Raw genomic sequence first — 126439 nt, 5'->3', positions numbered from 1 at the left:
GGGCTCGGACCCACACTTTCGAACCCCACGAATGACCACGGCACGGCACAGCACAGGGCGTCCCGGTGTGGTTCCACCTTCTCATGTAGATAGCGGTGACAGGTGTGGGGCGCGCTGGGGAAACCAGAGGGCACCCTGTGCGGTCCAGGTCACCTTCACTCGCTGAAAATATTGGCTTTTTAACTTTATCAAGATTAAGGCATTGATCCTTTATCAAATATTAATCTCTTATGTGATTATAAGAAACACTGAAACATGTATTAGAGGACAGAGGAAACTTGTGTAAACTTCCACATGAAACAGTTCACATTCTGGAATGCAAACTTGTAACTGCTCCGATGAGAATCCAGGTTGTGTGTATGAAACCGCCACACACAGCCCAGGACGCAGCTGGGACGTCACCATGGAGACACCTTCTCCATGCAAGGAGAGAGCTTGAAACCCTTCTTCACAATCACACACATTCCATGACAGTTGAAGTATTTAAAGAATCTAACAACTCTTCCTTTTCTTTCATTGACACGTAACACTAAAATTTCTAGTGAGCACCGAATGAATTTCTGATTCGGTTGGACTCCTCCTCTCCAGTATTTCAGAAGCATGACAGAGCATGCCAGGCTGGCGGCGGCGTGCCCTCGGGCGGCTGCTGACACCGCCGGGGCCCGGGCTGCAGAGACGCGAGCCCAGGTGCCCAGACTCCGGGCTGCCTGGAGCGCACTGCCAGGGGTGGGACCCTGCTCCCGCCCGGAACGTCCACGGGGGCTTTGAGCCTGTTCTGACGTCATTTCAGTGAGAGGAGCAGATGGACTGAGAGGCAAGTCCCCTCCAACAGGTGTTCATGGGGTGCCCGCAGGGGCGGCCCTGCGCCAGCACCCAGGCCTCAGAGTCAACCGGGGGCCTTTGTCTTTGCCTCTGGAGAGTTCACAGAGCAAAGGGCAGGTGTCCCCTCAGAGGGAAGTTGATGCGACAGGGAGGGAGGGGCTTGTATTCACTCCCCAGGGCCACCAGACAACAGCCCGGGCCTGGGTGGTTCAAGGCGGCGGAAAGGCGCGGTCTCCGAGGTCTGGAGGCCAGAAGTCCGAGATCGGGGTTGGCAGGGCCTCGCGCTCCCTCCGCAGGCTCCAGGCTCCGTGTCTTCCGGGCCTTCCCCTTAGCTTCGGTGTTGCCGGCCACCCTTGGTGTGTCTCAGCTTGTAGCTGCACCGCTCTGGTCCACTTCTGTCAGCCAGTGGTGTCTTCCTGTGTGTCTGCGCTCACACTGTCTTCCTTCCGTGTGTCTGTGTGTCTGTCTCTCCTCTCCCAGGGACACCAGTCACGTCGGACTGACGGTGCCCCCTTCTCCAGTAGGACTTCCACCTTACCAATTACATCTGCAACCCCTCTGTTTCCAAATAAGGTCCCGTTCTGAGGCCCCGGAAGGAAATGAATTTCGTTGGGGCACTATTTAACCCAGTGCTGAGCTGTTACGTAAGGTTCAGCAGGGTGTGGGGACATTAGTGGAAGAAATGCGCCCCAGGCTAGCAATGTCAGGAAGCCGGTAGCTCCCCAAAGCCTGAAGGACCGGAGAGCTGAGAACTGCGGGAGGTTGGGGCGGGGGTGTCTTTGGTAGGGAAGGCAGCTGGCTGTCCAATTACAGCCCCGCAGGGAAGGGAAGGTGAGAAGGAACGGAAGGGTGGGGGAGGGAGGGCAGTAAACAGCCCAGCTTTCCTTTCCTCCTGCCCTCCCACCAACCAACCCCAGAGGGAGGGGGAGACCTATGGCCCCACTCGTGCCCCTCCCCTCAAGTGGAGGTGGCAGACGGGTGAGAGCCATCCCAACACTGCGTTACATATTGTAACAGAGGGCACTCCACTGGGTGCAGAGAGGGTCCCCTCACCCGGGCTGGAAGTCCCAGGTGGAGCCGTGGGAAAAGCCAGGGGCGTGTGACATCCAAGAAGCCCAGGTAAGGCGGCATTTCCAGAAGGGGCGAGAGTGGGCCGTAGACTTGGGCACTGCGAAGAAGTCAGGGTCTGCGGGTGGGCTTCCCCCGGAAGATGAGGGCTGATGCGTCTGTGGGGTGGGCTGGGGCGAGGTGGGCGGCAGATTGCTGTGGGGATTGAGGGGGGGGGGAGAAAGAGGAGGCAGCGTGGAGCAGACAACGGCGTCCAGAAGGGCGGAGAGACGGGCCCGAGCTGCAGAGGGCCAGGGGAGGTGCAAGGGTACTTTGAAACGTATGGGTATCTGCGAGCACAGGCGGAAGTCAAGAGAACTGTGCCGTGCAGCCCCGGGCACCCGTCCCCCAGCCGCGCTGGTTATCACCCCGTGGCCAGTTTTGTTTCCTTTCTGTTTTGACCCACTCTCTTCCCCCACCCCCAGGATTATCTTGCAGGAAATTCCAGACATGATAATATTTCTCTTGTAAAGTTTCAGTATGTTATCTCCAACTGTACGGTTTTAAATGTAACCACAAGACCATCATCCTGGTTCCCCAGCAACAAGAACAGCTGCGTAACAGCATCCAACGTCCAGCCCGTGTTCTCACGTCCCTGTCCCATCAACGTCCTGGCTCTCAGTCTGGCCGTTCAGTGGGACTCCCAACAGGCCACGCGTGTGCTGTGTGCTGTGTCTCCTCGGTCTCTCGCGCCGCCCCAGCCACGGGCTGCCATGGCTGTCACGGAGGCCAGGCCGTGTACCGTGCAGCCTCCCACACTCCACATTGTGCCGACTCCGACTTTAGGACACGGTCCAACATGTTCTTTCTCCCCGTTTTTCCTGAACTTGGCAATGACGTCGAGAGACTTGACCAGATCTGGCAAGCACAAGGCATCCGGTGAGCTGTGTCTGAAGCCTTAGATGCTCCTTGTCTGAGCTGATTAGTTCACTAGAAGTCAGCATCCACAGAAGCGGTGGACCTACGCTGAGCTACTTTCACTCCTTCTTTGTCAGTGTACTTCCATAACGAGGATCTCCTCCTCCTCCTCCATTGTTCAACATCAGTTAGTTAACTTCGAGGTCCAGTTTGCATGTGAAAAGCAAGATAAATGCAAACTCCCTCTTTGTCACTTTTCAAAAATAATGAGTTGGTTTCTAGCATTCCTCAAAAGTTAGGCATTTTCTTTTGTGTTTTATTATATGCACTGGGGGACTGAGTCACCACTGACGTGTCGTGACCCACCGCAGTGATGCCCCTTCCTGAATGTCACTTGCCCGTCTTCAGTCAGTGGGGGGCTCTCATAATCATCTGGGTGCTTCTGACGTGTCCCTGGTATCTCCGGGAGCGTCCTTGCTTTCTGCTGTGACACGATGTTCTCACCCAGCTTCGGCTCCAGACCTGGAACCCTCCATTTCTCCCCGGGGTCCCAGTCGGAAGGGGTCCCAGTCTGTCAAGAAGCCAGAAGAGAGGACGGGAGTGCAGATGTCCAGGAAAGGAGTGCATGTGTCCCTTCGAGGCAGAAAAGGGATCCGAAACCCGCGGGGAGGAACACGCCCTAGGGAGGAGCAGACTCCATCTGGAGACGGGTCGGTGTGCAGGTGTGAAGGCCTGAGCTGAGAGCCCTCACCCAGGCCCCCGGTGCGGCAGCCGGCGAGGTCAGCGGCTGACAGTGACGAGAGAGGAGGTGGCCTCTGGTGTCGGAGGGAAATCGGGAGGACTCCGGGTAACAAGTGAGAACACTGACCAGAGGACAGCCGGGAGGACATGAGGTCACTTCTCCCAGTGCCCGTCTGTGTGAGGGCGTGTGCATGCGTGCGTATCAGGGAGCCCAAATGCTCAGAGGGGACAGACGGGTGGGCAGACCCAGTGTTAAGGGAGAGCTTCTGCCATCCCCCTGGCCGGCAGTGGGGAGTCACGCCTTTTCCCTGCTCTTGAGAAAGAGGCAACTCTGACACCTACTAGAAGGCTCGGTCAGCCAAATGAAAACCTGTGCAAAGCAAGCCCTGGGCTCGGAGCTGAGACTTTTCCAGAAGGACCGTCTGTGCAGGAGCTCGGTCTCTCCAGGGACACCACGCAGTGCGGCGGGAGGGCCGTGCAGGTGAGGGGCAGACGCTCCCCGGGAAGGCCTGGGTGGGCCCACGGGCACACCCTGCCCAGCTGGGTGCTGTCTCCCTGAAGGGTGCTTCAAGGACACTGGAATTCATTCGGAGCTTGAGAAAACGCCTCAAGCTTGGAAAACATCAACGAATTAACCATTACTTGAGAGATAAGGAAAGGTAAATCAGAACCTGTTTACCTCGTATGCAGAAGAGAAGCTAATTTTATCTCCAGTGATCAAGGATCCTAGCGGCGCTGACAGGTGAGCACGGAGATCTCTGTTTAATGACTCCTGTCGATGATGCATGGAAGGAAGAGCCCCCACCAGGAAGCACCACCCGTGTTCCAGGCAGATGAGAGTCCAGATGCCAAGGAGCGGCAGCCTGGTCTGGCGTCAAGGAGCTGCCCCACCAGTTCTGCAGGGGCCCGGAGAGGAGCTGTCCCCTTCTGGCCCCAGCCCCTCTGGCTGCAGACCTCTTGACTCACTCTCTATAAATCTGTGAGAGCTCATCTCCCCCAGAGGTTCTCTTCCTGGGCGGGGAGGGGCCAGGCAGCAGCCTTGAATGACATCTCGAGTCATCCTCAGGGGCTGTTTCTGTTGGTCCCACCAGGGCAGGGGGAGCGGGAGGGGACGTCAGAGAGCCGGTCTAATCCCCAAAACAAGAGGTCTCCCATCCCTAGTGCCCAGCTCCCCACAGGGCTCACATGTTGCCCGTGCCTGTCGCCTGCGAACTCCCCCTCCCTTTCAGCTCTCAGGGGGCACCAGGTCAGGATGTGGAAGCAGGAAGCTGACTTGCTCACCTGGCCTAGTGCAGGTAAAGGTGGTGAGTGAGTTGGGACATTTTTGTGAGGTGTTCAGTCCAGGTGTGGTTTGGTAAAACATGTGGCTTAAATCGAGGGGCTGTACTTCAAAGCTCCCCGCAAGCCTATATCTGACGATTTCTGGAGAGAAGTAACTTTTATTTTAAACCCTGTGCTGACAGCCTGGCGGGCTGTGACAGTGGCTGCTCCTGCTCTCCGCACCTGACCTTGGTGGTCCGGCTCTCCGGGGTGCCCACGTCTTCCCGGCCAACGCGGGGTTCGTGGAAGTCTGGCCTTGGGGGACGTGTCCCTGCCCTGTTAGCTGCATTTACCCCGATCAGGGGGGTGGAGAGACGGTGCTCTGAGCCAGCTCCCCCTCCCAACCCACCCCAGTGACCTCCGCACTCGCTGTGGTCACAGGGAGGCTGGGCTCTGGGCTCTTCTGAGTAGCTGTGTTTTCTAATCACTTCTTGTTGAACTCCTGCGGTTGAAACCACGTGTTTTTAGTTCTTATAATTGAAATCCTTTCTAAAAGTAGACTGGTATAACTTGATATTTAGTTTCTCATAGGCTATGACATCTTCCCTTCATTGTCACTCCAGAACATCTTTTCGAACATGGGTCGTGATCCCACAGTGCGCGGTGGCCAGGGAAGACGGGCTGGGGACGTGGAGTCTGAAGATGCCGGTTCAGACCTTCACTTCCCCCCACGCCCCCCTGCCCCCGTGCCTCTCCGGAGCAGCAGTGCGCCCGCCAGGGCTTCCTGAGGCCGAAGTGAGGGCGGAAGAAGTCACATGTTAGGGCGTGGGCTCCACGAGGGCAGGGATTTTTCACCTGTCTTGTGCATCAGGAATCCGTATCACCTGGAATCCAGTCAGGCACTCTGGACACACTCACTACACCTCTGCCGTTGAACGCCCAGTCACAGAGCGCTTGCGTCCCGACAGAGCCATAAATAGCACCCAGCCGACGTGTCCCAGCCCTGCCTGGAGGTGGCAGCCAGGGGCTTGGCATGGCCCAAAGTGGGTCCCAGCCCGGGCCCGAGCCTTCTCAGTGCCAGATCTCAGTGCTCGGAGGACGCGGATGCCAGTCCCGGGAGGCCTCACTCTGCTGGCCGGTGTAAAGTCTCCCTGGCTCTCGTCTCTGTGCAGGGGGAGGGAAACGATTCGTTCAGCTTTCCGGAGGGCTGTGCTTGGTCTGCAACCGCTCCGAGGCTTGTCCTAGGAGCCAGACCCGCCTGGGGAGGAGGGAGACACACAAACAAGCGAGCAGGTTTGTCGGAGCCGGAAGAGGAGAGGCCGGCACCCGGACCTGGGGAAGGGCCTTTGGTGGTCATCCCAGAGCAGGGGTAACGAGGTACCCAGAAAAAACGCCTGAAATGGTACTTTCTTAAACACACAATGGAGCACAATGTCCTTAAGTAGTGCCCGTATCTCCTTCAATACTGTACTGAATGTTCCCCTTCATTCTTTATTGAACTTTGACTGAGTCAAGGTAATTATGGTGAAATATTATTTAGTCTTTTAAAACACTTGTGAAGAAGTTTGGACATCTTTACTGCATAATGGTCGGTGATTGTGGGTGGTGGTAAATGAATTGCCAATATACACGGGATCTGTCCAGAAAAGCTTTCAGCCATGTACTATGAGAAAAAGGGGCATTTACTCAAGAAGATACAAGAAACATTATACACAGGACAATGACGCCTCTGTCCCCATCAAAGTAAACACCTTGGGACCTCACACAGTTATCTTAGTTGCCATCAGCTGCCTCGTCGTATTTTCCTGAATCTCACTGACAGTCTGAAATCCCTGCTCTTTCAAAGGTGATTTTAGGTTTGGGAAAAGCCAGAAGTCAAATCTGGACTGTTGAGGGGCTGAGTCACCTGGGGGATTTAATGTTTTGCCAGAAACTCTGCACGAGACGAGATGCGTGAGTGCACACATTGTCGTGATGAAGCTGCCACTCACCACTTGTCCACAGCTGTGGGCTTCTGAATCCTAATAGTTTCCGCGGAGGAATGTTCAAGCTTAACACAAAATCTGATGCAGATTCACTGCTGTACTCGCTCATTTTGAATGCGATGGCCACACGGTACGCATGCTCACTCAATGGCGTCTACTGTCCCCACTGACTAGTACAGTGAAGGCATCATTGTTCACGCATGTGCATTCCAGCCCACTCTCCTTGGCTGCCAGGTTACATCGATGTTGCGTAAACCATGCTCGTTATATTAACAATGGCAGGACTTTTCCCAGACAGACCTTGTATGCACTTGAAAAGCTTAGATGCCAAAGGACTCACACCAGAAGGCCACAGTGGCTGTCTCTGGGAGGTGAGGTTATTGGTCATCTTCATGTTCTTCTTTATACTTTGCTGTATTTGCCCAACTTACCAATGCCATTTAGTAATTCTAATACCTTGAGCCTAGACTATGGGTCAGGCTCTGCGCTAGACTGTGGGGGTCCAGGCCCTGAGGACACTTAGGGAAGCCGACCTGTAACACCTGTGCGGGGAGTCTGACAGAAGCACCACTGGATGGATGGTCACAAGAGGCTTGAAGCCATTAGGAAAGGTGTCCCCAGGGAGGCTACATCCGGGTAAGATAGTAAAGGTGAAGAATTGTTCACCAGGCAGAGAAACACGGGGATCACACTTCAGGAAAAAGGGACACCATACTCAGATAGATGAGGGTGTCCCAAAGAAAAACTATCTAAATAACTAACAATAGTTAATTTAGATGGAGAATAAGCCTTCGGGGGAAAAGGGCTTATCCTGACAGATAACCAAGGACGTACAAAGCAAAGGCACCACGAGACGCTGTTTTGCCCATCAAATTAGCAAAGGAGGAAACCTACTTACAGCAGGCGAGGGGGCAGCAGGGCCAGTCACTGTGCCGGAGACAGCAGGGCCGGGCCGGCCATCCTAGGAGGCAAGGCAGTGAGTAGTGTGTGTTGAGTCTTAATGCTCCTCCCCGCCCCCCACCCCGCCCAGTGACTCTTCGGTCGATCTGACTGAATTCTAGAGCTGGGTTTGAGCTGTGGACAGAGATCTATGCACTCAGACGTTCACGGTGATTCCTTTATTCTGGGGAGTGATTTCACAGGTGTTCCACTGCCTTACTTTGCTGTATTACGGACATAGAAGAGCATGTATTCTTCTGTGTACATCAAATCTTATATAAGCAGTGACTTAAAAACCCAAGTTAAATGTACACATTATGTTTATGCAGCATCGGGCATTTCCAGAACATTTCAACCCTCATTACCTTCTTTGAGCCTTAGGACCTCCCTGCAAGCGGGGCAGGGCGAGCCTTACCCTGGGAGAAGAGTGCACACGCCACTCAGCTTGCAGCCTCCTCCCCCGTCCCTTCCTCAGAGGACCCGACCCATGCCTAGGCCCTGGAAGGTGCAGCCCCTGGTGCCACGGGGTCTCCCACCACCACACCGCATGGGCCAGAGCAAGGCCATCTGTGATATCAAGAGTAGAACTGACCTTACGTATCCACCAGTAGGGAAGAGGGACATCCATTTTAGAACAAGGGACTGACAGGTAGCTGTAGGTATCGCAGTTTGGCTAATTTTTTTAACACCATGGATTAATGCTGGATTTGACCAGATGGGTCTGTAATTTGATCCCATTTCCTCATAGTCCCCCCATTCCCCTAGAACTTGATTTAGGGACACGGCACACCCGACTGTAGACATTTAACTGACATATTGGGGGAGCCCCTGGAAAATGGAATCTGACTTAAGAATTTAAAAAGATCATAAAAGAATTAAAAATCGATTTACTTCACTTTTCTTTTTCCCCCAAGTGTCGCACGAAGTACAGCTCTGTGGTAACACGGTATCTAACATTCAATTTGGTAAGCTTATGTTGATCGAGCACCTACTATGTGCTGCCCACTGTGCTATGCGGCGGGGGAGGGGGGCTGAGCCTCGGCCCCTCCCCTGGAGTTACTGCCCAACTTGAAATGCGTGTCTGCTGGATTTCCCATCACTCCACCCTGGCTGACTCCACTAACCCGTCTGCCCGTAGGTGTGGGGCATTCCTGAATAATCCTACTTTCTGGGCCGAAAAGACTCTGTTTCCTCTCTTGATGACAGCATTCTCAGTACCCTCCCATAAACCGTGGGACTCTGGTGAGGTGTGTCCACGTGCCTCTGGCTAGTTCCTCTTTGTCGGCTGCCATTTTTACAGGGGACAGAGCCTCGAACGGCTAAACTACTTACACTGAAGAACCTGCATGTGGGTATGTTTCCGGAAACAATCTGTTCATCACAGGCCAACTTCTGATTGTCATAATTACCTGGCTGAACCAGCTTCAGCAGTTCGATCCTCTTTGGGGAGAAACGACGATTGAAAATGAGTCAAAACTTGTCCAAAGTTTCCCAAAGACCTGTTGTTAGACGAAAGGCGCTCAGCTCACTCAGTGAGTGACCACAGCACAGTAAATAACAGTAATAACAGCTAACGTTTACTAAGTGTTTGACCGTGTGCTGGGCGCTGCGCTCATTACAAGCATCTTATTTAGACCCCACAGCAGCATGAAGAGGGTGCGTTCATGGCCACCTCCATTTTCCAGATGGGCACATTGGTTTCTAAGAGAAGCAAACGGAGATAGGATTCCAACCCTGGGTCTGACTCCTATCCACTCAATGCCATAAAAACAACTGTTTTTAAAAACAAAGTTGCAGCCCTGGCTGGTGTAGCTCAGTGGATTGAGCACGGGCTGTGAACCAAAGAGTCGCAGGTTCAATTCCCAGTCAGGGCACATGCCTGGGTTGCAGGACATGACCCCCAGCAACCACACATTGATGTTTCTCTCTCTCTCTTTCTCCCTCCCTTTCCTCTCTAAAAATAAATAAATAAAATCTTTAAAAAAAAGAAGTTGCAATTCCTGTCTTTTTATGTCTACCTACATATACACCTCTATCTATAGCTGTATGCTTATATAAGTGCATCTATAATACTTAAATTTGCAGGAATACAAATATTTTGATAACCTCACATTCCCATCGTGAAGACGGGCCCGCGTTCGTTTTGCTGGAAGCCCCCGCTTTTTATCTGCGCAGTTGCTAGACCCTTAAACAAAAAACGGACACACCCTGTTGGCAGTTTTCTGGCTCCTCCAGTTCTTAACAGCCTTTTCTCCGCATTGTTTTGGGTTGCCCAGAAGAAAAGCTCAGGGACTTGGCCAGTTGCCATGGCAACTGCCAGGCTGCCTGGCCCCCAGCTCCAAGGTGGGCCATAAAGGTGTGGGAGAGAGGAAGGGGACCCCAGGAGGGTTTCCAAGGCACTTTCTCTCTCCCGCAGGGCAGCCCCACGTGGGAGCAAAAGGCGCCCTGGCCCCGGCCTCTGCGGAGACGGACCTTGACCAGGAGGCCCGACGCTTTTACTCATTCCTTCTGTACTTGGCGGGGGAGTCAGGTAGCGAGGGGTGGGGATCTCTCCCTTACACGTAACAAAGGCAAGGAGAGAATTTCTTACTGGGGAAACGGAATTCGGCGGAAGCGTGGGTGTTCCTCCTCTGCACTCACCCGAGGCCCTGCAGCCTCGATCCCCCCTTCTCCACCGAGGGCGGCCTCGGCCCAGAGCCCTGCGGGGGGTGATGGGAAATTCCCTCCCGAGGCATGATGGGAAATCCTTCCCCGGGGGATGATGGGAAGGATCGGCTGGGTGGGGATGGTGGGAGACCCCTGCCAGTGGATTATGGGAAGCCCCTGCTGGTGGGTTATGGGAAGTGCCTTCCCAAACGAGGTCTTGACGAGGTAGAAAGGCATGTCCTTCCCATGCTGCCCCTCATTTCAGACTAGAAAGGAGGAAAATGAGTTAAGCAAGTGTTTTGAGGGCCTTCTGCACTGGAAAGTGCTGCTTCTGTGATCACCAAGCACGTCCAAGTCACCCAGGGGTGAGAGGGTCAGGGAGTACGGGGTACCAGGAATCGACTTGGCCTGACCTTCCTAGGAGCCCCCAGGTCTCCAGAGGAAGAGAGCAGGGGGGGCTCTGTGCCTGACCTGAGCTGGGGCTCAGCCTCCTACCGGAAGGAAGAGGTTGAATGTCGTCCCCCGGCTGCTGCTGGGAGCTGGGAGGCGGCCGTGTGGTTCACTCCGCCTTTGCCTTGCTTGGACAACTGGGAAATCCGGAGTGTAGTGAAATTACTATATTGAAAGATTTTCTGGAAGGAACTCGGACCAGTTTGCATGAGCCAATTTATTTACAATAAATTGTAAATTTTAGGATTCTCTAGCGTTATGGCTGGGCACCCAGCTGCTAGTGATGGGATTTAGGACAGGGTTTGCTTAAGCCACTTTCTGTTGTTTCAATGTAAGGCTTATTGAGCCAGGGCTTCTCTGCTTGGTAGGTGGTTTGAGGTCACTTCCAGAAAACCAGAGTCATTCCTTTACATCAGAGGTCTGGGAGGCAGCAGAGGGTAGTGATTAATAGTAATGGCTCTTGAGTCAGAAGATGGTCTGAATCGCACTGGCTGTGTGATTTTGAGCGATGACTTTATTTCTTCGAGGTTCCCTTTCCTTAGCTGTTCAATGGGGACACGATCGTGAGGATTTAATGAGATAATTCGAGTAAAACTCTTAAAACATACCAGCACGGTCAGAACCTAGCGAACATTATTAGATAATAACATTAGTTATTATCTTTGTTAAAGCAAATTTGAAAGCTAAAGTTTTCACATTTATTTGTATAGGCAAAAAGCCAACATTTGTTTGCACATCCTTGATTACCATTCCAGAGTCCTAACATTTAAAACCCTTTTGATGTTTCATTGTAGACATGCTCGATCGTAGTAAATGCAGCAACTGCCAAGTTTAAAGAAGAAAATAATGATCTAGTATTCCAAACTCCTCGCTTTTCCCCAAAGAAAAACTGTTAAATCATGATGTTTACAGTTGGCCTCAAGTGGCCGGGACTCGATTAATAACCGAGAGTTTTTCTAGGACCAATGAGAGAAAGTTGACTTTGCCCACTAGCCCGTCACCTAGGCTGCCCTACTTCTAGTTAGCTTTCCCACGGCTTCCCCGGGCGGGCTGGCCAGCCACCTCCAATCGGAGCACACCTGGAGCGCTGCCTTTGTTCCCCTAGAAAGTTTTCCCACTTCTCTGCCAAATGCAAATGATAATGGCTGACTCCCTTGCGATAACAAGCTCTGAATACATAGTCATTGCTTGTTCTCTTTCAGATGGTCTTTGTTTATTTCCACACATGCAAAGATTCTTTGAAGTAAAACAGATTATATAAAAAAACCCTCAACCATATTTTCATCGCACTAGGGTTCTAAAGGCCCATAGGGACTGGGTTTCACTGGCTTGGTTGAGCATCTGTTGTGTGAAAGCACTTTTCCAGGCGCTGTGGGGAGAGGAAGGTAAGGGTGGCGGGGCTTCTGAGTGTCCAGGAATTGGATCACCACCCAGATAGACGGCGGCTACGCGGGACAGAACGTGCATGCGATAAAGATGATTGGGGTATGGTGAGAATTAAGAAAGAGACAGTAGTAGTAGCGCATCTAACTCGAAGGATCAAGAGAAGTTGAAGGAAGGAGGTTTCACATATGTAATGTACAAAAATTAAAAATATAGGAAAATATGCTTAATATATACTAATAAAACCAACTCATCACATACAATTCAAATTTGCCTTTTGACACACTCAGACCTTTAAAGTGGAGGGATGGATGATAGGCGGATGGCACACAGAGCTGAAGTCCTTCCTCCTTCTCCACTCCCCATTCCCCTCTCTCTCCCTGAGGGCACCCTTATGGATTTGGTGCTCTTTTGGGGGGAACTGGCCCTTTAGCTAGTCTTTGGAAAACAGCTGCGTTTCTAGATAGAGCTGAGGGAAGGGAGCGTTGCAGGGAGAGGGGATGGCACAGGCAAAGGCATAGAAGTGGGGAAGTGAAGGATGCATCTGGGAGAAGTGCCTGTGGTTTGGTTTTGTGTGAAGCTCATAACGAGTATAGGAAGGGGATGGTGGGTCACGAGACTAAGAAGATGGTTTGGGCCTTGACCGTGGAGAAACTGAATTCCAGCGAGAGAGACAGTCCTGCATTTGGGTTTCTGAGTTGCGGAGGAGTGTGATGTGGCTTAAGAGGGCCAGAGGCTGGAGGCAGAGAGACTCAATTAGAGGCCGTTGCAGAGTTTACAGAGCGAGTGAGAAAGCCCGGATCCGGCCGTGAAAGAGGAATTGGGGTAGAGATCACGAGGGGCCCTGGGCAGGCGTGTCAGATATCTGGAGGAGACTGTCAGATGGCAGGAAGAGGCTCCTTAGCGACTGAGTGGGAGTGTGAATGAGTATGCGTATGTGCAAGCAAGCGCGCGTGCGTATAGAGTGTGTTTGCGTGTGGACGCGCCTCTGCTAAGAGGTCAGAGCTGCCTCCTAGAGTCAGGAGATGTTTACAAACTCGAGGGAAGATCTGGGAGGACGCATCTCTGTGCACCACCAACACCGCAGCGGCGGAAGAGCCTAGAAAGGTGAGGAGGAGCTGCCAAAACAGCAGGGGCTGGAGAAGCCGAGGGGCGGGGTCGGAAGGGGCAGTGCCCAGAACCAAGCCCTCTCTGGAGGTGACCCGCCCCGCCTCCAGCGCCCCTATCCTTTTCAGGGGCCTGATTCAAAGGTGGCTCCTCGTCGCTGCATCACCCAGTAGCCGACCAAACATTCCCGGGGCCAGCTCAGTGGCACCGGATTAGAGAGCCGGAGGGTACCAATTTCGCCCCAGGCCACACCCCTCCCGTCCGGAGCCCCGATTGGTCAGTGAGTCCCGTTGCTATGGCAGCGCACAGAGGCTGCCGGTGGCTCCTCCTCGCGCCTTCCAGTTCTACCTCCCTCTGCGGGGAGATAGGAGGGGCTGGCTGCGTCTCCATGGTGACTGCAGACGCCGCGGTGCAAGTTGCTGGTGCTTACTACAAAACGCCACCGCAGCGGCTGGGATCAAGTCTGAGCAGAGGCCATGTCGGACCTGGGCTCGGAGGAGTTGGAGGAGGAGGGAGAAAATGATCTTGGGGTGAGAGCTCCGGGTAAGGGGAGCGCGCTTCCTGGGGTATGCGGTGGTGGGCGGACCCCCGGAGGCCCGGGTCACACATAGTAGGGAGGAAGACCACCCCGGCCACAGCCGGCGCTGCGTTCTGGAAGTTGGTGGTGAAAGGTAAAACGTTATGACGTCTGCTCGCCACATGCTTTCTCTCTCTGGCCCCCTCCCTATGGCCCCCCTCCCAGAGAAGGCAAAGATTTCCACGTCAAAGTCCAAGCCCTTCTCCCTGCTGTTACCCTCCATCCAGGCGGTTTCCTTGGAAGCCTGGGTCCTCCCAAGGTGCCATTATGTTCTTGAACAAACATTTCTGCAGTGGAGCTCGGATCCTGGCTCCTCAGAATCCGAGTGAATGACTCAGAAAGCTGCGTCCAGGCAGCCTTCAGGCCACGGTGAGGCGGTCTCAGCCTCTCGAAGGCTTCCTGGAGATATACCATATAGGTCTATGATTGCGTGTTATTTCTTCACTCTTGTGGGAACTGTCCCAGCTCGTTGGAATTGTTGTTCCTCGGTTTAGGCAGCAGAGAGGAGGTAAGGGATGCACAACCAGCAAGCTAGGCTCTGTGTGAGCGTGTATGTCCTGTCCAGCGATGAACCCCACTCAGCCAGAGGGTGGCCATGTCCTAGAAGGTGACAGGCTGGAGCCTCAGCCTCTGTGTGTGTGTGTGTGTGTGTGTGCAGGGTACAGGACCGAGATAGTTTCCAATGAATGGAAAAACCTAGCCCTGGCTGGTGTGGCTCAGTGGATCGGGTGCCAACCTGTGAACTAAGAGGTTGCTGGTTCAGTTCCCAGTCAGGACACATGCCTGGGTTGTGGGCCAGGTCCCCAGCAGGGGGCAAGCAAGAGACAGCTGATCTGTGTATCTCTTGCACATTGATGTTTCTCTCCCTCCCTTTCTCTCTCTCTCTGAGTAAATAAATAAATCTTAAAAATAAATAAATAAGTAAGTCTTCCAAAAGAAAAAGAAAAATCTAGCACCTCTGCTGGGATAGATGCCGCCTGTGGCTGCCCGGACCCTTCAGCTAGCTGTGTACATCTATCTCCCACCTTCTACCTGCTTTGCTGCAGGGTGGGTACCTCCCCCCAGCACTGGAGCCACCAGCGCCGCCTGGCCCGTCGGGAGAGCCAGAAGTGCCTGGAAGTCACCCCCCACCCCCACAGTAGCCAGCAGCTAGTGCTAAAACCCAGCACAAGCTGCCGTGATCTGCACTCCGGATTCCCCTGCGCAATGAGGGCTGAGACTGGGACATCGCTGGGTGTCACCCGTGCCTGGTGACCTCCTCTTTCCTACCTGTTTCCCTACCCCCTGACTGGTTTCTCTGGGGAGCACTTCAAGAAAAAGTCGCTTGCTCAGTGTCTGCCACAACGCCTGCCCAGTCAGCTTCCTAATTTCTCTCCCCAGATGGCCCCACTGGATTTGTAACTTTTCCGTGGCCGGGCGTGGTTACCTGCCTCAGCTGTAAGACTGGGCCGAGGATTGGGAGGACTCCATGGAGTATTATTTATAAAACGCCTAGCACGTGGTTGGCACTCCCAGCGTAGCCGAGGTCACTGTGCTAATTTTATTGGTTGTTGTCGTTGTTGTTGCCAGGAGTACGAAGGGGAACGGAATGAGGCCGGCGAGCGGCACGGCCACGGGAGAGCCCGGCTGCCCAACGGGGACGTGTACGAGGGTGGCTACGAACACGGGAAGAGACACGGCCAGGTCGGACTCGGTGGCGGGAGTGGGTGGTTTTCTGTATCTGACACTCTATCAGTGGGTATTTGATGCAGGAAAGATATGAACCCTATCATCAATGTGTTTCAGGGGACCTACAAATTTAAAAATGGCGCTCGATACGTTGGAGAATATTTTAAGAACAAAAAGCATGGTCAAGGCACTTTTATATACCCAGACGGATCAAAATACGAAGGTAAAATGTTCTCACAAAGCAGGTTTTTGTGTTGCAAAGGTCTTCTTGGGGAATTGTCTGTGAATGTGGAGATAAATGAGAAAGCTTCAAGGTCTCCAGATTAGTCAGTCATTCAACAAACGCAAACTGTGTTCCTGGGTTCACAGGGTTGATGCAGGAACCAGAACGCCTTGTAACTGTGGGAAATGTGAGTGTCCCTGTGACCGGCACATTCTCTCCTGTGAGCCTGTGTGCTGGGGGGCAAAGGCAGGGGAGGCCGCTGGGCGAGCACAAACCTTGGGGGAGGGGGTTGCACCCATGATGTCAGATGCCCTGTGGCATTTGTCTCTGGGACGTTGTTTTTACCGTTTCCATTTCTGGTCGACCCCTCTTCCACCCCTCTTCGGAGGAGCACACTCTTCATTTAGACCTGGTGGTACCTTCCTTCCCTGAGGGCGTCTCATCAGAGAGACGTTCTGCCTCATTAAACCAGTGTTCTGATCTCTGCCACCCTTCTTTACATGCCAGTGTTGTGTCTCAGGAAGATTCTCGTTCCCCTGTCTCCAAGAGCCTCACTGCTTGCCGCAGGCCCCGCCTGCTGTGCCTACAGCTGCAGTCTAATTCCAACAAGGGACGGAGGAAGCTCCGAACCTGGGAAGAGAGACAAGTGGGGAGTGGGTGTGAGCCATCAGAAACCGTGTGCAAAATTCTATGTTCTGGGCTGCTTTTCCGGGAAGAAGTTCTCTAGTTTCATCAGATTTCCCAAAAGACCTGTGACCTAAGCCCTAAACTGTGGTGGCAATAGGCATGACCTTGCACAGGGGACGTCATCCCTCCCGGCCTTAGCTGGCCCATCTGCAGTGAATTAATTCATGTGGAATACTCAGAATCATCCCCGATGGAGGGGAGGCAGTCAGCACATGCCCGCTGGGTGCCCACGTGCCTGTGGGATCTCTGAGCACCACTTCTGAATGAAGGTGAAATATCCTTGGGGCGCAAGCTCAAGCTCACTGTCTCCCTGCCAGGTGAAACCGGAACCCAGGAATTCTGCGACAGGGTTCCTGCCAGAACCTGAGGCCAAGCTGCACAGTGTCAATCTCTCCCTGCCGGAGACGGAGCTTCCGTTCTGTTCTGTAGGTCTTAGCGGGCTTGCCCCAGAGGACACACCCGCTGCTCTTTAAGTCAACCTTGAACATTTTAACTCAGGGTTTAATTTATTTCTTCCCAAATCCTTATGAACCTGATCTCCCTGTCGTCATTTTTTATTTCAGTGTAGATGTTCATACACTTTGAGCACCATATAAGTATATGTAACAAAGATACTCAGAAAAAGGGGTTGAAGAACATCTTAACTTGGAGGTTAGCTAACATGTAAAACTTCTTTGGAAACGGTTGTACATTTTTGTTTATTTTGTACAATTTTGCAGTGTGCAGGGTGCAGCGACCCCTCAGTCCCTTCCCTGAGGTCAGAAGCTGCAATGCTACCTCGGTCAGTGAACTGCTCTCCAGTCACAAAGTCTAAGTGAGCACATAGCTGACTTCTTCACTGTCTTTCGGCTGACCGCCGCTGTCAGGGACAGAGGATGGGCTTCTGCAGGTTGGCGAGCATGTTCAAACTGCACCCGAGGCGCAGGGTACGGTGCAGTCTCTCCCAGGTGCCAAGGCACAGCTGGTTAGGGAGCCCAGGAACGGGCAAAGGCTGCGGTGCTGTGACAGGAGGGATCTGGGGGGCATTCTTAGGTAGACGGTCAACTGGACCAGAGGCAGGGAAGTAGGGAGGCTTAGAGGGTGGGGGATGAGGTTGGAGGGGTGAGTGGGTGTCAGAGACCGAGGGCCAGTGAGGGCTGGGAGGTTGGGAGAGGAGAGGAAGGGAGCCTTACTCTCCATGCTGGTCCTGTGGCCTGCCAAATGCAGCCGATACATGGAACCATGTTTAATAATGAAATTGTGCAGAAATAAGATGGTAGGACTCGAAGTTGTCTTTTCTGGAAGCTCTCAGATGGCAGGAGCTGGAGGAAGAAGTGGGTGCCTGGCTCCTGGGGTGCTTGTGGAGAGGAGAGCATGACACGTTGAAACCAAACACACCCTGATCTGGTTTTTAGCTCTGCTCTGTGACCTTGGGCCGTGTGCATGATCTCTCTGGTTTTTGGGCGCTGCCTCTGCAAAACCGTGTTTTGGTTTATTTTACATCTGCAATGAGGTGGCGAGTGCAAGACCCCAGCTGGCGGGTCTCCAGAAACGCCAGCTTCCTTCTCTTTCGTGTTTCCCTGACCCAGCAGCTGGGGTGGGTGGGGAGGTTCCAGCAGGGCAAACCAACGACCAACTGTGCTTCAAATGGGGGAAGAGCATCTTGTTCTCCTTTATCTTGCGAGGGCCTTCACTTTTCAAAGGTCTTTAATCTCCAGAGCACCACATCTGGAGGGAGCCACGGGGGAAAAGGTGGATGGAGAGATTTGTAACTGACAGGTGCTCCGGCAGAGAAAAATGCAGCCCAGGCCACCACCCACTCACCACCAACCACAGGGGTTTCTCCTGGAAAGAAACCTCGTTGAAAGACACTTTATTCTTGATATGACCAAGAATGATGAAAGAGTACGGGATTAGGGGTAGAAAGACTACAAACAAAAAGTTCAATTTAAATATAAAGCAACAGCAATAAACGTGTTACAGGGCATTCACTGCAGAGGGAGGAGCCTGGCTCGGAGCTGCTGTGAGCAGCCCCAGCCGATGGGTGACCTTCCTGTCGGCTGCCCTCCTCGGTCTGCAGTTCACGCCTGTCGTCAGTGAGAGTCCAGGTGATAAGTGGCATCAGGGGGCCGTGATCCGCTGGGCAGAGTCTCTGACAAGTTGTCAGGGAAACTGGGACTTTTACAGAAGTTTGCTTACCCATCCTCTCTGGCTTGAAGTTTAGTGCCTCTTGCAATTTATTTTTTTTCTTTCCTTTTTGAAATTTTTCTGCAACACACATATTTTTCTTGCCGAACGACCCTGGAGGTCAGCTTCCGTGTTGGTTTTTAGGGCAGTTGTGGACTTTGGAGACACCTCTATGAAGGTTCTTTCAAATGTGAGCTGTAAGGTTTGAAGACACTGAGTTTTCGGCGAAGAAATACCTTCAGTGCCTCCTGACTGATGACATTCATGAGCTAGATTGCTGTTGTCCTAATGGCAGAGGTGTGGTGGGAATTTTAGGATCGCTTTACTGATTACAATATGTCCCATCATGTCAGCAAGAAATGAGCAGGACTGTGCACGTGGGTGGGCAGGAAAGGACACCCGGGGGAGGGAGGAGTCCGCCCAGAGGCCCGGTTGGCAGAGGCACAGTGTCCGCTCGCACAAAGCTGCATGCCGTTGGGGCTGCCCGGGGCGGCTGGGCTGGAAAGGTGCATCGCAGCCAGGTGGCGAGGTGGAGGATGGGGTGAAATGCTGGCATGTGGCTGAGGGTCAAGCCTCAAGGGACTGCTTGGTCACTGAACACACACAAGGCAGAGGAGCGTGGGGTTGGGCCCGCTGGCAACAGGGCAGACAAACGCTGGTTCGAATCCTCGCTGTGCTGCTGGCCGGCTGTGAGACCGGCTGTCGGCACACGCAAGTCTCTGTGGCCCCATACACACACCTGCCCGGCGGGCTCAGCGAGCCCCTGACTCAGCCTCCCTCAGCCAGCTGCCCGCTGCATGGCTTCCGGCTGGCGGGCAGGGCAGAGGATGGAGGGGAGTCAGAGTGCAAGGAGACGGTGGCGGAGGGCGGGCTCCCTGCTTCTCACCAGGACTTGCTTTTGTGTCCTCTCTTCCAGGGGAGTGGGTGGACGACCTCAGGCACGGCCACGGCATCTACTACTACGTCAACAACGACACCTACACCGGAGACTGGTTTGCTCACCAAAGGTGCGGGTCTCTCGAGTGCTGCGGGTTGGTTCACGCAATGCGACTGTCACGATGTCCCACTAAGAAACGGAATCATGACAAAAGCCCACGAACCAGCTCTGCCAGGCCGTTCAAACCCTTCATGGCTTTAAGGCAAGGCTGCTGGACGATGCACTGCGGGGCAGGTGCACACTCGTGGGGGAGAGCACATGGGTCCTTCACCTTAGGACCCCGGGGGCATGAGAGACAAAGAGGCTTCTGGGGGCTGAGCCTCAGCTCCCAGGGGTGCTGCCCCTTCCGAACGAGACCCAGCTGACCGGAAGGAAGGTGCCTGCTGTGCAGTAGGCGATGCCCGCCCCGTGCGTGGGCGCGGCGAGCAGGAGGCATGCTTCGGTGGGGCAGCTATAGAAGACAGATGGTCGTGCGCCTGCGTCCACCCAGGCCGCCCTAAGCGCCTGTCTGATGCCCTGGAAAGCGTGTCACTGCTGCAGGACAGAAGGCTCTGTGTGTGCTCCCTGTCTCAACCAGGCACGGGCAGGGCACCTACATTTACGCGGAGACTGGCAGCAAGTATGTGGGAACCTGGGTGAACGGACAGCAGGAGGGCGCGGCCGAGCTCATTCACCTGAACCACAGGTACCAGGGCAAGTTCTTGAACAAAAACGTAAGTCGGCGGGAAGCGATGTTTGCCAGTGAAACACGCGGCACCCTCCTCCCCAGCCTGTGTGACCGTGTGAACGGAGGATACTAATAACTCAGGGAAACCCTCCCATCCCTCCGAGTGTGGGAAATGGGGCAGCTGTGCCTCCCTCCAAGCTTCCCGATACCCACAGCGGGCAGAGTGGGGTGCGGGAGGCTTGGCCAGTGAGTCAGATGTGAGATCCTTGTTTGTCAGGGACAGCTAAAGGTTTTCTGCCATTGAGCATTTGGGGGTTTTGACTTTGTGTCCCTTGGGGTACATGAGGCTGGAGCTGGGGAGGAAGACCTTGAGCCCTTCCTTGCCTGGTGGCTGTGGGACCGGAGAACAGCCCGGAGCGCCAGACCTTGGGTCTGAGGCCTCCAGGTCGGGGTCCCCATGCCGGTCATCTGGGGGGAGGGCTCTGTGGCTGCTCTTGGTCTTCTGTCTGAGCCCTGGTGGGGTGCAGGGAGAGCCGCGGTGGGGTGCAGGGAGAACCCCACATACCAGAAGCCACCACCATCCTGGCATTCGTGGCAGCTCCAATCTGGGGCCAGGCAGGCACTGTCCCCGAGGAGAGAGTTTGTGGAACGCATTGGAGGGGTCAGAGACTGACACCGGGAACACTTGAGTGAGGGAAGTAGCCTCAGGCTCTCTGAAAACTCGGTTTGCATTTACGTATTGTTCATGCCCTATCACAGACGCTCCCCTTGGTCTGTGTACCACAGTGCCTTCCCCTCAAACCTGCACGGTGCACGTGGGATTCCCAGCAGGCCTCTCGCGGGGTGTTCGCCAGGACAGAGACGTACAGATCATGAAGCAGCCAGTCTAGAGACAGACCCGAGTGTGCATAATAATTTAGCGCTCGGTAATGATGCCACTTCCAATTAATAAAGAAATGATGGGAGAGTCAAGAAATGGTGCCAGGAAACTTGGTAACCGTTTGGGAGAAAATTAAAATCAGAGTTTGTCCTTCAGCTTATAGATAAAGGTACTTTCTAGGCCAAATAAAGATGTAAATGTAAATGAGAAGATCACAGCAAAAAAAAAAAAAAAAGACAAAAAGAGGTGAATATTTATTAACTTTAAAATGAGGACAGAAATGTCCTAAACAAAAATATAAAGGAAAAACTAGGAGATTTTGCCCAATAAAAACAATCTAGATTAGAAAACACCATAAAAAAAAAAAAACTTAAGAGTTACATGATGAATAGCGTTAGGATATTTGCAACATTTAATATATGAAGGACATTAATCAATGTGATTTAAATGGTCAAAATGTTGGGGGAAAAATGCAACCTGACAAATACCTTAGAAGAGATGAGTTAAAATGATTTTTTTTTTTACATATTACAAAGATGTAAAGATAGAACGAGGTGTTCTAGTTCAGGAGGAAACACGGCTTTGAAGACACGGCGGCTCTGAGCGCTGTCGTGGGACTGGAAACTAGTGAGGCCTCGTTCTCGCGTGTGTGCGCTGGGCACACGGTTGCCCAGAGACAGCACTGCGGAAGGTTCACCCCGGGCAACTGCCAACGGTGCAGTTTTACCCAGAGCCTCCACTCAGAATGTGTCTCCAGCAGCGGTCCTTGCCCAAGGGGCATGTGGGCACAGCCATCTGCCCCAGTAAACGAGTAAAGCTGACGATAATTCCCCGGCGGAATAAGAGACCGGGCAGACAGCCGGTGCTGGGGAGGAACACTTGTAAATACAGGAAGGCATTCACGCGGAGTTTCAAGTAAAAATAGAGTAGGGGTCAGTGTGCACGTACATGAATGTGATCGGGTTTTTAATAAAAAAAACTTTCCATTCCAGAAGCAAGGTTACAGAAACTACATGAAAATATTATCAATAGTTCCTTTCTATCTGGTTTGCCCATGGCTGTTCCCCTAGTGAAGTTCTGTAATAAATACATTATGTTTGTAAATGAGATAAAATTAAGTTTTTTTCTTAAAAATTTATTTGTTTATTTTTAGAGGGGAAGGGAGAGAAAGAGAGGAAGAGAAACATCAATGTGTGGTTGTCTTTCATGCACCCCCCACTGGGGACCTAGCCCCCAACCCGAGCATGTGCCCTGACTGGGAATTGAACCAGCAACCCTTTGGTTCACAGGCCAGCACTCAATCCACTGAGCCACACCAGCCAGGGCTGGAGTTAAGCTTTAAAAGACAAACAAAGCAGGCCCCATACTTTGCAATTCCATTAGCCATCCGTTCACAAAAGCCCTCGCTGGTCCGCAGTGGAGGTCCCCAGAACCCTCTCGTGATGGGGGCAGGTTGTATGGTGGGCGTTTCTAAAGTTCTCGGACTTCCTGTTGGGCGCGGGCTCTCAAGAGTGACAAGTGCCCCTGGTTTCTCTCTGCCCGCAGCCCGTCGGCCCTGGGAAGTACGTGTTTGACATCGGATGCGAGCAGCACGGGGAGTATCAGCTCACAGACGTGGTGAGTGGCAGAGGGGCATCTCGTTTCCGCACCGGTGGGCAGGCGAGCCGCTCAGAGATGCTGAGCCCATTCACGGCCAAGGACAGGGGCCACGCCGGCTCCAGGGGACGTCCGCGTCTCCTCGCTCCTCCTTCGCTTGCATGTGTTAGGCCGGAACTAAACGGTGTCACTCCGCAGTTACTACTGAGGCCTCGGTCCGGGCTTCCTGTGCGGGAACCAGCCGCTTCCAGGCCCGCCAGAGGGTTCTGGACAGTTAGGTCCCCGAGGCGGCGGCTGAAGTCTGTCACCACGATATCACCAAATTCATTCAATAACTCAGTGTTTGGGGGGTGTCCAGATGACTCGCGCTGAGTCAAATTTTTCTTTCTTTCCGGTTCTTAACATTGATATTAATGCCGAACTGATATTCTGTGTTCGCATTAGCACTAGCCCGCTGATTTGCTATTGTTAGGGTGGGGGTGATGCGGGGGCGTGTTGGGGGGTGTCTGTGTCTGTGCTCCCGCTGCTGTTGACTGGCCAAGGCCTGTAGGTAATAGGCCTTTTAGTAAAACACCACGCACATCCCCCAGCACCCCTGACCCAGGCACAGCTAGGGCACCCCGCCGCCCTAACAGGCCCTCGGCCCCCTCATCTCCCGGTTCCTTCTCCTGTCGTGTTCCACGTCCTTTGTGCCCCTCCACCACAGCCACTTTGTTCCCCACCACTGCCTGTGGTTCCTGCAGGTCTGCGAGTAGGTGTCCACCTCCTTTGCCGTGACCAGCACCCCAACAACCTGTCCCCTTGGCCTTTTCCCCTGGCTTTGCTTCATCGCCCTTTTGCTCCGACGGACATGAGTCCTGGCCAGGGTCGCTTTTTCAGTTAACTATAAAATACAAACTAGCCACAATGCTTGGTTTTGTTGCTAAAAATGAGGCCCCCCCCCCCCCCCCAGCATGGTGTCTTCTTGGTTCCCAGGCGCCTAGTCTGAGGGTGAGGAGGGTTCCCGGGAGTCATCAGGGACATGTCCCCCGCCCGTGCGGTTCCACCGCTCAGCGCACTTGTCTGTGTGTGGGTGACCTGTACGCTAGTCAGGAACTCAGCGCGCTCGGGCTTCGTGGCTGGACTGTGTGGGGTGGGAGGCCTCGCATCGGGCCCCTGCCGGGACCTGCCTGCTGAATGTAGTGACATCTAAGGAGGGGAACGCTGATGGGACCGCCCCCCTCGTGCATGCCCCCTCTGCAGGAATCACCCATGAGCCAATGCAGGCGACCTGGGGGCCTTTGTCCACAGCCACCCTGCTTTCTGGGGGAGGACCCGATTGTGGTGAAACAGAAAAGCCTGAATTTTCACTTCTGGCCCCGAAAGGGGAATGCATTCCCTTAGAGACGGGACGGTGAACTGTAGCCCACGGACCAGACCTGGTGGCCGCGCGTTTTGATTTTTTTCCCAAATGTGGTAAACTGCACACAACATGGTATTTGTCATTCTAACCACTTTGAGTGTACACCCCGGTGGCAGTAAGTCCACTCACACTGTTGCTCGACCTCCATTCTGTCATCTCTAAAACGCTCCTCGTCGCCCCGTTGACGCTCTGTCGCCCTGACCAGCACCTCCCTGTCCCCTCCCCCGCCCCTGCTGACTTCTGATTCACTTTCCGCCTGTGGGTTGCCTGTTCTAGACATCTCACATGAGTGGAACCACACTGCTCACATTCGTTTGTGTGTGTCTACATGACTTCGCTCAGTACAGCGTTTTCAAGGTCTGTTCCTGTTGCAGCAGGGGTCAGAATTTCCTTCTTTTCTCGGCTGGATCATGTTCCATGGACAGACGCTCGGGTTGGTTCTGCCTCTCGGCCGGTGTGGATAGCGCTGCGACAGCCATTGGTGTACAAATACCCGTCTGAGCCTCTCTGTCCCGCCCTTTCGGGTTCATGCCTGCGAGTGGCATTGCTGGGTCATAGGATAGCTCCATAGATCATTTTTGAGGAAATTCCCAGAGTTCCCCACGGCAGCGGCACCATGGCACTCGCTCACCAGCAGTGCCCGAGGTTCCGCTGCCTGTTGCCGTAAGTAAGGTTTCATCGGAGCCCGGCCTCGCCGGTTCACTTACGTACCATCTGTGGCCCTTCCAAACTGCCGCGGCAGGGTGAGTGGTGGCCGCAGGCACCGGGCGGCTGGCAAGGCCCCAGAGAGTGGACGGACAAGCTCACCGATGCTCGTCCGAGAACAGTGTTTTTCAAAGCGCACGTTGTACCCCGTTCACGTGTCGTGGTGTCAATGTGGTGGATTGTGGGCGACGTTTAAGGAACTGAAATGGTATTTAAAGCAGAAAATCTCAAGCGGATGTTGGTAATAAGCCCTCGGGTTTTGCTCCAGGTCTATACTTCGTGGCATGGGGTTGTGACCTGCCGTGGACTTCCTCCCGTGGGCCGAGCGATGGAAAGTGGCTGCCCTGGAATTTTACTTTCTTCCTGTAACCCTTGAGACTAGAGCTTTAGTGTTTCCTCATCGACGTTATTACGAGGCCGTCTTAGCGTGCCATTAGTTCTTCGCTTACTGTGAGGTTAGCTTTATCCTGCAGACAGAGCCCCAGAGCGGGCAAACGTGGCCGAGCCACGGAAAAGCGCATGTCGTCTGGGTTGCCTGAACAGTTCCGGAGCGGGGGCGTGCAAGCCCGCAGGCGTCCTGGGCGTCGCAGGGAGAGTGCCGGCCCGCTGCGCCGCCCTTTTTCATCCCGGCTCCGTCCAGAGCTGCGCTCCGCCCTCCGTGGTACCAGGCAGCTGGCAGCTGACCCAGCCACCGAACCGTGCTGCACACAAATACTCCAGTGCAAGGACAAACCCGTCCTGTCGCCCGTCCCTTTAAGGATGCCACACCGGGTTTGCACAGTCAGCAAACTCACATTTTCAAACTTAACCTAGGAAAGAGGGGAAGAGGAAGAGGAGGAGGAAGCAGTAGTAACTGTCATTCCGAAATGGAAAGCTACCAAAATCACCGAGCTGGCCTTGTGGACACCGACCCTCGCCGAGGAGCAGCCGTCGGTGGACGTCCCTGGCCAGGAGGAGGTCCCAGGAATGGAGGGTAGGGGCCTACAGCAGTGGGGGGTGGGGGTGGATGCTGAGAACAGCTTCTGTGCAGACCCGCTGAAGGCCAGTCTCCAGGGAAGAAGACACGTGGGCGGGCATCAGGGGCAGCCTTTGGGGCCCGAGGCTCCTGGGGCCGGAAGGGCGGCGATCAGCGGGGGTGACTGGACAGGGTCAAGCCGTGGCTCAGGCCCTCAACAACCTTGGTTGATTCCGTGGGAACCCCTGGGCTGAAATGTCCCTTGGACCATTTATCCCCTCACCTCGGTCAGGGGTTGGCTGTGAGTGTGACCTCAGGAAAGCCAGCTGACTGCAGCTGGGTGACGGGCCCTTTCCTGGAGAAGGGTCTGGGCCATACTGTCCCATGTCCCTCAAAATGGTTTTCCTGAGAAGTGGTGAGACCGCCTGGGAGCCAAGTGGGCCTGAGTGAACTAGTACTAACGCACTGGCTCACACAGGTGGAGAGGTCAGGTGGTCCAGCTTCAGGCATGGCTGGATCAGGCCTCCGTTCTCTGCTCTCACAGGCTTTGGCTCTGCTCTCTTCCCATGGAGACTGATCCTCATTGACTTTATCAAATTGTCACCCAGTCAGCTCAAGAAACCTGGGGAACAGAGAGATTCTCTTTTTCAAGATGGTCATCAAAACCCTTGGGATTAGGGTCATCATCCCTGAATCTGTCACTGTGGTTGGGGACGGGATGCTCTGTTGGCCAGGCCTGGGCTGGAGCTGGGTGACTCACCCTGGGGAGGGGTGGTCCCCTGAGGGAGGAGCGGGGTGCTGCTCTCAGCAGGAGGGAGGGTGGGTACCACACAGGCCAGGAAGTAGCCACCCCCACCCAGGCTGGTGCTCCCCCGGACACGATCTTCCTTCGTTTCGTCGCAGGTGGGGAGGAGCCTGTGGAGGAGGCCCAGCCTCTGACGGATGGTTCCGATGGGGAGAATGAATTCCTGAGGGCCGGCGAGGAAGAGCCCGACACCTTCCGGGAGGAGGGCAGCGACTACGGCCGGGAGGACTTCCGCTATGACAACGTGGAGCAGGGTGAGCCCGGGCTCCGGGGGAGCAGGGGGCCCGGGGGGAAGGGAGGTGGCATGCACGCCGGGACAGGCTGCGAGGCTGGGAGCAGGTCTCTGGGGCTCCCCTAGGAACTCCCATCAGACCCGTGGGAAGGCTGCTGCCTCTTCGGTTCCCCCGAGAACCTCCCACGGCGGCAGGGGCAGTGGGGGCCAGCCTGCTCTCTCTCTGCTCTTCGCTGACCTCCATTTCTACCAGGAGAGCAGGCCCCAGCCCGCGGCGTCCCCTGAGAAATGCACGGCACGGCTGTGTGTTACTGCACGTTTTCCAGGGCTGAGTGGCAGGAGCATGCGCAGGGGCTGGCAGTGCTGGGAACCAGCCCTTTTTAAGTGGGTTTGAATGAACTACTAATCTAGAAGCTTCTGCCACGTTAGGTCCTGGGAGAAGGGTGTGACCTCGAGTTTCCTTGGGGCTCCTGGTTCTTAGCATCTTTACAAATCTCTCCCCGAGAGCTGAGGGCACGGCCGGCCGGCTCAGAGAGGGTTCTCTGCTTTCAGAACAACTCCCTGCATCTCATGTAAAGGGGCTATAAACTTGGTGGACAGGCCCCTGGTGGCCCGGGAGCAGCCCAGCCTCGGCGGTCCCTGGGCCCGGGGCCCCAGGCAGCCGAGTTGGTTTCTGCTGTAAATGCAGAACAAATACATTCCCTTTCCTTTGAAAATAGCATGTGAAATCATTAAGTCACACAAAGCTGTTTTCTATCTAAAGGCGTTAGACACGCATAGCTTTGGACTTGGGTCAGCCATGCGCCACCTAGTACGGTGGCGAGGCACCGGCACCGAAGAGCCGTGTGGTGCCGCCGCCGCGCGGCCTCGTGGCTGAGAGCCGGGCCTGGAAACCTGGCTCTGCCGGCCGGCGGCCCGTGACCGCGTGTCTCTCACGTGCGTGGTGCAGAGGGGGCCACCCCTCGGAGGCACAGTGCCCGGTGGCTCGTGTCCGTATGGAGTCTCGCCAGCACGGAGAGGCTCGCAGGGGGCGGCTCTGGGCAGGGGGCAGACACGGTGCTCGCTCAGCCCCCGAGGCACGGGCAGACAACCGGCAGGACGTCAGCAACGGGGCTGCCTCGTGACGTCAGTGTGCCTGCTGTGCGGCCTCTGTGTGACCGCTGGGGACAGGACAAGTGCACGACTCACCTGGAGCAGCGTTAGGGAGTATTTCTGAGACAGGGGCGCCTGCAGCCGAGTTGAGGCTGCGGGAGGTGGCAGGAGCGTGGCGACCAAGAAGGAAGTGCTGCCCAGACAGGCCGCAGAGTCGGGGTGGGGAGCAGGGCCGGGTCCCTTTCCGATGGCCTGTCCTCGGGAGCTGGAGGCGGCATTTGGACTTGGTCCTGAGCACCGTGGGGAGGGGGCCTCTAGTCCGGGAGCCCCTCTGGGGCTGGTGGGGGCGGGTGCCCTGGGGCCAGGCAGGAGGCAGGGGCAGGGGCTCCACCTGGAAGCCATGGTGGGGGAGCAAAGGGAGGGGACGGGATGAGCAATACTCAGGATGAGGAATCTGAGAACTGGGGGCGGGGTGGGGGGGATCAGGTCGAGGCCTTGCCATGGGGACTAGCCAGCATGTGAGGCTTCAGCTGCCTGACACAGCCTGGACAGAGGGAGCGGCACCTGCAGAAGGAGCACGGCCTCTGGGGGTGTTGGGCCACATCTGGAGACTCGGAGGGTCGGGCAGGGCGGCGGGCAGGGCTGCCGGCCTCCCCCTCCCGGTGGAGCTGGGGGGGCTGCTGCTATGTGTCCTGAGGTCACAGGACAGCCCCCACACAGAGAATTATCCAGCCCAGCAAGTAGAGAGTTTTAAAACAAAAAAGTTGGCATCGAATATACTCACGCTTCCCTTTCTCCCCCAGGAAACGCGAGTTTCGAAGAGGATGACTCCAGACAGTCCGACCCCCCCGACTAAGACTGGGCGCCAAGGGCCAGGGCTGCGCCCTGCGAATGCCCGTCCCTCCGGAGTTAACGCCAACTGGTCACTACTCTTTCTTACGTAGTTTGTGAAGATGGTTTACGATGGCAAATAAACGTTCTCGTCCTTTGTAGACGACACCACCTGTGCTTCCAGTCCTTCGCACGGAAGTGGCCGGGTCATCTTGCCCTGGGTTTCAGGGGTGTCTGTCTTCTAGGACAGCGAGCGGGGTGCCGCTGTGCATCACAGAAGACGCGGCGGGGGCTTCTGGCCGAGCTGGTGCAGTCCCCGTGCACTGCGTTTCCTCTCTCGGGCTGCCCTCAAGGGAGCTGGGGAGACACCCGGGCAGTCGGAATTCCTGTGTGATTCTCGTAAACCACAACACTGTAAATATGCTTCGGCCCCGTGCAAGGCCCAGAAGCTGCCACTGGAGCGTGCGCTCCCACCCTTCCCCTGGCTTCAGCATTTCCGTGTGATTTCGGGGCTCCCTGATGGGGGTCCCCGCCGATGGCTGGGGGGCAAGGCTGCCCACAGGGGTGGCCCTGGCCTGTGTGTACATCCTTTAGGTCTCCTGGTGGGCTAGAGGCTAACACCCAGGCCCCTTCACAGTTCTGGAGTATCGGCCCCTCCTGGCCCCCCCTTTCTCTCCCCAGCACCTGTTCAGGCCCCTACCACCCATCTCCCAGCTCTGCGTCCCCCTTTCTCCTCTGTCCCCAGGGTCACTCAGGGGGCCAGTGTCTTCAGTTCCCCCTAAGTGTCCTTCCTAGTTGGTCTGCCCAACCCCAGACCATGCCCTACACTTGGTTTTCATGTCCCTAAACGCGGGGCCTTTTTAAGAACAACGCACTGTGAACACAGCATCCCGCCTCTTGAAGAAAAAGCACATGGCATTATGAATATAAAGTTACATGGAAAGAAACACTTATTTAGACCAGAGACAGAAATTTCTAAAACGTTACAAACTAAAAACTTGACAAATTCACAAGCGGCACAGCATCTAGAGAACTGTCAGATTGTTACTGTTAGCTCACTCCCTAACACGACTCTGTCTCTGTTCCTTCTTTTTCCGTTTTTCTGCCCGAGTACGTTCTGGTCGCCTGCCCTTCTGACGACAATTTTGTAGCTTTTCTACGGGGAGGTTAGCACGACAGGGACAGCGGCTCCTTCCCTGTGGTTTGTGCCCTACTGAGGGGCCAGGGCAGGAAACAGCCTCACACCCCGACCTGTCGACCTGTCGCTGTCACAGGGCTGTGCAGGGCCGGCCCCTCCCCCCAGGCATGCAGTTAACCCCCACTGCTCAGGGCTGCGGTTGCAGCCTCCCGTTCCCACCTCGGCTGTACTGTTTGCACGGGGAGGGGCACGGGAGGGGTCAGTGAGAAACCGCCCCACCCCGGGGTACGACTGAGGACCCTGTGGGTTCTCGCAGACCGACGCCCCGGCCTGTGCACTTCCACCCTTGCGTCATCTCCGCCTGCACAGGCTCGGGTTGCTGGGTCTGTGGGACGGTTTGGACTGCGATTTGACCTTTGACCCCACACCTCTACAGCACAACCCTACCTTAACAACACGGGTGTCAGGAGCATTTCTGGAAGCTGTTCCAGAGCAGCCAGCAGTTAGGGACGTGGCCACGGAAGTCACTGGGGAACAGCTAGCCATGAGCGTATATCCCCCCACCCAGACACGCAGTCTGTCTCTAATCAGCCCACTCAGTGTTCTCTCAGAGGCACTCTAAGTGTGCTCGCTCTCCTGCCACCCGCCACAGGGGGACGTGGGGCTGCCTGGGAGATTACGGGGATCACCTCTGCAAAATACACAGACCCCATAACCGTGCCACCTCACCGTCAGGGTCTGGGGGGGGGCCTCCGGCTGGGGAGCACTGGCGAACCCGGTCAGTACACTTCACACCCCGTGCCTCGTGCTGTCCCCAGCACCACTGGTTCGGAAGAGCCCGAGTCGTTACCTGGCAGGACATCTCTCCTCCTGGGAGCGTCTAGGTTCCCTTCGCTCGCTCTTCTCTCCCGCATGTCCCTATATTCTGGAAGCTACAGCCAAAGGCTTGATGGAGTCACTGTGGACAGCTAAGCTCACCGCTCCTATGGGTTCCAGTCAGAAGAAAGAGCGCACGTGGGTGACTCACCTGGAGGTGCTATTTATCGTCCCCAACTGTCAACAGTGCCGAGGCTGAGAACCCTCGGGGATACACGAACGAGCAGTTTTCCGGGTGAATCACTATCTGTTACCGTGTACCCTTCCCTGCCCGGGTCCTGAGCTCGCATTGAACTTGGCATATTCCCCATTGCAGCCCTCTGAAAGAAGCCACGCCCACACACACACCAGTGACAGACAACAGCAGGCAACAGCAGGCAAGGCAGAATGTGGCGGAGGACCAGCAGACAAGCCCGCCCTGGGGTCCAGGGGGGACTGGTTCCGCAGGCTGGATGGGGGGGGTAGGGGGTGGTGGTGGGGCTCCGTGGAAGAGGCGGGCTGGACGGAGTCTCCGAGGAGCACAGAGCTTTGCCAGCTTGCCTTTTACTTTTTAAACTCTGTTTACGGTGCTTTTTACAAAGCAGACTTGCAAGTGGCTTAGCTGACTTTATTTCTCCTTTGGCATTCTGCACGTCTGTGGCATGCTGACGCAGAGCTTCCCCCATTCTGAGGATTTTCTTGAAATTCTTACATGATGGCTACTCACGGTTTCACAGTTTCATTTTTTTCACATTTAAATCTTCAATTTTGTGTGTGTGTGTGTGTGTGTAATGAATGAGGAACGAATGATTCCAACTTTCTTTTCCCCAGATAGCAGCCCCGTTTCCCCCACACTGTTGACTTACTCAGCTACCTCCCCCAGCCCGCCCATCACCCCATTGTGACCCCCCCACAGTCAGGGGGCCAGTTGCTGGTGTTTCTACTCATGCCCTTGAACTTTCTGTCTAAAATCCACGGCTGCTGCCACACTTGTAATCATTGTAGCTGCAAAACACGTTCTCATTCTGTTGCTGGTTTGGGATTCCTGTAGTTCTTCCTGGATGTCTGCTTTCCCGTATGAACTTCAGTACCCTCTTTGTGGGTTCACTTGGGGACATGTCATCTTTCTGACACTGCATCTTTCCACGCGATGACACAGCACATGTTTCTGCCCCCTCAGGCCCTGTGCCCCTCAACGGGCTGTGAACGTTCTCATGAGTCCCCATGACTGCATTCCTAGGTGTGCTTTGTTTTGTTGTCACAGCCAGGCAAACGGGACACTTTCTGTCATCACGTCTCCTGAAGGAGTTGGCATAAACAAAAGCGGTCGATGTCCGAACTTGACCTTGGAGCGGAGCCACTGGCTGCATTCTCTTCTCATGGCGCTAGGACTTCGGGTGACTTTCTTGGCTTCCAGGTCTGTGGGGCTGGCACCTGCAGACCCTGACGACAGGCCTCCGGGGTGTGGGCTAGAGGGAGGGGGGCTCTGCCTGTGGGTGGGGAGGGGCGCCTCTGCTCTCTCCCTTTGCCTCCCACGGCTCCTCGGGCTGAGCTGGGGGCCTGGAGGAGGGCGAGGGAGCAGTGCGGGCTGTCTGTAGGACTCGGTGAGGCCTGAGGCCAGGTGACAAAGGGGCTCAGAGTGGAGGAGACCCCGCAGCCCCACTGTGCACTGGGTGCACTGGCAGTGACCCCAGCTGGGGCCTGCCTTCCTGCCGACAGCCGGCCAGCTGGCAAAGCCACCCGAGGTCTCCCGAGGAAGGGGCTGAGGACGTGTGTGCTGGGGAAGCTCTGAGGCCGTGTGTCCCGTGGACTCCTTCCCAAGCCCCCTGAGCCCCAGGGGGCTCCTGGAGGTACATGGAAGTGGGAGGGAGGAGCTCGAGGGGTCCCTCCGCCAATGCCAGCAGACCGTGTTGCCCCAGGGCTGGGAGCGGGAGGACGGTTGGGCCCCGTGTTCTTGCTTTCACTCCTCTCAGAAACCGCTCCCGAAGAATCGGAGTTTTATGTTTAATGTGCGAAAGTAGCACAAAAAAGCTCAGGGGAGGCACCATACAGACCTGGATGTTTTCACAGGCTCACAGGGGCCCGCTCCCAGGTGCCTGTGTTGAGCGGCACCACGTAACCCGTGCTCAGCCCTCCGCGGGGACACGTTTCTGGTGTTCGGATCAACGGTTTGCACCTGCGAGTGTCCTGGGGCTGCCGTGACCACGTGCCACAGACCGGGAAGCCGAAAGAACAGGCGCTTAGCTCTCACCGTTCCGGAGGCCGAAGGCAAAAGGTCAAGGTGTCGGCCAGGTGCTCTCTCCCAAGGCCTCCCTCCCTCCTTGGCGTGGAGAGGCCGCAGGAGAAACCCTGTGTCCTCGCATGGGCGTCCCTCTCTGCGTGTCCGTGTCCTAACCTCTCCTCGTGAGGACAGCAGCCACACGGGATCAGGGCCCGCCCCAGTGACCTCATTTTACGTTAATAAAGGCCAATTCTGAGATTCTGGAGGTCAGGACCTCAACGCATGAATCTGGGTGAGGGACACACCCATACGACTCTCAGCCCATAAAATTCACCAACGTGAATTGTATCTAAAACATGTCCAATTTGGTTCCACAGTAAGACTGCCTGCAGGAGAAAATCATGATGACTCTTCTCAGATAAACACAGGAGGGCGCTGGCCAGGGAGCAGCGGCCCCAGGCCCGTCCCTGAGCCCTTCTCCTTCCCCGGGGGAGGCACCGAGTTAGCTCCTCTGTCCCTGGCGGCCCAGCCTGAGCCCAGCTCCCCCTCCCGTCTTTCTCACCTCCCATCGCGGGACAGAGCCCAGTGCTGGGGCGTGAAGACCAGCTCGGACCGACATGAACGTCCCCCGTGTGGCGGGGGGGCGGGGACGCAAGCAAAGCCTGAGGGGTTTCTTTCCAGGTCTGCGTTTCCCAGGCCCCAGGTGGGGGCATCCAGGGGACGAGGCTGGAGGGGGGTCCCTGGTAACTGGATGCCCATTTCCAGGTGACGTCAGCAGGGGTCAGACTAGGCTGGTAAACACGAAGGACCAGCGGGCACAGGCAAGAAGAAAGAGGAGAGTGGTCAGAAGTCTTCCTTCCTTCCTTTAATTTTTGGTTTTCCGTTAGCTCATAGAGCTGAAATCTTAGTCAACCAGTGGTCAGCGTGCACTGACACTTCCGGCTCTGCCTTCCCCGGGGCCGTTCCCAGGACGGTCCTCACACCGGGGTTCACTCTGGCAGCTGAGAATGGTCAAACAAGGCGTTTCTGTCACTACAGCAGAATGGGGGGGGGTGTCTGGTCAGACCAGGATTACAGAATATAAACAAAATGGTGTTTCCTGTACACTTGACCTTGAGATCGAGATGCGAGTGCACCTTGGTGTCCCTCACAAGGGTCACTATCTGCCCCTCCGGTTACCCAAGGGCATGAGACTCAGGAGCCTCACCCCTGGAGGGTGAATCCAGACATCTGTGGACCCCCCCCCCCCATAGTCCATGAACTTGACTGGCAACGTTTTTATTCATCATCAAGGTTAGTGAGGTCGGCGTGGCACCGGGCCATCCCGGAGAGCAAGCAGAGGGACAGGGGCTGGGCAGCACAACCTGTGATGACAGTGTCCTGCCTCTGAGCCCTGGGGTGGACTTGTCTTTCCCTTCAGCAGGGACAGGGTGAGAGGTCACCACTGGGAGACCCCCCGCAAACCGCCTGGACCACCTTCTCCAAGTCAGATGCACCGTCTCACTCCCGCCACCTGGGTGGGCAGGTCTCACTGAGCTGGCGGGTCCCTCTCTGGCTAGTCTTCCCTGTTGGTCAGGGAAGCACTCGCTCCACCCATTTTCAAAGCCCCCCTCCCCTCTGCACTTGATCAGAATGGAGAGGAGAGGCTAAAAAAGACCTCTGCTGGGGGTGTCTCCGATCCTCCCACCTGGGACGGCAGCCCCGATGTGTTGGGGGGTGTGTGTGTGCTCAAGGGCGGCCCCAGAGACATCTGCATCTGAACCCCATGCCTGTGCACGTGCTCCCCTCCAAGGCCAAGGGCCTTTGCACATGGGACTCAGTGAAGGACCTTGAGATGGGGAGATTCTCCTGGATTGTCCGGTGAGAGAATCAAGGAGATGAGGTCAAGGGCGGGTTAGAGGGGGTCCAGGGTAACAGCATGTCCACTTCCAGATGCCGCCAGACCTCACCAAAGGGAGACAGGAGGTCAGAAGTGGGAAGCAATGTGACGGTGGAGCAGAGGGACGAGACGGAGGTTTGAAGGGGGGCACCGCTGTCTTGGGAGCTGGAGGGGGGTGCTGGGGGCGAGGACGGGGCACCTCTAAAAGCTGGAGAAAGCAATGAAATGACTTGCCCCTGGGCCTCTGGGAGGCGTGGAGCCTGCTGACCCGGCTTAGAACTTGGGACCTCCAGAAGCGCAGTAGGTGAAGTGTTCATGTGTGTGTGTGTGTGTGTGTGTGTGTTAAAGTGTGTGCTGCCTTTACCGCTCTGTCGTGGTGTTTGTCACAGTGGCAGCCGGACACTAATTCGAGGCGGCGGGGCAGGGGGTGGACACCAAGCAGCAGGTTCCAGGTTTTGATCTCATAAATAGCTTCTCATTTCGTTTTAGTGGATATTCTACCTCTTTCTGTTCATGTGGCTATAGCCAAAGAGTGATTACAATAGAAAAGGGAAAAATGGCCAGGAACTTGATGAGTAAGAACATGTGAAATAAAGTGGATATATCCTTTTTGGCGTGCGGGTGGTGGGTCTTGAACTCCTGGAAACGAGAGTCACAGTCCTCGTGTCCCTCCGAGCCACGTGGCGGACATGGCACCAGGTGGCGCCTGCAGCTGAGCCCTCAGGGTTGCAGCTCTGCAGGTGAGAGTGACACAGCAGGCTCCCTGGGCCCGAAAGTGCTTTTTGTGCTTCTATAAGTCATGTCAGATGAGGCTGAGAGAGCTCCGAGTGGCAGCACCTCGCGGCCTCTGCGTGAGTTCCGGCTCCTCGTGTGAATCCTCGTGTGAAGCCGCCCGACCTGCCGGCACTCTCAGTTGCCCAGGATCCAGTTCCTCCAGTTAAACGCCGAGTTGGAGCCGTGGGTCAGCGTCTTCACGGGAGGGGCCGCCAGCTCCCACTTGCCTTCCTCTCTGACCTCTTCGCAGAAGCACATCCCCAGGGAAGGAATCTGGAACAGAGTGAGACCACTCCCTGACTAACGTCTCACACCGGGTCAATCGATCGTCCCGAAGCCCACCCGACAGGCGCGCCTTGGAGGCTGGCACGGGGCAAAGGGGGTGGGGTGGCTGGACTGGCCTTGCGCCCCCAACACTGCGGTCCCCGTGGGGAACGGCCCTGGGACGTGGGAAACACCTGCACACAGTTTCGCTGGTCACGACAGGGGTGCTGCTAACACCCCACAGGCTCGGGGCGCCCCCACGTGCAGAGTTACCCCGCCCCCAGTCTGCACTGCCGAGGCTGGGGACCCCGTGCCTTCTTCGCAGAGCGGCTTACGTTTTCAAATGCAGCCTCGCACACAGATACAGGTGCTGAGTGTTCCGACCTTTGTTTTTTAGGCCTTTTTGTGCATGTTTTTTGCTTTCCTTTCCTTCCTCTCTCTTTTTAATGTCTGGTAATTCTTTGGCCAGACAAAATCTGCAAAAACCCCACCACTGACTGGTGCAGGCACAGAGCTGAAAGTCCACTGGCTGGACTTTTTCTGCGGCCCCCACAGCCCTCAGGGGCTGGGTGACACCTTGCTGCCCATACCGACGGCAAATGGGCCGTGGCCGCCGGAGCTCCCTGGCGACCTCCTGTGATGGAGCCATGTCGAGGACCTACCCCCTGTGCCGGGTGTTGTCTCTGCCTCTGTGCTCCTGGCCTCAAGGCCGTTGGTCAATTAACTGGTCAGTTTGATAGAAGGACAAGGGCAGAGGGCACATCAGCACCGAGCAGGTTTTCTGGGCAGGGGTGGGTGGTGGCTCTCAGTTTCTGAGTCTGTCTGCCTCAACTTATCTCACTAAATGGATAAAAGCAACTTCCGCTTTGCCGGTGACATTCCACCAGCTGGCCCACACACCCATTGTCCTTCTCTACGCGTCTGTCCCCTGTCTGTTTCTCCCGGAAGTGTTTGCACAGCCGGGCCCAGCACTCAGCACGGTGGCAGCTACGTCAGCTCTCGTGTGCTGCATGGCTGGGTGGCTCCCCAGGCCCGGGGGTGGGGGCTCCTTTCTGTCCACTGCCCCCACCCCCAGAGCGAGTCAGCCCAGCTTAGCCACTGTCCTTTCTCTTTTTATCCAAATTGTCTACTCCTTACAGGGCCATCTGCTCCACTGCTGGCGTGGCAAGGAATTATCGTGTGAACTGACCTTTAAAAAGTCCTGTGTCTCGTTTCTTGTATTATCCCAGCAGCAGATGGCCAACGTTGCCGTACTGACAGTCTCAACGACAAACCCGTCCCACCAGCCCCCTGCCCAAGGCCGCCCTTTGCACAAGAGCAGGCGGGCACATCCTCAGGGCACGGGTGGGACCCTGCCGCCCTGGGCCGTGAGGACGCCGTGGGTGCTCATTCTGAGCAGGGCGCGTGAGGATGGCCTGAGGCCCAGGGCTGCCCGGCTCGCTCGGCGGCCCCCAGAGGGGGGGAAAGGGCGGGCCGTACCTTTCTCACCAGGTGGGCGAAGTCCGCGCAGTCCCGGGGCGGCAGCCCGAGCAGCGGGCGCGTGCAGGAGTCCAGCGCCGAGCCGTGGCCCACGATGAGGACGATGCCTGCTGCGGGGTAGAGAACGCGTTGCTCAAGGTCCGAGAAGGCGTGGAGGGCGTCTTTTACTAGACTAGGGGTCCCCACAATTCTCGGGGTGAAACTACCTCCTGGTGCCCCACCGCCGCCGTGGGAGGCCCCGGGGTGGAGCAGGTGTGCGGGGTAATTCACTGCTCAGTAAGGCAGCCCGGCCTCTCACTGCATTTGGGTTGGCTCTTTAGAGCACATCGCGTCCTCAGGCAAGGTCTGGGGGGGCTGCTCCAGCCGCCCCCCGCCCCCCCATGCCTGATCTGATCAGCGAGAGAGTTATCAGCCGGGTGATCGCAATGAGCTAGCTTGCTGATGCCTCACTTCAAAAGAGGACATCCAGAGTCCACTGGCTGAGGGAGTCTCCCTCAGGTGACAGGACAAGGGAGCCAAAGCCAGGGCAAAGCTGAGCTGCCAGGTGCAAGGGCGGAGTCAGGGAGGGGGTCCTGGCCAGACTCACTGGCTCCACCTAGAGGAGGAAATCAGACCGAGCGCTTCCTTTCGAAGGCCAGGCTGACACTGAGCAGACTGTTCCCGTCACCTGTTAATGTGACTGTAACTTCTCCAGTGTGACTCCTAGACTGAAGCTCCTGCGATAGTTCCTATTAATTTCACACTCGTGTCTTTGGCCTCCAGACTCATGGCTAGTTGTCAGGATGCTGTTTCGGGAGGTGGAGACCCAGGTTTGACCCCTGGCCTGTGCTCCCCAGCCGGGTGACGTGGGCACCCGAGCCTCTCAGCCCCTCTGAGCTTCAAAGTCGTGCGGCATAAGTAGAAGTAGTATTTCAGACCCCACAGGAAGGCGAGGAGTTAACAGGTAGTGTCTGTGGAGGGCCCGCCTGTGCCAGGGGACTGGTAGGTATTAGCTTGTACCCTCTGGCTTGGCTGGACTTCCTGTGGCTCTGCCCGCTGCCGGCCAACCCTCCCGCCCTCCCACCTTGCTCATGCCTCCTCCTCCTCCTCCCAGGCACGTTGGCCTCCACCCCTAATCATGCTGCTACTCGGGGCTGCATCCTGGGTGCCTGGGCGCTGGCCACCAGCTCGGACGGATGGGCTGTGCTCCCTGCAGCAGACGGCCCACACACAGTGTTCAGGAGACCCCCGGGCAGACAGAGCGACGGTTCTGCATCTGCACTTGCAAAGGGCTGCGGGGCCCTGGGAGAAAGGGTCATCCCCAGACACGGACGTGCAGCTGGTGGTGGAGGCTTGAAATGGGACAGCCAGAAAGGGGTGGGCCGGGGTGCGGCCTCGAAAAACCTCAGTGGAAGTGTCACTTTCCTCTGAGGTCCCGTGGCAATGACTGTGAATGACAGCAGGTGTTTGATAGTGAATCCAACGTCACAAAGGCACGGTTTCCAAGAGGATGTTCCCCAGGTTCGGATCGGTCAGGACCAGCAACGGAAGCATCCTCAGGGCCAGGCGAGTTTGGGGAGCTGGATTCGGCAAGGTCTGGGGTCTCTTCCCGTACGGTGTTTCCGTGCACGTACCCCAGGTGTGCTAGGGGCTCTCCGGGAGGGGCCAGGTGCTCAGCCCCTCCTTGTGCTCCTTGTCAGCCGAGTTCTGCACCCCTGGAGCATCTTCGGATGAGGGACGGGGTGGGAAAGAACACAGGGGGCGAAGGGGTCACAGGTGCGCTGGGTGGTCTCTTCCTGACTCTGTCTGACACCCTCCCTCTTTGTGTTACTCGTGTTCCTAATGTCCCAATGCTCATGCCCTTTCCCCAGCAACACTGAAGTTCCTCAAGGGCAGAGCGCGTCATCTTCACGTACACGGCCCGCGATGTTTTGTGTGACGCCGACACACCGTTGGTGTTCAACACGCACTTGCTGCCTCACATGTCTGTAAAGCTGACTTCTGCCTTCTCACCGAGGACACTTCCTGCACACGGCACGGAAGGTCCGACGCACCCCGCACACCTGTCACGGAGCGCCGGCCGCTGTCCACTCCCAGCCCATCCTGGGACCTCCGCTCTCTGCCCGCGATGCTATTTTAGAGCGCAGCGTGGACACCCGGCCACCCCACAGGGGACACCTCAGTCTGCACCCCCAAAGGACAAGGACTTTGTGTTTGTATGTGAGCCGCCGGCTACGGCCACTCCTGACGGAACGGACGAAGTTCCTGTGGCTTTTCCACACTCCAACCCACATTCCGGTTTCTCCGAGGGCCTTGCCAGTCCATGGTGCCGGCACGGGTGTTTCTTCCATCGTCACGCAAACATGTCCCGACCTTTGGTGGTTTGGTTCCTGCTCTCTTTGCTTCCTAAGAACCTGGCTCAGGTGGTTCGTGCTGCCCCTGCTGTCCCGGGTCCCACGGGCCCTCCGTCCCAGGGCTGGGGTCCCCGGGCCTGAGGGACGGGGACTGTGTGTCCATGCTGGGGTGCCACAGAGGCAGCGGGACAACACTCTGTGGCTGGGGAGTGGGGAGGATGAGGTTGGGGGATTACTAAGTTCAAAAGAGGGTCCGGTTTCCATCCTGGGGGAAGACTCCAGCCCCGGGGCGGCGCGTGCCGAGCCCGGCGGGCACTCACCGTCCTGCGGGCAGCCGCTGAGCATGTGCTCCACGCTCACCGCGCACCTGCGCACGAACTCGTCATAGCTCTCCGCAGGCAGGAGGGCGGCGAAGGGGAAGGCGGACCTGGGGGGAGAGAGGGCACGGCTGCCGCGCTGGCCTGCTGGGGGGGCGGGGCGGGGGGCGGTCAGCCCTGCGGGGGCTCAGGATGGATGCCCTCCAGGGCCGCTCTGCTCAAGGCAGGGCTCACTGTCAGCAACGAGGCCCCAGTTTGGGGTCCCAGACTGGCCTAGGACCACTGTCCCGCCCCGGCCGGCATGCTGACTGAGGGCCGCATGGGGTCTGTGCTGGCCAAGAGTCAGCCACTGGCCAAGAATGACAAAGACGCTCGCTTTGGCCAAAGGCTAGTCAGGCTCCTCTGAGCCCTGGTCTCCACAGGCCTAAAAACATTGGGCGTTAATGCTTGTGGGATCCATTTGAGCAAGAATCCTGCGAAGGCAGTTTAGGGCGCATCCTCCACCCCGGATACCTGGTCCCCCTTCCCGGTAGAGCAAACTCTGCCCCCCACCCCGTCTGACCATCCTGGTCTGCCTATGTCAAGAATCCCCTTAGGTCAGTTTCTACGAATCACCTGACCCTCTCAGAAACCTTTTCCACCCACCCACCCCGCACCCTGCAAGACCCCCTTTGTCCTCACTGCATTCAGAGTTGAGCCCAACCTCTCTCCCCTCTGCAACTGCCCACCGCGGCGGCGCCCCTCACCGCCTGTAGTGAGGACCGGGAACCCCAGCCGCGGGCGCTGTGTGGACGGCGCACCTGTACTCCATGCTGACGTTGACGTTCGCCTCTCTCAGCTCCTCCAGGGTCATGAGGCTCGGGGCGCTTCTGCCGGCCTCCCATTTCGTCCATTCGAAGATCCCGGGCTCCACGCGTATCTTTAATTTTTTCTCCAGTTTGAGCTCTGTGTCGGACACAATACAAGTGCTTATTATGTTCATGTTTCCATTCTGGCTTTATGTAAATAGGTCTCTTCCTAGGTCTAAAGAATATGTTTCAAAAATGGGATTTTTTTTGCCCTGGTTGGTATAGCTCAGTGGATTGAGCATGGGCTGCGAACCAAAGGGTCATCAGTTCAATTCCCAGTCAGGGCACATGCCTGGGTTGCTGGCCAGGTCCCCAGTGGGGGCCACGTGAGAGGGAACCACACACTGATGTTTCTTTAACTCTCTTTCTCCCTCCCTTCCCCTCTCTCTAAAAATAAATAAATGAAATCTTTAAAAAAATGTGATTTTTGTTTTTGGCCAATACTGTTTTGTGGTCACCTGTGGTTGCACCATTTCTGAGACAAAAATCACGAGGTAGTCGGATGGTGTCGGAGGAGTGATGGCCCTCTGTCTGACAGGAAGGGACAGTCTCTAGGTCTCCCTGCACCAGCAGCAGCGGGTCCGGCCCAGTGCTCATCCTGATGGGCCGGCACAAAGCCGCAGCCAGACCAGCATGGGGCCTCGCCCATGGGTCAAGGGTGGGAGCCCACCAACAAGGTCTCGGCCAATCCGATGACCCACGCACAAGACGCAACCAGTCTCAGAGGGCATCAGCCACACGGGATGTCCTCCTGACAAGCACACCGTCTTCTGGAACACTCTGACTCCTCCCAACTCGCCCTTCCCGAGCATTTTAGACCTGGACCGAAAGGCCTGCAGAGCAAGGCCGTCTCTTTGTGCGTGGAAGAAAAACAGACCTTGACGTTTTTATTCGCAATGGGGAAAACTGCGTCAAACTCAAAAGCCGGCAATAAAATCAGTCCTCAACACGTACCCCTGGCCCACGCCATGGGTTCCTCTGCCAGCACGTTCAGAAAAGAGGGAAGCCAGCTAGCGGGGTCCCTGCGCTGTCCCCCGGCCTGGGAGGGGCTCGTGTCCACTGTGGATAGGTCACACAGGGGAATGTCTGCAGAGTTTGCCGGGTGGGGCTGGCCTCTCTTCCTTCCGGGGACATCGCGGCCACAGATCTGTGGTCACGCGTGGGGAAATGGCCCATCTGGATGCTCGCTGACACGGCGCTGAAATAAGGTTTAGCACACAGTGTCTCAGATGTCAGTCTGAAAACCGGGCCGGCCATGTGGGAAGACCCAGGAAGAAGGCCAGGTGCCCTTGTGTCCCTGAATTAACCGATGGTGTGTCGACTCGTGCCCTTCCACAGGCACAGTCACGATAATGATATTGGTCTAAATACAGGGTAAAGGTCAGTAGTGGGTCACAGTAAAGACATTGACATTGGCCACGGTCAGGAAACACTTTGGAGAACTTTTCATTTTAGATGCGGGAGGCCCCAATCATAGAAAAATAACTCACAGAAGTTGGGACAAATACGTCAATCACAGAGAACCATGGATGATGACACAGAGGGTAAAGTTATGGAGAATGTTTTTGGAGCTCTCAGCCCTTCTCTTGTCAGGGAGGCCGGCCTAAAGGACATCCCAGTCCCCGTACTCAGACACTGTCGCCATGGTGCGGGAGGCTGGGTAGGGAGTCGGAGACCAAGGTCACTCCTAGAAAAGGACTTCAGACTTCAGAGGACACCATTGTCGTGACGTCAACTGGTGCCCCGACCCCTGTGTGTCTGAGAAGGTAGAGGCAGGCCCCTCCCACACAGCTGCCCATCAGCTGCACCTGTGTCCACGCGCTACCCCTTCGTCCCGCCGCCATGGATGGCTGGTCCGTGCTCCCGCGTGGGGAACCACGTCCCATCCTTCTGGCCCACACGAGGAGGGTGTGGAGAGTCCAGAGGGAGGAGCCGGCCCGAGGCCCCAGGACAGGCTGCCCTGCCCTGGCAGGAGACCCCCTCCTCCTGCAGCGGAAGCCCCAGGGCTCTGCCAGCGGCCTCTGAACCACACCAGCCTTCGTGGCGCTGGACAGGTCCCCGCTGGGAGTCGGGCATTTTGGACTTCCAAGGACCATGGTGGTTCCCAGCTCTCTGGCTTTCTGAATGCCCCTCCCCAGAATTAAAACAAAACAAAACAAAACAACAACACCCCCCCTCCCCCCAAGCAGAAGTCACCAAAGGTGGACCGAGTGGGGACAGGCCCCAGCACTCCATCACCACCTGGGCATTCCCAGAAGGTCAAGGGGCTCAGTCCCTGCTGGCAGTCCTGAGAGGGCTGGGCCCTAACTGCCTGTGACTCTCGGGCCCACCCGCTGCCAGTCCTGCCTGCGGGTCCCACCTCCGCCCACTACCCTCCCGCCCTCGGAGAACAGCCGGGAGGTCAAGGCAAGCCGAGCGGCTCACTGGGTGCGCACCGACCTTCCAGGATGTGCTTGGCCGTCTGCACGCAGCGGAGGGCCGGGGAGGTGAACACGGAGGTGATTCTGACGCCGCTGTCCAGCAGTGCTTCTCCTGGAAGAAAGCAGGAGGACAGTGCCCCTGTGTGATCGTGGCCTCCCGCGCTGGGCGCTACGACGGGAGGCTTGCCACCCGAGGGAGGCGGGACCTTGAGTGGCTTCAAAGTTCCCACCCCCTGCTGTGCACACGGGGCGCAGTCCCCCGGGGTGTGTGGAGCTGGTGAAGAGGGGGAGAGGGTGCCCTTGCGACTGTGTTATGTCTTGTGGGAGGGGGGACGTCACCGCAGGGGGCCTGACCCAGTCAGGGGAGCCCATCCAAAGCGGAGGTTTTCTCCGCTGTCACAGAGGTCAGAGAGGCTCAAAGGCAGAGGGATTCGGCATGTGAGAAGCCCTCCCGCTGGGTCCAGGATGGAGGAGCCACGGAGTGAGAGGTGCGGAGGGCCTCTCGGGGCTGAGTGTGGCCCCGTGCTGATGGCGGCGAGGGAAGGAGGACTTCCGTCCTGCAGCCACGAGGAACTGACTTCTCCCGCAGCCACATGGATGGAAACAGCTTCCAGGAGCCTTTGGGTGGGCACTCGGCCCGGCAGCACCGTGCTCTCAGGCGTCAGGGCCTGCACAGAGTCTGCGGTTCTGGTCGACCGACGGTGAGCCGCCGGGTGGGAGCTGTGTTAAGCTCTTGGAAGTCGGTTGTGGAGTGACGGGGACGAGAGACAACCTGGGGATCCTGGAGGCGGAGCCTGAGAGCCACGCCTCCCCTTGCAGCGCAAGCACGAGGGGACCTCGTCTCTGGGAAAGAAGGGCACCTTCTCAGAAGAACAACTACAGGACTGCCATCAGGGGGTTTGGTGGGTGCTGTCACGGGCTGAATGGCGTCCCCCTAAATTCATATCTGGGAGTCCTGACCCTGGTGACCCAGCGTGTGACTTGCCTTGGAGATGGGGCCTGTAGAGGTAGGTGGTCGAGTTAAGGGGAGGCTATGAGGGCGGCTCTACTTCAACCTGACTGCTGTCCTTGTAAACAGGGGACACTGGACAGAGGCAGACACACACAGATGGTGCGGGGGCACAGGGTGAAGACGCCCGGCCATAACCCAAGAAGAGAGGCCCGGGGCCGACTGTCCCCTCGCAGCCTCAGAGGAAACAACCCGCCCGCCTCTGCGCCCCTCCACAGCTGTGAGGGGGCACATCTCTGTGGACTGAGCCACTCGACCTGTGGTGCTTTGTCATGGCGGCCCCAGGAAACCGATACGGCGGCTGACAACTGCCCGCGTGTACGTCCACTCACAGATGCTCCACATACACGCGGGGAGGTTGTGCCAACATCCAGGTGAGGATTCAGGCATGGAGCACACAACGGCACAGGTGCTTCACAGAGAGGATGCACACACCGGCACACACGCGTGTGCGCACACACACACACACACACACTGCGCGTGCACACACCACGGTGTCCCGCAGGAGAAGACGCCCAAGCAGGGCTGGGGGGAGCAGGTCACACTGACCCGAGGGAGTCCCGTCTGTGTCCTATCTCTTACCCGCATGTTAAGTGACCTCACCTCCGTGGCCCGGACACCAGCCCGGGTGTGAGCTCACGATTTACACCACTGCATTCAGCAAATGCTACGGATCGGAGCTCCCCACCTGCCCAGCTCACCGGGACGGAATGCCTACGTCAGAGCCCCGGGAGGCGCCAGGAACGCCAGGCCCTGGCGGGCCCCTTCTGTCGCCCGCTGGGCGACTCGGGAAGCCCACATGCCTTCCTGGTTCTAGATTCCAGTTTCTTAATTCGTGAAACGAAGACCAGGTGGGCCCAGGGGCCTCTCCTCTCCCCAAAATCCATCCTGTGGAGCCAGAACCCCAGACACAAAACAAAGGCCTGAAGATTTTGAAATAAAATCACAGAGGGGGTGTATTTTTAAACACTTTTAAAAAATGACATCCTTCGTGCACACGGTAGTCATTATTTTTTTCTGTCCCTCTCTGTTCTTTCAGGCCTTTCATTCCTCCCGACCTCCCCAACCACCTGTTACTGGGTCAAATCTCTGAACTTCCCCTTACTCGCTGTGTGACCTTGGGTGGCTCCCCTAACCTCTCTGTGCCCCAGCGCCCTCATCAGCGGAGCGGGGCAGGGAGCAAGGGCTCAGCACACGTCAGTGACAGCCACTGCTGACGATTCTTGTTCCAAATCCCGCTAGAGAGGCGCTCCAACTCACCTGCCGTTCTGGCTTGGAAAATTCCACAAGACGATAATGGCGGATCGTTTTCAAAGGCTTTGAGGCCGTGGCTCCGCCGGGGCAGGCTGCAGGGGAAGTTCAGGTCTGGCCGGTAGTATTTCCCTGAAGCACAAACACCCACCGGACCATGAGCTCTCCCGAGGGGGCATGCGGCCCTGCCCCGATCGAGGCCCACGCGGGAAGCAGGGCTGGCGCTGAAGTTGTTGTTGATTGTTTTTTCTCACAAGGGCTCTGGGACGGGGGTTCAAGCCCAGGAGAAAATGCTGCTTTGCTGCGCACACATTCCCTCAAATACAGAAAACTAGGTTTCGGCCCCAGGGGTCCCGAGACCCTCCCCGTCCCCTCCTGCCCCTCCCTTGGACTTGCTGCCCCAGCTTTCCTGATTGAGAACCCAGTGTGTCCGTGACTGACAGAGCTTAACCTGAGAAGAATCTCAGGTTGGCGTTAATTAATTAGGTGAAATGCGACCCGTCCCCATAGCTTAAGGGTGTCATATTGCCTATGGGGACAGAGTCCATATATGGCCGGAGATGCCCCTGCATTGTCTGTTATTCAGTCAACTGCTTCAGGGGGGCCTGGAATCCAGAGGGTCCCCTAGACTCCCCCCGCACCCCTCCCAGAGGCTGCAAGGCACCATGGCTCACTTCGAGTTGGACCCTGAGCTTTAATCTGACAGTCTGGTGCAAATCCTGGCACCGCCGGTTACTGGTTGTGTGATTAGAAGCAAATGACTTGATCTTCCTCATCAATAAAAGGGGAAACACTGTTTCCATGAATCATTGAGATAATAAATACCCCGAACCTGGCCGCCGTCAGAGGTCAGTCAGTGGCGTGTCTGATCTCACTGTCGAATTATCGATTACCCTGCGGAGGACGCCACTCCATGCCCAGCCCTCCCGTTCACCCGAGCCACCCCCAGACCTCCTGGTGCAGCAGGTCCTAGCAGCCCAGGTGCCTTTCCTGCGGCCTGTACACACCATAGGGCAAGCCCCGAATACCCCACCCCCGCCCCCGCCCCCTGGCAGTCTCCCAGCCCTTCCCCAACGCGCGAGGGTCAGCGCATGCCTTGCTTTTTAGTTTCCATCCATGATTTTGCTGAAAGCTCCTGCCCTGGAAATTCCACTGGCAAAAACTTCAAGAGAAGTCTGTACCTTTTTTGGCCAGTTAAAACGGATGAAGGGGAGGACTAGGTGGCCCTGACGCCTGGCTGGCGGTGCCTCCCAGGCCTGTAGGCGATGGACAAGTCGCCCAAGCGGTGGCCAGTCATCTCAGGCCTGATTTCCACCTGGCTGAAGGGCTGGCTGTCGGGCACGCCCACCATGCCGCCCGCCGGCTCTGGCAGGATGACCGGGTCGCGCAGGTGCACCTTCACCGACACAGGTGTCTCCCTGGGTGGGTCTCCTTCTGGGCCTCCCGCAGGTGCTCGGGCAGTGAGCGCTGCCTCCTTGCACGCCCGGTCCAGCGCCGCCGCGGGCGCTGCACGGCTGTACCAGCTGCTCGTGTGGTCCGGCGGCTGATCGCCCGTGGTGGGCGGACTGGTGGACGTTCCGCTGCTTCTGCTCCGCTTCCACCGTCTTGCTGGCTCTTCGGACGGGACCACCCGCTCACTTCCAAAGGCCTTTATCACATGCCAATGCATCGGCTGTGCTTGCTGGGAAAGGGCTTTTTTTTTTTTCTTCAAAGAGAAGGTCCATCGATTGTGTCATATTCCCCAAGGCATCTGTGATCTAATAGATGTCAACCCGCTCCGTCTCATTTTTTGCCCTCAGTGACCCTTTGCTGTCACCGTGAGCGGCAGAGAGCAGAGCTCAGAGGACTGGGCTACGCGGGGACAGGGCTAGGGCCCGACGGAAGTGGAGTCTGCAGAATGGGTGTGCCTGGGGCCAGCACCGCTGGGAAGTGAGGGGCACGTGAGGGGTGGGTGCTTGCGCCAGAAGTGAGCAGAGATCAGGAGGAACAAGGGAGTCAGAGGAGGGGCCGGCAGCCCCCCCAAATGCCCTGTTGTAATTCACTAAACAGTACAGCCTGCGAAATGCAGCCGAATTAGCCTGTCAGCACTCGCTTTATCAAGGGGTTCTTTCCCTGGGAAAAGACCCACCTGCAGTGTCCTTTAACCTGGTGATTTCCAGCGCCTTGAATATCTTCCCCAGCAGGTGGCTTGATCTTTTCTCTCGAGGGCCAAATCCTCTTCCTCATAGCCTCCTCTCATCCTATTGTTTCTTTCCCGAGACTTGTCTCCATTTGGCCTTGTTTTGTGAGGACACCATCGCACCACCTCTGTGGGTTCCTGGAGGTATGTTTGGTCACCACACGATGGGCTCAGAACTTTCCCAGTGTGCGCGGGTCATCTGACAGTGGTGTTCCCCGTTCATTTCCCCCTTCCCGGCCTGCTGGGCTTCTGGAGGGACGCCAAAGGGCCCGACTCGCTTAGCTACTGTGAATGGATTTTATCCCCGTGTTCGTTCAATGCCTCCACGCACACAATTAGCCTTGGCTTAGAAATCGTGGCTGCCCACCGGTGCCCAGGGGATGGGCAGTGATGCAGGGTGGATCATCAGGACCGAGGCTGGCCTGTGCCCGTGTTGACCCCAAGCACTGTCCTTGGTGCTCTGCATCTAGAGGGTGAGGTTGGGGGGAGCAGCAGACATGCTCCAAAACATTTCCATTGGTTTAGAAAGGGGGCCGAACAGGGTAGGGACATGACCACTGCGATGAAGATTAAAGTGATGGGACTGTGAGGTAGGGAACATGCCAGCAGCCAAGGGTTCAGAGACTGTGGGCCAGGGCGGTTTGCGTGGGAGTCATGCTGTACTCACTACCCAGACACCGCGAGTGCTGCCAGAGTCGGCGGACCGACTGTGTGTCATGCCAGCAGACTCGCTTCCTGTGGAAACCGTCCCTCCATCTCCCGAAAAACACCGGACCTGAGACACTCACAGACGGCGTGCGCCCTGGAACGCTCCCGCGTGGCCCCTACAGGGAGAGGTGCAGCGGGGTCCGTCCGCACGCACCATCTACACGGAGCCACTCTACAGGGACAGGTGCAGCAGGGTCCGTCCGCACGCACCATCTACACGGAGTCACTCCACAGGGACAGGTGCAGCAGGGTCCGTCCGCACGCACCATCTACACGGAGCCACTCTACAGGGACAGGTGCAGCAGGGTCCGTCCGCACGCCCCATCTACATGGAGTCACTCTACAGAATGGCTCCTCGGGGAGCCCAGCGCGCACACTCGGGAAGGGAAGGGATCCCGGTTGTCAGAGGGACCGTGCGTCGGTGCGCGGAGGCCGCCGGGACCGGACCTACCGTCGGGAGTGGAGCACTGCTGCAGCCAGGACTTCCCGAAGACCTGGTCCACCCGCTCCCCGTGGCGCACCACCAGCACGCTTCGCCTCACGATGGCGGCCTGAGACGGAGGAAGGGAAGAGGAGTCACGGTCAGCCGCAGACACGGTCACAGATATGTCCGTCCGTAGAGAAGCGTAGCCAGACATGGTTAAAACGTGCACGTTAACATCTGCATCATTAAACTTCTTCCAAGCGCCATCTCGGTCATCCAGTGGCTGGCCGAGAAGCGGGTCCCTTCCTTCCCTGTTCCGCAGCTACGTCCCGTGTTACCAACAACGGCATTACCGTGGAAGAGGACTAGGAACTGCAGCTGGGAATCTCTTTCATTTCTGGCAACTTTCTATTTCCTGGGCATTATATAACCTTGTAAAAGGAGTGAAAAGAAACGGGAGTGGCCCCAAAGCACAGCCCACCAGCTTCTCCACTACCCGGTCTCTCCCAGGTCCTTAGCCCTCGTCCTAGTCCGTTCTGGCCGCTCCGACAGAGCACCACACACCGGGGTGGCTGATAAACAGCAGACAGTTCTTTCTCCATGTTCCTGAGGTTGGAGGTGCCACAGGTCAGGGCGAGGCCCCTCTTCTTGGTGGCAGACTCCTCCTGTGTCCTCCTGTGGTGGGAGGGGCAAGGGAGCTATGGGGACTCTTTTATAAGGACGCTAATCCCACTTGTGAGGGCTCCACCCCCAGGACCGAGCACCTCCCAAGGGCCCCACCTCTTAAGACCATGACCCTGGGCACAGGGACAAGGCAAAGCGAAGAGCTGGGCCCTGTCACACTGGAGTGTGCAGCTGCGTGGCCCGGACGCAAACACCTGGCACTCCGCACCAGGGGAGGCTGTCTTGTCCTCTCACGGCGTGGAAGTACGGCGGCTCGGGGGTTGCCTAGACGGGCTCCAGGATGCCGTCCCCCGCCGAGAATGAGCATGAGAACACCCCATCCCATTCTCGTGCCCTGCAAGTGGGCTGCAAGGCACACCCGGGCTCCCCACGGCCGTCTGCTGACTGATGTTCTTAAAGTGCCATCACCGCGTCAGGCTGGGGTTTGGGATTTGGGGCGTTTTCTTCTCTGGAGGAGCCTGCAGCATTTCGGCTTTGAAGAGCAGAGGATGGCACTGAGAATATTAAGATACAGTGGAAAGCCCACGGGGAATGGAATGGACCGACCCCGGGGCCCCACAGAACAACAGGGCTGCTGTGACTCCCTAGTCATGAGGTTGTGTGCCCTGTGGCTGCTGTAACCAAGTGCCACCAACTGGGTGACTTAAAACAAATTCAGTCCCTCACGGTTCTGGATAATAGAAATGCAGAAGCAAGGTGTCAGGGTGGGTGGCCACGCTCCCTCCGAGGTTTTAGCCCGGGGGGGGGGGTTCCTCCTGCCTCTTCCAGTGTCTGGCGGCCTCCACCACCCTCGGCTCATGGCTGCATTGCTCTGGTCTCTGCCTCACGCTCACATGGCCCTTCCCTGGGTGTCTGCGTCTTCTCCTCTGGCATCCGTCAAATTCCCTCTGTTTCCCTCCCATAGGGACAGTTGGGATTAGATTTGGGGCTCACAGGATAATCCAGAATGGTCTCCCCACCAGCAGCCCTCACTCCATGCCACATGCAAAGGCCCTTTTTCTTTATAAAGTAACGTTCACGGTTCCAGGGACTGGGACCCCCTATCTTTGGGGCCATTATTTAGCCCGCTGCAAGTCTGTTCTGTCAAACCCGATGCCACGGTCTTCTCTGGTTTCCCGCTGTTTGGAAGGGGCACACTCAGACCAAAGGGTAGGCGCCTCAGCACCAAAGGGTAGGGCCTCCTGCCGGCGCACCGGAGTCTGCGCTCTGGTCCAGGGAAGCAAGGGTGCACATGTCTACAGGGCAAAAGCCACACCTGTTGAGAGGCTTCAGTTCACAGGGAGGCGGATGTTGGGTGTTTGTGCATTTAAAGCGCCAGTGAGTCGGACACAGGCTGAGCTGCAGGCTAAGCCTTTCCTTCCAGCTTCCCCCTGTCCGTGGATGTGCCCATTGCACCCCTGCACGTGTTCCCATGTGGGTGGTGGGCTCAGACGCCCCTGCTGTGCCCCCGGCGGGGGGCTGAGGCTGCTGTCTGCCCCTGTCACCGAGCACGGGCCTCCTCACCTCTCCCAGCCTGACGTGGAGGCACAGAAACTCCATCTGTTGGGGCCTAAGGAGGAGGGGACTCCATCGGGGGGGGGGGGGCACACGGCTTGGTAATGAGAGAATCAGGGTTGGAGCTCGGGACTCCCGGCAGGGCTGTGTCCCCATCCCGTCCCTGCCCTGTGTCCTGGCGCCATGGCCGAGTTACAGCCACATGCTCCCTGTTCTCGCACACCCAGCAGGTGTCTGTAGGGTGCAGGCCGGCTCTCAGACATGGGGGTTCACCCTGTGCCCAGGGGACAGAGCAGCCTGGCACCTTGGCACCGAAGGGTAGAGCCTCCTGCCGGCGCACTGGAGTCTGCGCTCTGGTCCAGGGAAGCAAGGGTGCGCGTGTCTACAGGGCAAAAGCCACACCTGTGAGGCTGTGTCCAAGCAGAGCTGACATAAAGCATGGTGTCGCTGAGCTCACGGTACAGAAAAGGGAGCTGGTCACCTGTAAAGCCTGCAGGCTGCTGGCGCTCCGTGGCCTTGGGGGAGGATGGATTTCCCCATTCTGTCTGCTGCTGGCTTCCCCGTCCTTTCTGGAGTTCGGGTCCGCGGCTAGACTGAAGGTGTATGTCCTGCGGGCGAGGAAACGAGGTGCTGGTCACGGCGACCGCGGGAAGCACTGGGTCAGCCACGTGCCCGAGAACAGACGTGAAAGGCAGAAGGTCATGGTGAGGACCAACGAGAGGAGAAGTTCAGAGAGCTCGGTGCTCAGCCTATAGAAAACCCCGAGTAGCTCTTGGCTGTTTGTCCCCGTACCACTGCCTGTGAAGGGCTGAACCGGGTCCCCCCCAGTCCTTATGTTGAAGTCCTAAAACCCTTGGGACCTCAGGATGCGGCTGTATGTGGAGACAGGGGGACTCTAAAGAGGTAATTAAGGTGAAATGAGGTCGTTTGAGTAGGCCTTGATCAACCATGACCGATGTCCTTATAAGAAGAGGAGACTGGGACACAGACATACCCCGAGGGGCGGCCGTGTGAGGGCCAGGGAAAAGACTGCCAGCTATGCGCCAAGGGGAGAGGCCTCCGGAGGAACCGACCCTGCTGACACCTCGACCCTGGACTTCCAGCCCCCAGACTGTGAAAGGCCAGATCCCTACCATTTATCCGCCCAGCCTGCAGTGGCGCCTTGTTCCAGCAGCCTGGGCAGACGGACGTGATGATCTCTTAGAGTCACCTTCTATAGCGGCCAAAGGTGTAAAGGTGGGCGTGGTTGGGGTGCAGGGATGAATGAGCCAGGGACACACACAGGAAAGGGGCGGATGGTGTGGGAGGGCAGGTAAAAGCAGCGCCCAGAGGTTGCGGACCACGAGGAAACTGCTACCTGTCCTGTGAGTCAAGAAAGGTGCAGGGGTGGGCGGGGTTCAGGAGGTCCGGGATGACTAGGAGGAAAGACCATGGCACACTTAGGGTAAGAGGGTGGCAGCTATGGGGGTGATGGCGGGGTGCCCTAGGTTAGAGTGTCTGGAAGGAACTGGGAGGGGCCGGAGGAGGCAAAAGACCTTGTGCCCTGGGGAAAAGTTCATTTTGCAAAAGGAAAGGTTGTGGGGAATTCAATTTTAAATAATCTACAAGCGGGGCAGAGAAATGGGGCAGTAGCTAGAGAGGGGGATGGGAAAGAGGATAGTGCTTGATTTGGCTCCCTGGTGGGACGGATCGGGGAGGTCTTGGGAACAGCAGTGACGCTGGCACGCTGCTGGAGTGATGGGCTGCGCAGGAGGGAGGGGATGCAAGCACCACGGGCAGGCGCCTGGGCCAGGCGGGTGCACCACGCTTCACGGTCTGATGGGGAGGAGGGCAGCTGGTGCAAAGACCTCAGGCGGGTGGCGTGGTGGCGACAGCTGGTGGACATTCTTCTGATTGTTCACCTGTTACTGTGGGCGGGCATGAAGGGTGCAGTAGATGACCTTCTGGTTAAAGGGAACAGTGAGACACAGGCCACGTGGCAGGGAGGAGTGCCCGCGGGCTGAGCATCCAGGGCCGCCAGGGCCCCAGATGGCACAGTTTATGGGAGGAGGAGGTGGAGGCACGTAATCTGATCACGTGGGTAGGGGACCTGCCAATCTGTTGACTGATAGGGGGCCCTCGCCTTCGTTACTATTTTCTCTTTTTTTAATTCTTTTAAAAAAGATTCTACTTATTTATTTTTAGAGAGGGAAGGGAGGGAGAAAGAGAGAAACATCAATGTGCGGTTGCTGGGGGCTGTGGCCTGCAACCCAGGCATGTGCCCCGACTGGGAATCGAACCTGCGATGCTTTGGTTCATAACCTGTGCTCAATCCACTGAGCTATGTCAGCCAGGGCTCTCGTTACTATTTTCTTAAAAGCATTACTCTCATCTGGCTCATTGGATTGTAGTATTCTTTGTGATTTTTAACACAGAGAAACCTCAAGCTTCACGCATTGAATAATCACTATTAAAGACGGATCTAAGGGTCCCTCTGAGATCCCCTCCATTGTTTCTACGCTTTCAAAACTCTCTCCAGAGTCCAGACATGAGAAGTACGTTCCCTTAACTGCCTTCTAGTTTTACATCATTTTCTTTTTCTGTTTGATTCTTGGCTTTGATGTGAGGTCACGTGAAGTGCCATTTTCTCTGCACCCGTTTCCTTCCCTCTTCCGGATGCTCTTCCCCACGGGCTGGGCCTCTTGTCTGTCGGCCGTTTGGTCCCCTGGTCTGTGTCTTTCTTTTCCCCCTCCGGCCAAGGCCACATTATAGATCTGCCGCACACTCTCCACAGCTGGCAGGGTAGCTGTGTACTCTGATGTCTTTACTGTGCAAAGTGTTCTCAGCTCCTCTCCCCTGTTGGTTCTTCCAGATAAACTTCTCAGTCGTTCACCGAAGGTCTAGAAAGCGATGCCCCAGGACTGTTCCTGGACTCTCTAAAACCTGGAAATGGCTCCAGGAGGCATCAATATAGTCACGGTTCATTTTTCCGGGATCATGCACATGGTGTGTTTCTACGTATTAGCCCACTTGTAGACCTTGCCTTTCTCTTACAGAGGCCTCAGCACCCCTCCCCCACTTCTCATCAAACCAATGGGCCCCCATCCTCCACCCCGAGACCATCAGGAGGAACAGAGCTGGGAGCATTGCAGGGGCCTCTGTCCTCCATCTCAACGCCCCAGTGCTTCCGGTCACCGGCGTTCGCCACCACGGCCATACGCCCCGGACCATCCATCACCCTCGCGGCCTCTTGCTGTAGTTAATGCATTTAAGAAACGCATTAACTACATATGCTCTTAACTCTGAAATGCATATAGCCTGCAGCCTCTACTTTCTCTTTCCACGCTGTTGCCCGCGCTGCCTCGCGCTGTGAACTCCCGTCGAGGGTAACCGGGTCAAGCAGGCTCACGTGGCTCACGTGACGCGTGAGCTTTGGTCGGCCATAAACAGCCCCCAAACACTGACACGGTATCCGCACCACTGACATTTCCTTCTTCAAAGGAGCTCGCTCTCGGTAGCGCGGGCGCTATTCATAGCCTCCCACTCGCACCGCCCCAGGAAATGTTGGTTGGTTTCTTCTTCCTGAAGGCGAGGCGGGGGCACCGGCACCCCGCTTGCGGCTCACCCTGCATACGGCGCAGCCTCATTATCTATAAATGACATCTGTCAACTTTACAGTTAGAGACAAAATGGACCTTTTTTTTTTTTGCGCCAGTCTTCTAGATGCAATGCAATCAAAACGACGACGGGATGTTGGCGGTGAGAGGAGAAAGAAAAGGACCTCGCATTTTAATATTTCTGTTTTTCTCCTTAACTCGGAGGTAACCCTCAATGGTTGACTTATACCCTGGACATGTTTGCATGGCAATGCAAAGGCTCCTGAAAGGGGCCCAGCTGCGGTCGGTGGGGCTGTAGGGATGACGTCACTGTGTCAGTGCTAAAGCCACCATAACAAGGTGTCACACACTGGGCGGGCAGCTTAAACAACAGAAATGTACTCTCCCATAACGTGGAGGCTGGCTGTCCTGGGTCACGGTGCTGGCAGGGCTGGTTCCTTCCTTAAAAGTGGCTGTCTCCTCCCCACGTCCTCACGCGGTGGTCCCTCCGTGTGCGTCTGTGTCCCGATCCCCTCTTCTCCCCAGGACGCCAGTCGTATGGGATTAGGGCCCCTTGAACAGCCTCCTTTTAAGCAAATCTCCTCCGTAAAGATCCCATCTCTGAATACAGTCCCATCCTGAGGCCCCAGGAGTCAGGGCTTTGCCGTATGAACTTTAGGAGGACGCAGCTCAGCCCAGAACAACGACACTATTACGGTGGAGCTACCTGCACCAGCGTGCTCTGTGGGTTTGCAAAGTTACAGGCTTGTAGGGCTTCGGTGTTGGAAACTGTGCCATGGCTGGAAGACAGCAAGGTGTCTTCTAAGCCCTGCCACTCAGGTCTCTCAGCTCTCGGTCCTACGCTTCTCCTATGTACATTCTTCTACTCGGAGAGTTGAAAAGTGCCGTGACTCAGGAAAACGCTCCTCCAGCACGACCACTCTGATCCCCTCGGATCCTTCTCTTCACACGGACACACAAACACTGCCGTGTGGATGGGCGTTGAGGGAGTCCAGACTCCTGGGGCCGTGGGCATGGAGGCTGAGGCCGTTGTACTGGTGACGGGCGACTGAGGTTTTAGTGGCCACGCCGTGGGCACCGCAGCTGCAAACTCCTACTTAGAAGCGTGTCTCCTAAGGTGGGCGGGGCACTCCTCCCCACGTACTTGAGACCAAGCTCTCAGGCACCGACCGGCCAGCGGTTCTTGTGCCTGGGCGGGTGAGTCCTGCAGCCGACGCCATAGGGGTATGGACTTCTACACATCCCACCACTCAACGGATCAGCGATGTCCAGACCTTCAAGGACTGTTGTCTAAGTTAAAAAGCAGTAAGTGTTTAATAAAGCTCATTTTTGACAGTTCTAAAAGGCTGCGCTGGGACCCCTGAGTCTGACAGCAGGCCGGCTCTCTGGCATTCTGGACAATGGTCATGTCACAGTTTGTCTCACAGCCCCCACAGGGAGGATGGGGGTGCTCCCGAAACAAGGCCAAGAGGACACCCCACAGCCTAGCCTCGCACTTTTTACTTTTCTCCTCTTTTGTTGCAGTTTTTGTTAATGCTTATTAATTCCCAAGAGAAACATGTCTTTAAGAAGAATAGTCCCAGAAATGTCAGGCTTAAAGGCTGGAATGATTATTTTGGTGACAGGTGACCAACAGATTAATTGTGAAGCAAAAAAATGTTCAAGCCACAAACTTATCTTCTACCGAGTCTTGACTGTCTAGTTCTAGAAACGTCCAGGTTTGCCAATTGCCTGGGGACAGCGAGCAGGAAGCAGAGCAGGGAGAGGAGGACCAGCCGGAGGACAGGGGCCAGAGGGATGCCCTGACCTCCTGCAACTCCGATGGTCAGTTAAGGTGGGACCAGCGTCTCTCTCCTGCTTTCCTTAAACCGTGTATTGGATGGAATGAGGATGCAGTTTGCACTAAAGGGAAACAAGTGCTTCCTTAAATGTGTGGTCTCATCCAGCCCCCCACCCCCTGGGTCTGAGGGCACTCGGCCCTCCAGAGAGAGAAACGGAACTAATTATCTCTGCGGTCCCAAGTGGCACCAACATCTTGTGATGTTGCGGTGGCCCAGGGGACCCACGACCCTGGTCTACACCTGCAAAGTTGTGCCTCTCCTGAACAGCTGGACCGCTCGCTCGTGGGATGGCTGTGCTGGCTGGTGGGAAGCCGCAGCCCTGCTCACCCTGGGTGTGGGAAAGCTAGGAGCCGGGACCTCCCAGCATGCACCTGGTGTACAAACCTCAGCCCCGGCTTGTCTGGCTTGTTTCCCTCTGACCCAGTTTCCTTATATTCTTTTCTCTACATGCAAAACAGATTAATTTCTATTTTGAATAAGTAACACATTTATATGGTTCAAAATTTAAAGATTATGGAACGGTACTGAAGAACTTTCCTCCCATTCCTGTTCATTCTTCCAGCTTCAACCCGCACGCCCCGCCCGGTAGCCACTGTTAGAAGTTTCTGGAGACCTCCTTTCTGGGGAACTTTAAAGCACAGACGTGCATATAAACACATATCATGCGTGTATACGCACAGACAAGCGTGTCTAACTCCACCCTTCCCTACAAATAGTGCCACACTCCCTGTTTTGCAGCTCACCTGGGCTTTTTCATGTCAGCACCTAAAATACGTCCTCGTGACCATTTAAAAAACCGCAAGTATCCTATTGTGTGGCTGTACCACAGCTTATTCCACTGGCTTATTTTTAAAGTTAGGTACCTCTTCTACAGGCATTTAGGTCATGGCTGAAAATGCACGCACACCTTTTTTCCAGTTATCCAACCAAAAGCCATCTAGATGCTGCCGCGAAGAGATTTTTCAGATGTGATTGAAGTCCTTAATCAATGGACTTGAAGTGAATCAAAAGGGGGGGTATCCTGGCTGGGCCTGACTTATTCAGCCTGAAGGTCTTTTAAAAAGGCCCAGGGCTTCCCTGAGCTCAGAGATGCAAGTAGCGGCCATGTCTGCAACTGCTCGTCTACCTGCCGGTGGGTGGTCCTTCCCGACTGCCACACCTAGGCTGTGGGCTTTTGCTTGCCATGGTTCCCAGGCTGCTCTGGGCTCCTTCCCTTCCTTCTTGCCTGCCCTTGCTTAGCCTGCCCTTGCTCAGCCAGCCCCAACAGCTGCACAAAGCAATCCCTTGTAATAAATCCATGCATGTATATGTAAACACATGGTGTGCAATGTATGCATGTATTATTATACAGATAATACAAAATAATAGAACAAAATGTAGGTTGGTTATATTATAAATAATTATATATGAGTATAGAATAATATGAAATATACTTGTATGTATTTATATTCTAAATATGTAGGTGTGCATACGTAACTATAATATAAAAATTATTGGTTACGCTTCTCTGGTTAAACCCTTCCTGACACTAAATTTGGTAACAGGAGTGGGCTGTTGCTGTAACGAATACCTGAGCCCAAGCAGTGGGTGGAGGCTGGGAGGGTTTGCAGAAGCACGATAACGTCTCAACGGCCTTGGACAGACTGTTGACAGAAATACGGACGTGAACAGTGTTGCTGGCGAAGACTCAGACACACGTCATAGGCAATTGGAGGAAGACAGGCCTTATGATGCAGTGGGGAAAAGTTTAGTGAAATTGTCCACGGGAAGCGCAACTGGTAAGGGAGGAAGTCGGTTACGCTGCTAAGCGCACTGCCACGCAAAGGGTTAAAGGTGAGAGGAGAGAGGGAAATCGAGGGAAGAATTGTTCAGGAAGAGGAACCAGTACTTGGTGATTTTGAAAATCCTCAGACTGTTCAGGTGATGCTGAAGACACTAGAATTAAGAAATTCCAGCTGAACAGGACACCGCCAGGAGCCCTGTAGCTTCGAGAAAATGAATTCTTCCAACAACCGTGCGTGCTTGGGGGAAGACCCTCAGCCTCCAGGAAGCCCCCAGCCCCAGCCCAGACCTGACCCCAGCTGTGGGAGCCCCTGTGCTCAGCCACGCCCAGACTCCTGGCCTGTGGAAACTGCGAGGTAATACATGCATGTGGTGTTAGCTGTCAGGTTAAGGACGTCTGTCATACAACAACAGGAAGCTAATACTGTGCCATAGGACTGCAGAAGCAGGGTGTCCAACCTAGGGCCCACAGGCCACGTGGGGCCCAGATTGGCTATGAATGAGGCCCCACACAAAATCGTAAATTTACTTAAGACATTATGAGGTTTTTTTTGGTGATTGTGTGTCGCAATGTATTTGGTAATCTGTGGCCCAAGACAACTCTTCTTAGAGTGTGGCCCAGAGACACCAATGGGTTGGACACCTGTGTGACTGGGTAGAGATCAGTAAAGCCAAGCACAGGACTTCTGATGGTTATCTATGTCCATGACAAGGAAGTAGTATTTTGTAGTCTTTTGAAATTAAGATCTCAGAAGCCATATATGATAATTCTCATCTTCTGAGTGTTATCAGCAGAGAACCAGGGGTCAGCCAAGGTCTTTACTGTATCCAGTAAAGGGATAACATTGCAATTTATACCAGTGGTGGAACGGTCTAGAAGCATGCAAACACCGCGGCCACTGTTTGCAGGTGGACACGCTCAGACACCAGGGCGGGGACCTTTGGGCCACCGCTGCTGGAGGCGCCGCTCACCTGTGTTTCACCCAGGTGTCGCACTCACTGGCTCGCTCCGTGTAGTTCTCGGGCAGGAAGCCTCGGCAGCCGGTCCGCTGCGAGAGCCCAATGACCCAGCCCTCGCTGGCTTCCTCCTGCTCCGTGGGGTCCACGAAGATGTAGTCGCCGGGATTTAGTGGCAGCTCGTCCACGTTCTGGGGTTTGTACTGAAACACGGCCCTCAGGGTCTGGAAAGGAAGCAAACGTTTTCATGTCTCCAGCAAGGACGGGGGCTGGGAAAGATGACAGTAGGGGGCTCATGTCTGCCTTTGGCTTTTAGGCTCTCTCATGGGCAGCGTGTCTCCAGGGTGCCCCCCAAGCCTCTGTCAGATGACAGATGGCTAGAATATGACAAAATACAGCACAGAAGTCTCTGGATAGATTTAGAAATGAATTTTGGTGTCTATCATCTGTCTAGTATGTGTGTACAATACGCATGTATTTATCATCTATCCATCATCTACCACCAATCATCCATTTATCATGTCTGTCATCTATCTATCTTTCTACCATCTTTCTATAATGCCTATCATCTCTCTCTTTTTCTACCACTCATCTGTCATTTATCGATCCCTGTATCCATGTATCTATGTATCTATCTTTGTCCTTATTTCTTATATGAAATACCTCAAAGCATAACCCAACTTCCACATCTACCTTCCCTGCTGTGAAGTGTCTGACAGCTTCTTTCACAGCCCGGAACACAGTGGATTCAGCCGCACGTGTTCCGTGGGTCCGTGGGGGGCCCCACTTGGATTCCGTCTGAACGAATCAGTTTAGTGGGAGACAGTCTTGGGGTGAAGCTTCACCCCAATCATTATGTGAACAAATGACCGTATTTTGCCACGTATAATGCACACCCATGTTTTTGGCCTGAACTTTTAGGGAAAACAAGGTTTCATTTTAATTTTTTAACTCAATTATGTATATTTAGAAACCAAGCCAGTTATTGCATTCCAGGGTATTATTTGGCATATCAATATCATTATTGCTTTCTAGAGTTACACTTTTAATGCATAAGCATAAATAAGCATAAGCAAAAGAATTAAAAACATTTATATAGATATGGAATTAGTACTACTCATGTATAATATGCATCCTTATTTTTCTCTCAAAAATATGGGCAAAAATGTATACATTATACATGGCAAGACACAGTAATAAGCAACATAATATATATATAATAAATGAACTTCACAATAGTTCATTTTTTATTGCCAGAAATGCTTCCATTTCCCCCTCAAATTTGTGTGTCTGCAACTTACTTATACAGGATGGGGCAAAAGGAGGTTCATGGTTGCTCGTATGGAAAATAATACAATAATTCATAAATGCAGAATAAACTCTGTTTCACATACTCACAACTGTAAATCTATTTTGCCTCACCCTATATATAGAAAACAATGCTGGTTGCAAATTGCACAAAGAAAGAAAAAATTGTAGAGAAAGAACAGAAGTGCTTCCTTGCACTAAAATACCTCCAGTGGAGGGCGGCTGGGGTGCGTTCTCGGTTGGGGAGGCCACATGGGCAGTTTCTGTGGGGGGATCCATCTCCCTGCCGGCCCGGGACGCTCACCTGGTAGTGCACAAAGCGCATGTCCCGCGAGTACAGCGCCGCGGTCCACTGGCAGCTGTGGCCCGGGTTCACCTCCTTGGCCAGCTGCTCCAGCGTCCTCTGGTGGTGGGGGTAGAACTTGTGGGCCAGTGTCAGATGCAGCTGCTTGGTGCAGGGCTTCACGGTGCAGTCTGCAAAACCGGGTAAACACAGGGTTGCCCGCCGTCAGCACCGTGCGCCCCGGATGACTGCGCGCCCAGGGTGGCTGCATGCCCAGGCTCAGCAGCGCGAGCCCCTACCCACGGCTCCCTGCCTCCCTGCCTCCCTGCCTCCGCACCGGGCCTTCCTTGGCCAGGCAAGGACTCCCCCAGACTGTGCCATCTTGCAGAGTTCGCCTGATAAAGGCGATGGTTGGGTACCTGCGGATTCTACAAGGAAAAGTAAAAGAGGTGGGGGTAGAGATGGGGATTTGCAGGCAGAGTTTGGGACCTATCACTTCGCAAGCCAGCTGCCCCAACAGTGGATTAACTGGTATAGAAAGCCGACACTACACCCCTGGGGAGCGCATGTCACTTAGTGGCCTGGCCTAGTGGGCTCACTCTCCAGGTCGGTGGCTTCTTGCTCAGCTGGCTGCAGAGTCTCGGGGAGAAAATGCCACAGGCAACACAATCCTGTTGAGCGTGACAGGCTCTCTGACACCTGGCTCGCTTTGGCGGGGGCTCTGGTCTTCACGGGGGTCTCGGCCCTCGGTCCTCACTCCGGGGCTGTCGAGTCAGCCGGGGTCTGATTTCACCTGGGCCACAGAGCGTTTTCTGTTCCGGGGAGGCGGCCACCGACGGGAACAGCTCAGAGTTTGGTGTCAGGTAGACCTGGCTTTAGACCCACGCTGCTCCTTTCGGCCGGGCCACCTTGGCCTGACTCAGCTTCCGTTTCGACAGCAGCGCCACGAGGATGGCGAGGGTTGCCTGCGGGGGCTGCCGTGGAAACCGGTCTCCGAGCCCACAGCGTCTCCGAGTCTTTCAGTTACTGTCGGTTACCCGCTTCCTCTGCATGGGCAGCACGCGGCAGCAGGCAGGACCTGCCCTCCTCTGAAAAGCATCAAGGGCGCCGCGGACACTTCCTGGAGCCCAGACTTGGCGGCCCCACCCAGGTTTCACCCACCACCGTGGAGGTGAGAAGCCTGAGGCAAGAGATTGAGTGGGTGTCGGGGAAATTCCTTCCCTCAGCGGAAGGGGCAGGGCCGCCTTGCCACCTGAGTCAGTGTGGCCTGAGACCCACCGCTGCTGTCACCGGAGCCATCAGTGAGTCACCCTGACTTCTGAATGGGCCCTTGTCTTTTCTTCTTTCTGTGGCCCCATGCCCGTGGGGATGTTTCGATGGGGGCAGGAGGGGGGGCCCGGGAGACAGCGGAGCTGGGGCTGGCCCTTCTGAAGCCCTCGGGATCAGGCTCAGGGCATAGGGAGCAGGAGGGCAGGGCCAGCCTGCTCAGAGTCCAGCGTGGACCCATCTCTCAGGACCCGTGGCTGCTCAGTAGAAAGCCCAGCTGGTGCAGAGTGAGACGCAGCTGGACTCCAGGCCTAGCTCCCCCACGCCCTGGGCAGGGGGCTCTGCTGGTTTCCTGGGGCTGTTGTCATAAACTGCCACCGACTGGGTGGCCTCAAATGGAAATTTGTTCCCTCGTAGTTCTGAAACAATGGAAGTCTCAAGTCAAGGTGCTGGCAGGGCCCGCTCTGTCTGGGCCTCTGGGAGGGGGAAGGTCCTTCCTGCCTCTTCCCGCTTCTGGGGCCCCGGGTGCTCCTTGGCTTGTGGCTGCATCACCGGATCCCTGCCTCCGTCTTTACATGGCCTCCTTCCTGTGTCCCTGAGTCCTCTCCGAGCACAAACACCAGTCATGGGACTCAGGGCTCACCCTACTCCAGGGTGACCTCGTTTTAACTAATTACATCTGCAAAGACCCTAATTCCGAGCAGGGCCCTGATCTGAGGCTGTGGGGAGACATGAATCTGAAGGGACACTATTCAACCCCGGACGGTGGCCTCGGGCAGACAGTACACCCTTCCGAGCCTCAGTCTCTCCGTTTGTGAAATGGGCAACGAGACCCACTTTGGGGGGAGAAGGGAAGAGGAAGGGAAGCACCCAGCCAGCTCCGAGGCGCATGGCTGACACGCTGCACCGGGACAAGAACCATGCTGTCTTTTCAGGGGCAGGAGAGTCAAGGGACAACCTTTGAGGTCACCTTTATGTAAAGGAGACTCATCCACAGAGACAAGGGGTAGGCTCACAGCTACCCAGCGTAGCTGACCTCCAGGCCCGACAAGGCAGCCTGCCAATGGAAATCTGAGAGTCATGGACCTGGGTTCACACCTGTGTGAGGACGGGGCAGACGGGCCACCTGTGCGGGGGCGGGGAGGGGTCTTCCCACCAGGGCCGTGGCCTTTGAGTTTCAGAGTCGGCAGATCACAGTACTGAGAAGTACCAGGAACAAGAGGGAATTTCCACAAAAATAGGCTACATCGTTCCAAGAACAAGAGCCTCACCATTTTGCAGAGAAAGAAAAATGCCTTGGGGAGTTGAGGTGCCTGGATTAAGGCACACGGCTAACCATCTTCGAAGGTCAAGTCCAGAATTCTTCCCGCTAATGCCAGCCCGAGCCTCAGTCCCCAGACCTGGCTGGTGTTTGGGGAAAAGGGGATTTTGTTGAGTCTCAGAGTGAGTCTAGATCATCTTTCCCCGAAAGGCCAAGGAGAGAGGACTAAGCTCACACCTAAAACTTCAAATAAACCAGCGAGGACCTGTGTTTAACACACAGCGCCGACGTGGTTAGGAGAGATGCCCAAGGTGGGCCCGGGGCTGGGGGGCGGCCCTGTCTCTCCGTGCGAGCACCAGCCCGCAATCCCTGTCATTACACAGCCATGCGGCGTCCCCACCTGGGACAGTTTCTCTGAAGCTGGAATGTGGCGGGGGTTTGGAAAATCACTTTGAAATCAAAGCAAACGAGGCTCTTCCCGTCAGAGACTAGACCACGCGGGCTCTCTGTTTGCTTACCTTATAAGGACACTGGGTGCATTAGGGAGGATCTAGGGAAATTGTTCGGCCTTGGGTCAAGGCCGTATCAGAGAAGTTGCTTGGCAAGGGAGTGGTGGGGATGGATGTGGCTCGGGCAAGGGCAGTGCACCCCTGAGCCCTGCCCGGCCAGCCCGGCCAGCCGCCTGACTGTCGCTGTGTTAAGGAACGGCCTGCGTGCCTCCTGCCTTTGGGGTCCACCCACTGTACCCAAGTGCAGTGAGCACAGCCCCGGACACAAAGGGGCCACGTTCTATTAACGGGTGCCCATGGCCGGGCCTGCCTACCTGCTAAGACGGCCGCCTCCGTGGCGAATATCGTGGCGAATTCCCGGATGACGTCTGCAGAGCCCTCGCTCACGAAGAAGCCCAGGTAGCTGATGGAAGAATGGAGAACCAGAGGGACCACCGGGGGGAAGGAGCCCAGCATCCGGTCGCCGGCTCTCTTCAGAGCCTCGTACAGGCACTCCGCCTTCTGGTCTTCACACTAAGGGAAGAGACAGCTGTGTGCTTTCTCAGGGCTTGTTACCAGGTCCCCCTGTTCACCTAAAATGAAAGGGCTTTCAACGTGGGAGGCGACGGGCATTTATGTGAGACCAGACCAAAGAAGAGCTGCTTGGGAAGCACTGATTCAGGCAGAAGCCCAAACACTGCTCGGATCTGGAGACAAAGGCCAGGGGCCTTGATGAGAAAGGCAGGGGAACAGCTCCATCCGTAGCAGGAAGGCATCGCTACTGGTGCAGATGATGCATCGTCATCATGTTCATGCTAAGTAATTTAAAGCATTGTGAGCTGGCAGCCAGCACCTCTGCTTTCCTGTTATCCTTGCAGACAGTTCTCTGGGCACAGGGTTGCTCAGGCGCAGCCTCAGCTGACCTGGCCCTGTTCTGGCGCTCCGAGGTTTGAGGCGCCAGACGTGTGGGGCAGGTCCTCCCGGGGTGGGGGCAGCTCCAGCTTCATTTTAAAGTGGCTCATTTACTATTTTTAAACATCTATTAATGTAATTAATAAAATCGTGCAGCCCAGTGAGCCCCTTTTCTGCTCACAGTGCTGTAACTGTAACGTAACTTGTCTGGTTCGTGTGTTCGGGGTTATGGGTTTGTTCTGCGCCCGACGGGGTCCCGGCTCCCAGCTCCCTGTCTTTCTGGGAGCAGCAAATGTGGGTGAGGCTCTGGGCCCTGGTCTCCCTCCCCTCCGTGCACGGGTGCCAGGCCTGTGAGGCTCGCCCTACCCATCCTGTCTTCTCCTTTACCCATCACGGGCGTTTCTCCCCCAGAAATCCCCAGCACCTCTCAGCCTGGAGCCTGACCCTGGGAGGCCCGAGAACCAACACAGACTCTGACCCTGCGTCCTCGCCGCGCCCACAGTTCTGTCCCAACACCCCTCCTAGTGCCACAGTGCCACGCTGCCACGCTCCCCCGCCAGCCACCCAGAGAGGCTTGTCTAGATGGCGAGGCTGGACCTGGGTGGAGCCCACAGAGCTGGCCACAGCAGGGCTGGGCCAGGGTGTGTCCTCTCCGGGATTTTCTGATGGAACCGCAGAGGAAGTGGTGTCTGTCCCTCCCTCCCTCCCTCATTCTCACACCTGCTTCTCTTCCCAGCAGCCAGGCCCTCCTCACCTTCCCAGGGCCCCTGTGGAGCTGTCCGTGTGGCCATTTTCTAAGGCGGGGCTGGTCCCCCAGGCGGGGACCAGTCCTACATCGTTGACTGGCCCAAACCCACCCACCCCTCCGTTTGAGGCCCCGTGACCAGCTCTAGGGGTGGCTTTCCCCGAAGGACTTGTTCTGGTGAGGAATGCGGAGACATTGCCCCGGACACATTGCCGTACGACAGGGCAAGTGCCACTTAGAGACATCAGCGAAGGAAGGTGGGAGCACAAAGAGCCAAAATTCCTTCTGTCTGGGAAGCTGGGCAAGACTTAAAAAAGAGAGGGGATAAATGAATTGGGTTCTGAAGGATGAGTAGGAGTTGACCACCTGAAGGCGAGGAGGAAAGTAAAGGACATCTTGCAGAAAGAGGTCAGCTGACACTGCGGTTGTGGCCCACCCCATCCACATAAACCAAAAACCCTCGATTTTGTCCCGTCACTGCCTGGTTTTCACAGAAAATGACTTCCGCTGCTGGGTTAACGGGCGTCAAAGGCACGCTGGGGCTGACTCACCGTGAAGAAGTCACAGAGCGTTATGTGCGGGAAGACCTCATGGGCTCGGTTCCTCGTGCACTGGCGCTTGCTCTCTCTCCAGAACTCTTGAAGCTTTTCCAGCAGGGGCCCCGTGGGACAGAGGAAAAGGGCATACTCCTGGGGGATGGGGTCATCCAGAGAAGGGTCGTTGCAGTGACAGCGCAGCCTGCAACGGAGCACAGGCCACCTTCACCTGGTGTTGCGACAAAAAGGTCCCGTCCCCCTGGAGACCGGCCCCTCAGAGCAACAGCCCGTGCTGAGCACCGGAGGCACGTGCACCCCAACCCTTGTTCCCCACCCCTCCCGGTGAGGTGCCCCCAACACAGTGCCTGGGGCAGCTGCTCGGGTCTCAGACGCTGCCCCTCTGATTCCCAGGTCAGAGGCCGAGAAAGTGTGAGGGAGGTGACAGTGACACTCAGAAGCCAGTCTTCAAATGACCTCTGTGGTCCAGCCAGCTCCAGAGTGCTGAACATTTTGTGGGAAAAAATTCACATTTTAATTTTATCTCATACTTCCAATTAAAGGTAAAGGTCAAAACCACAGAGAAAGAGACAGAGTTTAGAGGGGCCATCCCATTTCCTTTCAACTCAGACAAAGTTATTTCAGGTGTGAGGGAAATCAATAGGCAGACCATAATTCAAGAGCATTCTCACTGAGAATAAACAGGAGAATTAAAACGACCGTTTTTCTCATGTGTCAGATGAATGCAATGCTCTCCAAAGGATTAAGTCACACGCTGTCGTGCCACAGGTGCCGTGAGGTTCCAGGATGAGCTTACGCGATCCCCACACCTGGCAGTGGGCCGGCCCAGGTCAAAGCCTTAACACGCCTGGACCGTTGGAACTAATCGTTCTACCCCCAGAATCGGAACCAAAGGAAAAAAACAAAAAGTAGAAAAGAAAACTGCGTGGATAAAACATTTGCTGTAGCGTTATTTATGATAGGAAAAAAGGAAAAGCTAGGGAAATGACAGTACATTTACTTATCTGTTCGTTAAAAACTGCGGTCTTGAAGACTCGCTAATGTCTCAGGAAAGCGCTCGTGAGATAATACTAAGTTTAGGACGCAATATGCACCCTCTCGGGAAAACGTTAGTTATGTGCAAATGCGTCTCCTTAATAATAATAAAGAACACTGCCCTGGCTGGCGTAGCTCAGTGGATTGAGCACGGGCTGCGAACCAGGCATCGCAGGTTCGATTCCCAGTCAGGGCACATGCCTGGGTTGCAGGCCATAACCCCCAGCAACCGCACATTGATGTTTCTCTCTCTCTCTCTCTCTCTTCCCTCTCTAAAAATAAATAAATAAACTCTTTAAAAAAAAACACCGACAGAGGCACCCCTCCCCCTCCCCCTGACTCCTTGCCCCTTCTAGAGGCAACCTCAACGGTTAAGAGGTTTTGCTTTCCTCCAGACATTTAAGTAATAAATTCATAGACAGCACTTGTGTGTGTTTTATATAAATTACAGGCCATTGTTCAAATTATTCTGCAACTTACATTTTTTAAGATTTTATTTATTTACTTTTAGAGAGAAGGGAAAGGAGGGAGAAAGAGAGAGAGAGAAACATCGATGCGGGAGAGAAACATCCATCGGTTGCCTCTTGCACGCCCTGACCGGGGACGAAATCCGCAGCCCGCGCCTGTGCCCTGACCAGGAATCCAACGGGCAACCTTTCGCTTTGTGGAATGACGCCCAACCGACTGAGCCACACCATTCACAGCCGTAACTGGCATTTTTTTACTCGACAGTGTTTTCCTGATTCCCCCATGTTAATAAATATACAGCTAGTTGAGCAGGAAATTTCTCGGGCTGTATAACATCCCATCGTGGACACAGGTAACCGTCGGTACATTCATTCCACAGGGGTGCATTTAAATAATTTTCTTTGTAACGCTGTAATTACGGCTTTTGCACTTGTGTTTTCAGTCCCTTTGTATTTCTCCAGAGGTTGCCCTTAGACTTGGAACTGCTTGTTTGGGTGGCTATACCCAGTGTCAGAGTTGATAGGCACCCCAGAATGCAACCAGACAGCCCGGATTGCAACCAGGAAAGGAAGAGACCACCACCCTTCCCTGCCCCCCACCAACGCTGGCAGGTGCCTGTTGTTTTTAAGGGCACCTCATTTGCACTGCCCTGAGTGTGAGAGCGGTCGGGCCCACCCTGCGCAGGGACTAGGGGATCCTGCTGTCTCCCAGCTCCTTGGTGGGACTTCTGGTCTTGGTGGCTGAGGGACCAACCAGGGCCCTCAGAGCGGTGGGTTCTGCGGGTCCCGTTCAAATGGGCCAGGCTGGCCCTGCCATCCCATGGAGGGGCCGCCTGCCTGGCTCTCGGCCCAGGGTTTCTGGAGGAGGAGGGGCGTTCCCATGGGGGACATGTTGGGCACACAGAGGACCACTGTCAGCACCTGCCGTCCTGCTCCGTGAGGGGCACCCCAGCCTGGCGGGACCCGGTTTTTTTGTTGGAGTTTCACGACAGCAGTTTCGGGCACAGCGAGAGGGGACTTCCCCCGCAGGCAGCAGGATGGCATCATGGCACACTCAGGCGGGGCTGGGTTTCAGAGAGTGGGGCGGCCTCTCCAGATCCCCAGATAAGACAATGGGGGCCCAGAGCCGTGGGCGGTGTGCGGAGTCCCAGAGCTGGCAGGCGGTGGCGCGGCCCTGAGCCAGAGCTCCCACCCCTGCCCCCAGGCACGCGGCACCCCTTGAACTGCACCGTGCCAATCGAGGCCCTACGGGACATTCACGACCCCAATAAACTCTGTCCCCATCCAAGGCTGCCACCCGAGAGAGCGGCGGCCTCTGTTTTATACCCGCCAAAGGGCTCTTCCCTTCGCTCCACAAATGGAACGGACTTTTCCCTTCTTGGACAGTTGCATTTGGACTGAATCAGAATTTCTAAGTGAAGGAAACCTTGTTTGAGGTTCTCGCTGTTTTGTGTTTTACTTTACACCAGAGCTGTTTATTCCTTTCCCTCGGAGCTGGGTGGGTGGGCACGGAGGCGGCCCCGCCCTGTCTGGACCGTACTGAGCAATTCGAGGGGTCCCCCCATTTCCACACTGTCCGGTGTGTGAAGACAACCGCACTCACCACTCGGCTGCCTCTTTCGCCGACTTTCTCCCAGTGGCTGCCAATGCCTTCAGCCTACAGGAAGCAGAACACAAGGAGCATTCAGAACCCTCTCTGCCATTTTGGGGGAAAGGGCGAGAGGCAGGGGCAGCCCAGCGAGGAGCTGGATGCCTCGCTTCCCAGCTGGACGTGGTGGCCGGGCCTCTGTCCCCTGCAGAGCCTACTGTGGTTTTGGACAATGCCGACCTGCTCGTTTTCCTCCCTCGACCCCTGCCTCCAATCCTCGGCCTGGAGTCCAAGGGCTCACGCCCTGAGGTCTGCCCACGCCCGTGGTCCCATCCCCCCGCCATGCCCCAGGCACCCTGCACTAGGGCCAGGTGGACCCACTCTCTGATCCTGCAGTTGGCTGTGAGGGGCCCCAGCCCTGGCGTGCACCTGTTTTCCTGCCAAATGTGGCCCTGAGCCAATATGCCCATGGCTCTTCCAGGCCTGGCTCGAAAGCCTCCTCCTCCCAGAAGCCCTCCCCCAACCACTGGGCAGGGGCAGCGCCTCTGTTGCCCCACCACGTACATGGTCACCACACTTGTCATCTCAATGAGCTCGTGTCCGTTTGCCTCCACTACCTGCCTGCGGGGCCCTGAGGCCCGGCTGTGTCTCACTGGGCATTGCAACCAGGATGTGCGCACGCCGGTTGAATAACTGAACCGGACCACACTGAATAGCCAGGAGTGAGGTTCAGGGACTTCGTTCAGGGGTTCAGCCCCCAGTGTCGGGGGGTGATGAGGAGCCCAGGAGGCCGCAGCCCCGTGCTGCTCTGTGGATGCACCCCCTGCAGAGGTTCCCCCAGAGAGGCCTTGGCGTGGGGCCTTACTTGGGGTGCTTCAGGCTCATGAGAAGCTTAGCGCATGTGTCCGACCCCTGACTTGTGGCTAACGTTCAAACCAGAAGGTATTTTGAGCATGTGTTTATGCTACCGGTCAGGGGCGTGACAAAGCACCCCTGGGCCTCATAGGTGCATTCGAGAGTGGGGCTCGGGTCTTGCCCTGCCTCCAGCTGTCCTCTCCGGCCTCAGTGTCCCCAAGTGCACCCGGCAGAAGGCGCTCAGGACGAGGTTGGGCGCACAGCACGTGCTCGGCTCACGCCGGCTTCCCTTCTCCATGTCACGGGCCCCGGGTTTATTTCGAACGTGAGGACGCAGCCCTATCTGGGTTGCAGGAGGAAGGGCTCTAGCTTCAGCAGCATTTCGCCCAGTTTGGCTGGGATTTGGCTACAGGGTTTAAGGAGGGTTTGCCCCCTTCCCAAGTCCAGGGTTTTCCCCAAGGGGGCTTCTGATGTGTTTTCCGTGCGGGTGAGCGTCCGAGCGGACCCGCTCCAAGAAATCGGTTTCCTGTGGAAGCAGTAACCCGGGGTCGGTATCCTAGCTCATGGCTTCGGGGTGTCTTCTCTCTCTCCTTGGGTTAAACTCTTCTACGTGTGGACTTTCTCCGTGGGCAAGGAGGACCGTGCTAACCCGGTAGTTTCCTGACCATTTTGTTTCATGACCGGACAGTCAAAAGACTTTTTGTAAGGACGAATGCTTTCCGGCACCTTTGGAGACATTCTCATCTCAGCAGAATGAGGGGCTCACTGGGCCGTTCAAATCAGCGTTTGCAATGTCCCCTCAGAGGCACTGAGTTGCCTTACGAAGAGGCTACAAGTAGGCCTCCAGCTCCTCCAAACCCTGAGAAACGGGGTGCTGTGGTAACACTTCTAATTCCCACAAACCAGGCCACCCCACCCACCATTCAGCCAGCAGAGTACGTCCCGATCATTTCGTTTACAAAAAAAGCAGAAAAGGGTCTGACCCGAGAGAGTTTCTCACCCTGCCACGGGCACCCCTGCGACAGGAAGTAGGTGCCCCGAGCCGCCCTGCTGTTCTGTGGCAGGGACCTCGGAAGGGCCAGGCTGGGAGGCAGGGGCAGGCGCCCACCGGGCAGTACTCACGCCGTGTGTGCCGGGAAGCCCATCCCCAGAAGCGGGTCCAGGAGCGAGGCGGCGCTGCGGCCTCTGAGCTTGCTGTTGACCTTCGCATAGACCTGCACCTCCCCGGCTGCCATCTCTTCCTGCCTGCACGCTGAAATGAGCAGATGAAGCCAGAGAGGGAGAGGCTGAGGCTGCGACGAAAAACCTCAAGACTTTTTTTGATCTCTCTGACAAAAGCTAATATCCTGTTTGCACGGGATATTGGTTTTCAGAATCCTCTTTGCAGGGTGCTGGGCAGCCGCATCCATCCACCCTGGTTCCACAGCGGGGTTCGAGCTCCAGAGGTCCCCGTGTAGACTCAGCCTGGGCTCTGTCTCGGGGCTGCATTGGGAGCGAGTCTGCAGGAGATGGGGTGGGGGGAGGGGCTAGGGGGTGGGAGTGGGGGAAGGGTTCTCTGCCGGGGCCCACTGCCAGCAGGACCCCTGTACACCCGCGACCTTCGTCTCCTCATATGCACACAAGACATTCCACTGCTCATTCGAAAATTTTCTGTGCTCACTTTAAAAGTTTTGGTTCTTTTAGCTATTCATTGACTTCTTTTTTTTTTAATTTTAAAAATCTCTCAGTTACAAAAGTTTTTATGCGTGCAGGAAACTTGCTGGATTGTGTGTGTGTGTGTGTGTGTGGCTCAGCGAATTTTCATCAAATGAGCACACGCACCCAGCTCCCCCAGGACCAGTCCTGGGTCCTCGACCGGGAGAGTGCTGGCGCCCCTTCCCCAGGGCCCACAGCGGAGACGTCTGGAGATGTTTTTGACTGTCCCAGTAGAGGAGGCCAGGGACGCTGCAGTGCAGACCAGAGCAAAGAAGGGCCCAGCCCAACATACCACAAATGTCAAGGCTGAGTAACTCGCTCTGGAACTTGACCAGGACTTCCGAGGCTGCCCCCTCCTCCACCCCACCCAGTTTTCCAGCTATCTCTCCCTCCCCTAAAAAGGTAACTACCTCACTAATCTGTACATCACCTTAGCCTAGTTTTGAATCTTATACAAATACAACCATACAGGATGTATTCTTTTGTGTCTACTTTCTTTTGTGTGTGAAGTTAATCCACGTGATTATTGTACGTAGCCATAGTCAGAGCACTGCATTGCTGGGTAGTGCTCTACCAGGTGAAGGCACCATGATTTATTTCTCTGTCTATGTCGTTTGTGTGCTGTTCAGTGGTTTTGCTGCTGAGGTCATTCTCATACATGCCCATGGGTGCCCGATGTGCATTTCTGTTAGGTTATTTATTGAGGGGTGAGACTGTAGGCTCATAGGATATGTGCACACTGCATTAGAAATTGCCAGATGGTTTACAAGGCAACTATTTATTTGCCCTCTCACCAGCCATGGGTGAACATTCCACTGCCCTGCATCCTTGCCCACACTTGATACTGTCAGTCTGTTCAGTTTTAGCCATTCTGTGGGTGTGCCGTGGTATCTCACCATGGTTCTAATCTGTATTTCCCTAAATGGCAGTGACATGGAGCACCATGAGAAAGGCTATCGGCCACTTAAATAACCCCTTTGAGGAAGATCCTGTTCAAATCTTTGGCCTTGTAAAAAGATGGATGGTTTGCTTTTCATTATTAATTTGTGGGAACTCCAAATATAAGCCTTTAGTTGAATGCATTTAATAATAATAACTTTGTCCAGGTTGTGATTTGCTTTTTTAATCTCTGAATGTCTTTTGGTTAAACAAACGTTTTCAATTTGAATGAAAATTAATTTATCAATCTTTTTTAAAAAATATTTTTCAAATTTATTTGTAGAGAGGGAAGGGATGGAGATAGAAAGAGAGAGAAACATCAATGTGCGGTTGCTGGGGGTCATGGCCTGCAACCCAAGCATGTACCCTGGCTGGGAATCAAACCTGCGACACTTTGGTTTGCAGCCTGCGCTCAATCCACTGAGCTACACCAGCCAGGGCCTTCAATCTTTTTTTTTTTTTTTTATGGTTAGAACTTTCTGTATCCTGTTCAAGAAATCATTGTTAATCCCACACTAGTGAAGATGGTCTCCCATGTTTTCTTCTGTTAGTTTTACCCTTTTTATTGTCCACATTTATCTCTATGATCCATTTGAATTAATTCTCTGTATGGTGTGAGGTAGGGGTAAGTTTCACGTATTTCCCCACAACTTCATTCATTGGGAAGACCATCACCTGCCCAGTGAATCACAGTAGAATGTTTACTGTAACTCAGGAGACTATATATACAAGGTAGGTTTACAGTTGTGAGTCCATGAAACACAGAGTTTATTCTTGTGTTATTATTAATTATTACATAATTTTCCATAGGAACAGCTACAAACCTCCTTTTGCCCCACCCTGTATATTAGACTATGTCTGACTTACTTATATTCTCTTGTTTGATTTATTTTTTGTGTCCACACTAAACTGCTTTAATTACCATAGGACTACACTCTCTGATCTTGTCTTCTTCTCTGCTCCTCTGCGCCCCTTGCATTTTCATATAAACATGAAAATCACGTTGCCGAAGTGTGCCGTTGGAGAGTGCAAAAAGATTCATGTGTAGTCAAGGGTTGCTCTACAAAGGGGTCAATGTAATTCAGTAGAGGAAAGGTTAATATGTTTAACCTATGATCCTGGGAAACTCCATACTAATATGGGAAAAGTGTGAACCTCAACCCTTACTTCACATCATGCACAAAAACTAACTCAAAATGTGTGGCGGACCTAAATGTTAAAACTTCTAAGAGAAAAACTCTTTGCTATGTTGGAGTTGACAAAGCTTTCTTAGGATGTTAAAAACGTACATCATAAAAAAATTTTAATTGGATTTGATCAAAGTAGAAACTTTCTACTCTTTAAAAGATACCAAAAAAAAATGCACCCACAGACTGGGAGAAAGTATCCCTATATATACACCTGGAAAAGGACTTGTAAACAACATGTTCATAATATAATACAACATAATGTATATATGTATTTATTGTGTGTATATGTGTTCTTATAATCAATAATAAAAAAATCTAGCTTAAAAATGATCAAAAGATCTAAATGGACACTTGACAAAAAAAGATGCATGAATGGCTAATGAGGATGTGGAAAGGTTTCAACATTATTCGTTATCAGGAAAATGTGAATTGAAACACCATGTGGTGCCACCACCACACACTTGCTAGAAGAACTAAAATTGAAAAGCTGACACCACCAAGTGTAGACAAGGCTGTGGAATAGTTGGAACACCCATACGTCGTTGGTGGAGATGCCAAATTGTCTAACCACCTTGGAAAGTGTTTTGACAGTTTCTTTTGAAGTTAAGCATACATTTTCTATACGACCAATTCACTCTTCTCTGCTTACCGAGGGGAGAGGAAGATGTATGCCCATACAAAGACTCTTACGTGAATGTCCATGGTGACGCTATTATTCACAGTGGAGCCAAACTGGAAAGAAGCCAGATGTTCATTAGTTGGTGAACAGATACTTAAATTAGGCATTTTCAATCAGTGGTTAACATTCATCAGTAAAAAGAAGCACACTGTTGATTCATGCAAAAACATGAGCAAATTTAAAAGGACACTGTGTTGACTAAAAGAAGCCAGATACAAGATTATACTCACCATGCGATCTTACTGATATTAAATTTTATGAAAGGTAAAAACTAATTTACATAAACAGAAGGGAGAGAATGGTGGCCCAAGGCTGGGGTCTGAGAGAGTTTTGGGGGTTGATGGACATGTCCCATAACCTGACTTGGTGGTGACTATGTGGGTGCATAGATCTTTACGTCTGGCTGAACTGATGAGTGCATTTTACAGTGTGGAGATTAAACCTCAGTAAAATTCATTTTAAAAAGGGAAAGGCAAGAAATATGAGGACAATAAGAAGCAGTATGCTAATTTTCACCAAAAAAAAGGCCTGCTGGGATTTTATTTGGGATTATGTTGAATCTATAGATCAAATTAATAATAGTGAGTCTTTCAATCCATGAACATGGTATATCTTTCTATTTCATTTCTCTTAAAAATGTTTTGGAGTTTCTAGTGTCTTGTACTTCTGTCACGAAGTTTACTCCTATGTGTTTATTCCTCCTGTTTTTGATGCTATTGTGTAAAATTATTTTCTATTTCCATTTGTTTGTTGCCAGTGTGCAGAAACACAGTTAATTTTCATGTATCAATGGCCATATAATAATCTGGCTCAGATCACTTATTAATTCTAATATTTTGTAGATTCTTTTGCATTTTCTATGTATACAATTATGTAATCTTCAAACAATGACAATTTTCCCTCCCTTTCTAATATTTATAAACTTTATTTTCTCCTCCTGCCATATTGTTCTTGCAAAGACTTCCAGTGCAATGTTGAAATAAAAGTGCCTTTTTTTGCCTGGCTGGCGTAGCTCAGTGGATTGAGCATCGCAGGTTTGATTCCCAGTCAGGGTACATGCCTGGGTGGCAGGCCATGACCCCCAGCAACCGCACATTGATGTTCCTCTCTCTCTCTTTCTCCTTCCCTTCCCTCTGTAAAAATAAATAAATAAAGTCTTTTTAAAAAAGTGCCTTTTTGGGTAGCTACCCTTAAAACAGATTAAGGAGATTCCTTTTTACTCCTACTTTGCTGCGGTGTTTTCAAAGATCATTAACGGACATTGAATTTCATCAAATGCTTTTTCTGCACCTATTGAGATGATCATACGGGTTTCCTTCTTGATTCAGGGAGTGAGCTAAGGTACAGCAGCCAACTTTTGAATGTTAAACCAACCTTGTTCTCCTAAGATAAAACCTGCTCGGTCATCATATGTTATCCATGCCATGTATTGCTGTACTCAATTTGCTAATAGTTGGTTTAACATTTTTGCATCAATGTTTGTGAATCAGCTTGGCCTGTTGTTTTCCTTTCTTGTAATTTCCTTGTTAGGTTTTACTGTCAGTAGAGTGAAATTTTTAAAATATATAATTTACAGTGGCACGAAAAAATGACCCAATACCCCCAAGTGACCCAATTCTTAGAATTGGGAAATACTTCCCGACTCCTTTATGAGAGGCCAAAATAATTCTGACCCACAGGGTGACCACCGGTGCTCGGGCACCTGAGACTGAGAAGGCTCCTGGGACGGAGACTCGCAGTGGGGACACCAGGAAAGTCACAGAGAAATCAGATGAGCTCGATGGAATGGATTTGTAGGTGGCAGTTCAAGGGACTCCTTTATGGAGGTGGAAGTTTAAGCGCCCTCATGGGCCCCCTCCTTGCTTCTTGCTGCTAAACTAGCTCCACCCTTGACCTCACCGGACACTCATCCCAACATGTTAACAAATGCTGACACACGTTCATATGACCTCGTGGTCTTCTGCAAGTTACAAAGTATTGTTAGTCTCGGTTTAGGATCACCCAGTGGGCGGACACAGAGCCCAGCGCACACTCTTTGCCTTGTCAGGCGCAACGAAAGTCACGGTTCTAAGGTTCCTGTCCCCGTCTTTGAGGCAAACGTTCCTCCGGGGAACGGAGAGTAGTTAGGGAAGACGTGAAGAAGGGTTATGAGTTGACGGATAATCTGTATTAAATCCAAGAGACATGGATGGGTGCCTGGGCAGGTGCTGGAGGCCGGAAAACGAGACCGAACTTAAACCATGATTGGCTGACTCGGTCTTTTGGGCTGTTGTTGCCCCGGACAAATCCCGCCCACTCTACCTTGGAAAGAATCCCAAATCCAGCCCTCATCTTCATCTGCACCGTTGGCACCTCCGGCCGAGTCACAGCCTAGGTGGCAGAGGTTTTCAGCAGCCTTCCCTCAACTCTGTGCGTCCAGCCCCTGTCCCCACCCCCTGGCTCCTGCACTCACTGCACATGCGCAGATGCGGACTTCGCCCTGCGCCGCTGCCCTGTGGCTTTCCACCGCGGAGGAATCAACCAGACCCCTTCCTTCCAAGGGCCTGGGCCCTCCGTGGTCTGCCCATCGGCCTCTCCAGGCACAGGGTCTTTCTCACCCCAGCCGTCTGCTCGGAGCCTTCAGCGTTGATGGTCCTGTGCTTGGAACAACCTCCCCTCTTAGCTTACGAGGCCCGCTTCAGCCCATCGTCAAGGCCTTGCAAGAAACGTCACTTTGTCTGGAGGCCTGCCCGCGCCACCCTGTCCCATCCCTCCCTAGCCTCTCCCAGCCTCATCCCTTCCTAGCGTGTGTCACCACCAGAGACCACGGGGGAATGCTTCGATCCCTCTGCCACCTGCCTTGAGTCTCAGGGCCTGGCTCATGGCCGCTGGCCCGGGAGAGTTCGCGGAGTAAATGAATGCCTGGTTCACATCCACCCGCCTTCCCAAGGGGGCTCTTCTCGGTGCCCTGGCCCACAGCGCAGGGCTGTCTCTCTCCCGATAAAACATCTTGAAGCCGCCTCGTGCGCGGAAACACCCTCGGGACGCAGAGGTCCCCGAAGAATGGCAAGTGCAGCGTCTCTGCGGAGTGCTGGCTGCGAGGACCAGTCAGCCTCCCCGCCTTTTGTCTTCCGAGCAGCTGCAGGTCTGCACTCGGGCTCAGTCACGTGGTGGGGGATGGGGACAGAAACCCCGCTCCGGGTCATTCTCCCTGCCCCCTGGGTGCGCCTGTGGAGCAGGGCAGGGCCGGCCTGTTCTTTTAAGTAGGAGGAGTGCTCGTGTTCCAAAGACTCTCTTCTGTGACGTTTCTGCAAAGGTTTGCTTACCTTACTTATTTACTAATTAAAGGGAAGCCACATTTTCCCCTCCCTGGCCCCCGCGGTCCTACCCCCAACGGCCACCTGATACCGCAAGCAGGTTGGGTTACACCGTCACCGGCGACTGTGCCATTTGCTGTGATGACCGCGTCGACAAGGCTGAGTGACTTGGTGGAAATATTTCCCGATTGGACTGAACCATTGGCAGCCTGCGCACCATCCCGCTTGCTTTTATAATGAAAAAGGAAATTATTTCTGCTTTTGACGATGGCGGCTCCAGAAATGGTGAGTAGGTGTGGGGAGAGAAGGTTCCACGCAGTGGTGACTTTTCAGCATTTCTCAGTGAGTGGAACCGGCCAGCCGTGGTCCATCTGGGGAGGGACTTCCTCCCCCAGGTTCCACGTTTCAGGGAGCGCTTTATCATTTGGTCATGTTGTAGTTATAAAGTTAAGCTGCCTGACTCGCCTCATGCTGATGGTTCGTCAGCCAGGGTCAAAGCGAGAATCAAAGTCAAAAAGGCCGACTGCGAACCGAGTAGCTCTCTGAGATACTCTCCGAAGCTGCTCTTAGGGTGGGAATGAAATCGACTGTTCCAGCGCCCACCTCTGGCTTAGATTTTCCCGTGGCCACGTGAAGCAGCATGAAGACAAAGCTTGTTTTAAGTGGCCTGGTAGTTCCCGGTTCAGTGTCAAATGTTACAACGGGGAAGCACAAAGCAAACAAAAGAGGCAGGCGCTCCGAGTGTCCGTGTTTCTGGGCCCGTTGGAACCTCCGGATGTGAGTGCCCTGAGGAAGTGGGCATTTGGCGGAGTCACACCTGCTGCCCCGGAGCGTGACCCCAGAAGCTGCCTCTGGGACATTGGCCATCCCCTCCCTCCCTCCCTCCGCCCCTCTTAGAGCTGCCAGGAATGCCTTCCAGGGGCTCTGACCCCTGGGGCCTGGCGACGGGAGGAATTCTCCTGCAGGACACAGAGCTCAGTGTAGCTCTGCTGTCGCCTGAGGCCGCCAGCCACTCCTCCCTGTGCTGGGAGTTGGGGCGGGGACCGGGCACCCCGAGGGCCCGGATACTTTCATCCTGAATTAGGTCAGGGTGGCGGGAGCCAGGAAAGCTACAAATACTGTGGGCGAGTGTCCCTTCTCTGGTGCCGCTGACATCGGAGGGGCGCGGACAGTATGTGAGTATCAGAACCTTGGACGTGGAGGGTGGGTGTCTCGCTCGTACAGGCGAAGGGTCGAGTTCCTGTGAGACAGACACGGCCATGGCAGGAAAAGGGGGGGAGTGTGCTTTGAAAGTCATTCATCTGCTGTAACGTCGGGGTTTGGGGACTTCTAACTGACAAGAGGGCACCTCTCTGAGGATGTGCACTCAGCTGATTTTAAGGCTGGTGGGACGAATGTTGGGAAAGTCCTTATTTTAGCAGAAGTAAGTTCACTGTTTTTCGCTAACTCTAGAAGTTTCTCTGTTATCTGCTGTGGCTTGGGGGAGAAAAAATGCGTCTCACCAGACAAAGAGTTTTGATTAGTTGGCATGGAATTCGCTTCATGTGGATTGTCAGATTTCAAAGACTTAGCACAACAAAGATGTGTTTGGTGCTGGAACCGTAAACAGGGCAGCAAACGCTTTCTGTTCTTCCCGGCCAAGGAGGTGGAGGTGGAGGCGGAGCCGAACCTCAGAGGCCCTGAAATAGTCACCATGGGGGAGAACGACCCGCCCGCGGCTGAAGCCCCCTTCTCCTTCCGATCCCTTTTCGGCCTTGACGATCTGAAAATAAGCCCCGTCACACCAGGTAGGTGCAACCAGGTGTGCTTTCCGCCCCCCTGCACCCCATCTAGATGGCGAACGTGGCTGAGGGCTGCGTCTCCCGCTGGGGAAATACCTCACCAGGCGTCCTTGCACCTCGCGCGTTGAACACATGTGATTCTCTGGCGTACAGACTGTGGGAGAGAGGGGGCGTCGGAGGGGACGGTGGTCCCGCCCCTTGCTGACTCTGTGCACACAGGGCTTTGTAGTCTTGGCATGAAGACTCTCAGAAATGGAGGCTCCGACGGGCCCTGGGAGGTAGGGGTCAGTTGCTGGCCCGACTCTCTGCGCCCTCCTGGAAGTCCTGGGAACCCGCCGCTCACCAGCCCTCTAGAAGACTTAAAATAAGCCGGGCCTCCCTGAAATCCTTCCCTGAAGGATTTGATGCCTAGGTTAAAATCCAATCGCAGGCGACAGAGTACATTTTGTAAACAGGCTACACATATGTGGAGAGACAGGGGACCCCACAGTGCCTGTCCAGCTGGCATCTCTTTGGCAAGAGCCCACAGGGGCTTGTCACAGCGAGCGGGACTTGCTGCTCCCGTACGCAGTCAGGCGTGCTGGCCCCTGGGGCTGGGAGGGGGGCCCTGGAGGCTCTGGCTGAGGGTCCGGAAAGCATGATTGGGGGTAACCCCAATGATTCCTTTTAAACCACAGCTGATGTTGATGGGGGGAGAGAAGAGGTGGGAGATGGGAGGAGATATTTCTATGAAAGATACACAATTGAAAAATACTTCTCCAAAATTAACATAGATGTAAATTTTAAAAGTACCCTGCAATCCCCTAACTCCCAAATTTTACCTTACTTTTATATCTGCATTCATTTTCTTCCCGTCGTTGCCTGTAAATACGCATCCATCCGTGGTGCTGGCAGGCGGGCGGGCCTCCTCCAGGTGCTGCCTGGTTTTCATGAATGTCTTTTTTTTTAAGATTTTATTTATTTAGTTTTAGAGAGGGAAGGGAGGGAGAAAGAGAGAGAGAGCGAAACATCAATGTGCGGTTGCTGGGGGCCGTGGCCTGCAACCTAGGCATGTGCCCTGACTGGGAATCGAACCTGCGATGCTTTGGTTCGCAGCCTGTGCTCAATCCACTGAGCTACGCCAGTCAGGGCCATGAATGTCTTTTTAAAAATAACATTATTCCATCAAATATATGTGTGATTTCATAACCATTTTATCATCATTTGATATATGATTGTTTCTGATATTTTGATAATCTGAACATGAATAGTGATGTACATTTTCCTCTATGCTAACTTTTATTATTTTTTCATGATTAGTTCCTGGTGGGGGAAGGAACAAAAGGTGTTTAAAACTTTTCTTTTTAAATAAAGCAATGCATTGTTCATTGTAGAAATTTGGAAAAATAGTTAATCAAAAATATATTTTTTTAATTGCCCACAATTTTACTGTTACTCAGGGCTAACTCTATTAGCAGTTTATGGGGATTTCTTGCCATTTTCCTACCAATATCTTTATTCCCCTTTGGAAGTGACATAAACTATTTGTATCATTTTGAAGCTTTTTAAAAAACTAAGCAGTATTGTGTTAATTTTTCCATGGCATTCAATACCTAAATCGGGCAAACTATGGTCCATGGGCCAAATCCGGCCCACTGCCTGTTTTTATGACCACAGTTTTACTGGGACACATCGACGTACCCACATATTGTCTGTGGCTGCTTTCATGCCGTAGGAGAGTTGAGTAGTTGCCACAGAGGCCATGTGGCCCATAAAACTTAGAGTATTTGCTGTCTGGTCCTTTGCCGGAAAACCTTGCCAACCGCCCTCTCTACCGCCTGGTGTCCATCCTGTTTGGTATTTCGCCGGTTTCTTCCCTTGGTCGCTGAGGCTGTTTCCCATGCGTCAATGTTATCAGTGCCACTCCTCTATGCGTCCTTGTAGGCAGGCACCTGTGTGTATCTACGGTGACGTCATAGGATACATTCCTAGAAGTGGGTTTGCTAGGTCAAAAATTCCGTCCAGTTTTAAACTTTTGGTGCATGTTGCAAATGTGACTGTCAGAAAGTTCCCACAATGCAAACTCCCGTCAACTGTACGTGGGGGTCCATCTCCTTTCACTTTGGACAATAATGAGCATAAGAACCACAAGTACCAACAACTTCAGTAGTGTGTGTGTTGGGGAGTTGGTGGGGAGTTGTGTCTAACGTGTGTTGTTTCTTTTTCATCTCCAGAGAGGCTGAAGGGTTTTTTCTTTATGCTTGTTTATCATTTGCATTCCTCTTTGGAGGGGTACTATGCATCTTTTTTTGTTCTAAGCACACCCTCAAAGACAGGATAAGGGGGGTGGGGCCATGGCAGCACCCACAGGGCACCAGGGTGCAGTGGCGAAGTGGGCAGCGTGCACTGATGCAGGGGTTCTGACCGAGCAACAGTCTTCGACTCTACCATCTGGGTTGTTCCCTAGCTGAACTCTTACAGAATAACTGGGATGATACGAGGTCATTCTGGGGGTTCCTGCTGATTTTTAAATTGTAAATGGAGAGAACACATCTCAACGGGAGAGATTTCTGGGAGTGGGGAGGGTGGACGGGAGGTGTCTGCTCTACCAAGTCAAGGCTATGCACTCGATGCCTTGAGAGGAATTGGTCTCTAACCCTGAGATAAACAACCTTCATTATCATGATGTCATCTGTCCGTCATCTATCCATCCATCCATTCAATTTACCAATATTTACCAAGAACTACCAGGTGCCAGCCAGTTGCTGTTCTAGGTGCTGTTCTAGGTGCTGAGAACGCAACCGCGAACTAACCACTTGCACATCCAGGATAAAGCAAAGAGCTTACTGTCGGTCTCCCTGTCTCTCCGTCTCTCCGTCTGTTCTCCTGTCTTGCTCTGTACCCCTCACGATCACGGAGAATTGCATGTGGCACGAGTTACCTTATTTCCCCTGGTGTCTTCCCTTTTCCCCCTTACCCTTTTCTGTTGCTTACTCTTTCCTCCTTTCCCTCCTAATCCACCTCTCCCCCCGATATATTTGTATTTAAATTCTCTTCTTTTTAAGGCAGCCTGGAATGATATTGACCACTTTATAACCGCGCTATTGCCAGAAGGAGAAGCTGTGTGTAGAGACAGGCAGGGCGAGATCTTTTTTATTCTCCACGGGAGACCTCTTGGCTCAGCATCTCCAAGACCAAGAGAAGAGGGGCAGAGGCGGTCTCTGTCCCTAGCAACGGTGTGACCCTTGGAAGGCTTTCTGCCCTTCCTCCAATCCAGTCTTGCCGATTACGGGGAAGACACCTTGGGCGTGGATGCATTTTCAGGATCCATGAGATAATGTGCATGAAATGGCCTGTTCTTCGGAGAGTGAAGGGTGCTAGTGGAACCTCTCCTGCTGCACAGAGAGACTTGTGCCTCTGGGGATCTTAATGCCCCTTGCATCTCCTTCCCCCCCAAACTGCCTGGTACGTTAGCCAAGAACTGGGGAGGGTCTGGTGCAGGCTAACAGGCCCGCTTATCACAGATCCACAGATGCTGGCAGAAGACACGAGACTCCCGGGTCAGACGCAAAGGACTTTATTACTCACAGCATGGGTGGCACACACATCCTGTTTGAGTTGTTGCTCTTGCCCACCAAGCCCCACGGAGGCGACGTGGAGCAGCCCAGGCGCACGTTGCACGCCTGGTGGGTCTGCATGACCTCTGAGGAACCCCTGTACTGGACCACAGGCCGACCTGCACAGACTCGGCCTTGTCTCCATCCTCTAAGGCTGTTCGCTTTGCCGATGTCCTTGGAAAGATGCTGTGGACCCAAGGCCATCGGTGCCCCCGTGCACAAGACCTACAGAGAACGGCCTGCTGCGGCATCTGGCCACCCCCTCAGAGGGCCCAGCTCGCCCTCTCCTGAGAGTATGGATTTTACCCGTCACCCTCCGCTGTGAGAAAATGACCTCCAAAGCTGGCGTCCTACTTTCCCTTTGTTATGGTTTCCTGGGGCCACTGAAACAAAGAACCGCAAACGAGGTGGCTTAAAACAACAGAAATACTGTCTTGCCGTTCTGATGGCCAGGAACCCGAAACCCAGGCGCTGCCAGGGCCCCGCCCCCTCTGAAGTCTGCGGGGTGGGGGGGGTGGGGGGGGAATCCTGCTCGTCCCTTCCTGGTTTCTGGTGTTCTGCCGGCGATCTTCGGTGTTCCCTGGCGGGGAGACTCGTCACCCTGCTTTCTGCCGTGACCTTCGCACGGCCTCTCCATGTGTCTCTTCCTGTCACCCTCTGTGTGTGTGTGTGTGTGTGTGTGTGCGCGCGCATGAGCCCCTGTGTTCAAACGTCTTTTTGCAAGGACACCAGACAAGTTAGACCCCCTACTGATGACCTCATTTGAACTTGCATACTACTCCAAGGACTCTATTTCCAAGTCAGATGACCTTCTGTGGTGCTGGGGAGTTAGAACCTCAACACATCTTTTTGGGGACACACGATTCAACCCGTAACACCACCATCCCTCCACCCCAGGAACAGAACTGGGTCAGAGCTGCAGAGTGTGGGGCTGGACCCCTAGGGAACGTGCCCCCGGCTGGTGGCCCTTTTCCCCGCACGAAGGCTGCTTTCTTTCTTTTTTTAAAAAAAGACTTTATTGATTTATTTATTTTTAGAGAGGGAAGGGAGGGAGAAAGAGAGACAGAGAAACATCATTGTGCAGTTGCTGGGGGTCATGGCCTGCAACCCATGCATGTACCCTGACTGGGAATCGAACCTGCGACACTTTGGTTCACAGCCCGCACTCAATCCACTGAGCCATGCCAGCCAGGGCACGAAGGTTGCTTTCTTCGGGTGGGAGCCGTCCCCTGCAGGAGAGACAGGGGTGGGGGGGGGGGATGAATAGCTACACTTAAGTTTCCTTTTATTCAGACTCGTTGCTCTGTGGATTTTTGCCCCTCCCCCTTCTCCTCTGGTTCTCAGATGCGGATGCTGTGGCCGCACAGATCCTGTCCCTGCTGCCCTTGAAGTTCTTCCCCATCATCGTCCTTGGGGTCATTGCGCTGATAGTGGCTCTGGCCGCGGGTCTGGGTGGTGAGTACGATTCATTATTTAGCAGGCTCTCAGCTACCTGCTCAGGCTCTTAAACTTTCATGAGCTCCCTGGCCCCTGAGTGGCCACCCGGCCTTCGTTACTGGAGGCAAACAAGCGTTCGGGTTTGCTGGCTTTGAGTTTTATTCGCCTGTGTGAACGTAAGGCCGACCGGAGGCCCGGCAGGGGCTGTTGGCCACGCTCGGGGCTTCGTCACCATGGAACCTGCCCAGTGAGAAGCGTCCGAAGGCAGCTGATGAAATAGAATCCGCGGGCGGGGGCGGGGCAGGGCTGGGGGCAGGAGACAAGGAGGCCATTCAGGCCAGGCCAAGACCGCCTGCTATTTTTAAAAGAAGGTGCCTGTGGCTTTTGAGAAAGTGAGTCATTCGGATGGTCTCTATTAGGGAGCAATTTCTCATGTTCTCTCTCAAATAACTGGAGTACAGATCGGTGTCATTCTCTACCTGCTCGGGTGTGTGGCCCGCAGTCCTTTCGCTTGCCGCTCTGAGTCAGCGATGGCAGGAGGCAGACAGACGGGGCCTCGAATCCTCAGTCCAGGCTCCCTGCTCAGCTGGCCCAGCCAGCCAGTCTGCAGCCATCCAGGTTCTGTCTCGACCTGGAGCCCCGCAGGGTCTAGATTCACCTCCAGGTGTGTCGCAAGGCCACTTAGTGAGACAGCGCTGGGGGCAGCAGCTGCACCCCCTGGAATTCGGAACAGACGCCAGGCTGCTGCCACAGGTGCAATGTCAGGGCAGCCTCGTTACTAGAGGGCAGGCTCAAGTGGGTGGTTGTCAGTGCAGCAGCGCACTGCAGGGGCCTTCATTTACCCTGCTGCCGCCCTCGTCTGTCCTCAGTCCACTTCGACTGCTCCGGGAAGTACAGGTGCCGGTCGTCTTTCAAGTGCATCGAACTGACGGCTCGATGCGATGGCGTCTCAGACTGCAAGGCCGGGGAGGATGAGTACCGATGTGGTAAGGTCGTGCCTCTCCACTGCAGACAGCACAGCAGGGGGTCAGCACCCCGCCCCCCCCGGCCCGGGCCTTTCCCATTGGGGAGATGGGTCCAAGTCAATGCCAGAGTCAAGTCATGTCCTCAACTGTGATCCAACCAGCCCCCAGGACACCCTGGGCTGGGTGCTAAGGGAAGGGCGTTCCATGAAGCGGAAACTCTGTTGGGGAGACTCCCTGAGCCATACGAGATCTCCAAGAGCGCTCAGGGGCTCCCGGCGGTAGGCCGGCCCTGTGAGGGTGGGCCACCGTGGGCAAGGGGCAGGGCGGGTTCGGCAGAGGAGGGTCTGAGCTGGGGCAGAGGAACCTCTGCCCTGGGCTCAGGGCTCCGCTGGCCACTCACGCGTGGTCGTGCCCGTGCGTCGGCCAGTCCGCGTGAGCGGTCAGAACGGCGTGCTGCAGGTGTTCACGGAGGCCGCCTGGAGGACCGTGTGCTCCGACGACTGGAAGAGTCACCACGCTACTGTCGCCTGTGCCCAGCTGGGGTTTCCAAGGTAATGTGAAGAGCGCTCCAGGCAGGCGATGGGTGGACATTACTAGTGATCCTGGTGAAGAAAGACAGCTGCTGTTCAGTTGGGTGCTCACAGGGCACTTGGTCTCCTGTCACATTGCACCCTGTGACAACCCCACGAGGCTGGACATCACCCTCACTTTAAGGTCACAAAGAAATGGCACTTTGGGGCGTGTCTGAGGGCCAGGACAGACCTAGATGCAAACGGGAAGTGAAAGAGCTTCTGAGATGAAAGTCCTTCATGAGGACCAGCCCCGCGAGTGCCTCAGGCCACAGCTAGAGTCACCTCCTGACTCCACCCCGCTTGGTCCTGGGGGTCACGTCCTCATCCGTGCACATGCTCCCCAAGGAGCCCCAGAGAACCAGGTGCGAACAGTCAGCAACTTGGTGAAAACACAGTAGTTGAGCGACACATGGGGGAAGGAACCGTTGGAGTGAAAACTTCACTTGGCACTGTTTGCCCTTGGCCGTGGGGCTTTGTGCATGGGGACGACCCACTTTCTCCTCGACGTGGGGCTCCTTCTCTCTCCCGCCCCTTCCTTTGGTTCACGGCAGCCGCCGTCTTCCATGGGAGCCCGGGCTGGCACCCTTCCCTCTTTGCTCTTGATTCTGGGTTTGGAGCAGGGAGGCTCCCGAGTTACACGTGTCTCCCAGGAAGTGAGCGCAGTGACAAGAGGGAACAGGGAAACCACTCCTGTTTGTTTCCAAGGAAACGAGCTGGGTGGCGGCAGCCTCACTGCTCTGAGTCCCCCAGGAGCCTCCGGCTTCCAATCTGATGGGTCGTGTTCTGGGCTCCTTTCTCTGAAGCCAGTGAAACCCCAAAGGCCCCCCCCCGCCGCCTGCACCCCTGAGACCTGCCTCCGTCTCCCCCGGTGACTCAGAAATCAGCTGCAGTTCCCGCTCAGCGACAGCAGCGAACATCACCCCTCAAGCGCCTGTAGACCTTCCTCTGCACAGACAAACACAGACACAAGCCTCACACACATCACACACAATCACACACGATCACACACACTATACACATGTACACACAGAGACATACCACACACATCACCTGCACACCACAGACACGTGCACCCACTGACATGCCACAGACATTGCATCACACACAAACATTCACTCACTGACATACCACATGTGCGTGTAACACCATGCATGTGACCACACACGTCAGACACCTGTCTGCTCATACACACACACACACACACACACACTCTCCACCCCATCGCCACCACTAGGGTGTGAGTTCCCTATGGAGGCCCTTTTTCGGGCTCACCAGAGGGCGTCCTCCATCTCGTCACCCCTCCTCTCCCTCTTGGGACGCCACCCCTGTCCCCAGGCCCCTGCTCTGTTCTGCACAAAGACCCAGTCACCCCTTCTTTCTCCACCTGCGTGCTCCTCCTGGGCAGCCCTCGGGGCTCTGTCCACCCCAGCCCCCCGGTGGGACAGTCCTTCCTACGCTGACCTGCCCCTCCGGAGGGAGGTGTCCCTCAGCGTTGCCCAGTTCCTTCACTGTCGGCTCATCCCTCTCTTCCTTGCCTGCTGCTTCCATCCTGGGACTGGCGTCCACGTTCTCTTTCGGTTCTTCCTCCTCATTCTTCGGAGCCTGCCCTTGACCGCCGCTGCTCTGCTGGGTCCCACTCCGTCAGGCGTGGTCCCTGGGGCCCAGAGCCTGGGCTCATGGGCGGGGCCATAGGGTGGGGCCGACAAGTCCACCACCCCAGACTCCTCTGGGTTCGGAAAGTCTCAATGACACGTCGGCAAGAGGAAACCATTGACGGCTTCGGGGAGCACAGTGACGTCCCCCCCCCCCAGTGTACCTGTAATAGTGTGACTTGGGCACGCTGGTGGTTTGGGGGACACAAGGACATGTCCCCCAGGAGGACACCTGTAAAGCTGTGACCGGGGCACAGGCTGACCTGAAACAGAGAGTCAGTGTCACACCACCCCTGCGTCTCCCTGTGCTCGCAGCTACGTCAGTTCGGACACGCTCAGAGTGACCCTGCTGGAGGAGCAGTTCCAAGAGGACTTCGTTTCCATCAACCACCTCTTGCCAGACGACAAGGTGACCGCTCTGCACCAGTCGGTGTACCTGAGGTGAGCGCCAGCCGGGCTGCACGGCCACCCCGCCCTTGCTGCATTTGTGCAGCTGCGTGCGTGGTGCCACGGGAGCACGAGAGAGCCAGGGGGGTGTGGCGAGACTGGGCGGCGCAGCAGCTGGCCGCAGGGGCCTGGCCCCAAGCCTGCCAAGGTGGCCGACAGAGGCAGGGAGGAGGGGGTTAAAGGAGTACCAGTGGGGTGCGCATCGTCAACGTGGCACTGCACCTCAAACAGCAGGTGCTGCAATGTGCTCGGAATGAAGGAAGGAGGGAGGGAGGGAAAATCAGGAAGAAAGATTCAGAAAGAAACACGTCTGTGTTTGTTCACAAAATCCTTCAGTGCGTTCCCCAACAACTCATGGGGGAGGTAAAACGAGTGTCCTTGGATGACACTCAGGTACCTGAAGCTCAGAGGGCTCACCTGCCTGGTGGATGGAGACGCCAGGTGTGCCGACCCAGGTTCCCGGCGCTCTTCCTGGCACCTGGACCGAACCCCAAGGGGAGTGTGTTCCAGGCTCTGGGGGACCATGGCTCATCAGCTTGTCCATCTCCTCACGGACAGCCACCCCTGGACACGCATGCATTCCCCGGGGACAGCTCGTCTCGTGACAGGCCTGGGGCTCTGAGGGCAGGAAGGGACCCGGTTGGCTTAGGAGAAACGCAGGGGCCCGGCTCCCACCCACGCGGGCAGAACGCCTGTCATTTCCAGCACAGTCACCTCTCCACTCGGGGAGGTGTCCTCTCTCAGGGGCATGTCCCAGGTTGCAAGGGCATCGTGCCAGGGGAGCCTGCCGTCCGCCCAGCAGGCACTGCCCGTCCCCGGGGGCGGTGAAGAGCACCGGGTAGAACAGACACGCAAACGCCCCCGTGCCCGTGACAGAGCGTGGAATGTGTCTTTGACCGTCTGCTCCGCAGAGCTGAGACACGCTCCGTGCCTGTCACTCACACAGGACCGCGCTGTCGTCGAGTGGCTTTTAAAAAAAACCAATTCTGTGACATAGACTAAAGCTGTAATCTGTATTCAAGAGCAAAGGAATAGAGTTTGTTTTTCTCTTCACCCGAGATAAAGTTCAACAACGTCCACCTCACAGGCCTTGGGTGTTTATCACGAACTCACTCTCTTTCCACTCTAGGGAAGAATGCGCCTCGGGCCGCGTGGTCATCCTGAAGTGCACAGGTAAGAGTTTCAGATGCACTGAGGCCCATGGGAGCAAGAGCTGGCTCCCAGAGTCCCGCCCCTCCCTGCCCCTCCCCTCCCCTCCCCTCCCCTCCCCTCCCCTCCCCTCCCCTCCCCAGCTGCCGGGAGTCCCATCCTTCTAGGTGCCAGGTGGGCGCTCCGTGGGCTCTCCCTCGGAGGAGGGTGAGCTCTGTTAGGTGGGGGAGGTGGCCCAGAGTGGCTTCTCAGCAGGACACTGGACTGTGGCATGTCCTGTCCTGTCACTGCAGTGGCTCTGGGGGCCTGACTTTCTCCTCCCCCTGCCCCTCAGGGGAAAGCTGTGACAGGCTGCTCAGTGACCCAGACCCCACCCCCGGGGCAAGCAGGGGGAGGGGGAGGGGGAGCAGGCTCGCTGCGGGGGTGGGGTCTGGGGGAGTCAGGCAGCGGCACACCAGCACCTGTGTCAGTGAGGCGGGGCTGTGGGAGGCGCCCTGTGCTCCTGGGGCGCTGTCACCGTCCCCGGCTTGTGGGCACCTGGGGGAGGGGCCCTGCCGGCGTCAGGCTGTTTGCTCTGATGGACTCTTCCCACCGCACCCTCACAAGACACCCCTGTCCCTCATCTCACGGGAGCTGCCCCCACCCCTCTGTTCCCGGGCTGGGAGCGCAGTGCGGGTGGCAGGACGTCCGGGACAGGAAAGGTCTGTGGGACGGACCCCCAACCCTGTTCCCCCCCGGCAGCCTGTGGTCTGAGGATGGGCTACAGCTCGCGCATCGTGGGTGGAAACATGTCTTCGCTCGCACAGTGGCCCTGGCAGGCCAGCCTCCAGTTCCAGGGCTACCATTTGTGCGGGGGCTCCGTCATCACCCCAGTGTGGATTGTCACCGCCGCCCACTGTGTCTATGAGTGAGTGCTCCTGCCTCCTGGGGGTGGTCCTCCTCTCCCGCAGACCCGTCCGGCCCGGGCCCTTTGGGACGGGGTGGATGTGGGTGGTCAGCGGCAGGTCCAGAGAGCAGGAGACAGAGCACATCATCACAAGTAATGTCCGTGTGGAGGGACCCTCCCTCCTCACCAGGAACCGCCCGCCACCGTTGGCTGCATAGATCCTAGACCTCGGCTAGTAGAGAAAAGTGAGGAAGAGAGGGAAGGAAGCCCTCACGCAGGAGGAAACCCAGCAGCATAGAGGCCTTAGACCTACCACCCCGTAGCTACCAGGCGGGCCAGGTTGTGCCAGGAACAGGAGAGACTGTGCAGGGTGGGTGGGGACAGAGGCACCCTAGGGCAGTCTCTCTCTCTCAGGGGTCATTAGCCTAGAAGAAAATACTCGGTTATTTTTCTCCCTGTCATTTGTACCTCCCTCCGAGGTGCAGGGAGGGAGGCTGCTGCAGGCAATGCGTGGGGTGGGTCTGTGCTTCTGCCAGGTGGGGGCGCTGCAGGGGATTCGAACACCGGCAAGCAGGGCCGTGACACCTCCCTGGTGCTGGGCCAGGGCTGCCTGAGGTCCAGGCTGGGCTCTTCCTGCTTTACCTCTCAGTCTTCTCATTGCAGCCTGTACCTCCCCAAGTCGTGGACCATCCAGGTGGGCCTAGTTTCCCTGCTGGACAGTCCGGCCCCTTCCCACCTGGTGGAGAAAATCATCTATCACAGCAAGTACAAGCCGAAGAGGCTGGGCAATGACATTGCCCTCATGAAGCTGGCGGAGCCGCTCTCCTTCAACGGTACGCCTGGGTGTCTCTGTCGTGCTGTTGTTTTCATTGGTTTCGAGAGAATTAGTCATTGCTTGTCGAAGCATGGCGATGACAGCGCTTTCCAGGTGTCTGGTAACCCACCATCTGACTCACTTCAGTCTTGGCCTCACTGATTCTCTTCTCACGGAAGTGGGGGTTCTCCTGGCTCTTGGCATGATGGGAAGCCTTCCATCGTGCTCTGGGTGTGCGGGCGAGCGGTTGAGGGTCGCTGGTCCTATGCACATCTTCAACTGTAGCAGGCGGTCACCCCAGTCAGGGTCACTGTGCAGGTCTTGGTGATGATTTGGTTTTTTAGAGACTTTGAGGCTCTATGTTGGTCAGTTTGGTTTGCCTGGTCCCTCTGGGGCTCCCACTGGTGCCATGTTCTCCCTGGGGTGCTGCCTGGAGATAAAAGGGCCGTGCCCAGGGCAGGCCACCTGGCGTGCCTCTAGGTGGTGGAAGGGCGTCTCCGACCTGTGGGCGCGAAGAGCTTGGTGGCGAGGTCCCCTGCCAGTGCCACTCGCGTGCCCAGTGCTTCAGACTTGGCTGATAAAGCGCGTGCGGCCCAGGCCGGCCCGCTGGTTGCAGTGCGGCCCTTCCCGCAGCCGTTTCTTTATGACCTGGAAGATCCTGGGCATCCCCAGCTCCCCAGAATACGCAGGAACATTCTTCCCCAGTTCGGCAGGCCCTGTTTCTCTTCACATAGGAGATGTCAGGACCTGACCTCTGGAGGTCACAATAAAGCCACACGGGACCGAACTGTCAAACTTTTCACACCTGCAAACGAAGCATTACGAGCCCACTCCCACATCAGCTGTAGCCTCCCCCTCCCTCCCCAGGGTCATGGCAGCTCCGTATTGGAGCGGAGCCCTGGCACAAGCCCAGGGGCAGGTTTGACCTCGGGGGCAGGGTGGGGGGAGGTCCTCTGTGGGCTCGCCACGCTGCACTCTGAGACAAAGGCTTCTCGAGAAGCAGAGGGACTGACGTGGTGATGCTCATGGGCTAATTATTAAGCATGGTATTTGACCGTACCAAATGAAGTGTCAACATTTGTATTGTGATAAAATTAAAACGGACCCTCCCCGTAGTCTTTCTCTGCCTTCCAGTATTGTCATACCCAGAGAGGCGTAGCACATGCCGGACTGTGTCACACGAGAGTCCTGTGACAGTCGTGACACTGACTGTGGTGGGGCTTCCGGGACAGCCCACAGGGACAGGCAAGCTGGCTGCCTCCAGGGCTGTCGGGACGGGCAGGGATGTCCGTGGAGGTGTGTTCTGTACCACAGCCCGGACCGGCAGTGGGCGAACTGTGGCCCACGGGCCAAATTAGACCCTTTACCTGCTTTATAAATGAAGTTTTATCAGAACACAGCCAGACCCACTTGTTTCCCACGGCCTGTGGCTGCTTTTGTGCTGCTGCGGCAGAGCTGAGCGGTTGCCACGGAGACCACTCGGCCCACAAAGCCCAAACTAGTTAGTGTCTGGCCCATTCCAGAAGCTGTGCCGACCCCTGGTCTGGACTTGCTGAAGTAGCCACAGCCGAGGGTGGCTTTGAAGGTTTAGGGCTCTGGTGGGGGAGGGGCCCCCACTCTGAGCTAACAGCTCTCCGGTGACCAAGGGCTTGGCCTGTCTTTGGGAGGGCGCCTGCACCCTCAGAGTGGGGAGCGCCGACGAGATCGGTTGTGTTCCCCAGTTTCAGAGTTGTTTCCTCTCCGCACAGAGGTGATCCAGCCGGTGTGTCTGCCCAACTCCGAAGAGAACTTTCCTGACGGGAAGATGTGCTGGACATCGGGATGGGGGGCCACCGAGGAGGGAGGTCAGTGGTCCGAGACCGAGATTCCGAGTCCAGGGAGCCCCGAACCGAGAGGGCCGGGGTAGAGGTCCACACCGGCTTGTTCCCCTCCCTCCCCCCGCCCCCTGTCCCAGTGTCACGTTCCCGAGGGACACCTGTGCGTCCCTGTTGGGGGCAATGAGGCCACTCAGTCAGCCGATCACTGTGGGTCATGAGTCACGGTTCCATCTGTCCTGGGTCGTGGAATCGCAGACTTTCTCAGGAGAGAAATAAGGCATAAAGGAGAACCGTTTCTCGGCCTCCACGGGGAGACCATCACCCACGTGCCGTGCCGGGGCCTGGAGGCTCTGGGGAGGAGCCAGTTCCCCGCCCTTTCCGGATTCCAGAGGCCGCCTGCTCCCCTGGGCGTGTGGCCCCTGCTCCATCCTCCCAGCCAGCAGCCCAGCATCCTCCCTGTCTCCCCTCTCTGACCTTTGCTTCCGTCTTCACGTGTTCTCCTCTGAAAGTTCCAAGGGTCCTCGTAATCACATTCAGGGGCCACCCACATAGCCCAGGATTGTGTCCTCATCTCTCACGGTCTTATCACATCTGCAAAGTCCCTTTTGCCATGTAGAGTGACACGGTCATAGGTACTGGGGATTGGAAGGTGGGTACTTGGGGGGGCTATTTTCCTTCCGACCACCACAGGGTTCCTCCAAGGGCTGTGTGTGACCTTCCCGAGACTCAGTTTCCCTTCTGTAACCTGGGTTGCTCTGAGAACCACACAGGCTGGTGTGATCAAGCGTTTGACCCAGGGCAGGCCCCCGGGAGGTCCGTGGTGGTGACAGCTGCCCCCACCGCTTCCCACCTTGGTCCCCTTAGGGAAGAGGGGGCTCTGCCCTGAAGCGGCAGGGCCTGCATGGGACATCCGTAGGGACAGAGCCCTGGGGCCGGCTGGTGCTCGTGGCAGGACCCCCACTGTGCACTTGCTGGCATGGCCGTCTCTGCCATCCAAATGTCAGGGGCGTGGCCCCAGGCCTCTGAAGTCCTCACTGCATGCCCCCCACCCTCCGACACAGGCGACGCCTCCCCGGTCCTCAACCACGCGGCCGTGCCCCTGATCTCCAACAAGATCTGCAACCACAAGGACGTGTACGGCGGCATCATCTCCCCCTCCATGGTCTGCGCCGGCTACCTGAAAGGCGGTGTGGACAGCTGCCAGGTGGGCACCCGTGGGTACCTCCAGGGGCCGTGGCAGTGGGCAAGGCGAGGCTCTGCTAGGGTGACCCAGCCCGTGGGACAGGTCGCTGCCAGCATTTATTTCTCTGTGGCTGGCTGAAAAGCAAATTTACAGGGTGTGGGGAAGAAGTTTGCTCAGGATATCACATCCTTGCCCGGCCAGCCCTGTTTACCCAGCGCTCCCGCTGCGCCTGGGTGCGGGGCGGAAGGAGGGGGTCTCGGGGGGGTGCTTCCCTCCTGACCCCGGTTCTCAGAGTCTGCAGGGGACGGAAGAGGCGGAAAGCAGGTGGGAACCTGTGGGCGTGGGCCTCCAAAGCCACAGTGGATGGGACCCCAGTTCTGCCTGGGTCCAGAGGTCAGTGAAAGGCCCTGGCCAGGGAGACAGGCCCTCCCTCAGAGTGCTCTGTCGGCTGCACACAGCTGCCCTGACCCACGTGGGTTCGGTGTGTGGGGAGTCTGGCAGGGACACGGCTGGGGCGACCACCCTGAGGGGTAAAGGACCCACCGTCAGGAATGCTGAGTCAGTTCTGGAAGGGCTGTACGCAGGGGGTGAACGCAGAGCCGTCCCCACACCGGATTTCATGATGTGGTGACAGGGGAACCCTGCACTGGGACAAGGGACAGCCGTGGCGGTGCCTCTTCTGGGGCCCTCAGTCTCTTTCCTTGCCGTCCAGGGGGACAGCGGGGGACCCCTGGTGTGTCAGGAGAGGAGGCTGTGGAAGTTGGTGGGGGCGACGAGCTTCGGCATCGGCTGTGCGGATGTGAACAAGCCCGGGGTCTACACCCGCATCACCTCCTTCCTGGACTGGATCCACGAGCAGCTGGAGGTGGGCGCAGGGCCGGCCCAGCTCACGGGGTCTGTCTGAGTTCACCTCCAGCGACCCTGGTCCTGCTGTAGAGAGCCAGGGAGGGGCCAGTGGGCGGATGATTCATTGAGCAGTGACTCGGTGGCTCTGCGGTACATGCTCAGATGTGAGCACGTCCACCCACCACTGGGCTCCGTGTGGGCGTGGCCCTGGTGGGGTGGGCACGAGTGGTGACTGGGTCTCCACGGATCTGGCAAAGGAGGAGAGGCAGCCGAGAGGATGTTGGGGGTGGGGACAAGGAGAGCTGGCCTGTGCACGTGTGGGATAGAGGGTAGACGTGGGACAGGCGGGGGAGGGGAGAAGGACCTCCAACGCCCACTGGGGGGTTCGGACCTTGCCAGGAGCCAGGGATGGGCTGGAGAGTCTCTGACCAGGAGAAGTGTGGGCAGCTCTGTGCTTTGGAAGGGCCTCCCTGGAGGGGGGACCTGGAGCAGGGACACAGGTCAGCGAGGCTGGCAGGGGACCCTGGAGGTGGAGGGGAGGAAGAATGGGCTACCCAGGCAAAGGGCGGGAGCGCCACGGCCAACTGCAGGGGACAGGCAGCTGCGACACCTGCCCCAGGGAAGCAGGCGGGGAGGCCGCAGGGAGGCGCCACCAGGCCGCCAGGCCGCAGGGGAGCTCACACAGTGCGGTGCCCTCCGTCTTGCCCTCCAGGGCACTCGGCAAATATTTGCTGACTTATCTCAGGCTCTGAGCCCCACGTCAGGCTTTGGACCCGTTTCAGAGGCATGTTTAAATTTTTTCTTAAATTGAGACAAAATTTACATAGCAAAAGAGCGATGGTTTTTAAGTGAACACTCCAGCGGCATTTAGCACATTCAGGGTCTGTGGCCACCGCCTCTCTCGGGTTCCAGGATGCTCCGCCACCCCGACATGAAACCTCATCCAGCAGTCACCCCCTCCACCCACAGCCTCAGCCCCTGGCCTCCCGTATGTAATCTGCTTTCTGTTGTGCGGATCCAAGACCTTTTTAAAGGCCCCTTTCCACGTGAAACAATGGGCCAAGAAGGACAGCAGACTCCTAACGAGCCTCAGGTGCCCATTTTCCACGTCTTTCTCGGGCATTGTTGCTTTAAATGAGGAGGTTCTAATGGTTCCCTTTGCACCAGGTGAGGCCCAGGCCTGGGACTCAGCGTGGTTTCCGGTCCAAGCCCGCTGCAGCGCACAGCTGGGCGCCCTGGGCAGGTGCAGACAGTCCCCGCCTCCGAGCGGCTGCAGGCTGCAGGCTGCTGGCTGCTGGCTGCTGGCTGCTGGCTGGGGCGGCAAACGCTGGAAGGCGGGCGCTGGGAAGCCTCGGCTGGTGCTCATTGTGTTGCTAATGGGCAGCCTGGCCTGGCGCTAAGCTCTTCAGCACAAAATTCAGCCGCAACCCATCCGCCTCTAACAAAGTATCAGAGAAGGTGGATGAAAGAGCAGCTCCTCACTGCAGTGGCCTCGATGGCCCTTGAGCCGGGGGCCTGGAGTGTGGACAGGGGTGTGGGCGTGGTGGGTGCAGGGTAGGAAGGCAGGAGCAGGCAGGCCCTCTACAGGGCTGCCCTTGAGGGCTGGGGGTCAGTGTGGCCAGGTTACTGATCATGAAGGGTGAACTTCAAACCGGTGCGGGTGACAGCAACCAACCCCCAGTTGTCATGCTCTGGGGGGGGGGCTGGGGGGGGCAAGCTCCCCAAGCCCCCTGGGGAGCCTTCTGACTGAGGTACCGCATGATGTCTCAGCCCGTTTCCCCCAGCATCACCCTGGGTGGCAGGTCCTGGACGGGCCTCCTGTGACAGGCGAGGGGACCTGTTTAAGGCCCCAGAGACGTAAGGCCCTTGCTTAAGACTCCAGCCCCAGCACATGCTGTGCAGACGCACCGGCCGTTCTCCAATGTGGGGGTGCACACGGCTGTCCCGGGCTGTTTGTGACCACTGAACCCCCCAGGAGCCTTCTCCAGAGGGCAGGGTCAGGGGTGCAGGGTGAGGGCCCTGGTGACCCGGATGCTCCAGGTCCTCAGGGCACACTTCGAGAACATACCCTCAGGCCACGTGGCTCCCCATCAGGCTTAGAAAGAGCTTGCACCCCCCCCCCCCCACCGTGGCACTGGAGGAGGCGCTTTGTCTCTGACAGGTGTGTGGCCCCCTTGACACCCAAGAGCATCGCTGCAGCCTCCGGCCCGAGGGAGGCCAGTGTGAGACTCACCCTTTTGCCCGTCTCTCTTCGGGTGTCCCCAGGGGAGACCCAGGGGAGACCCAGGGAGGCTTCCCTTCCCGTGAGAAGGGGCTGTCCCAAGGCATTGGTGTAGCCACCTGCTCCTTCGGAACGTGGATGCCAGGGCCCTCCGAGAGCTCACACATTTTCTTACTGTTTTTTTTTCTGTTACCATTTAGTCCCTTTATGCTCCCCTCCCCCACCCCCATCACCACACTCATGTCCATGAGTCCTTTTGCCTTTTTGCGCAACCCCTCCACCCTCTACCCCTCCCCGACCTCAGCCGTCAGCCTGCTCTCTATCTAGGAGTCCGTCTCTGTATGGCTTGCTAGTCCCATGTGTTAACTTGATTCCACAAAGGACTGAAATCATGGGGCATTTGTCTTTCACCGCCTGGCTCATTTCACGTAGCCTAGTGTTCTCCAGGTCCATCCGTGCTGTTGCAAAGGGTAACGCTTCCTTCCCACACCTCTCGAGGGGAATTGCCCGTTCATTAGCCCACGGGACTTCCTGCTGGATCACCTTCGTTTCCTCCACTGGCTTCCTCTGCCCACTGGGGCTTCAAACAGAACTGCTCCCACCCGGGTCTCGACTTGGGAGCATGATGAGAAAGCCGGCAGGCGGGGCAGTGCATGCGGGGCGGCGGAGGGGAGAGCTGTGTCACACTCCTCCGGGAACGCTAGTCTGGGGTCTGCGCCGAGGTGGCAGCCCCCCGCAGCCGAGGCCCCCCCCCCTGCAGCCGAGGCCGACCCTGTCCCCACTGATCGTGGAGCGCAGCGGTGCTTCATTCGGGGCAAAGTGCAGGTGCCCCCTTGCCCCCAGCGTGTGCTGGAAAAGGCGCCTATGTTTCTGTTTCCAGAGGGACCTGAAAACCTGAAGAGAAAGGGGACGAGCCACCGCGCTGAGCTCCTGCCACAGTGGAGACGTCCCCGTCCCTCCACGGATTCCCGGCCGGGAACTTCGGACGCGAGCGAGTGCCTCCTCCCGTGCTTGGCGTTCCGGCACCGCCGGCAGCGCCGAAAGGCGGGGCGTCCCTGCATCTGGAGCCATTTGCTTCTGACACCTCGGACGGGGCACGGGGCCGTTGGACTAAAATGACCTCGAAGTGCCTTTCGGACCTTCCCTAAGAACCAAGACAGGAGCGCCTGGGAAGTGCTGCCCTTTCCCGTTGTCGATTAGGTTTTCTCTACCGCCGCCCTCCCGCGCGAGTGATGATGTCAGCACGCCTCCCGCGCAAAGCTACGGACAGCCCAGCTGCTCGGGGGGGGTGGGGCCGGCCCAGAGCCGCAGATGCCCCCGAGCCCACCGTTTACCCCTGGGCACCGGAGCCCAGCCCAGGTGTCCAAGACCTCTCTCTGCACGTGGGAACTTCATCTCCAAATGACTAGCTTTCAGGTGTATTTCTATCCTATGTTGTAGCACTCGGTGCCTGGTGTTATCAGCGTCCCTCGCTTCCACGGGACACGGGCCTCGGGCACTTGGAGCTGGTCTGAGTGTCTGCCCGTGCACACTGACGTCATCAGCTCGGTCGCAGACGCTCGGTCACGTGGCTCCCTCCCACCCGCCCCGTGGGGCTTGCCTTTCCCTGTCCGACCAGGTTTTTCCGCAGATCAGAGTGACCTCCTGCTCCGTCACGAGACCCAGAGCAGAGGGAGAAACCAGATAGTGAGACAAGGACCACCTCACCCCACACGCATGGCGGGTCCTCAGGCAAACAGAGTGGACCAGGGGTGTCACATTTATTGTCACCGGGGGCCACATCAGCCTCGCAGCTGCCTTCAAAGGGCCGAATGCAAGTTTAGGACTGCATAAATGTAACTACTCCTTAATGGTTAAGTGAGAGCTCGGTGCTGCCACCAGGTAGAGACAAGGTGCCGGCAGATAAAACAAGGTGGAGGGCCAGCCCTCGGGCCTTGTGTTGCCACCTGTGGAGTAGATGGTCCTGTGTCACTAAGAGGCCATAGGTTCCGCACCCCTCTGCAGGCACCTGCAGGGTCAGAGACCCCCGTGACCCACACGCCTGTAGTCCCCACAGCGCACAGAGGTTACTTGGTAGGTAACCAGCGTGGTGCTTTCTCACCTACGAAGTCAGGAGAATGGAGTGTGCCCCTTTGCCTGGAGGCAACGGTGGGGAAGGGGCGAGTGTCTCAAGTGGCTCCGGGGACCCTCCTGGGCGGCCTGAGGCAGAGAGGGGGATGCAGGAAGGAGCGGGGGATCCCATCCCGCAAACGTATCGGGGGCATGTCGCCCTGCCAGAGTTGCTACACGGGCCTCTGTGTGTGTCGGAAGGGACGAGATATTTTCATTTTAAGTGGTTTTGCCTGGGTCTCTCTGAACGTTGTGCTAGCTCATGGACTGAAGATCCCGGGGTGAGAGGATACTCCTTCTGCGTGGCAGCAACCTCAGCTGAGAAAGCCTGACTGCGGGGTCCACGGGCATGCATCTCTCGCCTGTTGCGGTGTCATTCGTCTTTGGTCACTGCTGCCGTTTGTAAGGACATGGCTGCTGGCTTACAGACAGTCTTCTCCCCAGGGGCCTTGGGTGATGCCGAGGCAGGTGGCTTTAATCAGTGTGTGCCACGCGCCTAGCAGTGTTCTTCATGGGGTTCGTCTGTTCTCGTGTTTAACTGTCACAAGCACCCCAAGAGACAGGAACTCTCGTCGTCCCGTCCTGCAGGAGAGGACCCTGTGGCATGACAGTGGAGTGGCTTTCCCAAGGCCCACGGGGCACTCAGGACTTGCACCAAGCCCGTCATACCAGCAGGAATTAAAGCAATTAGCTAATTGCAAAACTACACTCCTTGGTACTTGCGGCGCCGGTTTGAACCCCTCTGAGACACGTTCGTCATCCGAGTTCGTGATGTGCTTCTCCTTCCTCCAGAAATGTTTGGTCTCGGTGGGGACAGCGGCCGGCTCGAGCGGCAGCGCCATGGCGGGGCTCTCTGTTCCTCTTCCCACGGACTCACGCCTCATGGCCAGGCCGGGCAGGAGCCCAAGGAGAGAGTCGCAGCTGCAGCGCTCCTCAAGTGCGGCCTTAGGAACAGCCAGCGCCATGGGCTTTGGGTGGCTTGGGCTGCCACCCTGGTGGCCTGGACCTGAGGAAGCAGCTTGGGGCCCCCATGTCCCAAGTTAGTGAGTGAGGGTGCCCCCCTGCCCCCAGACAGCCAGGATAGGACTGTGGGAAATCTTTCTCTCTCTCTCTCTCTCTCTCTCTCTCTCTCTCTTTCTCTCTAGTACTACACCATGGCGTGTGATATGGCCTAATTTCAACACTTTTAAACAACTATAGAAGGCCTAATGACAGCATAGACAGTTTGGGGGGGAAAGAGCATTAAACATTGGCCAGCAACTGAAATGCTGTCGTTGGCCACGAAAGCTGTGCCTTGCCTGCCTCCCTCTTGAGAGGAGGTCTTCCGGCTGGGCTCCGAGGCACCTGCTGACGCCTGTCCCCTCCCCTGGAACGATGCAGGAAGGCCCTCGGAGGTCTGGGTATGCAGACCCGTCATCTGTCCCAGGCACCCGCCCAAGGAGGGCCAGGCGCAGGCCTATGGTCCTGCTCGCTGTGTCCAAAGGCTGGCGCCCTCTGCGGGGACTCCCACCCGGCACAGCAGCCCGGGGGTGGGGCTCGTGGGCTGGAACCTTGTCCTGTTCAAACGAGTGGGTACAAAGCCCTGACGACCCGGCCTCCAGCCACAGGGAGTCTCAGGGACGCGGCCGTCATGTGGAAATAGAGGGAGGACTGAGAAGAATGAAGTCCCTACTGCGTGGCACTGAACAGCACTGGCTCCAAATCCATTGACTTAGACACGTTTACCTGTTGGGCCACCTTCTCCCCGCGGCGTGGAAAAGAACACCTCCCCGAGCTGCTGCTGTCCGGGTGACTTGGGACAGATGCAGGGCGGCGGGCCACACCCAGCCACGCCCCACCCCCCACCCCCGTGCACCCGCCCCCGGGCGACCTCTGCAGGCGAACTGCATTCCAGTTCACGCACCTCTTCCGTGTTGCCCAAACAACCTGGATTTTCCTGCAAATCTGTGGGCCCACAGAAAGAAGCCGTTCTTCGGGCTCCTTTAGGATGTGGTCTGTGTGTGCATGTGTGCATGTGCGCACACATTAGTTTGTGCGTGTGTATACACACGTGGTGGCCCTTCCGTTGTGCTCATTTATTTCTGTGTCTGTCTGTCTGTCTGTCTGAGCCGGGAGCTCCCTGAGGTGGGGCCGTGCTCATCCTCCGTCACCTGTGATGCCAGTGCCCGGCCCAGGGGCGGGACCAGAGCTACCAGTAGGATAAACACGCCACCTAAATGGACTTGGGTCCAAATTCTGTTGTTTCATGAACCAGCACACGCCTGGTTTGGGAGGGGGTGGAATCAACCTAAAGGTAACATTTACAATTTAACACCATGATTGGTTCTAGGAAGTCTCCCTACGTGTCCCCTTACAAGTACAAAAAACGACTCTGTGAGTGAGAATCACGACATCACCGTTGCCACCCTGTTTTCCGGTCTGCCCTAGAGCGGCCACAGTCACGTGATAAAATACGACTCCAAGTCTCATTCACAGCAAAGTGGTCTGAGTAACACCCCTAGGGGGTGAGAAGCCACAAAACAGAGTTTTCTTTAAAGATGAAAAGAAAACAGTAGCCATGGCCCTGACAATCCATCCACTAGGAATCGGTGTCACACGTTCAGAGCGGGGGAGAGGGACTCTGAAGACACATTTTCTCTGAAAGTGATTTTTGACTTTCCCCCTCTGTTCTTTCCCTTTCAGCTTGGGTGCCAACTAGAAGCCCCGCCCTCCCTCCTTTCCGGGAGAGGTGGGGGCCGCAGGGGGGCTGCGGAGAGAGCTGGGTTTGCTGCCGCCACCCTCCCCACCAGCCCAGGGGTGGGGGAGCCCTCGCAGACCCCTCTGTGCCCCGGGAGTGCTGGTGAATGGATGTGGCGCCTGCACCTGCGCGGTGCGCTCTTCTCTCTGGCACCCGTCCCCACCAAGGCGGTCACCTGCAGGCAGGGTCGCTGGGCAGGGGGTGCCCGAGTCCGAGCACCAGACTTCGTTTACATGAATGCTTCCCGGCCCAGTAGTAACACGTCACGCTCACTGCCTGAAAGCCCTGGCGAGCAAAAAACTTTCACAGCCAGAGGCTTTTCTGAAAGAAAGGGTTTCCTGAGCCCCACGCCGGCCAGAAAGGGACCAGAGCCGGGGGCGTGCAGTCCGAACCACCGGCAGCAGGGCCGGCTGGAGAGGACAAGCCTGCCCCTCATCCTGGAGCTGACCGGAGCTTTGATGGCAGCAGTCCGGGGGAGAAAGGCATAACCTGTTTTGCAAGAGTTTCCACTGGCTGTAGATAAAGCGGGTGGGTGGGAGAGGGGGCAGTGGGCAGTGCTGGGCTAGGGGCATGAGCAGAAGGAAGACGTGTTTGCCCCTTTGGACCAGTGGTCACAACAGCCCGGAAAGTTCTGTGACATGTAAGCAAGGGGCGGAGGCTGCGGCGGGCTGGGGGTGCCTGGCTCTTTTCTGTAATCTCGGAAACAGCCTCCCCGGGAGTTAATGCAGAGCTCCGGCCCCCACTCAGGAACGCGGGCAGGATTTTGTTGGCTTTGCTCTGCTCTTGCGAACTGAGTAACTTCCCTGGTCTCTTCCTTGCTCCCTCCAGCCTGCTGTAATTTAATTTAGAGCATCTCAGAATGTTTTTTTTTCTTGTCACACCAGAGGAAAAGTCAAGGAAAGGGATGGGGCAGAATCGGGGACGGTCTCTGGGTCCAGCTGCCCATTGCTTCCTCGTACCCACGCCCAGAGCCTTCTTCAGAAGGAACCTAGAAACTTCCCAGGTCCGGCTGCCAGGTGGGGCTTGGGGAGGGCAGCCACACCTACCCACTCCTTCTGGTGTCTGGAAAGTTCCAGGTTGTTTCCCAGAGGGGTGGAGGCCAGGGGCCTCCTGGACCTCTGACCTTGGTGCCGTATCCCACCTTCCAGAGCTAGAGCTCCCCGGGGGGGGGGCAGGGGAGAGCACGGGAGTGTGGAGGGCTGGTCGCTGCCAGGCCATACCTGGGGGTGCCCACCCGAGTCACAGCCAGCCACAGGAAGTGGGCGAGACCGCAGCCAGGCATCAGGGCCCCACGGCGAGCATGGGCCTGCGGCTGGGAATCGTGAGAACGCATCTGTGGCCCTGGCTTCCTCAAGGCTCCGGCAGGAGCTCCCCAGGGGGCCCTGTGTGAGTTGGGGTGGGGTGCGGTCATGCCCCAGGGGAGGGATGGCAGGGCTGAGGGTGCGGTTCAACCACTTCCGGGCGCGTTCTCACTCCCCAGGAAGCGCGACTTCTGGGTAATTTACACACGGATGGAATCTTGTCCTTTCCTCAGCAGGACTGAGGTCCAGGCCATCGGTCCAGGCCAGGTGGAACCTCCTCATGCCTGAAATAAAACATGTACCCACACACCTGTGTCTGGGGTGGACATGGATTGAAGCTGACCCAAGAGCCACCTTGAAGGGCTCCATCAGGGTGGGGCAGCTGCAGGAGGGACATGAGGGTCACAGGAGCAGGAGGCTTTGGGCTGGACCAGCCAGCGCTCATGGTCCAGAGAGGTGAGGCCAACTCCAGCCAGGGCCGGCAGGAGGCGGGCAGGACTGCGGTCAGTGTCCTGGGAGCCTGCTCACCATGGGACTGACGGACAGATTAGGGAGGGAAGGCACAGTGCCCACACTCACCCCGGGCTCCCCGGGACCCACGCCAGGAACAGAGCAGATGAGTCCCACGCTCACCTGCTGGGTGGACCAGGGCTTCTTCGTTCAGCCGAGTGGGTATCCCGCTGAGTGTTGGAGACTTAGGTAACCGTAGGTTGGCAGAGTCAGGGGGTCGGCAGGGATGCCTTGGAAGTGAGGAATTAGGTCTCCACTTCCCCGTCTCTCACTCCTGGTTTTAAATTCCCAGGACCCACCGTTAAGACCGAACAATGGTTTTGCAGCCTTGAAGGGGCCGTTTGGCCCTGGCTCCGCCACCCCGGGCTGGGCAAGAAGGGTGGGGAAGCTGGAGCTCCGTGAGTCTGGGAGGAGTGTGGAGGGGTGTTGAGGGAGGCCCATGTTTTTACCATGGCTGGACCCAGGGGCGTCCTGCTCCCTTCATGGGCAAGGCTGCATCTCAGCGGCGAGCCCCGAATGGGCGTCTGGGACTTGCTGGATGGGACCAGGCGGCCTCAGTCGTGGGGTTGCTGGAATCTAAGAGATAACAGGCAGCTCACACCAACCCCACTCCCGTGTTTGACTTCAGGGAAGGTAGGAGGAAGCAGGTCGTGGGGCAGGTGTGGCCGGGGTGGAGCCCCTCCAAGGTCAAACACCACTCCGTGATTGACACATGACTCACCGACTAGGGGGATGGGGGGGGGGACGCTCCTCCTTCTTTCTCTTTGGCAACAGCAAAACCACTGCATTTAATTTTTAAAAAAATACAGTATTTTTCAATGACAAAGTGACTGCTCACTGCAGAAGCATTTCGGTGGCCAGGAAACGGGCTCCAAGAAAAATGGTGTGGCATCCTTTTACCACTGAGTGCCACCCATTAGTGCAGCTTCTTTCTTCCTCCTTTTTCTCCTGAGCTGTTTGTAAACTTCTGTCCCGTTCTTCCCACTTAACACTGGAGCATGAACGTTCTCCAGGCTCTTACAAACTCCACAAGATGCTGCCACAGGTGGTGGCCGAACACCTCATCGGGCAGCAGCACACCGACATTTGTTACCGACCTTCCACTGTTGGTGATTTGGTTCTGTCTGCCATGCTTTACAACCGCTGAGATTTCTTGTGTTGACATCTTTGTGCAAAATGATTTCTCTGTGTTTAGGATTCTTCCTTTAGGGCGCCCCCCAAAGTAGAGTTGGTAGGTCAGAGCATGTGCCCTTTCTCAGGCCCCCGATGCAAGGTGCCGTGCTGACTACCCTAAGGCGAGCCGTTCCACGATGGATCCGCCACATATCGCCGGGGATAATGTGCCCTTTTTGCCCAAATTTCGAGGGAAAAATAAGGATGCACATCATACATGGGTAGTACAGATTCCATATCTATATAAATGTTTTTAATTCTTTTATTTATGCTTATGCATTAAAAGCGTAACTCTAGAAAAAACCAACAATATCCATATGCAAAAGGTTACTTTGGAATATGATAATTGGTTTTATTTATAAAAATAAATAAATAAATAATTGAATTAAAAATTAAAACAGCCCTGGATGGTGTAGCTCAGTGGATTGAGTGAGGGCCTGTGAACCAAGGGATCGCTGGTTCGATTCCCAATCAGGGCACATGCCTGGGTTGCAGGCCGCATGAGATGTAACCACACATTGATGTTTCTCTCCCTCTCTTTCTCCCTCCCTTCCCTTCTCTCTAAAAATAGATAAATAAAATCTTGAAGAAAATAAAAATTAAAATTAAAACAAAAAGCGTATTCTTTTTCCTGAAAGTTTGGGCCAAAAACATGGGAGCACATTATATACGGCAAAATGTGGTAAGTTCTGTTTCCCCTGACTCTCAGCAGCACTGAATCTTGTGATTAAAAAACAAAATCAGACGATTTGATTGACTTGCACATTGTGATCATTTTAAATTATTTCTTTGACTACTAATAATTTTCCTCACCTTTCCTATAATGTAGTCACTTGCACGTTGCCTTCTGAGAAATTCATGTTCACGCTCTTTGCCTCTTTGTCTATTGGAGTTCTGGGGTTTTAAAATTCAACTGGAGTGAGCCTTTTATATCTTAAAGTTTTTAAACCTTTGTTCATCATATATACTATAAATGTTTTACAGTTAAAAATTTTTTATATTCAGCCCTGGCTGGCATAGCTCAGTGGATTGAGCACAGGCTGTGAACCAAAGCGTCGCAGGTTCGATTCCCAGTCAGGGTACATGCCTGGGTTGTAGGCCATGGCCCCCAGCAACCGCACATTGATGTTTCTCTCTCTCTCTCTCTCTCTCTCTCTCTCTCTCCCTCCCTTCCCTCTCTAAAAAATATATAAATAAAATCTAAAAAAAAATTAAAACTTTTTTTTATATTCAGCCCTGGCTGCTGTGGCTCCGTGGATTGAGCACCAACCGGCCTGTGTGCCGGAAGATCGAAAGTTCGGTGCCCCGTTGGGGCACGTGCCTGGGTTGCGGGCCAGGTGCCCATTTGGGGGACAACAGGAGACAACCAGTTGATGTTTTTCTCCCTCTCTTTCTCCCTCCCCTCCCCCCTCTCTGAAAATAAATAAATAAAAATCTTTAAAAATTTTTTTATATTCAAAGTTTAAAATATTTTACTTAGTTAAATTGGCTCTCTACCTGTGTGTGTTATATACATTTAGATGATTTCTGGTATTGCTACAAGGCTTAGAAAACCTAAATCTTCCAGGAATTAGCTAAGTATTTATCGCTATTTTCTTTAACTTATGTAAAACAGCTGCTACAGCCACTGCCTGGGTTTCTGGCCGAGAGGCTGAGGTCTGTGCTCGGTGGTGGTCGGTGGTCGTAGCTCCTCCCCGTTTTCTGCCCCGTTGTCACTGTTCTCACTTCAGCTGGGCGTGGTTGCTGCCTGCGGCGGTGATAATGACCCCAGTGTTGACATCGGTGGGGGCTGAGCCTGGACGTGTATTTACTGGGCTGCCTCGGTTTTCCATGAGCCAGGACCACGCAGTGAGAAAGCACCCGCAGGGGCCCCAGTGACTCCCCGGGCCACAAGCATCGTCTTCCTCACCCAGTTCTGTGGCCGTAACACAGGTCTCCCTTGGCACCTAGGACCAATGCCTCCAGCCGACGGTCCCCCTCTGACTGTTGGTTCACTGGCACGGGTACGGGGGCGTGGGGGCCCAAGGGCGAGTCTCCCCTGCTGGGTCAATGGCCTGAGCCTCTCTTGGACAACAGCTTCTAACGGGTGAGAAAGACCACGGCCACAGGGAAGGGAAGCGACACTTCTCCCAGCAGTTACTCCGTTCAGTTATAAGGAAGGCCACTCCTACTCCTGGTGTTTGCTTTCTGGGCACACGCACACGAGTGGGGAAGGAGCCCTGTGTCACTCCGGTTTCAGGCTTTTGCTGAATTGGAATCCACCCGCTGGCTGCAGAGCAGATGAGCCCACCGTTCTGTCGCGCTATCTGCTCCTGGGTGACGGGCTTCTGGAAAGGCCGGCGAATTGCTTGGACGTCGTTGTATTTCCTCGCACTGGAATGCATTGTGATGCATCCCGTGCACTGGGTCATATATCCTGTGAACGCGGCGCCGGTGCTGCCGGCAGCCACAGCCTCAGGGGGAGGGCATGTCCCGACCCAGACTCTGTCCCTGCCCCTCTGCAACGGGAGGGCTCTCAGGACCCGAACTGCCAGCAGGCTTCCAGACCCCGTCCCTGGGGAATGATGCCATGTCTGGGACCATGCACTGGCCCCTGCTGTTGGCAGGATGGGGACTCCGAAGTCATGTCAGTTACGATGAGGGGAACCTCCCGGTATCGACCCTGGGCCACCGCCCCGACTTGTTACCTGGCCCAGTGTGCACGGGGGCGGGGAGAAGAAAGCTGGTGTCTTCACATCCAGGAGATATGGATTCCACCCAGACTGACCCCTTGATTGCATCCTGTGAGCCAGGGAACGTCACCCATTACCTGACCCACAGCAACTGCGAGATAATAAATGCTTCTTGTTTTAAATCGCCCAGTTTGGGGGTCATTAGCCACATGGCGACAGAGAACTAATGCAGAACCTGCGCTATGTTTTTCTTATCGGACTCCCCAAAGACGTCACACAAATGTCTGTCACAAATACTTCACAAGCCGTGGAAACTTCTGGGCCCACGGGCAGGGCGTCTCTTGTATGACAGCCTGGACCAGCTTCTGCAGAGCCATTTAATATTCTGACTCCAAATCAAAATGTCCAACTTTGTTGGCAACCTGGTAAAGGACCCAGGACAGTGTGTGCAAAGGTAGTGTGCGTTACTTCCCAAATCCAATGAGGCCCTGGGTGTCTACGGGGGTGAGGGGTGCGGGTGCAGAACTTGGCCTTTCTTTTCGCAGAAGATACGTCCACTAATACATGGGCCAGGCCCCTGGCCCGTTGCTGCCCTGACCTCTGACGGACACACACGTGCTCCACGGAGACGTCTGACTTTCCATCTTCCAGATCCAGTTAACACGGCACCACGTCTGCAGCGCCGTGGGTCAGAAGGATGTTTAGTAAAATGTTCAAGGTCTCCCCTGGGTACTCGGACTCGACATCAGCCGAGCCCACACCCTAGAGGGGTATTGCCGCCCCTGCCGCACGAAGGCAAAACACTTCTCATCGTCTTTCCGGAAAGGAATGGGGAAGCAAACATTTTCTAGGTCAATAGTGACATATCAGGTGACAGGGAGTTTGCTCCGGGAATGACACCAGCTCCCCAGCCGCCGTTGTCATCTCCACTTGATTCAATGTGTGCTACTTCACGTGCAGGGCCTGACAAATGGCAGTCTGCGGGCCAGATCGTCCCTGGGGCCTGATTCAGTGTGACCTGCAGTAAGAATGACGTGTCCGTTGGTTAAAGGTTGCAGAAACAGAACAGAGATTAGATAGCGGCTATCTGGACGTTTACAGCGAAAGTGTGCCGACCCTGCTGTGAAGTCATTCTCCACAACTCACACGGCCAAACGGGTGAGGTCAGCGGGCGTGGGGGATGGCCGCTGCGGCAGTCTCCCGCCCTTGACTGTCTATTTCACTGCCTTAGTGAGAGCGACTTCCGCTGTAACAGTCCTCACTCCGAAGATCGGAGAAGCAATGTAGCTATGAGTGCATCTATTCTGGGCCTGGGGGGGGGGTCCCCAAGGGATGCGAGGGACCTCACCGGACCCCTTTGAGACAGACTTGGGCCGAGATTCCATCTCACACCTGAAATTCACAGTTTCTCTGTTGGGTGAACCACGTGGGGCTTGGGTCTCTGGAGATGAGTGTCAGTTCAGAGTTCATGTTTAATGACCTTCAGAAAGTCTAGATACTTCCTGTTTACCAGTGCACAGGCACCCTGTTGTGTTAGCCTCCTAGGTCTGCTGTAAATAAAGCACCACAGACTGAAGTTACAACTTACTGTCTCACCATCCTGGGAGGTCTAAGTTCAAAGTCAAGGCATCACCAGGATCAGTTCCTTCTGCCCAGTATCTCTTCCCTAGCTCCTGTAGAAGCTAGCTTCCTAGCTTCTGTTTCCTAGCTTGGCTTGTAGATGGCGTTCTCTCTGTGTCTTCACATCGTCTCCCCTCTGTGTACGTCTGTGTCCAAATGTCCCCTTTTATAAGCACACTAGTCAGATCCGGACCCAACCCCATGGCCTCATCTCGGCCTGCTCATCTGCAAAGGTCTTACATCCCAGCAAGGTCACACTCACAGGTCCTGGGGTTCAGCATCGTTTGGGGGACACAATTGAACACGTAGCTCTGGCGACTGGTCCAGCTCATTCCCGGGAAGGCTCATTACATGCACTGTGGCCTCGCGGTCAGGCCCTTCCTCAAAGGGACTGGGCCTCCGCTCTCGCTTAGGGACGGAGTCACACATTGTCTCCTCTGGCTTCTGAAGGCCGGAGACGCCACGGGACTTGTGAAGGGAGCTGCTGGCCCCTCACTGGAGAGGTGGGAGCACCCGCAGGCAGTCCTGGGTGGCTGGGAAGGGTGCACAAAGCAGACCCACCCCCACGCTGAGGCCTCCCTGAGTCTGGGACGCCTCCGCGGCTGCAGCACCAGCCCCCGCACTGACCATGCGTGCGGAGCGCCTGGGAACTTGCCAGAACGCAGATTTGGCTCCATGGAGTCTGGGAGGGAGTGTGTCTGTCCATCAAGATCCTGGGGGTGGGACTCTGCCAGCCCACCTTGAGTCGGGAGGCTTCCACGTGTTGAGTTGGGCGGGGGGGTCCAGCATGAACTGTCGGTCATGAAAATACTGGTACAGGTGACCAACTCATAAAGTCGACCAGCACTCAACTCAGTGGGTGGCGCTGAGTCTTCCCCGGGTTGGCATGTTTGAAAACAGGGCACATATGGCTGTCGCCGGATCTTGTATTAGTGTCGCGGGTCCTCCCACACGGGAGGCCAGAGTCGGACCCTTGGAGGTTCTCTCTCAGCTTCTCCCCCAGGAGGTAGGAGCTGGGCCTTGAAAGATCACTGTTCACACAGAGATGATGCAACGCACACCGTGAACCTGCGCCTCCCCCGTAACTTCACAGACGCCAACCTTGGCCCCACACACCCTTCGGGTTTTCTCAGTGAAAGAAAACATCACACTGAAGTTGAGGGCCCTTTGCACCCTCCCTGACCCCATGTCCCTTCCTCCCTCCTTCCCACACGGGCTCATTATGCAGAGGTCAGAGGTCAGAGGTCCCCTTCCTGTCTCTGTCGTTTTCACTGTAATTCATCTGGGTGCAGTTCTAAGAGGATGTTGTATGGTTTGACATATTTCAGAAATCTGCACCATAAATGATACCATACTTTGTGAAGCATTCTTATCTTCTTAATTTAACTTTGTTTTCAATATTTTTTATTATTTATTTTATTCTTTTCCATCTTCTGCAAGGTATCCTACACATGTATATGGTATACATATTATACATACATACATACACTTTAGGTTCTTTTTCTCTTTCTTCTGGTAATGAATGCTTATGAAGAGTTATATTGTTTCCTTCCTCCCTTCCCCTCTTCCTTCCTTCCTTCCTTCCCCCCTTCCTTCCTTCCCCCTTCCTTCCTTTCTTTTTCTTCCTTCCTTCCTTCCATCTTTCTCTCTCTTTATTCCTATTTTCTGTTATTATTTTATTTTCTTTTTTAAAAAGCTATGCAAACAATGCTGCAAAGATGCTCTTCATCTATGTGAGAAGTGAGCAGGGCGGTTCTGCCCACCGTGAGCATTGCCCAGGTCTGGGTTGGCCCACTGTGTCTGGCCAACAGTTCACACCCTGCAGAGCACTCTCTGGGCCCCGGTCCTTCCCCGGGTCCTGCATGTCAGGTGGCCCCTGCTCGGGACTGGCAGCCCCGGAGGGCAGGGGCCGGCTGGGCCAGGAGTGAGGAAGAGTGTGGTGGCATCAGTCGACCGGGAGGGGCTGCAGCTCACCTAAAAGTAAGTACCTGTCCCAGATGAGATTCACTTGCCTCGGAGCCTAACCTCACACTGCAGACACATATTCCTTTATTCATTCATTCATTCATTCATTCTCCTGTGGCTACGTGTTGAGTCAGGCCCCATCGGAGGTGCTGAGGCCACGCAACGCACAAGGCAGACGACGCGCCCGCGGCACGGCCCTTCCACGGTTACGAGAGGGTGAGCAAATGGGAAACACACTCGTGCGTGTGAGCGAATCCCTCTGCACATCCCAAGGTAAAAAGAACCAGGAAAGAGGAACAGCCAGAGCCAGAGCGGGGCAGAGGCCCAGGGCCCCCGGGGTGAGGGGGCCTTTGTGCTGCCCTGTCCTGGGGGGTCTCCCTGGGAGGACGTACCAGACCCCACAGACTTGGGGAGAGGGATCCCGTTACAGGGGAGAGCGCCCCCCCCTTTACCAGTTTCCATGTCTGCTCCTATGGACACAGCCTCATTCTTTAAAGGAAAAAGGAAAGAAATGAATTTAGATAAGTGAGTAAAAATGCCCACTTGTTCCTGGGAACACGATGCCAGCGCCAGCTGGCCCGTGAGCCCCCCCCGCGCAGGCGCGGGTCCTCCGTGGAGGAGGGCGTTGCAGCGCTCGGCTCTCACGCGAGTTCGCCAGGGAAATGTCTAACAAGGCACCGCCGAGGGAGAAAATGTGAAGTTTGAAGTTCAAGTCCTGGGCAGAGGATGTGGGGAGGGGGCAGGCCTGTCGTCCTCCGGCTCGCCTTGTCCGGGCACAGTTCCTCCCCCTGCACCCCAGCCTTGGTGACGCAAACTAGTGGAAAGGGACGGTGTGCCCACAGGGGAAGGATGAGGCCAGGCAGGTGGGCCTCGTCTCCTCCTTCTCCTCTTCTCCTCCCCCCTGAACTGTGTGGCGGGGACCCCGTGAGCCACTGTTGACACAACTGTGCCTTTCGTGGGCCATCTCCCGCTGTGACTCACTTCCCAGTGGGTGTGATGTTGACATTGGCCGATACGGGTGGGACCCGGGCCGGGTCACGACCCGAGGAGACTCCCACGGATAAGAGCGTGATGTGCCGACTCTCACATCCCGCATGGGGAGGACTGCGCCACGCGGTCCCCTCTATCAGCAGACTCATGCGTGTGGCTTGCCCGTGTTTGGGAAACACCTTTTAATCAGTGCAGATTACTTGGCGTGAAAGGCATGACACCCTCCTTAGGCAAATGGAAGGCTCTTTCGGCAAACAGAGCCCGGGCTTAAAATCGAGGGCTCCGGCGGGTTCTCACCCCTGACTTGTAGTCCCCGGGGAGCAGAGGAGAAGGTCGCCACCACCATGGAGCCCAAGGTGATCTGTGTCCTGCTCCTGGTCTTCTCGCTGGCCCTCAGCGCCCAGGCTCAGGGCCAGGCCGGTAAGCCAGCCCCTTCCTGCTTCTGGGGGGCCACGGAGAGCTAGCTTGATGGGGTCTTCGCTTCACAGTGCGAATCTTGGGGCCAAGTGCTGCTCCAGGCCCTTGCAAGGCTGTAGAAGGCAACAGCAGGTGGTGACAGCATCGGGGTTCAAGGTCAGCGAGCCCTTTGCGAACCGCTGGGAGGAAGAAGATTCCTTCCAGAGCCAACACTGGAATATCAGGCTCTTCTTCAATATCGCATTTTGAAGAGCAAGCTGTGATGGAGGGTGTAAGAACAGCACTTCTAAATGTCCCAGCCAAACTCTACCCCAGGGGGCGGGCCCACTCAAAGTGTCTACTGGTGTCCAAGTGCCTGCTCCGTGGGTGGGCACCCCGAGAACCTCTCTGGCAGGTGCGTGGCCTCTCCTGGGCCCCATGTTCGGCGGAGCGCCACCCACCTGTTCCATTGGTGCATGATCAATATTAGTCCATGGGCGTCACCCAGGGAGAGAGGGCACTATTGCTTCCTTCGAACCTATTGGGTTTTGATGCCTTTGTCTCCAGAGCGTGATCAATAGTCGGCCTTAGAGGGTGGCCACGAAAACTTGGTGTGATGATGTCCGTGAAAAGTGCTTTGCAAGCTCCCAAGTGCTCAGTAAACATCACTTCTAACTGTTAGAATGCTGTGCCCGATTTCACAAAGGAATAAATGTGGGCGCCCTGCCCCCTCCGTCTAGGAAGGGTGTCCCACATCCACCCGTCTCTGGAGGGCCTGTCTCTCCCAGCGTCTGATGCCCCCGTCCAGCCCCGCTGTGGCCACCTCTGCCCTGACTCTTGGTCCACCCGTCTCTCTGGCTCTCTCCTCCCGCCTCTGCTCAGGGTCTGTTCTGCACCTTTGCTCTCCATGCCCCCGAGGCCTCTCGCCTCGTCCCCTTTGTCTTTGTGCTCACGGTGCACAGCCAGGAGCACCTCTGAGCCCACGCGACAGGAAGGGATACTCCCCCCCTCCTCTGCCCCCCACTGCAAGACAGAAACAGGGAAGCGGCTGCAGACACCCCTTCCATTGCCTGCCTCCGCCTGCCGAGTCTGCCTTCTCAGAGCCCTAGCCCCCGGCCCCCACCGCAGAGCCTGCAGACCGCGCATCCGGACCTCGTGGGAGCTCTCGGCCGGCCCGTCCGCCCTGCGTGTTCTCGGCTTTGGGCCATTTCATCGCTCCCCCGGGGAGAGCTGTTGCTCCTGGGCTGAAACCGTCTACCCTAGGCCCCAGCTCGGCTCCTCCCAGACCACCCCCACCCCAACCTCCGCGTCGTACCCACGAATCGACTTACACCTCCTCGAACCCACTTGCTTTCCCCCTTCACCGCATTCACTGCCACTGAACACGCAGCTCCTCCTGCTTGGAACACCCACTGCCTCACCCTCATGGGGTCAGCCCCCTCCTACGGGAAGTGCTCCTTGCTTTGCTCAGGCTTGTTGTCCATTGTCCCTCCTGTGCTTGCCCTGCACACACTGGGATGGTTTCACTGTGCTGCTTTATACACATACTCGGCTTTCTCCTCAATCCGACTTCTGGTTTCTCGACGAGCACATCTCTATTTTTGGTTTCCGGGTCCCCACCACCTGCCAGAGGGCCTGGCGCGCGCTCGACTCTGAGGGACCCGCGCTGCCTGTTTCTGCCGTGCCAGCTCCTGTTTTTGGCACACACACACACGGCGCTAACAGGTGTATACTGACTGAGCAAGTGAGTTTAGTAACTGCTGAAACTAATGAGCGCTTGAGTAAATTGTCCGGGTAGGGGCAAGGCTCAACGATCCCAGACCTTGCGTTTTCCCCGCCGCTACATGTTTTCATGTCAGGAAATGAGGACAGGGTTAGGGTTCGTGTCCCTCTTGGACCCCGAGCCCTGGGTCAGGATCCGCCTACGACTGACCTTCGCCTCCTGCCTGGTGCCCTTTCAGAGACATGCGCAGTGGCCCCGAAACAAAGAGCAAATTGCGGCTACCCTGGCGTCACGCCTTCCCAGTGTGCAGAGAAGGGCTGCTGTTTCGACGACACCGTCCCGGGTTACCCGTGGTGCTTCTACCCCGGGAAGATCGAGGATGCTTCAGAAGGTACGTCCCTGATGACGCCGCTGCGGGGGCGGATGGCGTAGCACGCGTGGGGAAAACCGCACGGGACCACAGGCCCCTGGTGTGTGTGGCCAGCCGCCTGTTCACCCAGAACAGTGGCCACGGGGTGCATGTGGAGAAGTGGTGTCCACTGTCCCCACCGCGGGCTGGACTCGGGTCCGGGGATGAAAGGCAGGGCTGGGAGATGGTTTGGGGAGGAGCCCTGTCTCCCCCCGCCCTCCCCAGCTCTCCTTCACACCTCTAACCAAACATGGTGAAGAATCATCCTTGCAATGCTAGCCTCGGGGCGGGAGTGAAAGGAAAGAAAACAATGTGAAGACAGTCCATGTTTTCTTTCTTTTTTTTTTTAAGATTTTATTTATTTATTTTTAGAGAGGGGAGAGAGAGAGAGAGAGGGAGAGGGAGAGAGAGAGAGAAACATCAATGTGCGGTTGCTGGGGTCATGGCCTGCAACCTAGGCATGTGCCCTGACTGGGAATGGAACCTGCGATGCCTGGTTCGCAGCCCGTACTCAAACCAATGAGCTACGCCAGCCAGGGCCGTGTTTTCTAAAGACTCTCCCCATTGCAGCTTTCAAGTCAAAGCTCCTGGAATGATTCAAAAGTGAAAGAACGTCCTTATTCTCACTCACTAACACATCTCTTCTCCTCACCGCCTTCCCCTTTTAGAGGAGTGTGAATTTTAGCCACTCTGCCAGTGGGAACCGCGGCCCGCGTCCGGACCGACTTAGAATGCAACCCTCCACCCTCCACGCCGCGGCTGCCGCTCCGCTCTGCCACCCACGCTCTCCGGCCTCCTGTCCGCCTGCCAGCCGTCTGCCCGCCCTGCCCTTCGCTCGCCGCCCGGATCCACGGCTCTGAGTGTTAGTGCTCTGCGTTAGCCTAACAATGAAAACAGATGAATGCTACTTCGCGCTTTTAGTTCTTTCAGAAAATACACAGGATTCTCCTTTCTCTCCAAGAGAAGTGCCTGCTTCTCCCTGTGGTTTCTCGTCTCGGTTGCGCATTAACTCCGGCTGTCTCGGGTGGGGGGCGGGGCGAGGGCGGGAGGATGCAGGGGCAACGGGGTCACCGCGGTGGACTCAGCTGCTGCCGGCAGCTGGGCCCCCTGCACGAGGCCACTCACTGCACAGTCTGAGAAACAGCTCCACGCCACACGCCCGTCTAGTAGACAATAGACACCAAACTCTATTAACGCTCCTGCATGATTCTCTGTGGACGGCCCGCTGCCGTGCAAGAAATCCGCCTTCCGATTCCTTCCCTTCCCCCAGGTGGGAACGGGCTCAGGAGATAAACCCCCGCAGAGTCTAATAAAACACTGCAGAGTGTGGTGTGAGGTGACGTCTTAAAGAATCCCCCCCACCCCCAAAGAGAGGGAGATGAAGGGCACGCGCCCCCTTATTGCTGACACAGGCAACATGGAAGGACAGGGAGGACCCGCCGAGTACACCCGGGCATGGCACAGACACCCCGGCCCAGCCAGCGGCGCGGCCCTGGCAGTCTCGGCAGCCTCCGATGGCCGGCCCCCACAGGGCCGCGGGGAGAGGGAGCAGAGGCCACAGCTCTGGGCTGTCCCCCTGCCCCAGGAGCTCAGCAAAACAAGTCCATTGCTCCCCAGATCCCTTCCTCCTCTCAGGCAGGTGTCCTTGCTCCGGGCACCACCTGGACAACCGTCCGTGGGGTCCCAGGGGCACTGCCGGCCTCCACGGCCATTGGTTCCCATGGAGGAGGAGGGACACTGAGCTCCGTGTGAACAGTGCATTCCAACCCGGCCGGTGGGATCGATCCCTCCCCCAGCGCTCTGCCCCCCTCCGGACCAGCACGCACAGGGGGAGGCCGCGGGGCCGGGAGACCTGGGCACGGGCAGGGACGTCAGGACGGCAACCTCAGCACGGGCACCCAGCAGCGCCCACGCGTGTGCGGTCAGTCGCGTGTCATGTTCTGTGTGCGGTGGGACCGCCGTGGCTTTTCTGAGCTGGAGAACCTGCAGAGAGGGTTTCGCTTCTCTCCCGTGTCCCTACCATGTGGTCTTCCTCACAGCCTCTGCCTGCTCCGTGTAGAGGTAAAAAAGACACCAACTCATCGGTCCAGCCCCGTGTGGGAGGCAGTGCCCTCTAGTGGCAGCCTCTGGAGGTGTCAGCCTCCGGAATAAACCTCTCAGTCTGTCCAGGCCCACCCCCTTCCTGATCCTCTCCGTGGGGAGGGGCTCAGTGCCCCCCCCCCCGACCCCCCCAGGGCGGGGCTGCCAGGTGAGGGAGTCCTTGGGTCCATGAGTGTCCCTTGGATTCTGTTTGTGGGATGAGACTCAAGCTTTCTCAGGAGTCCAGCTGGTTCTGTTCCCTGTGCCTTTCCCTGCACGCACGCCCCCAGTACCAGGGAGGTCACTTTTCCCTGTGACCTCTTGTGGCAGACCTGCTTCCCAGTTCTGGCCGTCTCGTCCCTCCTTCCCTTACTTCTTATCTGACTTCTACTCCACAAAGAAATGGGGGGATGCCTACTTTCCCCATGTCTCTTTCAGTGGCAGGTGGCCCTGTGACTCCATTCTGGCCCATGAGGCAGGAAGGGGCATCTACTTGGGGGCTCCTGAAGACTTTTCCTCCTTGGTAAGCGGAGGGCTCCCTGTGGCAGCCCTGGTCACACCTGCAGCCTGCCTGTGGATGTCGTGTGGTATGAAGCTGTGATGTGGTGCTCCAGGCAGCCATTCTGTGATAATGAGGGAAAGCCAGAGAACAAGAACCTTGACATTCCTGGGCTGCTGATTGGACCCATCACCACCCACTTCCAGACTTCGTGCTGAGCAAACCCAAGTGTCTATACGGGGTAAAGCACTCCCCACTGGGTTTCCCTGACAACACACGACCAAGGCTGTGTCTTCTCCGCATGACAGAACGACCACCTTATGGCCAGCCGTCACAGGCGGGGCAAACTCTTGCCCCAGGTGGAAGTCCTTAGGAGGAGTCTTCTCGGCTGGGCCCTTGGTCTGTCAGAGGAACATAGGCAGCCGTTCTCCACACCACTCCCAGGGTGGCCCCCCACTCCTCACTAAGCCATCCGACCGTCTCAGCCCTCAGCGGGCACCTCTGCCTTGGCCTCATCAGGCAGCGGGCAGGGGGAGCTGCGTGTGAGAGAATCCGAAAGCCTCACTTTAGGTTTCCAAAACCACAGCCATCACCAATGACACCAGTCCTTACCGCCACCCCCAGTGTGTAACGGAGGACCAGGTGCCAACAGGTGGGGAGTGACCCACTGAGTCAGCAGACCCACCGATCAGACGGGCTCAGCAGACTGGAGTCGGAGGTCCCCCGGGGTCGAGGGCCAGGAATAATGTCAAAGATGCACTCAAGAGAAAGCGGAGAGAGGGGTCTGGGACACGGGGACAACACCCCACACTGGTGCTTCCTGTGGCTCTGAAACCCGGACGAGGCCCCCAGTGGGGCTCACACGGCAGAGGGCTGTCACTGGGGGTCATCTCACGGAGAGCAGGTGGGTGAAGGGACCCTTTCCAGGCAGCCATGGCGCATTGACCGGGGGCTCCTAGACGCTAAGTCCTCCTGTGGCCGGGGACATGCAGCCGCCTTCCTCCTGACAAATGCGTCCGACTGTGGTCCCAGAGGCCAGGTGACAAGGGGACTGATTTGGTGGGTTCCCTGCCTTCCTCTGGTTTCCTTGGACTCTGGCCCAGCAAAGGCACCGAAGGGGTACGGGGCTGGCTGGCGGCGGCAGCCCCTCCCCAGGATCAGGTTACGCAGACAGAATAGGTGGCCCACGATCCACGTCCACCTCCAGAATGTGTGATCGTGTGGCTCCACCATGTGGACACCAGGTCTGTCGGGGAGGAGAGAGACCAGGGACTCCTACAGGGATGTCCCTGCCTCAGCACGAGGGGCTGGGACACACGTCCTTCTGGCCCGTCCTGGCCCAGCACCCCGCACAGGAGCATAGGTGGGTGCGAAAGAAGATGCCCTCTGTCACACTATCCTCCCAGAAACTCACCAACACCCAGGAGAATTCCAACAGTGCAATGGGACTGAGGGGAGGGGACAGGAAATGTTGGGGACAGAGCTTGGAGTGCATGACCTTTGACCCCCTGACCGGAAGCAATGCTGAGGAAGCTCACCCGCCTGCAGGGTCTGTAAAACCGAGATGCTCAGAAGGATGTTGGGACCATGCCCCACGCTGTCCCTCCTCAGGCCACCCACACGTGTCCAGGGACCTACAGCACTCTCTCAAGTTTTGGGGGTCGGTGGGAGCTGCCAAGTCCTGTGCAGTGACAGGTGGGGCAGCGTGTGTGGGTGCAGGAGCTGGGCCCGAGGGGACAGAGGGCACTGGGTGACGTGCCACTTCCTCCTTGTAATCCGCACCAGGCGAGGTGAGATAAGAAAGGAGGTTGGGAAGAAAACCCACAAAGGCCCCAGAGGAGTGAAATGTTTCCTCCTCACGCCCAGGAATATGCAGACACCAGAACCTGCCCAGGACCAGCCTCTGCCCACGGCAGCCCCTCACCCCGGGGCTCCACCCGCACCCCCCGCCTCGCCCCAAAGCCCAGGGGCAGTGATCATCTGGAGGGTGTCTGGCACCACAACCCCACCGATGCCCCTCTACAGCATTGTGCACGTGGGCGAGGAAAGTGGGGGGAGCCCGGGGGGCAGAACGGGTGTCTTAAGGAAGCAATGGCCGACTTCCCTGGGTCCCTGCAAAGTCTTTGCAGCGTTCGGAAGTGTGGCGGGGAGAAGGCAAGTGTGGTGATGATGCGTCTCAGTGACTCACAGCCCTGCTGATAAGGCACAGGAGCAGTTCACAGTTTGGGGAACACGCACACACACACGTGTGCACACTCACACACGTGCACGCGCAGCCCCTGAAGAACCGGAGCCCCTCTCCATCCCCCAGCCTCGGCAAACAGGAGGAGGACACCTGTGGGAAAGGTCATTTGGGGACCAGTGCTCTTCCGCACCTAAAACCACTGGATTTTGCGGGGGGTGGGGCGTGAAAACCACCCGTACAACTTTCAAACGTGAGTACGTGGCTTGGGAGTGAGAAGTTTTGTACGCTTTCTAGTTTTGTTTTTGGAAACAGGCGTGTCCCTTCAGCACCAGGCAGGGGAGTGATGTGTCAGCTTAAAGCTTTCTTGGTTTTAGCAGACATGAAGCTGCAATGCTAATCTGCCCCATTCAGTGCTGGGCGCTGGCAAACCTGCCCCCAGCATCCCATACGCTGCCCTCTGCCCACTGGCCTGGAAACTGCCAAACTGAGGAACTTTCTAGAGCTTCCTACGTCCCTGAAGAGCTTCAGGCAAAAGTTCGGGCAGTCTCTCAAGGGGGGAGACTTCTGTTCCTGGGACGAAGTTGGGGACTTTCTGGTAGACACATGGTGTGGGGAGATGCGAGGCAGCTTTGGGCCTGGAAGGGGCTCAGAGGGCGTGACGGAGGAGCCGAGAGGGAACCCAGCCAGTCGCGTGGCCTGGGGGGCAGGGAGCAGAACAGGCAGGCGCGCAGAGAGGGGCCCAGGGGATGTGGGAGTGTGTCCTGGCCACCAAGGCTGGCGGTGCTGTTGCCCCGGGGTCCCACTGACACTCCACACCCACATGATAACCCCCGCTTTTTTCCAGCTTGAGCTGGTGGATTGGTCAGCTTGGGCAGCCACCAGCCACACTGTGTGGCTGAGACAGTGAAAGTCATCCTCTTGCAGGTCTGGGGGCTAGAAGCCCAAGACCGAGGGGTCGGCAGGGCCGGCGGCCCATGAGGTCTCTCCCTGGCTGGTGCATGGCTGTCTTGTCCCTGTGTCTTCACACGGTCTCCCTCTGTGCACCTCTGTCCTGCTGGACTGAGACCCACCCTACAGGCTCATTTGCACTTGATCACCTTTCTAAAGACCTTATCTCTCCCGAAGGCCACATTCTGCAATAGCGAGGGTGACGGCCTCAGACTGTGAGTTGGAAGGAGACACAGTTTAGCCCCAAGCAGGTGCACCTGCTACTTGCAGCCAGAGAGTGCGAGTCTGCACCCGTCACCAGCGCGCAGGTGTCGGATGGTTCGCTGTTATCTGAGACCAGTCAACCCTGCTACCATGGCAACAGGACAAGTTCATGGGATACATGAGCTTGAGCATGCGTCAGGTCCAGATGGTGGGAAACTAGCTGCTGAGATGTGGGAGACAGTGGCCTATAGGGCGTGGTACCCCATCAAAAGGATGAAACACGCCGACGCGGTATTACAGACGGGAGAGCAGGCAGAGGCCACCCTTCCGATGCAGGCAGTGCACGTCTAGGCTGATGGCTCTGTCGCTGTTGTCCCTAGACTAGGCACTCAGCAGTGACCCCCGTTGTGGCCCCATGTGGGCCCTGGGTGTCAGTCCAGAAACGCAGACCAGCAGCAGACTGACCACCTCTGTGGGTCATCGTGGGTTACAGCTGGTCCGGCAGGGCCAGCTCTGAGTCTCCCCAGTCAAACCTGACCGTGGAGGACTTCCGAACAAGATGGAGGCATAGGTAGACATGCTGTGCCTCCTCGCACAACCAAAAGAAGGACAACAATAATTTGGAAACAAAAAACCAACCAGTACCAACAGAAAACTGAACTGTATGTATGGGAGTCCAACAGCCAAGGAGTTAAAGTAGACATAATCATCCAGACCAGTAGGAGGGGCGGAGTCAGGCGGCCCCTACAGAGGGGTTGAGGCACAGCGGTGGCTGGCAGACCCTGGGTGCACAGGGTGGCGGCTGGTGGACCCAGCGAGGCGGCGGATCAGGGATGGGCGTGGCGTGCAAGGCCACTGGTGGGCCGGGCAGTCCCACATTCCTGTGCAGATAAACCAGGCGAAACTGGGGAGTGAGTCAGACCACACAACCCAGGACCTCAGTATGGGGAAATAAAGCCTCAAAACACTGATTGAAAACACCTGTGGGGGTTGAGGTGCTGAGAGAGATTTCCAGCCTCATGGGAGAGTTCGTTGGACAGACTCACAGGGTCCTGGAACGTGCAGAAACCCACCCACACGGGAATCAGCACCAGAAGGGCCCAGTTTGCTTGGGGGAAGTGGGGAAAGTGACTGAAATCCAGCAGAGAGTGGAGCAAGAGCCATTGTTCCTTCTCGGACCGCTGCCTCAAATACAGCATCACAACCCCAGCAACATGTGTTGCCCCGCCCCCGGTGAACACCCAAGGCTCCGCCTCTCACTATGTAACAGGCCACCGAGACGAAAAAAAAATGGCCCAAGTGAAAGAACAGATCAAAGCTCCAGAAAAAATACAGCTAAGCAATGAAGAGCTAGCCAACCTATCAGATGCACAGTTCGAAACACTGGTAATCAGGATGCTCACAGAATTGGTTGAATTTGGTCACAAATTAGATGAAAAAATGAAGGCTATGCTAAGTGAAATAAAGGAAAATGTACAGGGAACCAATAGTGATGGCAAGGAAACTGGGACTCAAATCAATGGTGTGGACCAGAAGGAAGAAAGAAACATGCAATCAGAAAAGAATGAAGAAACAAGAATTCAAAAAAATGAAGAGAGGCTTAGGAACCACCAGGACATCTCTAAACGTTCCAACATCCAAATCATAGGGGATACCAGAAGGGGAAGAGGAAGAGCAACAAGTGGAAAAGTTATTTGAACAAATAATAAAGGAGAACTTCCCCATCTGGCAAAGGAAATAGACTTCCAGGAAGTCCAGGAAGCTCAGAGAGTCCCAAACAAGTTGGACCCAGGAGGAACACACCAAGGCACATCATAATTACATTATCTAAGGTGAAAGATAAGGATCTTAAAAGCAGCAAAAGGAAAGGAGACAGTTACCTACAAAGGAGTTCCCATCAGACTGTCAGCTGATTTCTCAAAAGAGACCTTGCAGGCTAGAAGGGGCTGGAAAGAAGTATTCCAAGTCACGAAAGACAAGGACCTACACTGAAGATTGCTCTATCCAGCAAAACTTTCATTTAGAATGGAAGGGCAGATAAAGTGCTTCTCAGATAAGGTCAAGTTAAAGGAGTTCATCATCACCAAGCTCTTATTATATGAAATGTTAAAGGGATTTATCTAAGAAAAAGAAGCTAAAAAACATGTACAGTAAAATGACGGCAAACTCACAATTATTAACAACCACCCCCCCCAAAAAAAAACAAAAATAAACTAAGCAAACAACTAGAACAGGAACAGAACCACAGAAAGGGAGATCACATGGAGGGTTAGCAACAGGGCAGTGAGAGGAGGAGAGAGGGGGAAAAGGTACAGAGAATAAGTAGCATAGATGGTAGGGAGAAAATAGACAGGGGGAGGGCAAGAATAGTGTGGGAAATGTAGAAGCCAAAGAACTTATATGTATGACACGTGGACATGAACTGAAGTGGGGGGAATGTGGGTGGGAGGGGGTGTGCAGGGTGGAGGGGAGTGAAGGGGAGAAATGGGGCAACTGTAATAGCATAATCAATAAACTATATTTTAAAACAAAACCAAACCTGAGCGTGTGTCCGGACCCTTGCTCAAACCCCAGTTTTGGTCCCTGTTACCATGCGTTGCTGGAAAGGCCAGGAGGTAGACGGGACAGAATCCCTCGTGATCCAGGATCCAGGGGTGTGGTCATTCCACCCACCTGCGCCCATGGGGTGTGTGGACCTGCCCTGTGCTTTTCGCCCTGGGCTGTCGATTGATTTAATAAGCTCTGGCTTGAATACCCTAGTTTGATCCTTGAACTTGTTTGTTCTGCGGCTGGTAGTGCACTTGGAGGTCACCATTGCTGCGAGATAATGTCCCACACAATAGGGTTCTGTTCAGACAGTGCTGAACCAAAGACCAGGGCAGGAACCAACTCTCCAAGCCAAGTTGTGGGTTAAGATCATGTTTGTAGGGTCATAGGGAAGGATATTGTTAGCTTAAGAAAACTCCCTCGCCTTTCTTTGGGAGAGTGGGAGGGGCAGGGGGTGGAAATATCCACTAATTATGAGTCTGATAGGAGACATCAGTGGCTATTAGGGAACAATTAGATATTTGATCTAAACGTCAGTAGCTCTTGGGAAATAGCCATCCATTTAAAGGTCTGAGTGGACAGAAGATTATAGTTAATAACAGAAAGATAAATGGCATTACAATATTTTAAAGGTATTTCTTTTTTAAAATAGATTATAAGGAAATTTTTTAAAGATTTTATTTATTTATTTTTAGAAAGGGAAGGGAGGGAGAGAGAGAGACAGACAGACAGAAAGAAACATCAATGTGCGGTTGCTAGGGGCCGTGGCCTGCAATCCAGGCATGCACCCTGGCTGGGAATCGAACCTACGACTCTTTGGTTCGCAGCCCGAGCTCAATCCACTGAGCTACGCCAGCCAGGGCTTTAAAGGTATTTCTTTTGTTTTATTTTAAAAAAATTTTAAACTTTTAATTGAATGCATTGAGGTGACATTGGTTAATAAGTGTGTATAGGTTTTAGGTGTACGATTCTATAATAGATCATCTATACATTGTATTGTGTGCTCTTAATTGTCCTCAGTTCTTAACATTGCCCTGAGCCGGACACCTTGGGGGCCGCAAGCAGGTCAAGCCAGGCAGAACTAGACACACCTTCAAACGTCTGAGGTATAATAAGGTTGAATGCGCCTGATGAGTAGGGAACATTTACTCTAAAGGCGAACATGGAAGGGGTTTTTCGTGTATTTAACCTGTTCTAACTTGTCATTGTAAAGGACTCGGAAGAGCTCAGTGTCTACCCTACCTGCCAGCTAATGGTTTCGTGGACGCTGTCGGAAGATGGGCGCGCCCGGGCTCAGAGATGAAAGATGTGAACACTCACAGTGTAGGGAGCCTAGGAGATCATGGTGTCTGCGCCCCCAAGTCCTCCTGGGGTGCACAGGCGGGCCCTGAAGAGTGCCGGCACGTGCAGCGGGTTGCGTTGCACAAGAGGAACCCCAACTTCCTCCGGGACGCGGATCTTTTAAGGGGCAGCCAGCTTGCCTGCCCGCGGCTCCGGGGCGCAGACGCCACATCTGCCTTTTCAACGTGGTTGCGCACAGGCCTCCCAGAAAAGGGAGCCTGGAGCGGAGGACTGTTCCGCGAGCCTCCTCCTCCTCGTCTCTTTGGCGGTGGGGGGGGGGGGTACATCCGCCCTGTGTTACCGGGGTGTCGGGCACTGGCTGCTGAGATCGCTCCGGCGTGTGAGTCACCTGCGCTCACAGCCTAGGAGAGGAGGACACCCCATGCCATGCAGGGCCACCTGGGGTGCACTCGGGAACAGAGTGAACAACTGGGGGTCTGTGGAGGGGGGGCTTTGCTGTATCACGGGGGTGGGGTGGGGTGCCCGTGGTTCCCACGGAGGATGTGATTGGCTTGTTTGAATAATTCTGTGGGCTGGCCGGAAGGTGAGATCCCCCACGCGGGGGCCAGCAGGAAATTGAAAAGGAGGGCTCTCTGGCTGGGGGCCTTGTCTGTGGGGGCAGGTGGGGAGGCCCCACAGGCCCTCTCCGCCCACCGATGACAAGGCACACCCAACACCAAACCTTGATTTTAGGTCCCCTGCCGTAGGGACAGATCTCCGGGCACTGCACGGATGTGAGAGGCGCATGCAGAACCGTCTCCCAACAGTGTTAAAACATTTTCAAGTTTATTTTTTAGAGAGTTTTAAGATGATAATATAGGGGTAGGCAGATTCTGTCGTAGAATCTCAAAGGACCAGATGGTAAATATTTTAGGGTTTGTGGGCCAGACAGTCCCTGTCACAGCTAATCGACTCAGCCGTCACAGCATGGCAGTAGCCATAAACACATGGGTAAATAAGTCAGCATGGCTGAGTTGTTTTTTTTTTTTAAGATTTTATTTATTTATTTTTAGAGAGAGAAGGGAGGGAGAAAGAGAGAGAGAGAAACATCAATGTACGGTTGCTGGGGGTCATGGCCGGAAACCCAGGCATGTGCCTGACTGGGAGTTGCACCTGCAACACTTTGGTTTGCAGCCCACACTCAATCCACTGAGCTACGCCAGCCAGGGCATGGCTGAGTTTTAATAAAGTTTTATTTAAACAAACAGGCAACAAATCCATGGGCCATCGTTTGCCAGCTCCCGTCACTTTGATGTGACATGTGGTAACCTAAATAATTTAAATATTTTGAAGTTTTAAAATCCACCAGATTTTGGCTTTTCTCAGCATGGGGTCAAGTAAAACGAGCCACCACAGGCACTCAGATACCAAAGAGACATCTTACAATAATGCAAATTCTGAATACAGTCTCTCAGAGAAGTACAAGGAGGCATCACTTTGCATAACACATTAGAAAATGGGCTCCCGTTATAGTCATCCAATTATATTCCCAAACGTCACTCGTCAAGAAATCTGGAGTTTCATCCCCTCCCAAACTCTGCATCAACACTCATTGGTGGGGAGTTGGTTCTCTGCTGATTAGTTCTCATTGGTTCATCTGTTTCTGTCTTCTCCTAACTTTGGCCACGTTCCTCACTAAGTGGACACACTTGGTCTGGGCTCTGAAGGACTCCATTATCCACCTACTCCACCGCGCAGCACCGCCAGACTCAGAAACCTGGAAAGCTGGGGGTGGGGGTGGGAATGGAATCGTGCGTTGTTCATCCCCATGAAGTGACACCCTCTTCCACACTCGGGGGCACCAGGCCTGTAAATGTTGGCAATGAAAATACTTCTCCCCTGATGCCAGTGTAAGAATGAGATCTCACCCTGGTCGGGTTTGAGGACACAGGAGCGACTTTGGTGCACACTGAATAATAAGCCCCCATCC

The 126439-nt window shown here is 55.7% G+C and overlaps 4 protein-coding genes across 6 annotated transcripts; 3 read left to right on the top strand and 1 right to left on the bottom strand.

Moving 5' to 3' along the window:
- The first annotated feature begins 13654 nt into the window (after nt 1-13654).
- On the top strand, nt 13655-28887 carry RSPH1 (radial spoke head component 1). The gene is made up of 9 exons (XM_028505240.2): nt 13655-13828; nt 15445-15558; nt 15661-15766; nt 19536-19626; nt 20134-20269; nt 22649-22720; nt 25620-25779; nt 26665-26820; nt 28694-28887. The coding sequence occupies exons 1-9, from the start codon at nt 13775-13777 to the stop codon at nt 28744-28746; spliced, it is 942 nt and encodes a 313-aa protein (XP_028361041.1). The 5' UTR covers nt 13655-13774; the 3' UTR covers nt 28747-28887.
- Nucleotides 28888-35712: 6825 nt separating this feature from the next.
- On the bottom strand, nt 35713-71227 carry UBASH3A (ubiquitin associated and SH3 domain containing A). 2 transcript variants are annotated; one of them, XM_028505016.2, is made up of 14 exons: nt 71059-71227; nt 69097-69150; nt 65989-66175; nt 64116-64314; nt 60787-60956; nt 59190-59398; nt 51480-51606; nt 48848-48947; nt 45519-45641; nt 43269-43361; nt 40782-40926; nt 39985-40091; nt 37332-37441; nt 35713-35861 (listed from the first exon to the last, which is right to left on the bottom strand). In XM_028505016.2, exons 1-14 carry the CDS (start codon nt 71169-71171, stop codon nt 35724-35726), a joined length of 1875 nt encoding a protein of 624 aa, XP_028360817.1. In that variant the 5' UTR covers nt 71172-71227; the 3' UTR covers nt 35713-35723. The 2 variants fall into 2 exon arrangements, with proteins under 2 accessions (XP_028360817.1, XP_035873358.1); XM_036017465.1 differs by having other exon boundaries at nt 37332-37438; nt 71059-71225.
- A 6634-nt stretch (nt 71228-77861) lies between these two features.
- TMPRSS3 (transmembrane serine protease 3) lies at nt 77862-100319 on the top strand. Of its 2 annotated transcripts, none has more exons than XM_028504862.2 (13): nt 77862-78020; nt 79378-79522; nt 84457-84567; nt 85419-85535; nt 85942-86065; nt 88054-88179; nt 89315-89358; nt 90076-90241; nt 90884-91053; nt 92783-92878; nt 93913-94055; nt 94747-94899; nt 97982-98415. In XM_028504862.2, exons 1-13 carry the CDS (start codon nt 78003-78005, stop codon nt 97997-97999), a joined length of 1431 nt encoding a protein of 476 aa, XP_028360663.1. In that variant the 5' UTR covers nt 77862-78002; the 3' UTR covers nt 98000-98415. The 2 variants fall into 2 exon arrangements, with proteins under 2 accessions (XP_028360663.1, XP_028360664.1); XM_028504863.2 differs by lacking the exon at nt 77862-78020 and adding an exon at nt 78653-78910 and having other exon boundaries at nt 97982-100319.
- Nucleotides 100320-112441: 12122 nt separating this feature from the next.
- TFF1 (trefoil factor 1) lies at nt 112442-114729 on the top strand. The gene is made up of 2 exons (XM_036019837.1): nt 112442-112598; nt 114536-114729. The coding sequence occupies exons 1-2, from the start codon at nt 112523-112525 to the stop codon at nt 114727-114729; spliced, it is 270 nt and encodes an 89-aa protein (XP_035875730.1). The 5' UTR covers nt 112442-112522.
- The last annotated feature ends 11710 nt before the right edge of the window (nt 114730-126439 follow it).

Source organism: Phyllostomus discolor, chromosome 2, assembly GCF_004126475.2.
Source record: "Phyllostomus discolor isolate MPI-MPIP mPhyDis1 chromosome 2, mPhyDis1.pri.v3, whole genome shotgun sequence".
NCBI lineage: Eukaryota > Metazoa > Chordata > Mammalia > Chiroptera > Phyllostomidae > Phyllostomus > Phyllostomus discolor.
Note: the sequence above shows the minus strand (reverse complement) of the source record. Positions and strands in the feature narration are given on the sequence as shown.

What these genes read in the sequence shown, in the direction of transcription:
- TFF1 (XM_036019837.1), top strand. Translation starts at nt 112,523, where the DNA reads ATGGAGCCCAAGGTGATCTGTGTCCTGCTCCTGGTCTTCTCGCTGGCC. An exon ending in CCAGGCTCAGGGCCAGGCCG is followed by an intron (nt 112,599 to 114,535) that starts GTAAGCCAGCCC and finishes GTGCCCTTTCAG; the next exon opens with AGACATGCGCAGTGGCCCCG.
- RSPH1 (XM_028505240.2), top strand. Translation starts at nt 13,775, where the DNA reads ATGTCGGACCTGGGCTCGGAGGAGTTGGAGGAGGAGGGAGAAAATGAT. An exon ending in GACTGGTTTGCTCACCAAAG is followed by an intron (nt 19,627 to 20,133) that starts GTGCGGGTCTCT and finishes TGTCTCAACCAG; the next exon opens with GCACGGGCAGGGCACCTACA. An exon ending in AGTATCAGCTCACAGACGTG is followed by an intron (nt 22,721 to 25,619) that starts GTGAGTGGCAGA and finishes AACTTAACCTAG; the next exon opens with GAAAGAGGGGAAGAGGAAGA.
- TMPRSS3 (XM_028504862.2), top strand. An exon ending in GCCCAGCTGGGGTTTCCAAG is followed by an intron (nt 86,066 to 88,053) that starts GTAATGTGAAGA and finishes CTGTGCTCGCAG; the next exon opens with CTACGTCAGTTCGGACACGC. An exon ending in GGAGCCGCTCTCCTTCAACG is followed by an intron (nt 91,054 to 92,782) that starts GTACGCCTGGGT and finishes CTCTCCGCACAG; the next exon opens with AGGTGATCCAGCCGGTGTGT.
- UBASH3A (XM_028505016.2), bottom strand. Translation starts at nt 71,171, where the DNA reads ATGGCAGCCGGGGAGGTGCAGGTCTATGCGAAGGTCAACAGCAAGCTC. An exon ending in GACACCTGGGTGAAACACAG is followed by an intron (nt 51,607 to 59,189) that starts GTGAGCGGCGCC and finishes CCTCGCCCGCAG; the next exon opens with GACATACACCTTCAGTCTAG. An exon ending in AACGTCAGCATGGAGTACAG is followed by an intron (nt 40,092 to 40,781) that starts GTGCGCCGTCCA and finishes CTCTCCCCCCAG; the next exon opens with GTCCGCCTTCCCCTTCGCCG.